The following is a 144,179-nucleotide window of genomic DNA, read 5'->3' on the forward strand; positions in this document are numbered from 1 at the left end:
ATGAAGATTCTAAGCCATTGATTTTAAAGCATTAAAAAATCTTGCTTATTCCTTATAATCGGATTGATTTAAGAGCTGTTCCCTATAAAACTAAAGCATGTAGATCGCATCTATATGGTTAGATTTAAGAAAAAAGAACAAAAAAAACATGAATGTCGCAGTTCACAAGATGGTTCTTATATTTTCAGTTCTCAGGTGACCCTCTATATTGTAGTACGTAACATAGTACAACTTGATGTGGGTGTGCATGTGTGCATGTCTTCATAAATTCTGCTTTAATCTGATGTTTTCCATTGGCAACAAGCAGCGGAACCTGTTTTTCAAAGGGAATTAGGCTCCGGCGTCCTCTTGAGAGGTGGTTCTCAATCAGCCCTGTTTTTACCATTATGCGTAATGACAATTCACAGGATTTTTAGGACCATGACTGTTGCATAGTATGTACAGCAGCACTCTACTTTGCTGTTCATGGGATTCCAGTCAGGTGTAACATGCAGGGTGTGTAATCTCTCTGCATCAGTGTTTCTCTGTTTCGCACCCATTGTAGCTGTAGCATTTCTGCCAGAAAAGGGGCTGAATCATCTTTGCAGGAGTGTATCGGAATCTGTTTTCTGGCTCTTTCTGATCTGCAGAAGCAAAGGATCATACCTTTTTTTTTTTTGAAAGGCAAGCTGGGGTTAGGTAGAACCCTACCAGTTATACAACGATACCATTGGGATTTGAACTTGCAACGTCCCAACACAAGGTGACGTGCACTAGCAGCCCCTACCAGACAAGCGGAGCCCCTATTGGTAGCAGATCATACCTACATGGCTGTTTTTTTATCATCTGGCTCACGCAGAATCAATGTGATTTCTCAGATCGACTTCATAGACCAGTGGCAACTGACAACCACCTTATACGTGGCCTTCTAAATAGATCGAGCAGAGCTTGGAAGCTGGATTCTTTTGCAAGAGAGGACAAAAAAGGGGAGGTTGCTACACGCCACAGAATTCATTTTATTGATCAAATTTCCTGCAGTTTATAGTGTTGTTCAGTAGTATTGTCCTGAGATTGGAAACAAACAACCCATCTCACAGCTTTGTCATTTGGGCAAGGGATGCATGCCTCCCGTGGGTTAGTCATCCCATGTCATGTAACAAACAATGAGCACCCCTAGTGTCAGGAAGATGAAGCACTTGTGGCCGTGTTCTGGCTATTTGATAATGAATATCATAGAAAGCATTGTGATTTCTCTATCTGAATTGTGATCATTGACTATGTTTTCTCATCCGTCCATCAATTACAGTGCAATCAGTTATGACAAAAATGGTTGATTGGTCCTTGGACTAAAAGGATCTGGATTGGATCATTTCACCAAATCTGCCCGTTGACCCAGCCGACCATGAAAAGGAAAAAAAACTATGCCTCATCCAGAACCGGTATGTGTTGCTAGACACCTGGAATATGCGTTTGAGTGTATGAACCAATAGTTATCCAAGCACCTATAATCAAAGAAATGGGTAAGAAAAGCGCATCCAGAATTGGAAACCGGTATGTGTTGCTATGACACCTGGAAGAGGATTACTGCCAAACTATGTCCCACGGATACTCCAGCTTACCCTTGTGTTTCGCCCCCTTTATACAATTTCTAATGGAAAAATAGTTTTCATATAGCCATCACCAGCATGGGCAATGGTTATCTAAGCAAGGCAATTTTCTCAGGACATCATAGAATTTTGTTTTTAAACGTTGGGAAAGTCCAGCATTTTCAAAGAAAGACCAAAAAAAAATATTAGACTTCAGTAAATAGAGTGAAAGCATTATATCATGTTCACGTGGTATTGACAATTTTTGTTTCGTTCATGTTTTCAAAGATCGTCCATATTTAACCAGCAGGGGGCTCCACTTGTTTGGTAGGAGCTGTCATTGCACGCCACCTTGTGTTGGGACGTTGCAAGTTCAAAACTCAATGGTACGTTGTATAACTGTTGGGGGTCTGCCTAACCCCAGCTTGCCTATCTAAAAAAAATTATCATTCATATTTGCGGCTTCACATGTACGCTTGGGACGTTAAACATTTTGTATGCTCAGAAAGCAACGTAATACCCAAGAGCCACAAAGAAGTCTCCAGAGGGACATAATTTGAAGGCTGCCAAAAATGTAGAAATGCGATGTTTTTAGTGATCATAGCTCAAAATGTTTTTATGGTTGTCAGCTAGCAAAAAACGTAACTATGAAAAGTCTCAATTCAAGTATCAGTTCCTAATACTGATGACATCATTACTGCTACAATTTCTTCCATGTATCTGCTCCTTAACAACATAATTCTCATAACCTGTATTTGTATGAAATATAGCATGTACGGGAACAACTTGATGCAATATCTACCTGCAAAAAAGAGCTTCATGCAAAATACCAAGGGTCAGTTTGGAAGATTTGGTGTCAGAGAGAATTGGAGGGACGATGTGAAAATTGTTGTTTCGAGAAGAGAAATCTTTCCTCTATTTCCCTCGCTTTGGACTACTAAACAATTAGGAGAGAACTGATAATTCCTTAGCCATCAAAATGCAGAACCCATATTTAGGAAACCAGCCCCGCTATTCCCTTTTAGCACTAGTTCCTACTCTCTCACATCGACTGCATCCTACTGTTTTTGCTCATTTCTCCTCCAGCAGGAACCATCTTTAAAACAAAGATAATCTAAGGGGTCGTTTGTTTCACCCAATTTACACATGAAAATGGGGGCTTACATATGAAACCCTCCATTTTTTTATGCAGGTGAAACAAACATGCCAACTCCATTTTCCTGTAAGGCCTACAGTCATGATGGGTTAAATCCATATACACGTACACACACCCTGTGAATGGATCTACGTATGCATTTTTTTCACACATGGATGGCCTTCCCATCATGTGATGCCTTTCCCATGGAGTCTTTTATTATTGGTGGGAATGAAACAAACGACCACTAAGAGAATAGGTAGCTGGTACAGGGAGGAATTACTGGTGATCCTAAGCAAAAGTGAAATCCTTCCATTCCCTCCAAAATAGCTTCTCCTGATCCTCTCTAAATTGTCTTCATCAATTCCGTCCAAATACCAACTCTCAAAGAAAGCTTAAACGAATGTGCATTCCAACGTCAACTTACAGTGCTATTTTCCTACAAGGATAGAAGAATTTAACATGAGCTCTTCACAAGCATCCCCTGTATTTAGAAAAGTTACAATATCCAAAGATTTTGACAAATTACCAAGGTAACTGTCACATTCATTGGTTTTCTCAACTATCATTAGATAACACAAAAACATAATATTGCTTAGCAAATATTTTCTGCTTTCAAATTTTAGCAATTTTTTTTTACTTCATTGAAAGCATTGTTAATGTCTTTTGGATTAAAAGAACTTTCAATAAAAAAAGATTGGTTTCATGGTCGTTTGAGAATTTACCTTACCGAGATTTTGCAAATGCGCTGCTCCAAATTAGAGAAAGACGGTAGCCATTATGCAAAATATACTGTGATAATCTACATAACATTGTACTCACAATACACAAGGATTTTCCCCTAAACGCCAAAGGTAAAAATTGAAAGGAAGAAAAAGCCCTTTCATTGACAAGGAGGCAAGGCTAATGTAGTTTGACAACATAAACATTAACAGCTCATTAATTTATGACTCAACCAACAAAGAGATACGTTCCTTGACACAAACCTAAACCAGCAACCATAAAAAATGACTAGGATGTACAACTTCCATTGACATCCACAGGGAACAGGAGAGCTCAGACATCATTGCAACTAGAGATTCTTAAAGGTGTAACTCTGAGACAGTATCTTCAACTTTTGACTCAATTGTGCACGTCAGTCCTTTTGTGCACGCTTGTGCCGGCGCACACACTCACACACAAGAATAAGGAGGAGAAGAAGAAAAGCATTGGCATACATTAAAAATGAAAGTTTTAATTTTAAAAGCTTTCAAAAGTTGAATGTGACTCGTGAAAAAACATAGTATCACTCACATGAGTGAAAGGTCAACTTTACCATAACCAGTTATAAGATCCCTTTTTTGAGATTTAGCAAGCCTACAAGCATGCCATGCCAAGATTGGCACTAAAAGTCTGGACTTGACATTCTCTTCCTACTGTTGGAGAGAGGAATCAGAAAAGGAAACAACTAGAGCAGTTGATTGTTAACATTTTCAGCCCTGAGAAACTTTACATACAACCCTACATTTGGTTGGTTTCTTGCTGCTTTGTTGAATACATTTCTATGCAGAAGGTAATATCAAATCAAACCAGTAATATATTGACATGGTCACTTTATGCATAGAATGGCTGATCTGCATAAAGCATTGAATACCAGTAGCAGCTACTCTTCACAATATTGGTCTAGGTTGTTTGCCTATGCTGGGGTCTTATTTTCTAAAAAAACTATGCAGTTGATTGGGAAATGAGTCAACAACGTAGGCAAACAACTTAGACCAACATCACGAAGAGTAGCTGGTACAGTTCAATATTTTCTCCATATCAGCTAAGATACCCTTATGATGAGCACAAGGCACCAGAAAATAGATTCATATATTTTCTTTTGACAACCACAAATACAACTTTATAATTAAACAACATTGGATGCAATTTCTTCAAAAGGAGCAAAAACACCTATGGAAACTGATGTTGCAAACACGTGATGGTAGGTAATAAACCCATTGAAGCTCTTTACAAATGTTCAGCAGCCAATGAGACCCATCAAAGTGATTCATAAGACCCAGACCATAACAATCCACTGCTCCAGAAGTTTCCTCCTCCTGTGAGTGTGGAAAGCGTGCAAACATATGATGCAATGAAAAAAAAGAATGCAATAAAAAACACAACACAATTTATATGGCTCGGCAAAACCGTCTACGTCCACAAGAGTACGAGAGAATTTTATTAATACTAGCAAGTATAAGATATTACAAGGCTCCTGAGAACAGGAAGAAATACACTATGCAGCTGATACCAATTACCTCAATCTGACAAGTTGGTACCTTCAACCCGACAAACCAAAACACTTTGAGTGATACCTTTGACTGCACCTCCTCCTTTCTTCTCCCTTGTTGCAAACCCCAACAAGTCGTTTTATACACGAACTCTAATTCTAATGTACAAGAGAGACCCAATATGTCAAAGCCTTTCTCCCCTTCTTTTTCTAAACTTTTGCTTTTTTGTTTTTACCTCTCATAAGAGATCCCACATTAGGTACCTCCCAATATGGGATTGCAACTAACCCACTGAGGTAGGTTTTCTTAATTGCACATGGGTAGTTACCAAAATACAAAGTGAAACCCCCTTTACATTGGGATTCCTTAGAGCCAAAGGAAAAAGGGACTCCGAGGTCAATCTCATATGGTAAGTCAAAGTCACACACCATAACAATCTCAACCTTGGGTTTGACTTGTCATCATCCATGTTAAAATTTCCTCACCTTTAATACCCCCCTCTCTCCCTGGGGCTCATACTTCTAATCTAAAACATTAACCAAGCCCAAACAATACTTGAACTCATCACATGTAAGTTGCTTAGTCATCGTATCAGCTACATTATCATTCATATGAACATTTATCAAATCCAATTCCTCATCTTCTATCATATTTTGAATCTTATGGTACTGCACATCTATGTGCTTCGACCTGGGATGGCTTACCGGATTCTCTGTCAAGTGAATCACACTCTCGCTATCACTATACAGTTGCACCTTTTTTAGCTTAATGCTAAGTTTATTGACTAGCCCATTAAGTCATATGCCTTCTTTCGTTGCTTCAAAAGCTATGGGATATTCTACTCCAATCATGGACATAACAATCATTAATGGAAGCTTAGATTTTCAACTCATTGGTCCACCTGCTAAAGTAAATATGTAGCCGCTAGTAGATCCTCTTTCATCTAAGTGCCATGCAAAGTCACCATCTACATAACCGATATCACAAGAAGATTTGTCTTGCTCAAACATAATACTGATAGCATCACACGTAGAGCCATGTAAATATCAAAGAATCCATTTAACTGCATTCAATGCTTCTTCATTGGATTCACCATATACTTACTAACCACACTCACAACATGTGCAATATCAGGCTTACTGCATGTAAGATTCTGTATCCATCAACATCCCAAAGTAGACACAAGGAGAAGGAAGAGGAGATGGTGTTTTAGGGTGTTTTTCTCTGTCTAACGATCACAATAGGGGAGATCGTGGAGAAGCTTCTCAATATAAAGGAAATTAAACATCCAAGGCAACTTTAAAATTCTGCCCATACTTTGCATGTTACAATGAATCGGGTAGTATGGTAAAGAAATAAGCAAATAGAGAATAATGTCATTATGGACAATATCAACATATTGGATATAGGTATTGGATCTAGACCCAATACCAGTATCATCTATCAATAGCCTCCCTCAAGTTGTGCATGGTAATCACCATGGATAACTTGGACTTCAAATACCAAAACCTTTGCTTTGTCAAACTCTTTATAAAAAGATCTACTATCTTATTCTCAAATCCAACGAATCTAGCTTCAAGTTTCCCATCTTCAATTTTACTACTGAAGTGTTGATCAATCTCTATATGCTTAGTTTTACCATGATGAACAAGATTCGATTAGATCTTAATAGCACTCTGATTGTCACAAAATAGAAGGGATCAGTTTCATTTAGCCCATATAGCAAATTTCCTATCCATGTCAACTCTGAAGTAGTTGCTGTGATGGCTCAATATTCAGCTTCAGTGCTTGATCGAGCTACGGCCATTTGTTTGCGACTTGACCAAGAAACAAGGTTGCCTCCAACAAATATTCAATAACCAGAAATTGGCCTGCTTTCGTATGGATCTCCTGTCCAGTCAACATCCAAATAGGCCATAACTATGAGGAGGTCTTACATATGATCTCTTTTCTTATAAAAGAGTCTGTCACCCACGGTACCCTTCAAATACCTTCAAATTCGCTTTACAGCTTCCATGTGAGTAGTTCTTGGTTGGTACATAAATTGAGACACTTGGCTTACTGCATGCATGACATGGTCTTATGAAGGTAAGATATTGCAACATTCTCACAAAGCTTGTATACTCAGTTGGATCGTCATACAATTCTCCATCATTAACACTTAGTTATTGGTATATTGGAACAAGAGTTAATAAAGGTTTATAGTCACACATACATGTTTTACGCAAGAGATCAATAGTATACTTATACTAAGTTAAGACCAACTCATCTTTCTTTTTATCAACCTCTACTCCCAAGAAGTACTTCAACTTACCAAGATCCTTCATCTTAAAATGTTGGTTTTGTGAAAATGTCTATGATAAGACAATATGCATACAAGCATAAATACTTTATAAAAGAAGTGCACGAAGACACTCTCACAACACTTGAACAAAATACGCAAAAAGCGTAAAAATAGCAAACATGCAATAGTGCATGTATTTCATAAAAAAGAGCAAATGCTTGATACTCTCAAGCTTAGGAAAAACAAGGGGGAACACCCCTATTTATACAAGAGTAAGGAGGTGCAAAGGGGGGCTCCCAAAGGAGTCGTTGGGGAGCCCCCCAACGGTCACATTTGTGACCGTTGGGGGGGCCCCAACGACTCTATTGGGGGACCCCCAATGCACCTTTTATGAAAAAGAAAAAAAGAAAAAATGAAAAAAGAATTACAAAAAAATAAAGATGAAAATTACATATTCCAAATGGAATATGCGCAAGATAGGAAATTACAATAATACCCTTTTCGGGTAGGAAAAGAACAGAAAATAAAATATGTATATAAATATATATATTTATATATATAGAGATACATATACATATAATATATCATATGTATATGTATCTCTATGTATATAAGTCAGAGTTACCAGTCGAGGAAGCGGGAGCGGGAAGCGATACGGGAAGCGGGAGCGAGAAGCGGGAGCGGGAAGCGAGGCACTTTCAAAAATTTAGGAAGCGGGGAAGCGTGGGACCACTTAGAAGAAAATTCCGAACCGTCTCGGAAACGACCTAGGAAGCGAACCTAGGAAGCGAACCGGAAGCGAGGGAGAAGCGAAAAAATGAAAAAAATGGGGAAGCGAGGGGGAAGCGTGGGGGAAACGTGGGGGAAGCGTGGGGGAAGCGTGCTTCCCATTTATGGGAAGCGCGTTTCCCATAAAAGGGGGACGCGCTTCCCATAAAAGGGAAGTGTGCTTCCCAAAAAAGGGCGACGTTTCGCGCTTCCGAAGCGCGACGTTTCGCGCTTCCGAAGCGCGACGTTTCGCGCTTCCGAAGCGCGCTTCCCCTTTTGCCTAGGCGCTTCCGGTAACTCTGATATAAGTATTATATATATTTATACTTACAACAAAGGATTTTGGAGATACATTTTAACACCCCCCCCCCCTCAAACTTACGGTGCGATAACCGCAAGTTTGTCAAGAAGGAAATGAAATATGGGCGAACAAAGTGCTTTTGTGAAGAAAACTGCAAGTTGATACTCAGACGTCACGTATGATAGATCAATGACCTTCTTCAAGTATTCTTCTCTGACATAATGGCAGTTCATCTCTATATGCTTTGTTCGCTCGTGAAAGGTGTGATTCTTGGCAATATAAATTGCACTTTTATTGTCACAGCACAACTTTGTTGGTTCTCTGATAAACACTCTCATATCTTCCAAAAGGTGTCGAATCCATACAATTTCCATGGTGGTAGATGCCATGACTCTATATTCTGTTTCAGTGGATGACAGAGAGACCTTTTGTTGCTTCTTACATCGCCATGAGATCAACGACTCACCTAGGAAAACACAAAAGCCAGTGGTGGAGTGACGGTTACTAGGGTCACCTCCCCAATTAGAGTCAGTATAAGCAAGTAATTTTAATTCAGAAAAAGAGGATAGGAATACTCCCTTATTCATTGTTCTCTTCAAATATCTGATGATGCGAAGGACAACACTCATATGAACAGTTGTAGGAGCGTGCTGAAACTGACTGGCAATGTGTATAGCATGTGACAAATCAAGTCGAGTAATGCTAAGGTACATTAAAGAACCTACCAACTGCCTGTAAGGAGTAGGATCGGTTAGAGGAACACCGTCGTCAATCTTCATTTTTGATCCCACGACTTCAGGAGTTTCGCATACTTTGTCATCAGAAATTCTTGATCTGTCAATAATCTCACAAGCAAGCTTAGACTGAGATAGGAAATAACCATGTTGCAAATAAGCAACCTCAATTCCAAGAAAATATGTCAAAAAACCCAAGTCTGACATCTCAAATTTTGAAGTCAAGATGGACTTAATACCCTTGACTCCTTGAACATCATCACTTGTAATTAGCATGTCATCAACATAGAGTAATAGTATCACAATCCCTGCATTATATTTTTTAGTAAATAAAGCAGTGTCAGTATAACATAAGGAAAAACCATTTTCCAGCATTACACTGGTAAACCTGTCATACCGGGCTTTGGGGGTCTGTTTCAAACTATAGAGGGCCTTTCGAAGACGAAGAACTTTATCTTTAGGAATCTTCATGCCTGGTGGGGCATTCATATACACTTCTTTGTTAAGATCACCATTTAAAAAAGCATTTTTCACATCCATTTGAAAAATGTTCCAATTTTTAATAGATGTAATGGTAATAAGACATATAACTGTAACCATTCGGGCTACAGGAGCAAAGGTTTCTTCATAATCAATTTCATACTCTTGCCCATACCCTTTTGCAACTAAGCGAGCTTTATACCTTTCCAGAGATCCGTCGTTCTTAGTTTTAACCTTAAAAACCCATCGACAACCTATAGTTTTCTTTCCTATGGGTAGGGTTTGGAAATCCCAAGTTTCAGCCTTTTTAAGAGCATTAAGTTCATTTTGCATAGCTTCTGGTCATTCTATACATTTTTTAGCTTCTTCAAAATTCCTTGGCTCAAAATAAGAGTGGATGGCACTGAGACAAGCTCTATATCGGGGTGAGAAAGAATCAAAGGAAACAAAACGAGTTGGAGGTCTCCTATTCCTTTCAGGTCTTCGGTGATCAAGAGTAGGAACAAGCTCACTATATTGGTCAATAGCACTTCTAAAGGTGTCTTTGTTTCTACGAGAGTAGGTTATGGGATCACTTGAAATTCTACTTTCTTGTTCATTGAGTGAGTTATGTTCACCAACATCACCATCATTTTCCTCATCATGGTTTGATGATACATCATCATCACTAGATACAGCATCATTACTAGAAAATAAGTCAAATAGGAAGGAATAATCAAAATTTTCTTGTTGAGAAACATTTTTTTCAAAGCCACTTTCATTTTCTAAAAATGTTACATTTATAGAGACATATAGAGAATGACCCACTTGATGATGCCTCCTCCTTTTGTGGTACACCGGTGGTAGCCATTGCGAGAAGCTTTTTCCATTTGGGACATATGGGTTTGATATGTCCGGGTTCTTTACAAAAATGACAAATAATTTTGCTATAGTCCCTTTTTCCTCTTTGCTCACCATTTTCACCTTGATTTTGTGGTTTAAAATGAGGGGGACGATAGGTTTTTACATGGTTCCCGGGTCTTGATACGGCATTGACCTTATTGTTTTCTTCATAATTACAAGGAACCACAAGAACACTTGATCCATGTTTACATAAACTCATACGAGTCTCCTCACCACTCAATTTGGTGAGTACATCTTCAAGAGGGGAGGAGTAAATGAGGATAGGAGAGAATACCTTATTTGCTCAAATTCGGGCTTTAGCCCATTCAAAAAATTGAAGAACCGATCTTCTTCAAGTTGCTTGTGGCGGAGTTCAATTGCCTCTCCACTCTATTTAGGTTCAAGCATGGAAAGCTCATCCCAAATGGAGGAAAGGTCGGCAAAATATTCCCTAATAGACATTTCACCTTGAGTAAGGGAGAGGGCTTTTTTTTGAAGGTAATACTTATGGGATAGATCTCTTGATGTATACATTTTCTCGAGATAATGCCAAGCTTCCGATGCTTTTTTGAACTTGATAATGTTGGCATTAATCTTTGTTTCGACGGATGCGAAGAACCAAGAAAGAAGCTTGAAGTTCTTCATTTCCCATTCGTCGTGCTTCTTGGAGTATTCTTCAAGAGCTTTGATCATTTCCTCTCCCTCAAGAATCTTGATTTCACTCCCGTCCATCACGGTTATTTTGGGTTTCGGTTCCGGAATTGTGCCTTGCACATAACCCCATAATCCTTTACCTTTTATGTGAGCCTCTATGTTCCCGACCCAAATATGATAGTTGGACCCATTCAACTTGAAGCCAAGAGCGAAGTGAGACTCTTTTTCACCCATTATGAAGTAAAGAGGAAGGGAGAAAGGGTGTACCAACACAATATTTCAAATTCTAGCTTGCGCAAGATTCTTCTAAAATATTTGAGAAGCAAGATCCACCACTTTAACCTCCAAAAAACCCGAAGGCACGCTTTTCGAGGCACTCGAAAAGAAAGGAATCCCACGATCCTCTATCACCAACCGTGTTCTGATACCATGTGAAAATGTTTATGATAAGACAATATGCATACAAGCATAAATACTTTATAAAAGAAGTGCACGAAGACACTCTCACAACACTTGAACAAAATACGCAAAAAGCGTAAAAATAGCAAACATGCAATAGTGCATGTATTTCATAAAAAAGAGCAAATGCTTGAGACTCTCAAGCTTAGGAAAAACAAGGGGGAACACCCCTATTTATACAAGAGTAAGGAGGTGCAAAGGGGGGCTCCCAAAGGAGTCGTTGGGGAGCCCCCAACGGTCACATTTGTGACCGTTGGGGAGCCCCCAACGACTCTATTGGGGGGACCCCCAATGCACCTTTTATGAAAAAAGAAAAAAATAAAAAATGAAAAAAGAATTACAAAAAAAAATAAAGATGAAAATTACAACATATTCCAAATGGAATATGCGCAATATAGGAAATTACAATAATACCCTTTTCGGGTAGGAAAAGAACAGAAAATAAAATATGTATATAAATATATATATTTATATATATAGAGATACATATACATATAATATATCATATGTATATGTATCTCTATGTATATAAGTATATATATTTATACTTACAACAAAGGATTTTGGAGATACATTTTAATAGGTTTAACACTTCATTTATTTCTTGAATATGCTTATCTGAGTTCCTTGAAACAATGATATCATCCATATATATAAGCAAAACAATCATGTACCCTTTACTTTTATGTATAAACAATGAATCATCAAGGGAATATCTACAGAAGCCATGTTTTTGTATTTCCTAAAAGAAACTCTTGAACTATGAACAAGAGGCTTGCTTTATCCCATATATTTTCGTTTTAAGTTTACACAAATATTCAGTTGGAACATTTTCACTATATCCCTGTGGTTGTTTCATATAAACTTTTTCTTTCAGGTCTCCATAAAAAATGCATTCTTAACATCAAGTTGGTTCAGAGCCCAACCATAATCAACTGCTAGAGACAAAATGATTCGTATTGTTCTCATTTTAACCACATGACTAAAAGTCTCATCATAATTCATACTATATTCTTGAGTAAAGCCTTTTGCAACATATTGGGAACAAAGAAGACATTAGAGAAATTTAGACAACTAGAATTGGACAAAGGAATACACATTTTCAGTGTGAGGAGTGATGAGTCTCATTTCCAATAACAACACTATCTTTACCATAATAAGAAAGTAATGTTAGAAACTTATCCTCATCACATGTGATATGATTAGTAGCCTCGTAATCAAGATACCACACTCCTTGCTCATTTTGCTTTAAATTGATCTATGCAAGGGCTGATTATCTATTAGAAGTTGTCCTTAACCACTACTTCGTCCATTGTTCAAATTGACCCTTTCCCTAATTCTTGTTTTGTGTTCTCCATTGGTTATATTTAGGATATCCTTGAACCAACAATTTGCTTTGGCATGCCCTGATTTCTTACATATAAAGCAAGTAGGAATAGGACATCATCCTTGAGTAGCAGTATTAGGAGAAATGTTCGGTATGAAAAGTATAACTCGATCTACATAATTGCCTCCTAGACCACGTCCCTTGTTGTGTCTAAAATATCCACCGCTTCCACGACTTTGTTAGACATTATTAAACAAAACTTCCTGAGCAACATTAGGGGCATCGGCATTAACAGTAATGGACATCTCATAATTGAATAATTTGGCCCTTAAATTCTCAAAAGTAAGAAGCAAACTCCGGATACTATAAGGTAGTAGAGAGGAGATGATAATCACAACCAAGACCATCGAGAGCCTGTTGGACCATATCTTTATCCAACATTTCATAACCAACCATAGCAAGTTGATCAATAATGCTCCTCATCTCATTAAGATATTCATGATTGGCATGAAACCTTTTTTCAAATTTTGAAGCTCCTTCAAAAACATGATCCTAAATTCTGATATCTGAGAATATGTTTGGATTAATCTAGTGTAATCGTCAAACACTCAAATGAAAACCTCCTATGACAAGTGGGGATGATGTATGCAACCAATGCTTGATCCATTTTCACCCACGAAATAAAATTAGGATTTCTGACATGAAGTGAAGAAACTACAACCCCTTTATCATCATTTTCCTCCTTGATAACATGCTTTGATGGAGGGACGATAGACCCAGAAAGATCTTGACTCTTAATAAAAGGATTTATTTACCTTTTTCAAGTAAGAAAATTCGAGTTGTTCAAATTTTCAGAAACTAATTGAAGCAAAAAGGTAAAAGATAGGATTGGTTGGAGATTTGGATCCATGAATAAGAAAGACTAAGAATAATACATAGAATAAATGAACAGGAGTGTTTAACCAATCACATCAGTGTCAAAATTGGAAGAACTAAATTTTTTTTCATTTTTTTAGTGACATTTTTTTTTCTTTGGTGGGTCTTACACAGGAGACAAGCAAGGAACAAGGAACAGAGTCTGAACAGAAACTTAAAGTTTCTGATATATAACAGATATCATGATACATAGGCAAAATAAGTGATGTGCTGGTAAATGAATCCAAACAAAATTTCTGTAAACTGAATACGAAATAGAAAACAGCAACAAAATTCAAGCAGATGCGTGAGACAGATTTTAGGGAAATAAGAGAAGAAAATTAAATAAATTGACGTCAAATAAGATTTTTGCAGAAAATAGGTATTCACATTGGGAGAAAGATTTCCCTTTTGAAAATAGCCAATATAGAACCAGGAAAGATTGGGAACAACACTGAAAATTGGTTCAATCTAATTAAAGGCTCAAAGAAGAGTGAAAAAGAGTGAAAACGAGGAGAAAAGGAATAAGAAGAAAGAAGAGGGAAGAAAGAAGCTTGAAAAGAGGCAAATAAGAGGGAAAAACTCAAGATCTTTTAGGGCTTACCTTGATAGATGTGACCAGTCGGGTGTCGTTTCTCTGTCTAACGATCCCAATAGAGGAGATTGTGGAGAGCTTCTCATCATAAAGGAAATAAAACATACAAAGCAACTTTACAAATTTGCCTATACTTTACATGTTACAATGAACCAGCTATAAGGGCAATACGGTACAGAAATAAGGAAATAGGGAATAACGTCAGATTATGGACAATATAGGCATATTGGCTCTAGTTATTGGATCTGGACCCAATACCCAAATCCAACCAGTGATATCTCTCAATACTGCACAACCATAGATAAGACAACCCACTGCATTTTCATATGGCACTTTAGACATGGATGCTTCTACTTCCTTTGTGCTAGGACACAAAAGCTTAGATAACTTGAAATGTGTAGCGAGAAGAGTACTCATAGTCTTATAGGTTTGGACTTTTCCATATTGAATTTTTCAAGTACACCTTTTCAACATACTTCTTTTGTGAAACCCATAATGTGTTGGCCTTACTGTCTTTATAAATCTCCATGCCAAGGGTCTTTTTCGCGGACCAAGAACCTTCATATCAAACTCCTGACTTAGTATGGACTTTAACATTTAACTTCAATCATGCTTTTAGTAACAATCAGCATATCATCCACATATAACATCAAAATAATATATGAATCATCATCAAAAACTCAAAAATAAATACAATTATTATATTCACTCCACGTATACCCAACATTATGGTTTGAAGCAATCTCCTTGACAATGGGTGAGAAAACTTCGTTGTAGTCAACTCTCTCTTTGTCAAAATCCATTCACCACCAGCCTTAAACTTTTCGCATTCCTTTTATGATGTGGCTTCTTTCTCCCTGAACACCACTTGCACTAGCTTTTTTGCCCTTGGGTAACTCCAACAAGTCCCAAGTTTTACTCTTATAAAATAACTTCATTGCTTTCATCATAGCCAACATCAATTTATTGGTATAAATGGATCACCTACACCAACACTTAAAACAAAAGAAACCACATCTTCAAAGTCACACCTTTATGGAGCTTTGTGGGTTATTCTCTCTTTGTCTCTTGCCTAGCTATAGGGTTGTTCTTGTTGGTTTTGCTCTTGACCTATGCCAAGAGCTTCTTGGGAACAAATCACACCTCCCCTAGTTGGTGGATCGATCCCATCCACCGCTACCTCAACGGTCAGTTTCTTATCACCATTTTTTAATTGCATGTTGCCATCTTTTTTTATTTACTTTTACCATGTGGTCCTCATCAAATACAACATCTCTACTTATGATTAGAGATGCACACAAGTCAGGCTCGAGCCGAGTTGACTTGTTTCAAAAAAAAATTTAAACAAGTGTGTAAAGGGCAGGATTTGAACCCTGCTCTTCGCGCAAGAATGCACAATGCCCTAACCACTTGGCTGAAACCACCTTTTGCGATTTTTAAGAAACAAAAAGTATACATATGCTAATATTCATCATTATACGACTGTAAACCAAGCTTAATCGAGTTTTAAAGCTTGATCAAACTCATAATATGAAATGTGTTTTTTGTGCTAAAGTGACGAGTTTTTTCTATAAAAGCTTTTTCATCCCCTCTACCAAACCATTTTATTGAAATGTGTTTTTTTTTGCTAAAGTGACGAGTTGATTCTCGCGTTTCCATAGAACTCCATAAACCAATTAGACTTGTACACCCATCTATTATCTAACCTCAAGAATTTTATTTTATTTTTTTTTGTGTTTCTACCTCTGCCTTCCATTGCTAGAATTTCATGAATGTGTCTGCTTGGACCTTCATGAACACACAAACTTTCCTTGAGTAGTCGTCTCTGAAGGTAATGAAATATTCAAGCCCCCAATGGATTTATCCGGTGTAGCCTCCCCCCAATACATCTGTATGCATATAGTTTAAGATATCACGGCTAGAATGCTTTGCAGTTTTAAAAGCCACCCTGCATTGCTTTCTCAATACATAATATTTATAGAAACCTAGTTTGCATGACTTTACATATTTCAATAAGTTTCTTTTATGAAGTTTCATCGTATTGCTTTCACTCACACGCCTTAGCCGCATAGGCCAAAGTGTGGTTTGATCTACACTAGCCTCATCATTGAAGATGCTCCACCCAGGGGCAGAGCCAGGAATCTAAACTAGGGTGGGCACAAATGGACACTAAAAAGGAAAAAACCCTAACAATTGATATTAAATACAAAATACCATGATATTTTCAAATAGTAGTTATAACATAAATATACCAATAATATCATGATATTGAAAAATCTTATTTTATATATTTTAAGTATATTTTTCTATTTTTGTTTATTTGATTTAAAAAATTAATTGTTTCTTTATGTTTTCATTAAAGAATACTGTTAAAAGCTATATGTTTCCTATCCTTTTTATTTTTTTTTAAAACATCCAAGATTTTTCTGAGATTGTGACAAGAAAATCCACTTTAAAAAAAACTCTTGAGAAAAGCTTCATTGTTGAGCATAAGAGTTGTGGTTATGAGTTAACCATATCACTAAAGATCCATTACTTTTATCTATTGCGTTATAAGTGTGAGAAGTTACTCGACTTGCTTTGTGATTAGCTGCAAATATATGATAAAACAAATGCAGGAAATGTTAATGAATCTTGAGGATGTTGGGGTCAGTGGTCTAAAAGAGAGTTATTTTGCAAGAGGTATTCAAAGCATATTCACCCTTTAAGTTCTGGTGGTTAATATGTGATTAAGAAGAGGGGAATGATTTAACTCGCACTTACTGGTGCTTCTCATCAAAGGAAGACTAGCTTCCATGAGAAAACGGGTAGAGGTGGGGAGGTGGGGGTAAGTTTATGCAATCAATATTTCATGCTAGATGCAGTGGTCAAAGAACCAACTCTCTCTCTCTCTCAACAAAGCAAACAGATGATGCATTATGTGTTAAAATGTATACTCAAAAACATTAGTGTAAGTATAAATATATATACTTATATACATAGAGATACGTATACATATATTATATGTATACGTATCTCTATATATAAGTATATATATTTATATATTTTTCCCTTTTTCTCTTTTACCCAAAAAGGGCATTTCTGTCATTTCACATTTTGCACATATTCCATTTGGAATATGCTGTATTTCTTTTCTTATTTTTTTGTAATCTTTTCTTTTAAATTTTTTTTTTTTTTTGTAAAAGGTGCATTGGGGGTCCCCCCAATAGAGTCGTTGGGGGGGGGGGGGCAACGGTCACAATTGTGACCGTTGGAGGCTCCCCAACGACTCCTTTGGGGAGCCCCCCTTTGCACCCCTTGCTCTTGTATAAATAGGGGTGTTCCCGCTTGTTGTAAAATAAGCTTGAGAGTCTCAAGCATTTGCTTCCATTTTATGAAATACATGCATTATTGCATGTTTATTATTTATACGCTTTTTGCGTATTTTGTTCAAGTGTTGTGAGAGTGCTTTCGTGCACTTCTTTTATAAAGTATTTATGCTTGTATGCGTATTGTCTATTCGTAGACAATTTTACATGGTATCAAAGCAAGGTTGGTGATTAAGGATCGTGGGATTATCCTTTTTTCGAGTGCCTCGAAAACCGTGCCTTCGGATCCTTAGAAGTTGGAGTGGTGGATCTTGCTTGTCAAATATTTTAGAAGGATCTTGTGCAAGCTAGAAGTTGAAGCATTGTGTTGGTACGCCCTCTTCTCATTTTCTTTACTCCTTAATGGGTGAAAAAGAGTCTCACTTCGCTCTTGGCTTCAAGTTGAATGGGTCCAACTATCATATTTGGGCCGGGAACATGGAGGCTCACATAAAAAGTAAAGGATTATGGGGTTATGTGCAAGGCACAATTCCGGAACCGGAACCCAAAATAACCGTGATGGACGGGAGTGAAATCAAGATTCTTGAGGGAGAGAAAATGATCAAAGCTCCTGAAGAATACTCCAAGAAGCACGACGAATGGGAAATGAAGAACTTCAAGATTCTTTCTTGGTTCTTCGCATCCGTCGAAACAAAGATTAATGCCAACATTATCAAGTTCAAAAAAGCATCGGAAGCTTGGCATTATCTCGAGAAAATGTATACATCAAGAGCTCTATCTCATAAGTATTACCTTCAAAAGAAGGCCCTCTCCCTTACTCAAGGTGAAATGTCTATTAGGGAATATTTTGCCGACCTTTCCTCCATTTGGGATGAGCTTTCCATGCTTGAACCTAAATAAAGTGGAGAGGCAATTGAACTCCGCCACAAGCAACTTGAAGAAGATCGGTTCTTCAATTTTTTGAATGGGCTAAAGCCCGAATTTGAGCAAATAAGGTCTTCTCTCCTATCCTCATTTACTCCTCCCTCTCTTGAAGATGTACTCACCAAATTGAGTGGTGAGGAGACTCGTATGAGTTTACGTAAACAAGGATCAAGTGTTCTTGTGGTTCCTTGTAATTATGAAGAAAACAATGAGGTCAATGTTGTATCAAGACCCGAAAATAATGTAAAGACCTATCGCCCTCCTTATTTCAAATCACAAAATCAAGGAGGAGATGGTGGGCAAAGAGGAAAGAGGGACTATAGCAAGATTATTTGTCATTTTTGTAAAGAACGGGGGCATATCAAGCCCATATGTCCCAAATGGAAGAAGCTTCTCGCCATGGCTACCACCGGTGTACCACAAAAGGAAGAGGCATCATCAAGTGGGTCACTCTCTTTAAATCAAATAGTGGAAGCCCTTCAACCTCTTCTAAAGGGAGCTACATCTGGTGCTGCCGTGTCTACTTCTTCCATCCCAGGTAAAGTCTCTTGACTTTTGGACTCAGGTGCATCTTTTCATATGTCCCCAAACATGTTTTCACTTTCCGATTACTCAAAAAATGTTTCTCCGTCCTTTGTTTTCACTGCGGATGGAAACTCTCTTGAAATTAAAGGAATAGGTAATTTTGAAACTCAAAATTTTTTCATTCCAAAAATTAGATTTATACCTAAACTAAACTTAAACCTTCTCTCTGTTTCTCAACTCTCGGACCATGGTTGCGATATTAAATTTTCATGTGATAAATGTTTAATACAGGATCGCCGGTCCGGGAAATTGATTGGGGAAGACTTTAGAAAAGGAGACCTATACTATATGGAATCTCTCCAAGTTCAAAAATCTTTTTGTAATGTTGCCCGGAACAAAGATATAAATGTGTGGCACAAGAGACTTGGTCATCCTAATATCACCAAGTCATCTTATTTACATTTTGCGAAGGATCTATGTAACAGTTCTTTTTCTTGTAATGATTGTATTCTCGGAAAAATGCAAAGTTTACCTTTTGAGCAAAGAACTATGTTCTCATCTAAAACCTTCGAAATTGTTCATTCCGATGTTTGGAGACCCACACCTGTTGCTTCAAAATGAGGCTTTTCTTATTATGTTATTTTTGTGGATGATTTCTCCAGATATTCATGGATCTATTTTCTTAAGTTCAAACATGAAGTTTTTACGTGTTTTAAAACCTTCCATTCAATGATCAAGAATCAATTCAACAGTAATATAAAGATTTTTAGAAGTGATTCTGGAGGAGAATATCTCTCCAACCAATTTAAAGTATATCTTGAAGATCACAGAATTATTCACCAAAGGTCTTGTCCTAAAACCCCTCAACAGAATGGGTTGGCCGAAAGAAAACACAGACACATCATTGAGACCACTAGGGCTCTTCTTATTTCCCAAAACATTCCTAAAAATTTTTGGGCTGAAGGAGCTCTCGCTTCTGTTTATCTGATAAATCGTTTACCATCTAGGATATTAGGGAAAATATCCCCCTTTGAGATCTTATATAAGCTTGAACCTGATTATAATAGGTTACGAGTTTTTGGGTGCAAGTGCTTTATACTTACGGATAAAAATGACAAGCTCTCTCCCAAAGCTATCCTTTGCGCTTTTCTTGGGTATTCCGAAACTCAAAAAGGGTTTCGTTGCTATGATCTTCGAAATGATAAGTTATATGTTTCTAGAAATGTAACGTTTTTAGAAAATGAAAGTGGATTTGAAAAAAATGTTTCTCAACAAGAAAATTTTGACTACTCATTCATTTTGACTTATTGACTAGTAATAATGATATATCTAGTGATGATGATGTATCATCAAACCATGATGAGGAAAATGATGGTGATGTTGAAGAACATAACCCTCTCAATGAACAAGAAAACTGGATTTCAAGTGACCCCATAACCTACTCGCGTAGAAACGAAGACACCTTTAGAAGTGCCATTGACCAATATAGTGAACTTGTTCTTGCTCTCGATCACCGAGGATCTGAGAGGAATAGGAGACCTCCAACTCGTTTTGTCTCTTTTGATTCCTTTTCACCCCGGTATAGGGCTTGTCTTAGTGTCATTCACTCTTACTTTGAGCCAAGAAATTTTGAAGAAGCTAAAAAATGTATAGAATGGCAAGAAGCCATGCAAAATGAACTTAATGCTCTTAAAAGGGCTGAAACTTGGGATTTCCAAACTATACCCATAGGAAAGAAAACTATAAGTTGTCGATGGGTTTTCCAGGTTAAAACTAAGAGTGACGGATCCCTGAAAAGGTATAAAGCTCGCTTAGTTGCAAAAGGGTATGGGCAGGAGTATGGGATTGATTATGAAAAAACTTTTGCTCCTGTAGCCCAAATGGTTACAGTTAGATGTCTTATTACCATTGCATCTATTAAAAATTGGAACATTTTTCAAATGGATGTGAAAAATGCTTTTTTAAATGGTGATCTTAACGAAGAAGTGTATATGGATGCTCCACCAGGCATGAAGATTCCTAAAGATAAAGTTCTTCGTCTTCGAAAGGCCCTCTATGGCTTGAAACAGGCTCTCAAAGCCTGGTATGACAGATTTACCAGTGTAATGTTGGAAAATGGTTTCTCCTCATGTTATACTGACACTGCTTTATTTACTAGAAAATCTAATGCAGGGATTGTAATATTATTACTCTATGTTGATGACATGTTAATTACAGGTGATGATGTTCAAGGAGTCAAGGGTATTAAATCCGTCTTGAGTTCAAAATTTGAGATGTCAGACTTGGGTTTTCTGACATATTTTCTTGGAATTGAGGTTGCCTATTCGCAACGTGGTTATTTTCTATCACAGTCTAAACTTGCTTGTGAGATTATTGACAGATCAGGGATTTCTGATGACAAAGTATGCGAAACTCCTGAAGTTGTGAGAGCAAAAATGAAGATTGACGATGGTGTTCCTTTAAGTGATCCTATTCCTTACAGGCAGTTGGTAGGTTCTTTAATGTATCTTAGCATTACTCGACCTGATTTGTCACATGCTATACACATCGTCAGTCAGTTCCAACACGCTCCTACAACCGTTCATATGAGTGTTGTGCTTCGCATCATCAGATATTTGAAGGGAACTGTGAATAAGGGAGTATTTCTATCTTCTTCTTCTGAATTGAAATTACTTGCTTATACCGACTCAGATTGGGGAGGTGACCCTAGTAACCGTCACTCCACCACTGGTTTTTGTGTCTTCTTAGGTGAGTCCTTGATCTCATGGCGATGTAAAAAGCAACAGAAGGTCTCTTTGTCATCCACTGAATCCGAATAGAGAGTCACGGCATCCACTACCATGGAAATTGTATGGATTCGACGCCTTTTGGAAGATATGGGTGTGCTTATCAGAGAGCCAACAAAGCTATGCTGTGACAATAAAAGTGCAATTTATATTGCCAAAAATCACACCTTTCACGAGCGAACAAAGCATATAGAGATGGACTGCCATTATGTCAGGGAAGAATACTTGAAGAAGGTCATTGACTTACCATACGTGACGTCTGAGTATCAACTTGCGGACTTCTTCACCAAAGCTCTTTGTTCGCCCAGATTTCATTTCCTTCTTAACAAACTTGCGGTTATCGCACCGTAAGTTTGAGGGGGGGTGTTAAAATGTATACTCAAAAACATTAGTGTAAGTATAAATATATATACTTATATACATAGAGATACGTATACATATATTATATGTATACGTATCTCTATATATAAGTATATATATTTATATATTTTTCCCTTTTTCTCTTTTACCCAAAAAGGCCATTTCTGTCATTTCACATTTTGCGCATATTCCATTTGGAATATGTTGTATTTCTTTTCTTATTTTTTTGTAATCTTTTCTTTTTAATTTTTGTTTTTTTGTTTTTTTTGTAAAAGGTGCATTGGGGGTCCCCCCAATAGAGTCGTTGGGGGCCCCCAACGGTCACAATTGTGACCGTTGGGGGCTCCCCAACGACTCCTTTGGGGAGCCCCACTTTGCACCCCTTGCTCTTGTATAAATAGGGGTGTTCCCCCTTGTTGTAAAATAAGCTTGAGAGTCTCAAGCATTTGCTTCCATTTTATGAAATACATGCATTATTGCATGTTTATTATTTATACGCTTTTTGCGTATTTTGTTCAAGTGTTGTGAGAGTGCTTTCATGCACTTCTTTTATAAAGTATTTATGCTTGTATGTGTATTGTCTCTTCGTAGACAATTTTACATTATGTTCCCAAGATTAATCTTTTTAGTTTATTTTGGAATCTAACACGAGTTGTGTAATGGTGATTGTTTACCGACCAGAATTTGATAAGTGCATTTCCAAAATATTCAAAAAATGATAGAAGTGGAAACAAATTTTTTTATTATTTAAAACATATTTGTTATTCAAAATATTATAAAAATACAAAAAAAAATCCATACATGCCATAGTGTGTAACAACGTGTGTCCATGTGTCCAGTCTTGATCCATAATGGCGTCTCCTGAAACATAGGTACTACAACAGTTCCAATCAAAATTTTAGAACCTATACTCAGTTGCAGGGTCTAAGATTGCAATAGCAGACGTTTTAAAGAGGCAACATGTTTATTTCTTTAACAAATTCACCTTCAAAATCATGTTTTCAAAAAATTATCTTTTTCAAAATATTATCCAAACGGGGCTTACTTTGTGCAAGGTGAAATTTCTTCAGAGAGTGAATCCACATAGAGCATATTAGAGGCAAATCATCCAAGCAAGCAGTGTGGAGAGAGGGGGGCACTTAGAAGTCGGGTCCGGGTTGGGGTGGGCACTACCACCTTGACCCAACATTTCATAGGGTCAGGGTAACTCCACTATGGGGGAACTTTTGGGTCAGGGTGAGCACATGCCAACCCTGACCCTAATGTGGCTCTGCCCCTGGCTCCACCTAAAAATGTGTTCCTATTAACTTCTATAGGTTTCCTGTCAACTGGCCCTTCATCAATACCAAAGCTCATTTGATCACCTTTAGAACTCCACATGTTGTTGCAAACCTACAACCACTTACACCTAAAGCACCTAGAGAGATTAAACTTTCCTTAAGTTAGGGCACATATCTCACATCAATCAAGGTTCTCATCACCCCTGCAAACATCTTAATTTTTATTGTTTATATTCCTATGACTATGTCACATGGGTGTGGGTGCGGGTACAGGTGTGGGTGCAGCACTTTAAAAAAACATGGGTGCCGAGGTGCGGCAAAAAAAAATTGGACCCGGGTCGGATTCGGATCCGACCGGGATCCAAACCCGTGCTTATTTAAAGCACGCAAGGTACGGTTTCTCATTCGAGAAACCCTCCCCCATGCGGAAGCAGATCAGGTCATGCTGAACATGAGCGTCATCGTGGTCGTCTGTTTGCATTTTGGATGAATGCCACATGGTTTGTTGACTTTTTAGCTTTTTAAAATGCAAATCGGATGGTCACGATGTCGGCATGAGCAAAAACGCTCATGTTCAACATGACCTGATCTGCTTCCCCCTCCCTACACTGCTCACTCTCTCCTCACTCGCCCTCTCCCCCCGTCGCAGGCTCCCTCTCTCCCGTTCATTTTTCGACCACCTGACGCCAGCAAGCCTCACGTCCGGTGAGCCACCTGACGCAGGTCCTTCCTGTGCCAGCAATGCGCCCTCCGGCCCCCCTTTAGGTGAGCTCCCTCTCTCGCCTCTCTCTTTCCTCGTTGTCTTCTTCTTCAGGCGAGCCTCCCTTGACGTTGTGATTTTCATTTTTTTTACATAGGGTCGGGTTGACCGCACCAGGTGCCGCACGCGCACCAGCATCGCGTCGACACGGGTGCGGCACCTGGTTAGTTGAATCCATGTGACATAGTCTTATGATCTTACACAACATCATTACAAATAAGAACAAAACTACCATCATGATCCTAATATGTATAGAACCAATTGCTATACAGAAAAATATGACACAAGTATTCAGAATCCAAAATCAAGTGATATGATAATTGATTTATACTTGCAAAGAGTGAAAAATGATCTACACCATCACCTTCATTTATGTCAGCTGCCATGTTTGCCTGTTATGAGCTCTTGCACTTCTTCTCTTTACTCTCGATGTCCTCTTTGTGCTTCCTACAATTTCTTTTCAAGTGTCCCTCCTTGCAATAGTAGCAAGTACGAGCGGTCTTTCCTCTCGACTTCGACTGGATCCTATTCCTTCAATCTACCTTTTTCTTGACCTAAATCACTTTTTGACAAAAGCTCTTCTCCTTGATATTAATCGATGCCGAGTTTTTTCTTATCTCATTCGATAAAAGAGCCATAGTAACCTTATCCAACTCAAGAGTCGCCTTCTCAAATAAGAGAGTAGCTACTAGATGATCGTAGAATAAAGGAAAATAGGCCAAAAAGTAGCATAGCTCAATCTTATTCTTTAATCTTTACCTCAAGACTCAACAACTGAGTCAAAAACCTTTTGAAGACATTCATGCAATCCTGCAAATTCGAGTCGTTTGCTATCCAAAAGCATATATTTGCTTTTTCAAATAAAGCTTGTTTAGTCAACGATTTAGTTATATATAAGCTCTCTAATTTCAGCCATAGCTCCGCAACAAAGTCTATATTCATGGCATTATAGGGGAAATCATCCGCAAGATTAAGCCAAATAGCACCAACCGCTCTTTAACATATGCCGTCTCAATCATCATTAGACATATCTCTGGGTTTCTTATCTTTCTCATATAAGGCTTTAAGCAGCCCTTGTTCGCTAAAGAGATCTTTCACTCTATAATGTCATAAACCAAAGTTCATCTTCTCATTAAACTTTTCAATCTCATACTTCACACTTGATCCTTTCGTTACCATCATGAATAAGCCCTAAGACCGGGTCTTGCTTTGATCCAAATTATGAGTGTAGGAAGCATGAAAACACAGGATACAATGAAAAACAAGAACGCAATGAAGCACACAAGACACAAATTTTACGTGGTTTGGTGAAACCACCAACATCCACAAGGGAGGGAGTATGAGAGAATTTTAATAATACTAGCAAGTATAAGGTTTTACAAGGCTATTGAGAACAATACGAAATACACTAATATGTGGATGATATTGATTATCAGTGTTGTGAGAGGCGTACGCCTCAGTACCTGAAGCGTACGCCTCAGAGGCGAAGCGCACGCACAAGGTACTGAGGCGTTGCAGTGATGTGCCTAAGGTAAATATAAAAAAAAATCTGATTATGAGCATTAAACAAAGGTCGTTCAGAACTTCTGATGCAGTCGAATACGCATTAAATTCAATCCATTAACATCCCTACAAAAATGCCATATATTTTTACAATATTTTAGATATACCACGGATACTTGAGAGTCTCACGTTGTGAGAGGCGTACGCCTCAGAGGCGAAGCGCAGGCTCAACGCCTCGCTTCGCCTCATCGCATTTAACAACCTTGTTGATTATCTCAATCCGACAAGTTGGTATCTTCAACCCGGCAAACCAAAACCTATTGGGTGATGATGCCCTTGACTGCAACTCCTTTCTTCTCTCTTGTTGCAATCCCCAACAAGCTCATCAAGTCATTTTGCACACAAGAACCCTAATCCCTATGTACAAGAGAGATCCGATATGCCAAAGCATATCCCCCTTTTTTTCCTTCTTTTTCCACACTTTTTTTATTTTACCTCTTATAAGAGATCCTACATTGGGCACTTCCCAATATGGGATTGCAACTAACACGCTAAGGTGGGTTTCCTTAATTGGCCCTTGATGGTTACCAAAATACAAAGTGATTGCAACTGTTCCCTTGCGACTTACAGTGTACAGTTGCGCTTAAAGTCTGTTTTGCTTTTGTTGAGTCTGATGTAAGTTGTCCGGTTCAGGTGAATCAATACCCCAAAGGGGCAGCCCGTATACTTGAACTGTAATAGCTTGCGGGCAAAATTGTGAATGAAGTAAATGCGTTGAGCTTTCTTTTGTTCACCCTCATTGTGATTGCTTCTTGTGATTGCAATTTCACTCCCTCTATTCTCTCTTGCTCTCTTGCACTCTGATTACAAGCTTCCGCGATCGGCAAGCGAGCTGACGAGTAGGCTTGCGGCGGTGAGGAAGGACCGTCGCGCCGCGCTGGCCCATTGAAGGAAATAGGCCCGTGACAAGTGGTATCAGAGCTCGTTCTCGTGCTGGGGAAGGGACTCCGGAGTCGGTGTCGACAGACACGCCGACAGGCTGCGATTTGTGAGCAAGACATCGTGGCGCCTTATCAACACTTGCGCAACACCAAAGGCAAGGCAGTTGCCGAAGCTGAGGAGATGGGTTCACCTCAGGGCCAAGAAGAGTTGGCTGCAACTGTTAACAAGCTGGTGGAAGATGTGACTTCGCATGATAAAGCGATTCCACGCGCATGTGAATCATTCAATGGATTGAATGATGTGGTGGCGAGCCTGCAAGAGCAGGTAAACTTACTAATAGGGCAGGTCACTTCATTGACGACTACAGTGACCGATCTTGAGTTGAGGAACCGTACGTTGCAGCGGACGGTGACCCTAAATGGCGAAAATGGTGAAAGACCATCAAGGATTGATGTACCTAGACCCGCAAAATTCAATGGTTCTCGTAACAGCAAGGCCATTGAGAACTTCTTGTTCCAAGTAGAAGACTACTTGGATATCCAGAATGTGACCCTCGAAGATATGAGGATCAAAGCTGCAGCGGCCTTACTTGATGGTGATGCTATCGCTTGGTGGAGGCGGAAGCGCAATGACATGGAGAGGGGTCAATGTGTGATAGACACCTTTGATGACTTCAAAGTAGAGTTGTGCAACTACTTCATGCCAAGAAATGCGCAGAGACAGGCTTACCGGATGGTTCGTGAGCTCAAACATACTGGTTCGTTGCAAGACTATGTCAGAACGTTCCAGAAGCTTATGCTGGAGATACCTAACATGCCAGAAGACGACATGCTCAACTGGTTCATTGTGGGACTTCAACCATGGGCACAGTCTGAAGTAGAAAGGAGCAACCCCTGTATTTTGGAATATGCATATGTGGCGGCAGAGCGCTTAGTTGACACTCAGCGCAAGCCTTTCACCCCATCAACCAAAGTTGGGAAGAAGCCTGACCACGGAGGCAAGAAAGATGAGCAGCGCAACGATAAAGGTAAGGCGTCGACACGCCATCAATCCGAAAAGAAACAGAACTACACAAAGCATAACAACAGCAACAAGGGTGCGGTTGTGACATGTTGGTTCTGTGGTGATAGACATATCGCCCGGCAATGCCCAAAGCGTCTTGTAAAGGACGACGGGCAAGCCAATGCTGCACAGGAAGAATGCAGCGATACTGAATGCAATGACACTGAGACCATGCAACCGAGGATGGGCGTCATGCGATTGATCAATGCAGTCAAAAGTTGTGCAGCTAAAAAAATGCAGGTCAGTAAGGAACTTATGTACGCTGAAGTTATTATGAATGGAAAGTCTACCTCAGCAATGATAGACTCCAGGGCCACACACAACTTTGTCTCGCGGGAAGAGGCAGAGCGGTTGGGCTTGAAGCATGGGCCAAAGCATAGGACCATTAAAACGGTAAACTCTGAGGCCAAGCCCATCCTTAGTGAAGCAAGGGATGTGGCTATTCAAGTGGGAAGTTGGGTCGGTAAAGCCAACTTTTTTGTGGTGCCCCTAGACGATTTCAAGATGATTTTGGGTATGGAGTTTCTGCGAAGCCAGAATGTTATGATGTTGCCAAAATTCAACACGTTGATGATCATGGAGTCAGACCTGTCCCACACAGTGCAGTGCCTTACGCAGAAAGGCAAGTCTTCGGTGTTGTCGGCAATGCAAGTAAAGAAGGGTGTCAAGCATGAGGAGCAGACATTCTTAGTGGTAGTGCGCGCAGAAGAAGGGAAGGTGGAAGCAACAGTGCCACCGACCCTAGCCCCACTATTGGAGGAGTTTCGGGAGGTGATGCTCCCAGAATTGCCAAAGCGTCTTCCGCCAAGACGCGAGGTCGACCACAAGATTGAGTTGACCCCGGGAGCGAAGCCTCCTGCAATGGTTCCATACCGTATGGGGCCAGCTAAGCTGAAGGAACTGCGCAGGCAGTTAGACGAGATGTTGGACGTAGGCATTGTTCGTCCATCAAAAGCCCCATTTGGTGCCCCGGTCCTTTTCCAGATGAAACATGATGGCTCTAAACGGTTATGTGTGGATTACCGTGCCTTGAATAAGATCACGGTGAAGAACAAGTACCCATTGCCATTGATAGCAGACTTGTTCAATCAGCTAGGCAATGCCTGTATCTTTTCCAAGCTAGATCTGCTATCGGGTTACTGGCAAGTGAGGATTGCCGAAGGTGATGAGCCGAAAACAACTTGCGTCACCCGCTATGGTGCTTACGAATTTCTAGTAATGCCATTCGGGTTGACAAATGCTCCAGCCACGTTCACGACTTTAATGAATCAGATCTTCTACCCTTACTTAGACAAGTTTGGGGTAGTCTACCTGGATGATATCGTGATCTACAGCAACAACATGGAGGAACATGACGAGCACTTGTGAACAGTGTTTCAGGTGCAGAGAAGTGTCTCTTCGGGCAAGAGGAGATCAGCTTCCTTGGTCACGTTGTGGGGCGTGGTGTGCTGCGTATGGATGGGCAGAAGATAAGGGTCATCCAGGAATGGGTTCCGCCAAGCAAAGTGTCAGAATTGCGGTCATTCCTCGGTTTGGCAAACTATTATCAGCGTTTCATCGAAGGTTATTCCCTCATTGTTGCGCCCCTCACAAATTTGTTAAAGAAGAATTGGGTATGGCTCTGGACAAGAGCGTGCCAAGATGCCTTCGATGGCTTGAAGAAAGCCTTAGTGAGAGAGTCAGTGCTGCGACTGCCTGATCATTCGAGACCCTTTGAAGTCCACACTGATGCCTCAGACTTTGCCATTGGCGGAGTTATTATGCAAGATGGTCATCCGATCGCATATGAGAGGCGTTACACAGTGCACGAACGTGAGATGACCGCCATTATGTATTGCCTCAAGACCTGGCGGCACTACCTTTTGGGTGTCGAGTTCGTCGTCAAGACGGACAATGTGACCACGAGCTATTTTCAGACGCAAAAGAAGTTAACGCCCAAGCAAGCTCGATGGCAGATGTTTTTGGCTGAGTTCGACTTTGCCTTAGAGTACAAGGTTGGAAAGACCAATGTTGTGGTGGATGCCCTGAGCCGTAGAGCTGAATTGGCTGTTGCGCGCGCGGAGCCTTCTGAAGTGCATTTGGAGGGCGCATTGCTGAGCCGCATCCGCGAGGGTACGCAGCAGGATCTGACCGCACAACACCTTGTTTCTCTGGCGCAGGCAGGGAAAACTCGGCGATTTTGGCTACAGGATGGCCTCCTCGTAACAAAAGGGGGACGCATCTTTGTACCACGGTGGGGAAGCCTTCGCCGAGAGCTACTCAAGGAATGCCATGATACACTATGGGCCGGCCATCCTGGTCAGGAGCGGACCTTAGCACTCCTTGAGCGCGGCTACTATTGGCCGCAGATGAGAGACGACGTTGAGGGGTATGTGCGGACATGCCTCATCTGCCAGCAAGATAAGGGGACAAACCAAAAGGCTGCCGGTCTCCTTGAGCCTCTACCAATTCCAGAACGTCCTTGGAATAGCATCTTCATGGACTTTATTGTTAGTCTGCCGAAGGTAGAGGGCCTCAGTTCTATTTTGGTTGTGGTGGATCGTTTCTCAAAGTATGTCACATTCATCCTAGCTTCCAAGGAGTGCCCTGCAGAGAAGACTGCAGAGTTGTTTGTAAAGCATGTGGTGAAGCATTGGGGCATACCAAAGAGCATTGTGAGTGATCGCGATGCTCGCTTCACGGGCAAGTTCTGGCGTGAAGTATTTCGGCTACTTGGCTCTGAGTTGCTGTTTTCAACTAGCTTTCATCTGCAGACAGATGGGCAGACAGAGTGTATCAACGGGATACTGAAGCAGTACCTGAGGCATTTTGTTAGTGTCAATCAGAAAAATTGGGTGAAGCTCCTTGATGTGGCACAGTTTTGTTATAATCTGCAGAAGAGCGAGTCTTCAGGCCACAGTCCGTTCGAGATAACCACGGGGCAGCAGCCACTGACCCCGCACACTCTTGCCACACAAGAAAAGGGAAGGCCATCATTCGCCTATCAGTTTGTTCGCGACTGGCACGAGCAAAATGAGTTGGCGAAGGCATTCTTACACAAAGCGGCAAAGAGAATGAAGAAGTGGGCGGACAAGCACCATCGGCCCGCAGGGTTCCAAGTTGGGGACCAAGTGTTAGTGAAGTTATATCCTGGTCGCACAGGCATCTTCCCCGGGCGGCACCGTGGACTACTCAGAAAGTATGAGGGACCCTTCACCATCACAAAGAAGGTGGGCAAGCTGGAGTTGCCCCCAGACTTCAAGGAGCACCCGGTGTTCCACGTGTGCAACCTCAAGCAGTTCCATCCAGATGATGAAGACCCGGAACGCAGTGTGCCACAACGCGCTCCCATCATGCAGAGGGCCCCGGCAGCACAACGGGCCGAGAAGCACCTCAGTCAGATCCTTCGCCACAAGGTCAACTACTTAGGACAAGCGAAGAAATACTTGGTGCAGTGGGAGGAAACAGCGGAACCAACGTGGGAGCCTGCATTTCGAATGAACAGCCGCTACCAGGCTGAAGTCAGGGCTTACCACGAAACATATGGCACCAAGGACGGTGCATGATCTGAAGGGGGGAGCATGTTCCCTTGCGACTTACAGTGTACAGTTGCGCTTAGAGTCTGTTTTGCTTTTGTTGAGTCTGATGTAAGCTGCCCGGTTCAGGTGAATCAATACCCCGAAGGGGCAGCCCGTATACTTGAACTGTAATAGCCTGCGGGCAAAATTGTGAATGAAGTAAATGCGTTGAGCTTTCTTTTGTTCACCCTCGTTGTGATTGCTTCTTGTGATTGCAATTTCTCTCCCTCTATTCTCTCTTGCTCTCTTGCACTCTGATTACAAGCTTCCGCGATCGGCAAGCGAGCTGACGAGTAGGCTTGCGGCGGTGAGGAAGGACTGTCGCGCCGCGCTGGCCCATTGAAGGAAATAGGCCCGTGACAGCAACTAACACCTATGTAAGTTTCTACATAGGTGCTTTATGATTTTCCATGCATATACATGATTTGCTAGGCATACAATTTGTTGTGCTTTATGAATGTTGTGTACTAATTTGTCTTTACACGTGTTTTATGATTTTTTTGTGTATATTTCTTTATATATTCATTTTTAGATTCGCATGTGTAAATTTTGAGTTTTTTTATATAGATGTATATGTGAATACAAGTATAGATGGCAAGAACCAACCTTGATGAGACCTTCATGTTAAAGAATATTTTAATATAAAAACCCTAGGTCTTAATTGAATTGGAGATTGAATCATGGACCTATTCATGAACATTTAAACTAGACTCAGATCAATCGGTCACGATCTTGTGAATTAAACATGATTAGTTCTCAAACTCACCTCCTTAAACTCAAATATATGTCACCATTTTGATCCTCATCGCAAAGCATATCATCAATATCCAAATCCTTAATGATCTATATCATATCCAATTGGATCCAATGGATCCGAACTTCTATTCATACCAAATTTTCTAAATGCATCCTATAACATTTCAACCAATAATGGATTCAAATGTGTTTCTACTTGATCACTAAACAATATTCCAGAAACTAGCAAGATATCACCCCTGTTTTAGCCCATTATTCATCATCATCACGCTTTACCCCAACAATATGGGATCAGCTATGCGGGTGCGGCACTTTCAAAAAACTTGGGTACGGGGGTGCGGTAAAAATATAAAAAATTATATATATATATATATATATATATATATATATAAAGTCCAAAAGTTGGACATAAATGACCCTGGGTGCGTTGACCGCACCGGATGATGCAGCCGCACGCGCACCCACATCGCGTCGACGAGGGTGTGGCACCTAGTTGGCCGAGTCCCTATGACATAGGGGATCGGCTTTATGAGACCTATTTTTCCATTCCTTTCTATCTAGAGCTACAACTGCAATCACTTTACACTCCTTCATATCACCTCTGACTACATCCTTCCAACCCTTCAATGGTCTTACTCTTTTCCTAATTCCTTCCACTTGTATCATGTCAAGTTTTTGTACTGGTGTCGTAATAAGTCTTTGTGCATTATGCAAACCCACCTTAACTAACATTCTCTTAGCCAGTGTCACATGAATACTCCATTTTTGCCCTCTATCGCATCCCCTTATATGTTAGTTTATTGAAAACATAAAAAAAATCGTCATATCCCCATATCCACAACTGTATCAATGTGACATAGCGCTTAGCTTATCTTTTATAGGTAGGACTTTCAAGTGCATTATGATATATTCATTTTTAATCTTATCCTTTATTATAACCCCAAACATCCATTTTAACATATGCAACTCAGTGACTTGCAGTCTATCTTAGCTCATTATTGCCTATTGAAAAGAAGATACAACATCAATGCAAAAACAATTGTGAAACATGTGTTGACTAAACTTGTTCATTATTCTAAGAACATCTCAGGTTATATCATGATTGGCATTAGATCTCAGTGAACACATTGATTGGATTGGAGTCATTCAGCTCACCATCCCACGATCACCCTCATCTTTTGGCCCAACGACAAGCTGCCACCATCGCCATCTTCACTGGTTGCATCCAGTTGGAAATTTGATTACCTCTAGTGGACACAAGGTTCGATTCTATGCCACATGAACACGACTATAGATTCGGGGATAGGACCTTTTTTACGGGTATTTCCAATACAACTAGTATATAAGGGGATATGTCACACGGACACTTCACTTAGCATGTGTATCCTATATCGACATGATACGGTACTCGAACACATCATGGACACAACACCACTTCATGAGCACAGTCAAACCAGTTTCACACAATCAACATTGTGTCATTAACTTTATCTATTTTCTTTTATGATCTTACTTATTTCATATTCACTTGAATTCTTTTTATTTTAAAAATTGTTATCAATTGCATGACATTTCAATTTCAATTTAGTTTCATTATTTGATATTCCTAATTAGAGCGATTTAGAATATACATACACACATACATACATCTATGTATGTGTACAGCCATGTTCATGTATCCTAATTGTTGAAAATTATTGAATCGTACCAAGTGAATCCGCATCATGTCCTGTTCCCGCATCCGTATCCATGTGATATAGATAAGGGGATATGGTACTAGAATAGAAATGGAGTATCCTTGCTACATAGATTTGATTTAAGGATTACAAAGGCATGGAAAATGTTGATCCACAGTTAGGTAGTGTGGCCATGAGCTTCTAGAATGGCTGAGACCCCAGCTAATGAGTAAGTCAAAGAATTAGCATATCAAATTTCTGAAACCAGTAAAAGGACCAAGTTCTGGAGCATTTTTTGGTGAAAGACTTAGTAAAATCAACCATTGAGCTGCTTGTATATAAGCCTATAAAATGACAAAACTAGAAAAGGTCTAGTGGGCACTTACAGTGCATACAAGAGTGTATGGCATGCATTATTTATCTATGGTGGTATATACATATCAATAGAAGCCCTAATGCTAAGCCAGTATCCGGTCATGCATTATCTAAGGTGGTAATATGCATATCAATAGCAACCCTAAGGCTAAGGTAGTATCTTGTCACTCCATTGAATACCCAGTCTCATGACAGAATTGACACTCTTATCCATATACTAGAACCTTGCCCCAAATTCCTATAAACAAGTCAAACTTCAGTTGGGAGACTCCCAATCAAATTACATCCCTTATGTCACTTTATTGGATTTATGTGGTACATATAAACACTGATTCTTGTTAGGATCAAACTCAGATCCAGATATGGATTTGAGAAATCCATATCAGACCCCAAGTGTTCAGCCACCTGGATTTTGTAGGAGCATATCAAAACCAATTAAATGAATTCATGCCAATTGGGTAGCCAACCCAAAGCAAAGAAACATCTCATAAACCTTCGATGTTTGATTGCATAACGTGTTCTGCCTCCTTTTCACTTAACGAAGAATGGACTGGATGCAGCCATATAGCTTAACATGGTTATGCAAGACAAAATCATTCAAGGTGAAACCAAGGTCCATGTTACAGTAACTGCAAAAGGATGCTTTTCCTCCCTAAGGCAAGCAGAAAGAGCCTCATCAAGTAATATCAGACATACACCAAGAACGGATGAAGGTTAATTACACAGAAATGCCACTAATCATTCATGAGTACAAAAATCAACGCAGGAGGAAGTGTACCCTCTGTATATGGACCCAGCTTCATCAATTTGGACCAGCAACCTCAAGTCAGTTAAGCACACTTGATGAATTTGACGAGCCTGCAAATTGAATACCTTAATTTAGCATGGTAGAGCATCTATCATGTTACACATAGACTAGCAAAGATTGTGTCACCGGTACTATCGTTTCTGAATCAGAGAAGCAATATAAAGAATGACAGTAAAAGAATTCAAGTTTGTCTACAAACAGTAACTCAATAAACAGATCATTACCTTCCTCAGATTTGAAAACATTCACACCATCTCGCTTATCCTTATTAAACGCATCAACCAGATGACGCTGAAGAGTCTTAGCTGAAGCAACGTGATCCTCATCTGGTTTCGACCTACTTCTTTCTGGATTAGCTTTATTCTGAACATTTCGGTGCTGCGACAGTAAAGAATTCGTAAAAGACTTCAACTTATCATCCTCATCACTGTTAACCATTCGCTTCTTTGCTGAACTTGTGTTCAACGTCCCCCTTGATGGTTTCTCCAACTCCTCCGTCTTAACGATACCTGTTTTCCCATCAAAATTTTTCTTGTGATCACCAACCCTAAATGAGTTTTGGACCTTCTGGCTCTCCACTCTCTGAGAAGCCAAGAGGAGAACTTCCTTTGCCCTCTTCCTCGCAATGGCGGAATCCCTAACCTTCCTATCTGCCTCCACCCAAGCAGCCGAAGCCGCACGAGTCATCGAGATGGCGGCAATCTGGGCAGCTGCCAGAATGATCTTAGCAACCGGGTGATCAATAACAACAGGCTTCCCTTCCTCCCCCCTCGGCCCATTATTGCTCGTCGAAGAAACCGGGTGGAGGAACGAGAACCCCTTCGCGCAACAGAGGCAGACGTAGTTCGGGATGAATTCTGGGGCAATGCAAGCAGCATGCACGGACGAAGGGCAATTGGGGCATTTGATGCTGTTTTCCGGCGGGAACCCGTCAGCATAAACCTCCAGACAGATAGGGCAGAAGAAGCTCGAGTGAAGCCTAAGGACGCAAGCAGCACAGAGGCGACGGTAGATCCCACGATGGCGGACATCGTGGAGCCATCGCTCGCCGACGGACTGGCAGGCGCTGCAGCTCTGGCCCTGCGCTTCTTCCTTCACCACGTTCATCGGCGCATCGATCTGAAAAACCAAAACCCTAGAGGAAAGAAGGGGAAAAAAGAAGAAGAGAGAGGCAGGGCTTTTCCTCAAAACCCTAAAGCAAAAAACGCAAAGAATTTGACATTCCCGCCATAATGTTGGTTAGGGTTTGAAATTATGGGTGTGAAATTAGGGTTTTAGTGGGAAGAAAAATAGGGTTTGTGTTCAACAGAGAAGAAGAAGAAGAAGAAGATGATGATGATGATGATGATGATGATGAGAGCAGAATGGGAGGGAAACAGGTGCAGCACCAGCGCTGACCACTACCCTGAGAGGTGGGGGTGTTGGCTTCCTAGGGTTTGCAGCGAAGGGACCGTTGGTTAGAGAAGATCGTATGGCACCGCTCGGGCCAATTATCGACGAAAATGTCGACCGCGTCCCTGTGATCCCATGTATTTGCAAAGGGGCCTTTGTTGCATTCTGCGATCGGTCCGACCCGTCCAAATAACAAGTACCCAAGTTTGGGTTACGTCAGGTCAATAAAATGAGAACATAGCCCCAACCTGTATAATTGTGTTTGGTTACATGTGATTTGGAATCACATGATATGGAATCAAATAATGTGATTTGAAGTCATATGATTTCAAATCACTATTTCACCATACGATTTAGAATCACATGTAAGTCGCTCCAAAATGAGATTTCAAATCACATGTTTGGTTATCTGTGCAAATGAGATTCATTCTCTCGTTTGCATCATATTTCAAATCTTGTTTAGCTATGCAAATGAGATTCATTCTCACATTTGCATGAGATTCCAAATCACATTCCAATGCAACCAAACGTGCCAGTGTTTTTTGTAAAATACATATTTGCACAGCAAAACACCTATAAAATGTTCGGGTTAAGGAAAGTCAATTTGATATTAAAAAAAATTGTAACTTAAACCCGATCCACATAGTACCTTCTTTTTTAGTACTCGAGTTTAGCTGGGGTCAACATGAATAGTATTCAGGTTGACATTTTTATTCATGTATTGGGGTATTCAGTATCAGATCAGGTTGGGTACCTGATGCAAACCGACTCATTGACAGCTCTACTACATGCAACTAGTATGTTGCCCTAAGTATCGCTTAACATGTAAATCCAATTCACTACACACACAGGCAGATAGAGAGAGAGAGAGAGAGGGTTTACAGTTTTGGTTAAGGGTGTCAATGGGTTGGACTTTCATCATAACCGAGGTGGATTTGGACCCAAAACCAACTAAGAGATGCTGATACCGAGTTTAGATTTAGGTCAGACCGAGTCTTATGTAAGGAAAAACCATACCGAGGTTTAATAAGAATTACGTAAACTAAACTCAATTCATACATAGTATAATAACATTTTTTATGTTTTGTGTTTTACATTTAAAAACTTTGAATCATAATCAACACTCAAGTCAAACTCGAGTTTGATATGAAATTTCATGAACAATAGACCCCATTAAACCCTTTTTTTAATACCAAACCTTAACCCTATCATAGATTGGGACTGGGTCATCCGTTGACACCCCTACTTTTGGTAATGTGCTGATTAGGGCTGGTAAACGAATCGAGCCCTCGTGGTTCGGCTCATCCTTAGCTCATTCATGTTCGGTTCATTTAGTTGATGAACCGAACACGAGCTAGCTCGGCATTTATAGCCGACATGAGTACAAACAGCGCATGTTCGTTTCCACTCGACTCATTTAAGCTGGTCACTTTGATGAGCCCTTTATGAGCCGTTTGGCTAATCTAAAGCTCGTGAACCTGCCTGAGATCAGTAGATTGTTTAGACTCGTATGATCACAATGTTCGGCTAATTATGGCTTGTCTTTGTGTTCGTTTAAGCTCATTTATGTTCGGCTTGTTATGGCTCATGCAAGTGCTCGTGTAGCTTGTGTTGTTAGTCTCATTGACTCATATATTTAGGGGTGTCAACATAAGTTTGGTTCAAATTCAGGTGAAACAAAACCCAAACCTGATTTGAGATGATGGTATCGGTCGAGACCCAGGTCTAATCGGACCCACCATAAGAGAAACCATACCTAAATCCTATAAAGATTACATGAACTAGACCAGGACCATACCAGCTGGTAAAATAATATCTTTTATCATTTTTACATTGAAATATTGTGGATCGGAACTCAGGTCGGGCCCAGGTCTGGTATGAAATTTCACAAACCATACCTGGTTCCATATATTAATCAGACCATTGGAGTTCGACTCGAATTCTAATCAGACCTCCTTATTTATCACTAAACCCTGACCCTATTTGGTATGGGTCAAGTATGGTTCAAACTTGACCCATTCGCTATAAGGATGAGGGTCAATAGTGGTAATTTTTCTCATTGTTATTACTTTATTTATCGTCGTTATTAGCCTATAATAGCAAGAATTCTCGACGATAAGTTACCGTAAAGAAATAACCTTTGTTGACTAATAACAGTGACATTTATAGGTCAACATTAAAGGTGACCCAACATCAGTGAGATTACTCGCTATATATATATATATATATACATATTCAAACTAGTTAACCTAAAAATATGTTCCAAACATATACGATAAATTAATCAATGAATTGCAATACTCAACATAATTATCTTACAAACGTGCTTCACACACACATATATATATATCACTTTACATGTTGAACTACAAGAATCAAACTAATTATCTTAAAAACATACACACACACAACCTCTTCCTTAGAGCATATATTTTCTCCTTCAAGGGTTGATCTACCAAGACATCAAGACTCCTTAGGATGCTTCTTTGATCCCTCCAAATGACCTCCCTTACGATCATCTAGTACACTCTTTATCACAACTTCAACATTCTCTTACGCATCTTCCTATGCATTCTTCACAGCAACCTCAGCCTTTAGTTGAGCATCAGATCCAACCAAAGGACCCTCCACATTAACCTTAAGGTTTACATCTTTCCCTTACTGAGGTGCCTCCTTCGCCCTTATACATGATCTTTCTCCTTTATTATGAATACTCTCTATCTTCATCTTGTCACTGCAGGTAGTCGCAACTTCAACATTCTTTATTTGGGCATTGAGGTTAGAAACAACCTCATAATAAGTCAATGGGTCAAACTTGTTTACCACTGAGTCTTCATCTCCTTCAGATGCTTTCAGAATGAAAAACATAAATATAGCCACAAAGTCGTTAACCTTTTTTGTACATTCTACCTTATTGAGTCATGATGCAATTGTTAGTTGTTGCTTATTGGAGCGTAGATTTTTGAGTTTTTTATTAGTGTGGCTGTATTTTTTGTGGTAAATATTGAACACCCAAGGTTTTACCTACGTGTCAAGCCTACTTCGTATTTCGTAGTAGAAAGTATCATCCAATATATAATTTTTCTTCTTTGCCTTTTTCTATAATGTTTCAATACTAGCAAATGATATGGGTGTGGACCCTTCCGAGACAGTCATCTCAATCACCATATTATAATAAACAAATTGAGAATTTCTTATAATAATAAAACGAATAATACAGGTAAACAAGCAGACAACAAAGACATAACATAGGCTATTGAAAAAGTAATGCTAAAAACAAAAACAAAATAGCTTATTGACAATGTAAAAACTTGGATCGTTAAGTAAAAAAAATAAGCAATATTCTCTAATCATGTTTATAATACAAGATACACAATATGTAAACAACCAAAGTGGATGATAGAGGCATACAAATCGTTAATGAAATAAATGATTTAGAACAACTAGTTAGACAAAAAGACATTCACACGTAAATGATTTAATCAAAGAAAAAAAATGAAACAGGCAATTGAACATGCAAAGATAACTAGAAAATCATGTATTTTTTCACAAAATAACTAATTCATGCCAATGTTTCAAAAAAATAATTGATTCAAACCATTCTTTAAAAAAAAAAATTGGTTCAACCTTTAAAGATATTCTTATCGAAAAAATTCATCATCAATGATTTTGAAAAACTCAATGATGAAGTGTCATCAATAAATTGCCAAAATTTGTTATCGGAGGGAAGCATGTTGAAGACCACAAAAAACCCTACTTTATGCAAAAATAACCGTGAGGTGCGGACAATCGATTTTTAAACAATCGACGGGTCACATTTAATGCTCATACAAAAATCTGCAAACAAGATGAAAATTTGCATTGTATCCATCCCCAATATTTGTGATATTTTAGCAAATCAGCAAAATTGTTAGTAAATCTGTATATAAAGAGCATATTTACAATGACCTTATTTGCAAAGTTAATACCTTATTTGCAGTGGTCATTTCAGAGTGTGAACTTTACGAAAGTTCGCAACATTATGTGCGCATATCACCACATATTTATGGATCTCCTTGAGGATCAGTTACTGAAAGGAAGTTCGTACGGTATCTCGCGAATGCCATACTATATATATAAATTTAGTATGGCATTTGTGAAGTTACAAGAGTTTCAATTACAGGAGGTTTGCAAATCTACATTTTAGTGAGAGTTTGTGATATTAGGAAAGCACATTGACATATCATGCGAACTTTAGAAGGTTTACTCGTGTGAAGGGTAAAAAGATCCTAAAGAAGTTGGACATTTGTGAATTTGGACATAAGGTGGATTTTGAAAATTGTGAGGCATTTCGAGAAATGTGCCATTTTTCCAAAAAATCAAATACTGATGTCCAGAAAATATGCGCTTGGCTTTTGTTTAAACCATGCCACATTTTGCTTATTAGTGAATTTGTCTCAAAGCATCTAACTTAATGCAGATCCATTGCTCATCACAATCAAATTGGTGCAAATGGGTTGGATCATGGTGCATCTGAATTCAAAATTTTAAGCTGCAGAACTGAACCAAGGTTCAAATCCAAATTAAATCCAATCTAGTAGAGGTGAACAGGGATCCAAAATATATGTGATAGCAATGGGTCGAAGTACACAAGGTTGGAAACATGGGGTTTCCACACATAAGTGCAGACTGATTAATTTTGATCCAGATCCAAATGCAGGTCCAGCAGAAAATATTGAACTGAATCCAAAAGAAGTCTTTTCATGTAAGCCTGAATCCAATCATAATACTCATCCAAATTTTATTTTAATATCCACATCTGAAAATATAGTTCCACATTGAAATTGCATAATACCCAACCTGGAATGTTCCTTTTGCACCGTCACATTGAAACCCTATCAATGGGAATTTATGTTAACATGTAGGACTTTATATAATCCCTTTCGAAATGCTTGTACCAAAAGAATGTTGATAAACAAGAATGCTTCAAAATTTTAGTTCTAACAATATGTGGGCAGGAGGGGGAGGATACTCTTGAGTTTTACACTGCAAGCACCGGGTCCACGGTTAATGTGACACCTCTCGCCCCATTATGGGATGTCCAAACCATAGTGGCGGTTTCTCCATGCTAATTAAAAAAGAAAAACATGTGGACTTTGTCAGTTTTACAAGGTTGTGAAAAACCCTACTTGGTTCGGATGCAAAGGGTTCTTATGAGAATCCACTACTAAATCACTCACAAAAAATTATGTATAGGGTAATGTTTTAGTAATGGCGCCATTATGTACAAACAAGTTTGGATCTCCAATGTGCAAGTTGTTTTGATCCAAATTGACCTTATGGATGGAATCAACATGTTAAAAATAGTGGGAATTTCATGATTTTACCACTCGGGGAAGTATTACACATTGTAGGCTGTCAATTTTTGAAGCCTTACAAAATCCTACCTGTGTTGTAATCGGAGGATTCAAAAGCCGAATTCACTAAGTAGAACATGTAAATCACATCTATCAGGTTGGTTTCATTAAAACAAAAAAAAATCAAAACAAATATGAGTTTGTAGGTAATGGCGACATAAAGGCCCATATATATAGCTTGCACTTCTCATGTGACTGATATCCAGCTATTTTCTGATGATGCAACTTATACAAGTGCACCGAAGCAAACTTTTGGTGATCTGCCACTGTTGTGTAGGAGGGCTTCCAAGGACCTTGGATGGACAGGATTCACTTTCACCCATTAGTTAACCGCTCCAATAATTACCTTAAACGCAAATACGAAATTATCATGCAGCATAGGGTTAAATATCGGGATTATCAAGATATGGTTTACAAGTAGATGTTCTCTTTTTGGAGATTCAACAAAATCATAGTTTTTGTTGCTCATGGAGAGGTTTCAACCATAAAAGGTAACTGACTTTATGTGAAAGGCAACAGACTCGATATTTCATCAAATTTTGAACTCCTTATCATCGACACGGATCACCAGTTTTTCAGCACCAACTCTATTAAAGGTATCCATTTTCCTCAAGGTTGTCAACAGGTTAGATTCGACTTTGACCCACCAAGAAACCATGAGCGACCATATTTATAGATCAGATAAAAGGAAACTAGTTTTGACACTAACTCATGAGTTGAATCAAATATAACGAAATTCTGTAATTGGATCAACCCAGATCCAACTTATCTTATAAAATCCACAAATGGGTTGAATCTGCATCGATTTAACAATAGCCATTAGGTAGACTGTTCATCCCTTTAAATCCGACAGAATCGAATCTCAATGTTAAGGCCCCATCAGAACTGAATCAGCGATCAGATTGAAATATCATTTTTTTGGTTTCACATTGGATAAATACAAGCAGAGTAGTAATTCACGATGTATATTTATGAAATCAATACAGGCATTAGTGGGTACCCCCCCCAGCATTCTTTTCGTCAAAAAAAAAAAAATCTTAAATTAATTATTTTTCTAAAGACTTCCTAATGATTAGCCTATCAATGAGATCACTATGGAAATTGGAAAACTCTTGATACGTTCTCATGACTCTTAACAAAAACTAAACAGAACCAAATGACGCAACAGCATTCATTTCTTCTTGTAAAAGAAGACCATCAATGAAAACGTCCAGGTTTTCACCTTGCAACACATCATCTATATTGTGACATGTCAAGCCAATGCGGTGATCTGTTACACGGCCTTGAGGAAAGTTGTATGTACGAATTCGGTCTGACCTGTCTCCACTACCAATCTGCAGACAACATTAGCAAACTATCAAGGGAAAATTTTCTGAACTTTTGAGACTTCTTTTTGTTGATTAGCAAGACTCCTGATAGAACCGCACTGAGCCCCTCGCCAAGAAACTCGTCAATTTCAACAACAAAAAAAACTAAAAGAGAATTAATAGCTTAATTTGAGCTTAGTCGTTAAAACCCAAGCTGGAATTTGGTCATTGAAGTTGAACATTGAAAGACATTATATGAGACTTGAGATGGACCCAGCTCTCTAAAGCTTTCTATTTCAATTAGGCCTGACCAACCAGTCTTAGGGGTTGGATTTGGATGTAGATCAGATCAGAACAAATACATCACTACTAAATACAGTTTGTGATCTAAATTTGATAAAATGTAAAGTATTTTTCCTAACATGTTTGGTAGCTCAAGGTAGGTATACTTTTTGACAGGAAGGCAGTAAAGTTAGGAATCCCCTTCCAACAGTAATAGGTAAGATATGTATGGCTTTGGGTGGGTAGATAAACGAAAAACGATGGCTGCACCTAGATCTCATAGAAGTCAGATGGAACCAAGTCTGAGCAACTACGTCATATCAAGTTCTTGTAAAGACATCTGGTTTAATTTGATCTAACTGGTGTATATATCCAATTCAATAATATCCATTGGCAACATTATATCTCTAGCTCCATGGCTCGAGGCCTAGTTTCCTATCAAGGACCTTTATGGTAATAATCCAAGTATAAGCTAGGGATGGCAGTGGACCGGGGCGGGGACGGGGGACAAGGTCTCCACCCCCACCCTGTCTCAAAATCTTGCCCTCCATCCCCGCCTCCATCTCTGCACGGGTCTTGATTTTAACCTCCATCCCCGTTTCATGTCCTCCATCCTCGGTCCAATCGGGGCGGGGCCCCGTTTCCCCTCGGTCCACTGCCATCCCTAGTATATGCTCATGTTTGTAGTTTTTAAATAGTAAGCAAAATAGGAATACAATAGTTTGTTTACCAGTTCTGATCGAAGCTTTGATCTGCTTGCCTGAACTCTGCATCTCTCCATTTCATATAATTTGGCACATAGTACTTTCAGTGCTTTAGCTTTGTTCTGTCAATAGTGCACACATGCAAACAAAGATCAATAGGAAAATAAAACAAAGGAGAATAACCTAAAGAAAATGATTCAGATTGTTTATGCAGCTCCAAACTAGAACAGTGTCCAATTGATTGAAATAATCAAGTCTTATACGCAATGGCATTTTTGAAAAGATAGTTACCTTTAGGAGTAAAGCAAATAATTTGTTTTATCGGGAAGCTATAAATCAAACATATTTATCAAAAAATAACAAGGTGCACTTTAGTCATTTAAATTTGAAAAAGTAAAAGTAACTTTTCTTAACCCCAAAAGACAACTATATATTCTAAAAATGTAATTGCTTATAAGAGTGTTTTGGTCATTTAATCAATTGATCTCTGCTACCACTAATATAAATAATTTAAAGTTAGATAAACCCATATGTGCGTAGCAGTTTCTGTGGTAATTCTAGAAACAACTGTTGTTTCTCAACGAAACCTTAAAAAAACTCCTTATTTTTAATAAATTAAAGGGAAATTAAAAAAATTAAATTGTTTTTAAAAATGGATTTCCTAGGGTGGATAAACAAATTTATTAAAACAATATTTTCTATATAATAACTTAATTTGCTTTTTAATATTTTAAAAAAGCTTTAAGCCTGCAATAAATTGAAAATATCATGATATTGTTAACTATGATACACACACACATGGAGAGAGAGAGAGGGGGGGGAATGATGTAATTTGTTTTTGGTTAAGTTTCTTGAGGTTAACCAGCAGTAAATGCCTATATTGAGTTTCACTATTTGTTAACAATTATCACATAATAATCCAAATCAAGGTGTCCTTTTAAGCACGTTTCCCTCATGGAACTGAAGACATACTTTGGAATAAGAAACAATTTGTAAGCTTCCTTTTATAGAATGCAACAGATTAAAACAAAATTTAGCCTACAAGACATCTTTTAATTCCCTAAAGCCAATCAAGTTCTACATTAGGATAAGTTTTGTTATGAATTCATGGTCACGGACACAACATGTCCAAAACACTAAGATTGTTGAAGGATGTGAAGACAGAACCTTCGGTCTGCGTGCCCTGCTACACAGAGAAAGAAGAGAAGAAAACAGAATAGGAGACCATATTTGGCAAACGACTTGGATGGGACCCCTAATGGGTCACCGATCCTAATGCTGATTATAAATTTTTTATCATGTATTTTATTATTTTAATGCACAATTGTTATATAAAGTCACTTGTTATGAAGAATCTAATATTGTTCAATGAAAAAAGTTAATAATCATGTATAATTATATGTTTTTATAACTTAATTGTTGACATATTATCTTGAAGTTTAGTTATTTTCATATCTTATTCATGTGCTTACACTATAAAATATAGAGTGCTGACTCGTCCGAGTCACCCAGCCAACTCGTTGACTCACGAGTCAAGGATTGGGCCATCTGAGCCCGAGTCGCGAGTTTGCCAACTATGTTGGAGACAATAGAGGTCGTTACCCAGGCTGGGATTATTAAGTGTCGTGAATTCAGTCTGGGTTCGGTTTGGGTCTGATCCAGACCCGAACTAAGATTTGTGTGTTTGACGTGTTTACTGGGACACGCGTGTAATTCTATGTTTTGTTGTAGGACAGATATGTCCATGATAAAATTACTTGTAACCTAATAGTTAAATATGATGTATCATCAGGTCACGCACGATTGATGAAAGTGTGAACCTTTGCAGCCCAAAACCTCTCTGCGTCTCCTTCCTCTACTTCAGTGTTTCCTTCGTCTGTTACCTTCTTATTTTCTCCTCAGTGCAGATCAGCACAGGTCAGAACTCAAGTTCTAACATGGTATCAAAGCAGGGTTGGGTTTAGGGCTCGGTATTGCTTCCAAAAAGGTATGAACAAAGAGATCTTTTGATTTCAGTCAAGAAAACATCCTTCCCTCACTATTTCTTCTATGTTATCGTATTTTCTCAAAAAAAAAAAATGATCTCTTCTCCTTGCCGCCATCTCTTCTTGAAAAAGTTTTCGTGTTTCCATTTGAAAGACTGAAACACGTCTTTTTCTTAAAAGTTTGTTCACAAGTTTCTAAAATCTATCGTATTTCCATCTTGAGTCATTTTCTTGAATCGGTACCTTCTTGAATCGCGACCCATCTTCTCTCATTTTGATTTCTTGAATCGTTATCTTCTTGAATTGTGACCCACCTTCAGAAATTGTTATCATATTCCAAGAAAAACTCTGATTTTTTTTATTCTAGATTCTGGTTTCTTGTTCTCTCATCTTAAAACTGATTCTTAATCAGTCTGAAAACACCTTTTATCGTGATTTTGGTATAATGATTTTTCTTTTGCCGATTAACGCTAATCGAACACGGCATGTTCAGGTGACTTGATTCATGAATATTGAATTGATTATTTGAATTTTTCACGTGATCTGACATCTGTTAAAAAAAAAAGAACAAAAAAAGAAGAAAAAAAAAGACAGCAGATCCGAAATTTGTTACATCTTTGGATTGTTTTTAAACAGTCACATTATTTCCAAGTTTGATTAGCTATTCAATTGCTCCTTTCTAAGAGTACTTTCCAGCTTATATTCAAGTATCTCATAACCATGGATCCTTCTTTAACCCAGTCCGGTTTGTCATCAAACTTTCTTAATCAACTTGTCTATGAGAAATTAAATAATTTCAATTTCCTGACCTGGAAGAGACAGATAGTTCCTTTTATCAGGAGCCAAGATCTCTTTGGTCATCTGGATGGATCAATTCCAGCCCCACCAGAGTTCATCGCAAAGGAGAAAACAGACGCACTAGGTGTTGCATCTACTAAGCTTGTTCGAAGCTTGGATTGTGTCTCTTGGATGAGAAAAGACCAGGCATTAATTGCCTATATTACATCTACCATGTCTCAAGAAGTACTAGTTGCTATTCCCGACGATTGTACAACGATGGAATTGTGGAACCAGTTGACACGGACATATTCTCAGATATCTGAAGCCAGAGTTTTGTTTCTCAAGAAAGGCAGTCTATCTATTATGAACTATTTGAATAAGGTGAAGACCATTACAGATCAACTTGCCATTATTGGATGTGAAGTGCCGGACAAGGATAAAGTACAACAGACATTGAATGGTTTGGGCCCAGATTTTCATGTATTGGTGACATCATTGTTATGCTTGCCCATGCTTCCCACGTTTGAGGACCTTCGAGCAAAACTCCTGCAATACAAAATGACGTTGAAAGGCATTGCTGAAAATTCTGGTGCTCAATCTGATTCCCAAGATGTTTTAGCTACTGGTTTTTCCTTCAGTCGTGGTCGTGGAGGAAATAGCTTCAGAGGAGGAAGAGGTCGTGGTAGATTTGCAGGTCCAGGTTTGCTTCCCACACCCAATATGCCGTTCAACTCCAATGCGAAGAACCAAAATCAAAGAGTTGTCCTGACATGTTACCTGTGCAATAAAAAATGACATATTAAAGCAAATTGTTGGTTTAATCCTCAAAATAAAGGAAAGTTGCAAAACACTGAAAGCAAGAAGGAAGATAATGTTACAAAAACTGATGGGGAGGTAAAACAACATTTGTTGACAGCATTGTCTGGGTTGCATTTGAAGCAGAATGATCAAGGATTATGGTATGTTGATTCAGGAGCAACGACCCATATTACAGGGGATGTTGGTAAGCTCTCGAGCTTTGTTCCTTACTTTGATAAAAATAGTATTGTTACTGGAGATGGATCTCACTATCATATTTCTCACATTGGTGATGCAATCATTCCTTTGTCTACATCATCTCTCAATTTGTCAAATGTCATTCATGCTCTTAACATAAAAAAGAACATTATTTCTGTGTCTAAACTTATTGATGATACACATTCTTATGTTGAATTCACTCCCTCTTTTGTGTATATCAAGGATCTTCAAATGAGGGAGACATTCGCTGAAGGGGAGCAAAAAGAAAATATATACATCTTCAAAGAAGATTCATTTGCGCATACAAGTTTCGTCTTGAAGCCCTTATTGAAGTCTAAGTCTTTTCAGTCTGAATTATCTGTGTCAGGTCCTGAGTCTGTTTTTAGCCTTTCTAAATGTAATAAGCCAAGTCTTTGGCATGATCGTCTTGGTCACTGCAGTCATTCTTTTCTTGAGAAACTTGTATCAAGTAAATTAATTCCTAAATCAAGTTTAACTCCTGAGGAAAACAAAAAAAAGTGCTTCAGTTGTCAAATGCGTAAGTCATGTTCTTCCTTTTGATTCTATAAATAAAAAAGCTTCAAGACCTTTTGAAATTGTTTATTCTGATATTTGGGGTCATGCACCCGTCTGTTCTTCTTCTGGCAGCAGATATCTATCTCATCTTTATTGACAGTTATTCTCGTTATACTTGGATATTCTTTATGAAGCACAAGTCTGAAACTTTTCACATATTTCGTAACTTTCATGCCTTTGTTCAAAACCATTTCTCTACCAATATTATGCATTTTCACTATGATGGAGGTGGTGAGTATACATCGAAGGATTTTATTGATTTTCTCCAAAGTAATGGAATAAAGCATAGAGTGTCTTGTCCACATACGCCACAACAAAATGGGATTGCTGAAAAAAAGCATAGGCATATTGTTGAAACGACCATGAGCATGAAGCATGATAGCAATCTTCCCATTGGTTTGTGGACAGAGGCATTCCATTCTGCGGTCTATATTATAAATCGTTTGCCCATGACAGTTTTACAAAATAGTACACCATATTTTTCTCTTTTCGGCATTCAGCCTGATTATGATGCTCTGCGTGTATTTGAATGCACTTGCTATGTTCATATTGATGATTCTCTCATAAATAAATTTCAACCAAAGGCTTCCAAGTGTAGATTCTTGGCCATTGTGGTCGCCATTTTATTGAAAAACTTGTCTTGAATAATCTCATTCCTAAGTCCAGTCTGAGTTCAGAGGTCGTTGATACAAAGTGTTCTAGTTGTCATTTATGTAAGAATCATATTTTACCATTCGCTTCAATTAATAAAAGAGCTTCAAGGCCATTTGAGGTCATTTGTTCAGATGTCTGGGGTCCTTCCCCAATTACTTCTCTTTCTGACAGTAAATACTATCTTATTTTCATTGATAGTTACTCGCGTTATACTTGAATATTTTTTATGAAGCACAAATCAGAAGTCTTTGGATTGTTCCAGAGATTTCATTCTTTTGTTCACAATCATTTCTCTGCCAACATTCTCAATTTCCAGTGTGATGGAGGAGGTGAATTCTCCTCGAGTGACTTTGTTAGTTTCCTTCAACATAATGGGATAAAGAGAAGAGTGTCTTGCCCGCATACACCTCAACAAAATGGGATTGCTGAGAGGAAGCATCGACATATTGTTGAGACTGCAATGAGCATGATGCATGGGAGCAATCTCCCTGTATCATTATGGACTGAGGCTTTTCACTCCAGAGTTCATGTGATAAATCGGCTGCCCATGAATATCTTAGAGAATAAGTCACCATATTTTTCTCTATTTGGCACACAACCTGATTATCATGAATTATGTGTGTTTGGGTCTGTTTGTTATGTTCACATTGATAGCTCACAAAGGCACAAGTTCTAAGATAAAGCCTTAAAATGCAGGTTTATAGGATATGCAGAAGACTACAAAGGGTACAGGTGCTATGATCCCTTGAGCAAGCGTGTCAAAATATCAAGGAATGTAGTTTTCGATGAAATGAACTTTGATGATCAGACTGCTAATTCAACCCCTCACACTGAAAACTCAAGCCCCAACGTTGAGGTATATTACCCATGGTTAAATTCAGAACTCTTTTCCAATTGTAGAGTAGACTGTTCGGCAAATTGCTGTCAGAAGAAAACACATGAGGAATCAACCAATGAAACTCAAACGGAAAAGACTGTTACACATGACTTGGAGCCAACAAGATATAAGGGTATTGTGTACACCCGGCGAGAGAAAGAGCCCCCATTCATTTCTTGTACAAGTACGGACCCATCTGATCCCGCTTCACAGATGATGGATATCAGAAGATCCTCACGGATTCGACATCCGCTTGACAGATGGGTAAGCTATAAAAAAATTTCATTGGATTTTCAGTTGTTTTTTATAGCCATAAGTAAAGAGGATGAGCCCCTCATGTTCTATCAAGTTGCGGGCTCTAGAAGATGGGTAGAAGCAATGAATGAAGAAATGGAGGCATTACATGAATGTGGGACATGGGAGATTGTACCTAGACCACTAAACAGAAATGTTGTTGGGTCAAAATGGGTGTACAAGATAAAGTATAAGCCAGATGGGAGCATCGAAAGGTACAAGGCTAGACTTGTAGCCAAGGGATTCACACAAGAGGAAGGACTAGACTTCGATGAAACTTTCAGTCCTGTAGTTAAAATGGGGACCATTCGCATTGTGTTGAGTCTAGCCATTAAACATGGATGGACATTGAGTCAGTTGGATGTTAAAAATGCATTTTTGCACGGGGATTTAAAGGAGGAGGTATACATGGAACAACCCACTGGATATGCAGAACAAGACGCCAAAAAATATGTATGCAAGTTAAAGAGAGCACTCCATGGTTTGAAACAAGCTTCTTGTTCCTGGTTCGACAATTTTTCGCTAGAGATACAAAGGCATGGCTTCTCTCGGTCCCTTCTAGATCACTCATTATTTATTCACAATGAACACAGTGTCACTACCCTTCTACTAATATATGTAGATGGCATCATCATCACAGGGAACTGTAAAAGTCACATTGAGCGGGTGAAGAAGTTATTAAATCAGAGATTTAAGATGAAAGATTTGGGAGAGCTGTGATATTTTCTTGGGGTAGAAGTTGATAAAAGAAATGATACACTCACCCTTACTCAACACAAATACACATTGGACATTTTCAGCAGAGCGAGCATGACAAATTGTAAGCCGTTGACAACTCCAAGTGTCATCCATCAGAAACTGAATTCAAAGGAAGGGGATATATATGAAGATCCCACCAAGTATCGCAGCTTAGTTGGCATGTTGCAATACCTGACTTTTACTAGACCTGATATAGTATACTCGGTTAACCAGGTATCCCAGTTTATGCATGAACCTCGTATGTCACACATGGAGGCGGTCAAACATATACTTCGTTACCTGAAGGGTACAGTTGGTGATGGACTGGTATACAATAAAAGAGAATTAGATCCAGGCGAGGGCCATGAGGTCGTTATTTATGTGATGCTGATTGGGCGGGTGATCCAGATGAACGGTGATCAGTATCCGGTTATTACAACTTTATTGGACCAAACTTAGTATCTTGGAGCAGTAGAAAACAAAAGGCGGTTGCTAGGTCAAGCACTGAGGCTGAATACAGATCGATGGCTGCTGCCACGGCTGAGGCTACGTGGATAAGATATCTCCTGACAGAAATGGGAGAACCGATTGCTCGGTCACTACTATTGTGTGACAATCAAAGTGCCATCAACATGTCCTTCAATCCCATCCACCACAGTCGAGCAAAGCATATTGAAATAGATCAACATTTTATTCGAAAAAAGGTTAAAGATAAAGAGATTGAACCCATGTATGTGGCGACTGAAGAACAAGTTGCTGACATTCTTACTAAAGGGTTGACAAAGGACAGATTTTGGTTTCTGAAAGGCAAGTTGTTCATGGTTCAGGACCATGCACAACTTGAGGGAGGCTGAAAAGGAATCGTCATATTTATGCAGGACCCGACCCGTTTTGTATATTGGATCGGATCCAGATCCAATCAACGTGTAATGTAAATTAACGTGTTATTAAGGGGTACTTTTGTACCCTAGTAATTGTATATTTACATATTAATAGAATGAGAGGCGCAACCACAATTGACTGACGCACTTTCTATGGAATCTCTCTCTCTCTCTCTCTCTCTCTCTCTCTCTCTCTCTCTCTCTCTCTCTCTCTCTCTCTCTCTCTCTCGTGACAGGCCTATACAGAGATCGAGTACTCCCTTCTTTCACGATCAACAGGAGCTTCATTGATGACATACAATCATCTGCATCTCTTTCCTTCAACGAGGTTCTACTTCGTGTGAATGTCCTTTAAAGAGAAGGAAGAAGAGAAAGAAATACAGAAGTTAGATTGATCAGTAAGTTGAGACACAAAAATAAGGTTATGTTTAATATTAGGAACAAGAAACGTATTCAAAAGATGAAAATGACCATTGGGAGTGTGAATAGTGGCAGATTCAATTTGAGTGATGGAATGGGTTTTTCCATCACCAGTGACTATTTTTTCGCTACCATAATATGGAGTAAGGCTCGTGAGTTTACCTGCATCACCTGTGCCATGATGCACTGCACCTGAATCCAGGAACCAAGAACTCGACTATGACATCTGAAGAGGTAGGGATTGTCCATGTTGGCTGATCTGAATTCACTGACCATGGAGATCTGATCAGAGTCAAGAGTCATTTGTTGTTGATATTGCCCTGATGCATAGGGTGATTATAGAAATTCCCACTACCATGCATGCCCATTTGAGAGAATGATGCACTCAAAATATCCATATCCTGACTTTGCCCCAAAAGAGAAGGAGATTTGGACCCTACAATTGTGGGATTAGATCCCACATTGAAGGTTGTTGGTCGAGAACCTCTTCCTCCATTCATACTGCTGGTCTGTGGATCAAACTGATGAAACCGAGCTGGGTAGGTAACAGTAGGAGGACGACAGGATGGAACATACCTCCAGTAGCAGTTGCAACACGAATGTCCTTGTTTCCCACATATCTGACATGTCACGTTCTGACGATTTCTACTTGGATTGGGAACATTGGGATTAGAAAGAATCCCTTAAGCCCTATTATCAAAATGATTTCTGCACCTACCACATCCACAATTTGAGCTGGCTACCATCATTACCTCATGGTTCGGTTGAGAACAGAGTTACCAGTCGAGGAAGCGGGAGCGGGAAGCGATACGGGAAGCGGGAGCGGGAAGCGAGGCACTTTCAAAAATTTAGGAAGCGGGGAAGCGTGGGACCACTTAGAAGAAAATTCCGAATCGTCTCGGAAACGACCTAGGAAGCGAACCGGAAGCGACCTAGGAAGCGAACCGGAAGCGAGGGGAAGCGAAAAAAATGAAAAAAATGGGGAAGCGAGGGGGAATCGTGGGGGAAGCGCTTCCCAAAAAAGGGAAGCGCGCTTCCCAAAAAAGGGAAGCGCGCTTCCCAAAAAAGGGGACGCTTCCCCTCACGCTTCGGAAGCGCGACGTTTCGCGCTTCCCCTTTTGCCTAGGCGCTTCCAGTAACTCTGGTTGAGAATCCTCTTTCTTTATTGAGATACCAAAATTGGATTAGAATTCAAGCGACATAGACTTGAGTTTGTCAAGGTTAACTCCCTTCTCAAGGCCCATATACATCGCCTTAAACATGTTGTAATCATCACCCAGTCCACGAATAGTCTCACTGCAAACATCTTCATCCGCCAGAGGACTACCAATAGCTGCCAGCTGGTCTGCAATGTATTTTACCTTATCAAGAAATTTCGTAACATTGCTGCTTCTTCTCTTTAATGATCCGAACTCATATTTGAGGTGATATATTTTTGGTATAGTTATCGGCTCATACCACTGGTGCAAAACTTCCCAAAGCTCACGTGCAGTCACTCCAGTTGGAGTATGTAAAAGAACCTGTCTGGAAAGCGTTGCCATGATAAATGCAACTGTTTGGTCATTTTTTAACCAAGCAGTGTAATCAGGATTTTTAACATAAACTGTTGGCTCAATAACATCATCTTTTGTAGTCTCCTTTTCCTTTTCTTTTGACTTTTCCCTAGTAACTAACACGAATTTCAAGGGTGCAGCCGTGGATCCATTGTATGTCCCATCAGGTCATGACTGCAAATGAATGAAATGATTTGTTTTATGCATGTTATGAAGTTTGTCGAATCCAACTATTCAGAAACCAGTTGGTTGAGGAATGATGAAGTAAGAGAATTAGAGGAAGACATGGAGGAAGGAAAATGGATGATCAAATAGTCACCAATATCTGAAACTGAATGGTGAATTTTTGACAAAGGTCTGCCCATGTTTTTTTTTGGGGTTCGACAGTACGTGTAGATGCATAAATTTATACGTACTCTGGTAACTATTTATTTTTTATTAAATAAAAAGACAAAGGCTATTGGGTTTAAAAATCGTCAAAAGAGAAAAAGCGGTTTTCATGTGAATTAATTCAGATCTGTAAAAGCAGGTCAGGTCTGATATCCATCAGGGGAAAAAAGAATCAAACAGATTTGAGATAGATCTGATGAAATCGATCCAGACCTGTTTCTAATGAGAGAAGCGCTGAATCAGGGCTTGCGCATAATTGAAATTTAAGAAAAAAAAGAACAGGAGATGAATAAGATCTGTTTCTAGAAGATGGAAAAGCAGATCTGATCAAAAGAAAAGAGAGATCAGATTTGATCCAACGTGATCAGATCTGATCTAAAAAAAAAGAAAGAAGAAGAAAGGGAAAAATGAGAGAAGGAGAAGAGGAAGACAGGTAAAGGAATGTCAGCATCTGATGTACCTACCTCGACCTGCTCTGACACCATGTGAAGACTACACCTTCGGTCGGTTGCCCTTTAGTATATTACACATTTACAATACATTACATGAGGGAGAAAAGATGAAAAAGACCCTCATACAAGTGAGTTCTAACCATAGTCACCTGTATCGTTAAAGGTAATTTCTCGACGAGGGTATTTCTCGGAGAGATTTTCAAAAGTTGATAAATCTTAAAAATATCTTAAAAAATATCGGGAGTTTAAAAAATTGGAAAAAAATATAAATAACACCAAAAACCTAAGAAAATAATAAGTTTTGTATTATTTTTCTTTCAAAAATATAAAGAAACATGTTTTAAAGGTTTTTAAATATAAAAAAAAAAAGAAAAAATAAGAACTACAAACTTTTAAAAAAAACTCAAAAATATCATGATATTATCGCGACATTTTATTTGCCGATATTTTAAAAATATCGCGATATTTTCCCGTTATTATCGGCAAGCTTGAAATTGCTGATAATATCGCAATATATTCAAAATATTGGTGATATCGGTGACAGTGGTTCTAACAAAGGAAACATAAACAGATAATAACACCATTGTCTCTCAATTTGTTTTGCTGAGTTTGGAAACACAGTAAACAGTTTACAAAAGTTATAGTAAAATCATAGGGTTGGCCTCTTAGTTGTCAAAGGCGGTAGACGACGCCTAGGCGATGAGCCCCTAAAAAAGACTAGGCGAGACTAGGCAGACTAGTCAGTACCCCAATTAAAAAAAAGAATACACAAAAATATGTATACAAAATGCTAAAATTAATAATAAACATGTATACAACATAAGATCAATCAACAATAAGCAATAGACAAAACACATGTCGTCAAACACTGTAAAGCAATTATATTAAATAACCTGCTCAAAAAAATTAAGAATAAATTAACAATTGAATAATCAAACCATACAACTAACAATGTTAATGAACAATATACAAAAAAAGAAAATCACGTATACAAAAAAATTAACAACAATAGACATAAAATAAGCAAGAGAGAAATAAGAAAAAGAAATGAACAATTGAATAAACAAACCACGCAACTGAGAACAGACAATGTAAATAAAAGGCAACTACATAATTTAAACACAATTAACTACATATTTTAAACACAATTAAAGCCTTAACAATATTAAATTCACATCCAAGTCTTACTAAAATATCATAAGTCATAACTGAACTACTGATAGTTCATGATAACTAAAAACATTACATTTAACCAACGTCTCATATGCCAATCTTCATCTCTAAACTATATATGAATTACACACACACACACACACATATATATATATAATATACAATAACTGAAACACAGAATATATAATATACAATAATAAGTGTGTGTGTGTGTGTGAACTGTGAACTGTGAAAAAGATAACAAAACAGATTACATATGAATTACACACAAATATACATATACATAATTACATATGCTTATAAGTTATAATATGTTAATATATATATATATATACAAAAAACAGATTATATATGAATTAGACACACACATATATAATATATAATAACCGAAATACAGAACATATAATATATAATAACTGAAATACAGAATATATAATATATAATAACAAGTGTATGTGTATACATGTGAAGTGTGAACTATGAAAAAGATAACAAAACAGATTATATATGAAGTACACACAGATATACATATACATAATTACATACGCTTATAAGCTATAACATGTTAATATGTATATATATATATATATATATATATATATATATATATTTTTACATACAAAAAACTGATTATATATGAATTACACACACATATATATAATATAATAACTGAAATACAAAATATATAATATATAATAACAAGTGTGTACGTGTGTGTGTGTGTGTGTGTGCATGTGAAGTGTGAATTGTGAAAAAAATAATAAAACAGATTATAAATGAATTACACACAGATATATATAACTCAGAAACACTCAACCAGAAATATAACTCAGAAACAGATATATATGTTTGTGTGCATGTGAAGTGTGAACTGTGAAAAAGATAAGAAAACAGATTATATATGAATTACACATAGGTATATATAACACAGAAACAATCAACCAGAAATATAACTAAAAAATGGTCAACCAAAAATATAAGTTATATAACTAAGAAACAACTCAGAAACAGTGAGAAATATAACTCAGAAAGAGACAAACAGATTATATATGAATTACACACACAATATATATATATATATATATTAATAACTGAAATACAGCAAAAAAGCGAGAGAGAGAGAGAGAGAGAGAGAAACAAGAATAAGAAGAAAAAACAAGAGAGCAAACCGAGAGAGAGGAAGAAGAAGAAAAAACAGGAAGGGAAAACAAGAAGAAAAAGAAAAAAAAAGGAAACCGAGAGAGAGAGAGAGAAACAGAGAGAGAGTGAGAAACCGAGAGAGAGAGAGAGAGAGAGAAGGGCACCACCTTTCCCCTTTTTATACCTATGCTTGGTTGACCAAGTTAAAAAAACTGGACAACAATAGGCATCAGCCTACGCGGTAACAGACTAGGTGTCGCCTAGGCAAGCTAGGCGATGCCTAGGTGGTAAAATAAGGCCCCACTGCCCAAACCCAAAAGCCCAGTGGTGGTGCTGCGCCTAGGTCGCCTAGGCACCGCCTTTGACAACCAAGGTTGGCTTCACAACCATAGCTAATTACGACTCGATCTTTTCCTACCCCTACACGCACATTTTTTCATCAGTGAAGTATCACTAAAAGATTATGGTTCACTTCCATCAGCAAGGCTGATCCTATTAGTGCTTCCTTGGATGAGAATAAAATCAGACACCATAAAAAGTTCTGGAGCATTAATGAACCATTAAGCAGCTGACATACCAAAAGCTGCCTTGGTGTGGCACAAAGAAATTAGAAGCACTAATAATAAATGACAACACTTCATAAAAAAATCATTCAATTGAAAAGGAAATTATGGTCAATGCCCATCAAGCTTTGCAAATCCTATAATCAGATAACTGATTATTATTACTCCAAGTAGATGATAAATGATATGAAAGACAATGAACCTTATTCACATTCTTGCATGCTATAAGCCTGAAGCAATAACCAAATTAGTGGATTTTACAGGTATTGTGCATCTCTTACCATATGTTGTGATCGTTCATCCTGTATTGAGACCATTATTCCTGTAGGAATGTGAGTTATCCGAACAGCACTGTTTGTAGTGTTGGCATGCTGACCTCCTGATCCACCAGATCGATATGTATCTATTCTCAACTCCTCATTTCGCAACTGTACATCTACCTGCAAAGAAACACCCGGGGCAAAGTGGAAAACAATCAACTTAGCAAGTAAATATGATAAATGGTAGCATGTCAAGAATAATTCAGAACATAAAGCATAAATTACGAAAATCCTGAAAGTCTCATGGCTTTTGTCAAAAAATAATGAACAAGTTAATAATAGAAACCTTCAGTATAATGCATATTAGAAATTATATGATCTTCAGCATGGCAAAGGTATTCTACACTTTTCTCCAGCATAGCAGCATACATATGCAAATAGTTCTTGATGTCTAAAACAGAACTACAGAACAATAGTGGGTATAAGCAGCAAATATCAGGAAGAACTATCAACCTTGGAACCATGAAATTTACAAAGTTTGGGGAGCTATCCTAGTTTTGTATTCATCTTTTGTATGCCATTAGACTCCTATTATTGAGCATCATATATTTGTAATATATTTATTCTTGATATGATATCTCTATTAATTTTGGATACCCTACTAACATAAACAAACACAATAAAAGTCATATAGCTAATGAAAAGATATCATTTTATGACCAATATTTTGCAAAATCCATCTTTCTCCTCTTGCTCTATTCTATGATGACTCATCTTAATGATTAAAAAACCACAAAAAGAATATCATAATAGCACCTGAGGAGTGATAAATATATGCAATCTGTATATGGTTGCCCTATTTTATTCTCTCATCTCTTAGGCATTTGATTTCCTTCCATCCTCCGAAACACTAGGTACTACTTCACTTTCTATTAATTACTTTTTATTATTCTAGTGATGTTCACTTTTCTAATCTAATTACCCTGATTGCCACATACTCATCAACTATGTCACATAGGTGCGGGTGAGGATGCAGCGATGCGGCACTTTAAAAAAACTTGGGTGCGGGGTCACGGAGAGGGTATATATATATAATTTTTAACAGTTTTAAGTTAACACTAAGTGTATGTGTGTGCATTTATGTATTTATATATATATATAGATATAGATAGATAGATAGATAAAACTGGACTTAGTTAGGGTTAACTGAATTTACTTTTAAACAGAAATGAACCTCAATGTGCTTGATTTCACTTGACGCAAAGGAAGTCATGTCCAAAGTGTCACACCTGCATGGGTGCGGGTGCGACGCAGGTGCAGTGCCCTGTTAGAAGAGTCCGTGTTACATAGCTTATCAGCAATCATCTTGAATGGTTGTTTGTATCATGGCAGTTAAAAAGATTCTCTGCTTTATGCAGTGACCAGCAATCTGTTCATCAGGATGTGGGTCTTAGTTCCTAGCTCTTCGTATTCAGTAAACATGTGCCATGAGTCACATACATGCGCACATATAAACATAATCCTTTGTCATCCTAATCCAATTGTTCCCATATATTCATAGTTTAACCCCTGAACACATGAACTTAGCCCAAACTGAAATAATCTTGTGCACTTTCATGTGAAATCTAAAGATATGTCTTCAAAAAGAGTTCAGTTTGATCTTTCCATGTCATTTGCCACCATCTCCACAGCCCTTGACCATTTTTTCACCTTCCTCCCCAGCCAAAATAAAGGACCTGATACATGAAATGAAGTGAATAACAGTGATAATGGAATGCCACTAAGGGATACAATCATACAAGAGATCACAAACTCACAAAGACCATTATTGGGTCAAATACCATTTCACAAAGGAGGAGACACAATATCACAATCTCACAAGAACAATATAAAGTAAATATTTTTATATTACCAGACAAAATGCTTATAAAAAGCATTAGAGAACAAAAAGTAGTGAGGCTCTATTTATAGAGCCTCACATGCAAGAGAGGGAGGCAGTCCCCAACAGTCATATTGACTTACAATATAAAAAACAGAAAAATAAAAATAAAATAAAAAGACTCTACAGTCCTTAGTGGACTGTATTCTATTATAGGACATTAAATGGCCAAAATACCCCTGATATATGTATATTGTATAAATATGTGTATATCAATTAAATACAAAAATATATACATTGTATTTTAATACTCCTCAAACTTACGATAATGTAACGCCCCGGATTTCCAAAACAAAGCTAAGTTAAAATTTTCATGGATTTCTTTTTTTTTTCTTTGCAGCGGAACTTAGAAAAGCTTTTAGCAGCGGAATAAGACGATAATGAGTCGTCGGTTTTAGAAAACTCCGAGCACGTTGCAGGTATGTGGCTAAGCAACTCATTGACCACCAAAGTGTTCCATTTTATCGAAAGCACATGTTTATTACAACACTACTGCTTAGAAAAGCAGTGAAGGTTCAATAAAAAGGAAGCAGTACAACTCTGTCTAGAGAAACCCTGGAACTTGATGCCGCCTTGCTCCGCATATCGCCACGCAGGTTCAACACCTGAAATCCCCATTAAACGGGGTCAGAACCACTGATGGTCTGGTAAGTAGGCAAACAACTATCTATTCAACTCAAGTAAATGCATAGACCACTCAGGGTCGCAGTTCGTAATACGACGCTCAAGCCTCCATGACTTAGCGTATATCGCAAAAGCCTCATCAGGGCTATGAGTTGAACATCCACGCAAGTCGTCATGACTTCGCATAAGCCTCTTCAGGGCTGTGAGTTAGAATAACCTCTCAAGTCTCTACGACTTAGCCTTGACTTCCTCAGAGTCACGAATGGATGTCTAGCTCAAGCCTTTATGCTTGGCACATCCGTATCCTACGAATCTAAGGACAGCTCTCCGAGCTTCACTTAGTGGTGCGGATATCAATGGTGTTCTTTCCCAATCGGTCCAGTAGTATACCGACCATGACACCTTCACAAAGGTTATGCAGGACTGACTCAACAACGTCATCCACTCATACATTCAAAGTAGCGTTGTACCTAAGCTAATGCTTTGTTTCGATAATTGCACCTCCCCCTGGTCTTAGGGGACTCATATCTGGGCGACAACGCGACGATCTGGGGGTTGATTATTCTATGTATTTTAGATACCCCAGAGGCCTGTTGACCCCATCCCCCTAGTAGGACGGTACAGCATACCGGAAGAGATCCTTATTAGGTATCCGAATGCATTCTGCTACTGCAGTAGTTGGGTTCAATCCTTAGATATTTAAGGATAACCACGACCTCCATACCTCTGAGTGACGAAGGCCATCAATGAACTCTATCAGGTTCGGGTGAAATATATGTCACTCAAGGTTGCGCCATCACCGTCTTCCTCGGTGAGAAATTCTGAAAGGGGCCTGCCGGTCTTACAATTACTTGACGAACATTGCATGCCTATAGGACAGCCTTTGAGAAGTATGTACCCGACCCCAATCAACCACACGGTTTTCACCGTGGAACAAAGGTTTTATTCATATGCATGCTTAACTCTGCTCTCGGCACTTCGTCCTTGACGAGCACTTCACCTCTTTCGGTGGAAACAACACACTCCGGCTCAGCGGCCCTTACGAGTCTGGTTGTTTGATAATTCTCAATGAGCATGCACATGACTCGATCTCTACGGATCGGCTACTCGGCGTATTTTTACGCAACGAGCTCAGGACCTCGTCAAGGCGCTAGGCGCAACGGCTCTTACAAGTATGATGCCCTTGCAGGTGTCAGGGAGACGAGTCATTCTGACATCGTTCCAACAAAGGACATCATTGTGCCACTTAACTGGTTTTGGCAGCTCTTCTGCCAACCATTCTGTCAACACCTTCTCTGCTCTACCGGCAGTGGTGCGACGAACCTTTCTACATCGTAGAAGGCGTTCTATAACTGGGTAGCACTTCTGCTACGTTCTTTCTGAGCCATTCTTAGCTCCTTCAGGAATTTCAGCAGCACTTCCTCTCTTTTACGGAGAAAGCGTGCGTTTCTTTTATCCATTTCAACGGCATCTCCCCTCTTTGGTGGGAAATCGCTACGCTTAACTCGGGAAATGGATGCGCACCGTTGTGCGTACTTTGCATCCATCAAGGTTGCAGGAACCTTGGGCCATAACCAGGCCATACGTAATTGATTTAGTCTTTACGTAAAGAGCATTTTGCCAAAAGGCGAAGCCTTTCCAATAGGGGCTTCATTAGTCAAGCAGAATCTTGTACGAGGAGCGGTAAGAGAATCGCATGGGCGATTTTGGAGTTGATCTCCGTTTGAACGCTCACTTACGCGCCATATATGTAATATAAGCAGAAGCCTGTGCTTTATACAGCGGCGGCGTAAAGGAAATGCATATACTATTGTTCAGGGTGTGTAACTGAACGAAATATTCTACATATATAACAAAACAGGAGCCTTGGCATCGTTCGACGCGACGGCGTAAGTAAATGCATAATCGGAAGTGCAGTAATCGTAAATTGCAGAAAGCAGGAGCCTTGGCATCATACGACGCGACGACAAAGGTAAATTACATGGCGTGTGCGATATAAGACGCGTCGGCAGTATTAGCAGATATACACCTAGATCTGTATCCAACGATAGTTACGAGGCGAGCGAGTGAACACCGAAGTGTCCTAGAGGGCTCAACCAAGAACTAGGGTGAGATACTATTTTGAAAAACGCATATACTGCGTATTCGAACATATATATCCGACGATAGTTACGAGGCGAGCGCGTGAACACCGAAGCGTCCTAGAGGGCTCAACCAAGAACTAAAGCAAGATACTACTTCAGAAAGTATATGTTATATACAAACAATCAAATACTTGAGAGAGATGGTTTAATGAAGCGAACTTACTTCAATTTGAGGAAGAAACGACTCCGATTGCTTCAAACGCTTCGAACGAGGCTCGACTTCGAAAAAGGATCAACTTCGAACTTTGGACGAAAAAGGACTTGGACTTTGACTTTGAACCAAACCAGGTTCAAGTCAAGTCAACTGGGTTCAGACTTAGGTCAAGTAGGTTCAGACCTAGGTCAGGTGGGTTAGGACCAGGTCAGGCAGGCTCAGACCAGGTCAAGCAGGCTCAGGCTAAGTCAGGCAGGCTCAGGCTAAGTCAGGCAGGCTCAGACAAGATCAGGTGGGCTCAGACCAGGTCAGGTGGGCTCAGGTGGGCTAGGCTAGGTAGGGGAGGTTTGGAAAAGGAGGAGAGAGAGAGGGGTTGGCGATTTTCTAAAGGAGTGGGGGTCCTCTATTTATAGGTTCTGAAACTTGGGCCCCAAGTTTCAGAATCCCCGCTTTACCCTTGGGCTTTTCTGAGAATCCCTTCCATGGAATGTGCTGGAAGGAGCTGGAAGGCTCTGGAAGGTGCTGGAATATTCTAGAATCTTCTAGAATATTTTCTGAGAAATATTTCTGTGGGTCCCACCCATATTTCTGTGGGTCCCGCAAGAATTTCGGGTTTTCGGCGATTTTTTTCCGAAAAATTCTGAGTACGCCATTATCTTCGTATTGATGCCACTAAGAAAGTTGGCTCGCAGGAATCCTTTGATTTTGTTCAGATAGGAAGTTATGGCTTCCAGAGTGTTTGAGCATATATTCGCGATTCGACGAATATCCTAAGTGTAACTGGCTCGCAGGAATTGATTCGTTTCGCATTCTGAGAAAAATGCCATTTTTACCGGTAAATGCCTCATGAATTTTATTCAGATATTTTCTGAAAAATTGCGGGTCTTACATCATTACCCCCTTAAAGGAATTTCGTCCGCGAAATTCAGCTAAGAGTACAAGGTGAAGAGTTAAGGATATTTATCCCGCATATCCGATTCGGGCTCCCAAGTGCAATCATCGACTCCGTGATGTTGCCATCTTACTTTGACAAGTGGAATGACCTTTGTCCTTAGCACTTGCTCCCGTCGGTCCATGATCTCTACTGGCCTTTCTTCCACCGTCATATCCTCCTGGATGTCAATATCTTCATGTTGGATGACGTGGGAAGGGTCGTGAACGTATTTTCTAAGCATTGACACATGAAATACATTGTGTATCTGTGTATACTGCGGTGGCAATGCTACTCTGTAGGCGGTCTCTCCTATCCGGCTCAAAACCTCGAAGGGACCAACGAATCTGGGGCTGAGCTTCCCCTTCTTTCCGAAACGAAACACACTCTTGGTTGGGGAGACCTTGATAAAAACCTTATCTCCAACCGCAAAAGTGAGTTCCCTATGCCGCTGATCAGCGTAGCTCTTCTGTCGACTCTGAGCAGTCAGTAGCTTCTTCCTGATCATGTGGACCTGCTCAGTATAATGCTGCAACACTATGGGCGAGTCCAAGGTTCGCTCACCCACTTCACCCCAATGGATTGGTGATCGACAGGGTCGCCCGTACAAGGCTTCATACGGTGCCATTCCAATGCTAGTGTGGTGGCTATTATTATAAGCAAATTCAGCCAACGCTAGGTGGGAATCCCAATCACCTTTCCATTCTAGCATACAGGCTCTTAGCATATCTTCAAGAGTCTGTATGGTTCGTTCTGATTGCCCATCTGTTTGGGGATGGAATGTTGTACTGAACTTGAGTTTCGTCCCCAGAGCTCTTTGAAGCTGCTCCCAAAAGTGAGAGGTAAATTTTGGGTCACGATCGGATATGATCGAAATCGGCACTCCATGGAGTCTAACGATTTCCCGAATGTAGATCTCCGCCAATCGTTCAGTTGAGTATCGAGTGTTGATTGGCAGGAAGTGAGCAGACTTGGTGAGTCTGCCTACGATCACCCATATTGAGTCATGTTGTCTCTTGGACCGAGGCAATCCAACGATGAAATTCATCGTAATGCCCTCCCATTTCCATTCTGGAATCTCGATCCGTTGAATTTTTCCACCAGGTCGTTGATGCTCAATTTTTACTTGCTGGCAGATTAAACACCTTGAGACAAATGTAGCCACATCCCGTTTCATACCCCTCCACCAGTACTTTCTCTGTAAGTCCCGAAACATTTTCGTACCTCCAGGGTGAATGGTGTATTTGCTGTTATGAGCCTCCTGGAGTACTTCCTGTCTTAGCTCAGGGTTATTTGGGACCCAAATCCTTTCTTCCATCCATATTCCTCCATCTTCTTTTAAATGGAAGAAAGTGTCATCTCTTTCGGCACGAGCTTTTAATTCCAGGTACTAGGGGTCCTTGAACTGTTCGGCTACAATGCGATCGAGGATCTCGATATGGATTGTCAGGCATGACAATCGAATCTTTCCTGGGTCAGCCAGGAATGACTTCCAACTGACAAAATCCTCCATCAGCTTCCATTGTCCGGTGAGGCTGGCCAGAGTGCCAACAGTCTTGCGACTAAGGGCATCTGCTACAACATTCGCCTTTCCAGGGTGATAGGAAAGCGTGAATTCATAGTCTTTGAGGAATTCCAGCCATCGTCGTTGCCGCATATTGAGTTCTTTTTTAGAAAAGAGGTATTTTAGGCTTTTATGGTCCGACATGACCTCAAATTTCTCTCCATACAGGTAGTGTCGCCAGATTTTAAGCGCGAACACTACCGCGGCAAGCTCCAGATCGTGGGTTGGATAGTTTTTCTCATGAATTCTTAACTGACGGGATGCATAGGCGATTACTTTGCCATGCTGCATCAATACACAACCCAGACCTGTTCCCGAGGCATCGGTATAAGCAATGAAGCCTCCCTGACCAGAAGGTAAGGTAAGGACAGGGGCAGTGGTAAGCCTCTGTTTGAGAACCTCAAAGCATTCCTTACACTGGTCAGTCCATTCAAACTTGACTCCCTTTTTCAGTAATTTCGTCATTGGTACGGCGATTCGGGAGAAGTCCTGTATGAACTTCCGATAATATCCGGCAAGTCCAAGGAAGCTGCGGACCTCAGTGATATTTTCTGGCTGCTTCCAGTCTATCACAGCTTCGACCTTCGCAGGATCTACTGCGATTCCATCTTTTGAGATCACATGGCCAAGGAACATTACTTTGTCTAGCCAGAATTCACATTTTGAAAACTTGGCATATAACTGATTATCTTGAAGGGTTTTCAAGACGATTCTCAAGTGCTCCTTGTGTTGTTCCTCATTCTCTGAATACACGAGAATGTCATCAATGAAGACGATGACAAAAGTGTCTAAGTATGGTTTGAACACTCGGTTCATCAGGTCCATAAAGACAGCAGGCGCATTTGTAAGTCCGAAGGGCATTACTACGAACTCATAATGGCCATATCTCGTTCTGAAGGCAGTCTTAGGTATATCCTCCTCCTTAACTCTGAGCTGATGGTATCCAGACCTGAGGTCGATCTTGGAGAACACTCTCGTTGTTCTGAGCTGATCGAATAAGTCCTCAATCCGAGGCAACGGGTACTTATTTTTAATGGTTGCCTGGTTAAGCATCCGATAATCGATGCATAACCGAAGGGATCCATCCTTCTTCTTTACAAATAGTACCGGGGCTCCCCATAGTGACATACTTGGTCGGATGAACCCTTGTTCCATCAGTTCTTCCAACTGACACTTCAACTCACTGAGTTCAGCTGGTGCCATACGATAAGGGGCTTTGGATATTGGCGTTGTTCCAGGTAAGGATTGAATTCCAAATTCAACCTCACGAAGTGGCGGAAGTCCTGGCAATTCCTCAGGAAACAGATCAGGAAACTCCCGCACTACTTCCAAACTCTCAAGGGGTTGGTCGTTGGATTTTTCTGCCGAGAGACTCAACAGGAAGGCCACACAACCCTTCCTAAGGTATTTTTGTACCTTAAGTGCTGATATGAGCCTTTTTTGTGGAACTGGTTTGGATAACCGGTATTCCATCTTAGGTAAGCCGGGTCGAGATAGAATCACTCTGCCCTCGCGGCACAGAATCTTGACATTATTCTGAGCCAACCAATTCATTCCCAGAATGACATCGTACTGTATCATATCGATCAGGATGGCGTCAGTAGGCAAGTGTTGTCCTGCTATCTCAATATCCAATTTTTTCACACACCGGATACATTTGGTGCGTGAACCCAACGGGTTATATACTTCGATCATTTTATCAATTGGTTGCACCGAGGCGTGGAGTTGTTCGGTGAAATCGTCGGAGATAAACGTATGAGTAGCACCACAATCAAACAAGACGTAAGCTGCATGTCCATTAACAGGTACGGTGCCTTCAATGAGGTCACCGGTTTCGACTTGTTCAGTCGTTACAGCGTATACACGACCTGCAGCAGGCCTTTGTTCTACTCTAGGTGGGGGTCGTTGGACTTGTGTTCGTTGTGGTACTTGTTGAGAGGGTCCGGCAGATCCGGCATTCCTCCTCTGCTCATCAATAAGCTTCTTCCTGCATTGTCTTGCAATGTGGCCCACTTTGCCACAGTAGAAGCATCCACCTGTGTCACGTGGACATGGTCCTCTTGCGTGATTAACATGGCATTTTGGGCAGTTTGGGTTGGACTGTAGGTTGTTTGGAGCCATGTTCTGCCTTGGCCTTACAACTTGTTGAGTGTTGTTCCCACCTTGGAACCTTTTCTTCTGAAAGGGTTGTCGTGAACCCTGGCCACTTAGAAACATTCTCTTCTTGTTCCCACCATCAACTATGGGCCTTTTTGCTATGATCACTTTTGATCGCTCCCAATCCACTTGTATTTTTGAAGCTGCTGCCACAGCCGTTTGAAACGTTTGGGGCATGCTGGTGATAACCCGTGACCTTAGCCCTTCTCGCAGTCCATTGATGTACTTGTCGGCCCTTTCTTGGTCGGTCTCAAATAACCGGGAGCAGTACTGTTCAAGATTTTGAAATTTGGTGGTATAGTCAATCAGATTCATGCCACCCTGCTCCAATTCCAGAAACTCCATCTTCTTCTTGTTTCTGGAGTGTAATGGAAAGTAATTATCCATGAAAGCTCTCCGGAAGTCAGTCCAAGGAATGACTTCAACTTCCGAGAACTGGATAATCTTAGTGGTATCTCACCACTTTCGTGCGTTGTCTTTCAGCCTGTACGTGCCAAAGTTGGTCTTCTTTTCTTCTGGTACTCCCAGCACCAGGAAGGCACGTTCGGTCTCTTCGACCCAACTTTCTGCCAGTTCAGGATCGGCTCTACCAGCGAAGACTGGTGGATCGAGCTTGAGGAATTTTTCATAGGTTATTCCACCAAGGTTTTCGCTTCGAGGTGCGACTGGTTCTGGCCTTGTTTCTCGAATGGCAGTAACCAAATTGTTGAGTGTTTCCAGCAGAAATCCTTGAGTATGGGACTCCTCGCTTGGTATGGTTCTCCTCCTCGTAGGAGTCATTTATCTACCACATACAAACAACGTGTTTTAGTTTCACAATGTATATATCGAAGCAAAGTTTTATTTACTTAATATACATCACATTTACACAAGCATCGCCTTAAACAAAACGTCATGCCGCACTGGCAGACTTTTAGGCGTTGAGAAACTAGGTACATGAGTATATTGACTCCAAAACACTACCAGTCTCTTCTAGGAACTGGATTTCTTTCTTGACCCAAAGAACCCGAAGTATCGTTTACTTCCACATTGCCTTGGTGCAGGCACAACTAGCTTTGGCTTGGGCGGCACTTCCGCACTCTCAAGCGACTCTTGTGGATAGATCAGTGATGCCGGTCCACTTGCCCATTCAGTGGCATCATGGCTCGGAGAATCCGAGACCATAACGGGATGATATAGGTTGTATCCCTCTTCCTGGCCATTCAGACTCGGCATTGGTGTAGCCGCTCTGTTCCCCCATATAATAGTACTTTGATTCGAGGAATCTGAAATCATAATGGGATTATAGAAAGAGTTGTTGCATCCCTCCTCCCAACTGTGCAAGCTAGGCGTACATGATGCCTGTTGATAGCCTTGCGATTGACCAAATCCCACAAGGAAGTTCAAATCAAATCCTACCAGAGACGGTAGTTCATCAGAAGTTGCTGGAGTACGGCTACTCCTTCTACTGGAGTAATGTAGCCCACTAACATGCGAGGTCTCATCCCTAAGACCAAGCGATCCCCGCCGACCCATATCGGCGGTATGCTTCATTTGGCATTCGTTGACGGAATGCCCTTCTTCGCCACAATATTGACAGTCTTGGACTTCATATGGGCATACCCACTCATCGTGCATGATCCCGCAACGATAGCAGTATCCTCGGGAGTCGTGAGTTGCCATCTATAAGACGATAATGAGTCGTCGGTTTTAGAAAACTCCGAGCACGTTGCAGGTATGTGGCCAAGCAACTCATTGACCACCAAAGTGTTCCATTTTATCGAAAGCACATGTTTATTACAACACTACTGCTTAGAAAAGCAGTGAAGGTTCAATAAAAAGGAAGCAGTACAACTCTGTCTAGAGAAACCCTGGAACTTGATGCCGCCTTGCTCCGCATATCGCCACGCAGGTTCAACACCTGAAATCCCCATTAAACGGGGTCAGAACCACTGATGGTCTGGTAAGTAGGCAAACAACTATCTATTCAACTCAAGTAAATGCATAGACCACTCAGGGTCGCAGTTCGTAATACGACGCTCAAGCCTCCATGACTTAGCGTATATCGCAAAAGCCTCATCAGGGCTATGAGTTGAACATCCACGCAAGTCGTCATGACTTCGCATAAGCCTCTTCAGGGCTGTGAGTTAGAATAACCTCTCAAGTCTCTACGACTTAGCCTTGACTTCCTCAGAGTCACGAATGGATGTCTAGCTCAAGCCTTTATGCTTGGCACATCCGTATCCTACGAATCTAAGGACAGCTCTCCGAGCTTCACTTAGTGGTGCGGATATCAATGGTGTTCTTTCCCAATCGGTCCAGTAGTATACCGACCATGACACCTTCACAAAGGTTATGCAGGACTGACTCAACAACGTCATCCACTCATACATTCAAAGTAGCGTTGTACCTAAGCTAATGCTTTGTTTCGATAATTGCACCTCCCCCTGGTCTTAGGGGACTCATATCTGGGCGACAACGCGACGATCTGGGGGTTGATTATTCTATGTATTTTAGATACCCCAGAGGCCTGTTGACCCCATCCCCCTAGTAGGACGGTACAGCATACCGGAAGAGATCCTTATTAGGTATCCGAATGCATTCTGCTACTGCAGTAGTTGGGTTCAATCCTTAGATATTTAAGGATAACCACGACCTCCATACCTCTGAGTGACGAAGGCCATCAATGAACTCTATCAGGTTCGGGTGAAATATATGTCACTCAAGGTTGCGCCATCACCGTCTTCCTCGGTGAGAAATTCTGAAAGGGGCCTGCCGGTCTTACAATTACTTGACGAACATTGCATGCCTATAGGACAGCCTTTGAGAAGTATGTACCCGACCCCAATCAACCACACGGTTTTCACCGTGGAACAAAGGTTTTATTCATATGCATGCTTAACTCTGCTCTCGGCACTTCGTCCTTGACGAGCACTTCACCTCTTTCGGTGGAAACAACACACTCCGGCTCAGCGGCCCTTACGAGTCTGGTTGTTTGATAATTCTCAATGAGCATGCACATGACTCGATCTCTACGGATCGGCTACTCGGCGTATTTTTACGCAACGAGCTCAGGACCTCGTCAAGGCGCTACCACTACTTTGGCGCAACGGCTCTTACAAGTATGATGCCCTTGCAGGTGTCAGGGAGACGAGTCATTCTGACATCGTTCCAACAAAGGACATCATTGTGCCACTTAACTGGTTTTGGCAGCTCTTCTGCCAACCATTCTGTCAACACCTTCTCTGCTCTACCGGCAGTGGTGCGACGAACCTTTCTACATCGTAGAAGGCGTTCTATAACTGGGCAGCACTTCTGCTACGTTCTTTCTGAGCCATTCTTAGCTCCTTCAGGAATTTCAGCAGCACTTCCTCTCTTTTACGGAGAAAGCGTGCGTTTCTTTTATCCATTTCAACGGCATCTCCCCTCTTTGGTGGGAAATCGCTACGCTTAACTCGGGAAATGGATGCGCACCGTTGTGCGTACTTTGCATCCATCAAGGTTGCAGGAACCTTGGGCCATAGCCAGGCCATACGTAATTGATTTAGTCTTTACGTAAAGAGCATTTTGCCAAAAGGCGAAGCCTTTCCAATAGGGGCTTCATTAGTCAAGCAGAATCTTGTACGAGGAGCGGTAAGAGAATCGCATGGGCGATTTTGGAGTTGATCTCCGTTTGAACGCTCACTTACGCGCCATATATGTAATATAAGCAGAAGCCTGTGCTTTATACAGCGGCGGCGTAAAGGAAATGCATATACTATTGTTCAGGGTGTGTAACTGAACGAAATATTCTACATATATAACAAAACAGGAGCCTTGGCATCGTTCGACGCGACGGCGTAAGTAAATACATTGCAGAAAGCAGGAGCCTTGGCATCGTTCGACGCGACGGCGTAAGTAAATGCATAATCGGAAGTGCAGTAATCGTAAATTGCAGAAAGCAGGAGCCTTGGCATCATACGACGCGACGACAAAGGTAAATTACATGGCCTGTGCGATATAAGACGCGTCGGCAGTATCAGCAGATATACACCTAGATCTGTATCCAACGATAGTTACGAGGCGAGCGAGTGAACACCGAAGTGTCCTAGAGGGCTCAACCAAGAACTAGGGTGAGAAATTATTTTGAAGAACGCATATACTGCGTATTCGAACATATATATCCGACGATAGTTACGAGGCGAGCGCGTGAACACCGAAGCGTCCTAGAGAGCTCAACCAAGAACTAAAGCAAGATACTACTTCAGAAAGTATATGCTATATACAAACAATCAAATACTTGAGAGAGATGGTTTAATGAAGCGAACTTACTTCAATTTGAGGAAGAAACGACTCTGATTGCTTCAAACGCTTCGAACGAGGCTCGACTTCGAAAAAGGATCAACTTCGAACTTTGGACGAAAAAGGACTTGGACTTTGACTTTGAACCAAACCAGGTTCAAGTCAAGTCAACTGGGTTCAGACTTAGGTCAAGTAGGTTCAGACCTAGGTCAGGTGGGTTAGGACCAGGTCAGGCAGGCTCAGACCAGGTCAAGCAGGCTCAGGCTAAGTTAGGCAGGCTCAGGCTAAGTCAGGCAGGCTCAGACAAGGTCAGGTGGGCTCAGACCAGGTCAGGTGGGCTCAGGTGGGCTAGGCTAGGTAGGGGAGGTTTGGAAAAGGAGGAGAGAGAGAGGGGTTGGCGATTTTCTAAAGGAGTGGGGGTCCTCTATTTATAGGTTCTGAAACTTGGGCCCCAAGTTTCAGAATCCCCTCTTTACCCTTGGGCTTTTCTGAGAATCCCTTCCATGGAATGTGCTGGAAGGAGCTGGAAGGCTCTGAAAGGTGCTGGAATATTCTAGAATCTTCTAGAATATTTTCTGAGAAATATTTCTGTGGGTCCCACCCATATTTCTGTGGGTCCCGCAAGAATTTCGGGTTTTCGGCGATTTTTTTCCGAAAAATTCTGAGTACGCCATTATCTTCGTATTGATGCCACTAAGAAAGTTGGCTCGCAGGAATCCTTTGATTTTGTTCAGATAGGAAGTTATGGCTTCCAGAGTGTTTGAGCATATATTCGCGATTCGACGAATATCCTAAGTGTAACTGGCTCGCAGGAATTGATTCGTTTCGCATTCTGAGAAAAATGCCATTTTTACCGGTAAATGCCTCATGAATTTTATTCAGATATTTTCTGAAAAATTGCGGGTCTTACAGATAAAGTCACTGAAAGTTTGTTAAGAAGAAACAAAAATCATGATAGAGGAAGAGCGTTGGTGAAGAAATCCGCAATCTGAAACTCGGACTGAACATATGGTAAAGTAATCGTCCCCTTTAAGTATTCTTCTCGAACATAGTGGCAATCCATCTCAATATGTTTTGTTCTTTCATGAAACATACGTTTGTTGACTATATATATGGTACATTTGTGATCGCAGCACAACTTTGAAGGTTCTAAAACAGCTACCCCTATATTTGAAAGCAAGGACTTCATCCATACGACCCCGGTTGTTGTTGTAACCATCGCCCTATATTCAGCTTCCGTGAAAGACAAAGACACTTTCTATTCTTTTTTGCATCTCCAAGAAATGAGATAATCACCTACAAACACACAAAAAGTTGTGATTGAGTGTCGATTATTGAGATCTCCTCCCCAGTCAGAATCAGTATAAGCAATGAGATTTAAAGATGAAAAAGAGGATAAGAATAACCCTTTAGATATAATTTTTTTGATGTATCGAACTATTCTTAACACAACACTCATGTGAACTAATGTAGATGCATGTTGAAACTAACTAGCAGTGTGTACTGTATGCGCAATATCCGGTCTAGTAATAGATAAGTACATTAGTCATCCGATAAGCTACTTATAAGGAGTTGGATCATCTAATAAGACTTTGTCTTTAACTTGCATTTTAACATTTATTACTTCAAGAGTGTCATCATATGTTGTATCTGGGATTTTCGAACATGCAACAATATCAGCGACAAACTTTATTTGAGACAAAATGTATCTTCTTAGCAAATATGTTACTTCAATACTTAGAAAATATCTCAAAAAACCAAGGTCAATCATATCAAAAGATGTCTTAAGCATAATCTTAATTTCTTCAATTTCCTTCTGATCATTTTCAATGATGATCATATCATCAACATACAAGAGAAATATGACGAGACAAGTACATGTAGATCTTATAAAAAGAGCAGTGTTAGTATAACCAGATTTAAATCCAAAATTTATCATAGTTCCACTAAACCGATCATACCATGCTTTAGGAGTTAATTTAAGCCCATATAAAGTCTTTAAAAGACGAAGAACCATACCATTTTCAATAGTCAAACCAATTAGAGGATTCATGTAAAGTTTTTAATTTAAATTTTTATTTAAGAAAACATCTTTAACATCTAACTGATATATAGGTCATTACTTAATAAATGCTACTCCAACTAGAGTCCTAATTGTGGTCATGTGAGCTACTGGGGCAAAGGTTTTCTCATAATCTATATGATATTCCTGGAAATACCCTTTCGCAACTAATCTTACTTTATATCTTTCTAGGGATTCATCACTCTTTGTTTTGACCTTAAATACCCATCTATATCCGATTGTCTTCTTTCCTTTGGGTAGATGTTGAACTTCCCAAGTATGGCTCTTATGTAATGCATCTAATTATATTTTTATAGCCTCGAGTCATTCCTTTGTATCTTTGGCTTCTCTATAGTTAGATGGTTCATGATATGAGTGAATTGCTAGAAGACATGTCCTATAGTTTGGAGAAAATGATTCATATGAAACAAATCTACTTGGAATTCTAGTTATTCGCTTAGATCTTCTAACACTAGGTTTTTCTTCATTGTGTGGTTGACTATATTTTTCAAAAGCACATGGATGCTCCCCATTGTCACGTCTAGAATATTGTATAAGGTTATGAGTTGGTTCTCTTTCTTCTCTTGGTTCATTATTTTGCTCAACATTATCACTAACTATTGAAAAGAAGTTGTATTGTATATGGGTTTGGATCCAAGTCGGGTCTGGACCTAGGACCGGACCCAATGTTATTTGATGCATTGTTGTTATGTTGTAATTCTGTTTTTTATTAGAGGGTATTTTCGTACCCTAATTATTGTAACCTCTTAATATATATTTCAGAATACAATCTGTCATGTTGAGACTGTTCTGAACGTGACTTTTTGTAGCCCATTCTCCCTATTGTTCTTCTTCCCTGCGCAGGTAAATCTGGACTTTAGATTTTAACATGGTATCAGAGCAGTGTTAAAGCTGGTCCTGGGATTGCTTTTCCAAAAGGTATGTCCAAGGAGATGATCTGAGATTCCAAGTCAAGATTGTTTTCTGATCCCTGATTCTCTGTCTCTCCATAATAGGAATAACCTCCTTTAGACATAATAGGTGCCGGTCTCCATAGATCTGAATGCACTAGTTCAAATGGTCTTTTGAAAATAAAATTGCTATGTAGATACGAAAGCAAATGCATTTTCCCAAAGATAGAATCATTGCAAGTAAATGTGTTTTCATTACAAAAAATTTTCAAAAATGAAAAAAGATACAACTTAGAAATAATAGGGTGACCAAGTCTTTTGTGTCAAGTCTCAAGATCTTTAGATTGAACATGATTACAAAAAAATTTGGATGACAAGGACAAAAAATTCATGTAATATAGGTCTCCTCTTCTCTAGCCTTGCCCAATCTGCTTCTCGGACCGAAGATCCTGCACATAACAATTGGTTAGTGAAAAAGAGACACTACATTCAAAATCGATAATTTGAGAGATCGAAAAGATATTTAAATTAAGTTTTGGAATGATTCTAATTTTTGAAACATGAAATTCTTTGTTTTGGCCACAAACTTTTTCAAGGTTTCTCATTCCTTTAACATCTAATGATGTTTCATCAGTCGTGGAAATGAAGGATTTAAAAGAATTGAGACTTGGTTTTGATAAAAAAGATGCATTTAGAAGCATGTGGAAAGGGGCACCTGAATCAAGAATCCAAGAGGACATACCAGGAGTTGATTAGATCGCGAGGAAGGCATGAAAGAATTGATCCTCATGAATTGTTGGAGTGTTTTGGTAAGTTGTGCAATGAAGTCCTTTATATCTCTATCTCTCTTTGATATTTCACTTGAATTGCTTGGACATTCTCCAACGGAAGCCACCTTTCTTTTGAGCTTAGAACAATCCGGTCGAAGATGACCCGGTTAATAATTTTTCTTTCTTCACCATTATTATATTTTCAAAAATAAAAAGGTTTATATGTTCTCATATTATTTCCCGGTCTAGATACCGCATGGACCTAATCGATATCTTTCTTAAGAGCCAAGCAAGTTTCTTCTTGGCACAAATCGGCTAAAATTTCACTAAGAGGGGTAGAATGTAATATCCGGAAGAATTAGGGTATATTTAGTCGATTTGGGTCTAGGACCCGATATCCGGACCCATAAAGGAATCAATAAATGGGTGTTAAATTCGGATTTTTATATTGAATTTAATTAGGAAAATACTTAGGTATTAGGGTCGGATCCACAGTTGGACCCGCAAGGATCCAACTGAGGATCCGTTAGCACAGAAAGACCCGGATCCATGCACATGTTGGATCGGGTGTTGCGGGTCGCAGGGTTTGGACCCGGACCCGAGTGCGAGCATTTTGAAATAAAAATCAAGAATCGTGCCTCAAGCACGATTCTTGCATTTTCAAAGAGGCGAGAAGGGTGAAAGGGGGAGGTTACGCCGAACGTAACCAACCCCTCTTTTCCCGGAAGGAGGTGGGAAGGGGGTGGAGCTTGGCGTTAAAAAGGAGGGGAAGCCCCACATCCAGGTTTTGTTTCCCCACTCGACCTCCCTCCCTCTCACGACCGGTGCGCACGCAGTGGAGGAAGGAGCCCTTCACGGCAGGAGCCTCGACCCTCTGCACCTGTCAAGGCTTGCGAAGGTCTTCCCTCACGGCGGTAGGGGGGGAACACCATCGGCCTGCACCTCTTCACGACGGAAGCCACCAGCCGCCGGAAATCACCGTAAAAAGGTACGGCTATTCTCGGAAATGGGGGAGGGATCGAACGTGGGTTCGATCTTGTATGAGGGTTTGAGGGTAGGATTTGGGGGTTTGCATTAGCCCTAAACCTAAAACCCCAAATCGGTGAGATTGGGGTTTCGGATCTTCCATGTGAGGGGTTATAGGGGAAGTCCTACTCGGACAGCAATGAGGGTTTATCTTGTCAATATAAATCCCTGATTTTACATGTGTGCTCTACACCGATTGTGGGTTTGGTGTGTAGTGATTTAGGGAATCCGTATGGAAGCACCTGATTTGCCTAATCTAGGGTCCCATCTGTCGATTTTGGGGTAAACACGATTCCCGTAAAGAAAATCTGATTTTCTCTTGTACAGGGGTGTTGATAGAACTAAAACCATGAATGTTAAGTTACTTTATGCGCAGCATCTTTTTACAGTTTTCATTTGATTTCAATAGTCCTAATCATGGGCTTTATAATAAGTTGCAACAGTGGGTTAAATTTGGTGTATGTATGAGGGAGCCTCATATTTGCAGCTCGGTTCACCATAACTTCAGGGCTGCGAAGTGTCATTTTTACCATGGGTCGGCTGAAGTCTATGATTTTTCCGAATTGTGTTAAGGTATTGAGGGTTGGATTCAACCAGTTAGGAGTGTATTAAAATAACTCTTAAATTTCAATTTGCAGTTCATGATAGCAATGGTGATAGTTGGGGTTTTATAGTGATACTCTTAAGCCGATGTTTCTGAAATAATTTAAGTATACATTCTGCATGCTTTAAATCTAAAACAATTACATAATGCACTTTAAGATGTTGTTCATTTTAAATGTTATGAGGATTTGCAGGGGACACCCCCTATCAACAGATGTCCGGGTACCGATGACTGCCATTATCAACATTACTTCTATATGCTATTACTGTTTCTCCAAAATCGGCTGCTAATGGTGTGTTTTCTTTGTATAAGGACCACCAGTCGTAGGGGATTAGCCTGTTTGTTTCTTTTCTGTATGTTTTTTTATGATGGTATATGTGCAGTAATATGAGCAGGGGATGTGCTGGATGCTCTCATCTAGCTAGTCCAGCCAGCAGTCTAAGTAGTGTGGACTACTTAGACAGTAGGACGAAAGGCCGAGGGTGGCAAGCCTAACTACTTCTTATAGTAGGTGCTAGGATTTTACACCATTCTGATGGATGGATGAATGATAGCATTTCATTTCAGGATATTTAAATGTGAGCTTGGTTAGTATACTGTTGTTTGTCTTAATCATGAATGCTCGTTGAAATATGTGGTATGTTACATGGAAGTATGTATTGTTTAAAGTCTCATATGCATATATGGATCAATGTGGGTTTTAAAATGTGATATCATGCATGGATTGTTGTCATGAATTTATGATCGATGGATGAATGCATAAGAGGTAGGGGGTGTCATAGAGACACTTGTACATGGATAGTACATGCATATGGTGTGGTAATTTGTGCACTTTATTAAGAAAGTTGGTTTTGTTTCCACATTGGCTGCATCACTTACATAACGTAAGATGGTGGCATACAACTACACTGTTCACATGGTATTCGTGGGCGGGAGTCTCATATGAGTTCTCGCAGGGGCGTATGCGAGCTTTACACTTCACTTCCGCATAGGGTGTTGCAGAATTTAGAACTGAATTAAATAAAAACATAATACAGAACAGTGTAACTTTTGATCTGAGGTCTTCCATCTGGAGAATGGAGATCTTAGAGTTTCCAGTCCTGGGGAGGCTGTGAGGATACAAAAACTCCGTGTGCGTGAATTTTTGGTCCCCAGAACCCGATATGGAGGTTCTTTCTCCTGGCCACGGTTTTAGGGAGAACCCGCCACTTTACCCGGGAGTGGTGGTGTTGGTCACAACTGTGAATTTGTTTGGTACCAAAGAAAGTGACACTTGTGGGCGTGGAGTGTCTCTTGTGTCCCCGACATTAGATGGAGAGGTCTAATGTTCCGAGGGTGACTCGGTCGAGGGCTAGGTTGGGACCCAGTAATAAAATACCAAATTGTGTGTTAATTTACCCTGGGAACCTACTTGACCTCGGGGGTTTTACCCGTTTGGTGTATCCGCGGGCGATGGAAATTTAAAAAGGAGAAACCTAAAGTTGTATGCACTAAATAAGGTCATGCATATGGAAAGAAAACTCAAACTTAAATATAGGATAATAAGGAAGCCATGCATTTTCTTATTTACACTAGGTCATGCATCAATTGAAATGATCTCTAGTTCATGATATGGTAAATGTATGCAATTCATTTCTTAAAAGCATGTTGAAATGTTTTATTATTGCTATGTGTTACTGTCTTACTGTCCTTTAGCCGTGGTTCTTGGGCCTTGAAACGGCAAGAACCTTTTCATTTGACTTGTGCATGGCAAGTCTTGTCTCCTCTTGACATACTTCGGCAAGAGCTTCACCTATAGGTGTAGTTCTATGAAGAAGAGATGACCGTACTTTTTCAAATTTCAGTCTAAGGCCATACAAGAAAGAGAAAAGGTTTTCTCTTTCAATTTTTTTTTGTCTCATTTCTATTGTCAGTCCTTCCCATTTGGGTTCAAGCATGGTTAGTTCATCCCATATAGAAGATAAGAGACCATAGTAGTCTTTAACACTTTTATCTCCTTGTTTGTAGTACATAGTAAGATGGGTCATATCTCTTTGAATAAATGTACGAGTGAGGAAGACCCATGCATCACATGCTTTTTTGAATTTGATAATGTTGGTGGTGATTTTGAGTTCCATGTTATTCATAAACCATGAAAGGATTTGAGCATTTGTGGCTTCCCAATCCTCTAACTTATCTTGATAATCTTTCAAAGCTTGCTCTTTTTCTTCAACAAGAGTACTTTCACTTGATCTCTTTCTTTCCTTGTTAGCTTCAATTGAGGTTCCAAAGTGGATCCACTAATAAAACCCCATAACTTATTCCCCTTGATGTGGTTTTCTATGATGGTTGACCACATCAAATAGTTGTTCTCATTAAGCTTGAAGGAGATGACAAAAAACTCTCTTTCACCCATGTTCACGATCAAGAAGATAAGTCTTTTAGGAGGAAGAGGATGATCACCACCAAAAAAGAAGCTTAATAAAAAAATTTCAAATTACAAGAGCCCAAGGCTCTGATACCATGAAATGAAATAAGCAAAACTATAATAGATGGCCACTAAGGGGCTACAAGAAATCACAAACACAGTGGTCACTAATGGACCAAATACACTCCCACAAAGGAGATGCTAAATAACACTTCACAAGAGATTCAAAAGTAAAAAATATGATTGTATTAATTCACAAAATGCTTAGACAATCATGCTTTACAATAGAGAGAATGACCCTATTTATAAAGCCAAGCAACAACAAAGGGAGGCAGTCCAACTAGTTGGACTGCCTCCAACAATCATAAATATGATTGTTTGGCATGGTTGGATTTCTCGGCGAGTGAACTCGTGACTCGGCATAGTCATTTCAGATCGAAACCCTTCCGAGTTAAAATAATGGGTAAACTCATTTCTATCCCAAAATCGCTTGATTCTTGTGTAAAATCGGATGACTCGGCCAAATCGTGAGTCACAAGTGACTCGGATGAGTTAAGTAAAAAAACATTAAAAAACCAAAGAAAAGTGTAAATAAAGGAGTAGGGTTTCGACATTACCCCCCCCCCCTCTTCGCCTTTCATCCCCTTCTCTGCCTCTCTGCGTCTCCCTCAAGTGCTTAACCTCCCATGGCATTGTCGGCAACCGGTGTAATACTCGATATTTTTTTAAAGTTTGAAGATTCATTTAATTTAAATTAGTGACATTTTCTCTTTGAACTCTGTAATAATTGAGTAGTTAATATTGTTTAATTAGTTTATACAACAAACAACAACTACGCCTTCATCCCAAAACAATTGGGGTCGGCAATATGAACCAAAAAAGAAAATCATTCTGGGTCTTTCACATGAATCCTTCTCCTCCAATCATTTCTATCCAATGCCATGTCCTCGATGAGGTTTAATTAGTTTATATTATTTATTTAATAATATATTAACTAATATGGTTTTAATTAGAGGGTTAGTAATTTTTATTGGACCCTAGGTTGGATTGTGGACCTAAAGGAGAAGATCCACAGTCCATATCCACTAAATAGATAAAGCTTAAACTATAAGCTATTAATATTAGTAAGTTGTATTAGATTAGAAGTTAAGTAGAAATTTCATAAAAAGGAAACAAATTAGGTTGCTCGGAATTGGGAAGTGGTTTTTTAGAACTTCCTAGAGAGACGTCACCTAGGTCCATGCCTAGGTGAGACTCCTCTTAAATAAAAAGAGTCATAAAGCCTCTCTCTCAAAACGTGCTTTGAGAGAGAGGGAAGCACGATAGAGAGGAAGAGAACGCTGCGAGAGAGGGAGAGAGAGAGCGAGAGTTAAAGAGAGAAGGCAGCACGATAGAGAGAGGGTAACGAGAGAGAAGGTAACGAGAAAGAGGAAGAGAGAAGGTAACGAGAGAGAGAGAGAGAGAATGGGATCGAGAGTTAAAGAAGAGGGTGGTACAGGAGCAGGCTGACCTGTGCCTCTCTTCTTCTTCTTCTTCTTCTTCTTCTTCTTCTTCTTCTTCTTCTTCTTCTTCTCCTCCTTCTTCCTTCTTCTTCTTCTTCTCCTTCTTCCTTCTGCCTTCTGCCTTCTGCCTTCTGCCTTCTGCCTTCTGCCTTCCTCCTCCCTCCTCCCTCCTCCCTCCTCCCTCCTCCTCCTCCTCCTCCTCCTCCTCCTGCTCCTGCTCCTTCTCCTTCTCCTTCTCCTCCTCCTCCTCCTCCTCCTCCTCCTCTTCTTCTTCTTCTTCTTCTTCTTCTTCGCAGATTATCTTCTTCTTCTTCTTCTTCTTCTTCTTCTTCTTCTTCTTCTTCTTCTTCTTCTTCTTCTTCTTCTTCTTCGCAGATTATCTGCTCCTTCTCCTTCTCCTTCTCCTTCTCCTTCTCCTTCTTCTTCTTCTTCTTCTTCGCAGATTATCTTCTTCTTCTTCTTCTTCTTCTTCTTCTTCTTCTTCTTCTTCTTCTTCTTCTTCTTCTTCTTCGCAGATTATCAATAGCAAAAAGGTACGGGACTCTCTTATAACTCGATAGAAGAGGAGATTAGCATGGGTCGATTATGCATAGAGTTTGAGAAAAGCAAAGAAAAGAATATAAGCAAAATATAGATTTGCTTATAAGTATTTCTTTTCATTGGAATCAATAGGTAAAGTTCTGATATATCATGAACCAATAGTTGTTTTTTGGGTTCACTTATAGATTTTTAGGATCTTGCCTGTATGGGTTCTCTTTGACTCAGATCCTAAAGATCACTTCTGCAAAATCCTGGAATGCATGCTTGTGCAAATTTATGTTCATGCTTTACAGATTTTTAGCATAAACCAGTTTGATTTATATGAGTGGTTCTGACATTGGTTAGAGCACTAGCAGATTATCTTTCCATGCTAAGATTTATGCATGCTTTGATTATTTTTCCCATGCATCGAGTTTGTGTAATTCATATTTCTTGTACAAATTTTTAGTACATAGTGATATTTGAAATCTGAATTTCCTTCCCTTGGCTTAGAGTGATATTTTTTAACAGCATGTGGAATTAATAGCATGTTCGGATTAGTTGTATATAATCTGGATTTAGGTATGTTGATTAATCTGGATTCACACATGTTCTGATTCATGTTTCGATGATTCTTGGATGCACGCCCACGTTATCTACTTAGCTTCTGTCATATCATGTCAAGCTTTAAGTCCTTGTTCATGCCATGTTCTAATTTTTGTTTATAGTGTGTATTTAAGCTAGGTTTTTGGATTTATGTAAATAGGAAGATTTAAATACACGTTAAACCTGGGATTTGTTTGAGGTAGGCAAATCTGGATTTAGTTCTGTAAAATTGTGTCCTATTTAAGCCTGAACAAAACTGGCTTTTTGTGCATTAAATCTGAGTTGTAATTAAGTTATAAAAAATTGATCTTAGATTTAACTGAATCTGAATTTATTTAGTTCAATTAAATGTGAGTTTTATTTGATTCAGTTAAATCTGATTTGTTTTGGTTAGTCTTAAATCTGTACTTTGATGTTAGAATTAAGTTGAGTAGGGTTTAATCAGAAATACATATAGTTTAAGACTTAAAGATCTGGATTTAATACGAGTACTTAAAATCTTGCTTAAAACGTGACTTAAGTTTGCATTTGATTAAAAAAAAAAAAAAAACTGGAATTTTGTTCGATTTCAAAATCTGGCTTTAGATTAAATAAAATTTGAAATTTAACTGTTCAAAAATCTGATTTTTTCTTTACCATTATGAAACTAACTTCTTTGTTCGTCTTAAACCTAAATTTCTGATTTTAGAATATGATTGAACAAGCTTTAAATTAAGAATAAGAGTGGGCTTAAATCTGGTTTTAGATTGAATACAAATCCAAATTTTATGAAACAATTTAAGTCTGAAGTTAATTAACTAAAAATCTGATTTCTCATGAAGCAATTTGAATCTTAGATTTATAAATTGAATAAATCGAGTCTTGATTGAATCATAGTAAGTCTGGATTTCTAGTTCAACTAAATCTGAGTTTTTATTTGGTTATGCATCCGGTTTCTTGTAGCCACTAATATGCACAAGTATGCATTTCAGATGAGATTAATGTGAATACAAATCGGTATTCTCTTGTTCATGTGAGTGGTGTTCACTTAAATTTGTAATGTTATTAAGTGTATTGAATTCTCTAGTGGTTATGCTTGAACCACTTGTGCGCCTTTGGAGGCGAGTTGCTTGTGTGTTGTTCTTGAAATAATAAATTGTGAATGCATTGATATATTGTTTTATAATGCTTTTGAGTTAATTTCGATGTAGCACAAGTATTACACCGTTAAAATCAACGGAGGTAAAGGCCCGTTCAGATAATGCATGATGATTTGCATGTTGTTCTTGTGTGAAGAACCCTTAACAATTTAAGAAAGGTATAAAAGACCTAAACAATGTAATTAATTGTTCTTCCTTGGTTGCCCTCTCAAATGGTGGGATACTTGGATGGCGGTCATGGGGAACCATGAGAATACTAAACACAATGTGCATTGTTTACTCCAAGAACCAGATGAGTGGTTTGTATTCTTAGCCACTATTTTAGGAAACTTCCACCGCTTTGCCTGGGGTGGTGTTGTATGACTCAGCTGCAGTTATTGGTATACCAAGAAAAGTGGTGTCGAAGGGTGATGATGCCCTTGTCATCTCAGCATTAAGTGATGATTCTTAATGTTCCGACTTAAGGTGATGATTTTTTATGTTGGTTGCAGGACAATTGAGACTCAATTAATAAAATACAATTGTGTGGTTAAGATATAAACTGGGTAGTGACTTGAACCTCGAGATTTTACCCATTTTTAGTATTTGCGGGTTTAATTCAAGATGAAACTTAAATGTGTTGCATTAAGTATAGACATGCATTCAAAAGCAATGATTGTTAATTAAATTAAGTCACTCATGAAAGTTGCATTAATTCACGCATCCACTTTGGTTTATGTAACAAGCAAATTGTGTGAATTTTTTTGTTAAAGCCCTCTTAAACTTATGTTTGATTTGATATCTGATTTTTTTCTTATTGTTGGATTTTGAGAGGGTCTCGTACGAGAACTTCGGTTACCCGTTTTTAAAAACTTTTTTCAGGTATTGAGGCTCAGTCTTAGCTAAGCAAAATGATGGCAGGACCGACTTGCCGGAGGAAGCGACGGTTTATGATTTGGTGGCCTCCACTCTAACCGATATAGGAGTTGAATGTTTTGGAACTTATTGAATTTGAAATTTGGTTTATTAAGTTAACTATATTTAATTTAAATTTAGTGGATTGAATAAATCTACGTTTGGAATGGATGATGATTTGCTGGATATAAAATATGTAATGTGCCTCATATCCATGGGTTATCTTTCCGCAATGATTTTAAAACATTTATTCGTTTAAAAAAATCTCATTTTTTCAAGTGTCAGTTTGGGGTCGTTACAGAGTTATTTTCCGGCCATTCAACAGCCAAAGAAACCAGTGAAGGATGTGGCGGATAGGCGTCTCTCTCTCTCTCTCTCTCTCTCTCTCTCTCTCTCTCTCTCTCTCTCTCTCTCTCTCTCTCTCTCTCTCTTGATGCTCTTCTAGGTTCTGCCCATCTATTGGCTAGGGAAACACTTGGGTTCGACTCCTCTTGATGGCATGATGCTCTCACTGCCCCTCTTTTTTATGTCACTTGGGGTCTCCATTGCGTTGTTTCTTCCCCTTTTGTGGGTATTTTTGCCCAAACGTTGATGATGAATTTATTAGCTTATGGGTGTTAATATATGATGATTAATCCGTTTTTCTTCCTCTGCAAATTTTTTTTGGTTATTTTGTTTTAGTGTTCTTTGAAATTTGGATTTATTAAAATTGTTAACTTATGGGTGTTAATATATGATGATTAATCTGTTTTTTTTTTCTCTGCAAAATTTTTTTTGGTTATTTTGTTTTAGTATTCTTTGAAATTTGGATTTGTTAAAATTATTAGCTTATGGGTGTTAATATATGATGAGTAATCTGTTTTGTCTTTCTCTGCAATTTTTTTTTGTTATTTTGTTTTAGTGTTCTTTGAAATTTGGATTTGTTAAAAGGTGTAGCAAACAAGATAAATAATTCATATGTTTATTATCTAATTTTAATATGTAAAATGTCTGATGTTAGATTTTTGAATGCTGAATTTAGCTAAATAGAAGTCACACTTAGCAAACATGTTCTTTTTTGTCTTAATAATAGTTTAGGACCTTAGGCTATGATACTGAGTTCCAAGAATGCCAACCATGCTGTTGGGAACAGTCCAACAACTAGTTGGACTGCCCCAATAGTAGTCGTATTGACTGAAAAGCAGAAAATCAAAAATCAAAAATAAAAAAGAAACAAAACAGCCTCTGATAGGCTGTCCCTATTACAGTAGAGGAAATGATGAAAATACCCTTGATATATATATATATATATATATATATATATATAATCATATTTTAACACCCACTTGACCCTTTATTCCTTTCTCCACCAACAATAACCTTTGCGTTAAATTCAAGAACTCTCATCCACCAACTTTTGAACATGAACATATTTCACGAGAATCTTCTCCCTCTACAACTATCCTTATAGGCCCATTATCCAAAATGCTTTTACAGTTTATCATGCATGAGAAAATGGATTCAATGAACTCTTGAGGAACTAGGAATCAAACAAATTTGTTGAGGTAAGTCAAGTTTCTATTATCGGACCAGGAAAATTTATCTACACCCAACATCTCATGAAATCTAATTAATGAAATTGTGAGAAACTAGGAACCAATCAAAATTTCATGAGGCATGGTAGGTTTCTATTGTTGGACAAGGAAAGTTTATCTCCACCTGACAGCATTCTCATTGTTCCATGAAATTCTCAAACTTTCTCATGTCGACATTCCCTCTCCAAGATGTAATGTTGCATTGAAAAATCCCTTCAGCGCAATGAGAGTGAACTTTGAATAAATCCTAATTCTTCCCAAAATTAGCATTTTCTGCATCTTGTCACAAAATCATTAATCTGTTAGTAGAAGGGAGCATCACCAAAACTTTGAAAGGAACCTCTCTTGGATTGATTCATCAACCTTTTACTGATGACCTACAGTTTTGATTCCATTGTTAAGGAAATATCAAACATCCCTTTTCTCAAAACCTTGGTTAAAAATAATCTCTAATCATAACATTTTAGCTCGTCAATATTTCAAATGTCATTCTTCATTTGCCTAGAAATATAGAAGGCCCCTTAGACTAACCTTCAATTTCAAACTAAACATTTTCAACTATTTGGACCATAATAATGCCTTATTTCCCTTATTGGCTTATTCCTCTTTCTCGTTTTACATTCGTTAATTGAAGTCAAAATACAAATAAAAAAATTACCATTATCCCTTTCAGATTTTTAGTTGCCTCTTTTTGCAAATCCACCTTCAACAACTCTAAAGCCTCCACAAGAGAAGTTCCCCATCCCTCTACAAGTCCATTAGTGTCAGCACACTCTAATCAATAGCAGTTTGCTAAAATATGAAAAGGCTGTGCAAGGAAGGTGTAGAGAGGAGAAAGAAACGACACTCAGCCTTAACATTTTCTCTAAGGTCAAAGGCAACAGCTTAACACGTTCATTAAATATAGCAATACCTAATTAGGGTGTTTTATAAATAAGGATTACAAACAGCAAAAATTACATTAATATGCCAGCATCGATGGTGTCCCATAATATAAAAGAAAATACAAGAAATAACAGATACACCATTGACTACTGAAATACCCCTCCATTGGACCATAGTACATGTAACAGTGTGTGCTTCTTGGCTATGTGATTCCCATCTTGGTCCTCCATTACTTTACAACAATTACTGCACACACACACACACACCCTTTCCCCAGCTCCAGCCTGACAAATTTCATATCCTTCTCGAAGCATTCATGTAATGGCAATCTCCTAAGATTGAAGCCATATCCTATTGTGATCTTATTGCAAGCTGCATAAGTGTCTATTCAGACCAAATCTTACCCATTAATGGACCATAGTACATGTAACAGTTTGTACTTCTTGGCTATGTGACTCCCCATCTTTGTCCTCCATCACTTTACCACAGTACTCCCTCCTCCACAACCCCCGCCCCCACTTTTCCCCTTCTCCAGCCTGACAAATTTCATATCCTTTTTGAACCATTCATGTAACGGTATCTCCTAATATTGAAGCCATATCCTTAGCAAATCCACTCCCCTTTCTACATGCCTTGACACAGACGCCTTCTGAAAAGGAAGCCTAAAGGACAAATTGAATTCTGTTACCCATTAATGTGCATCAGAAGCAAAACAATACTCCAAGTTCACAAGGCCTACATTTATGACAGTAAAACCCCTAAACATTTAGGATAAAATAGCCCTCATTGATTGCTACTATGATCTTATTGCAAGTTGCAAGCTGGATAAGTCTCTACTCAAACCAAATCTTAGTATATACACTGTAAATCCTGACCAATCAAACAGTGGACTAGACGGACCTACCCCAACTATGTGATGAAACCGACTCTCTCTCTCTCTCTCCAATCAAACAATAGACTAGATGGACCTGTTAAAATATGTTGATCCTTAAATGTACATATATATATTTATATATATATAAAGATACGTATACATATATATATATATATATATATATATATATATGTATACATATATATATATATGTATACATATCTCTATTTATATATATATATAAATATATATATTTTATCTTCCTAAAATACCCTCAAGGGTATTCTTGTAAATTAGCATTTTACGCATATTCCAATTGGAATATGCATTGTAATTTTTGTTTTGTTTTGTAGTGATGGGAGTGTAGTGAAGCTTGGTGAGCAAGATATACCGGTGAATGATTATTTCAAATATTTGGGATCCATCATTCAAATGTATGGAGAAATTGATGGAGATGTAAATCATAGGATAAAGGTTGGGTGGATGAAATGGAAAAGTGCTACTGGAGTGCTGTGCGATCGTAGAATGCCATTGCGGTTGAAGGGAAAGTTTTATAGGACGACTATTAGACCCGCTTTACTATATGGTACGGAATGTTGGGCTGCCAAGAGACATCATATTCAAAAAATGAGTGTAGCTGAGATGCGGATGCTTAGATGGATGTGTGGAAATACAATAAAAGATAAGATTCGGAACGAAGAGATACGTAAGAAGGTAGGTGTTGCACCCATTGAAAATAAGATGCGAGAGAATCGTTTACGGTGGTTTGGACATATTCGGCGAAGGCCTAATGATGCTCCAGTTAGAAGGTTGGAGAAATGGGAAAATATATTAGTTAAAAGAGGTCGGGGTAGGCCTAGGAAGACTTGGATGGAGATGATAGGAAAGGATATGAATGCTTTGAACCTCACCGAGGACATGGCGTTGGATAGAAATGATTGGAGGAAAAGGATTCATGTGGAAGACCCAAAATGAATTTCTTTTTTGGTTCATATCGCTGACCCCAATTGTTTTGGGATGAAGGCGTAGTTGTTGTTGTTGTTGTTGTGATATTTTTGGATTTCGTACCACATTGAAGGCCTCCCAAAAGTGACGTTGGGAGCCCCCAACGGTCACAAATGTGACCGTTGGGGGCTCTCCAACGTCCCCTTTGGGAGCCCCCAAGGTGGTCCCTTTTCATGCTTATAAATAGGGGATTTCCCCTTTGTATTTGGTATTCTTGAGGGAGCTTATGCTCCATTGTAATGGGGTTTTCACCCCTTCTCCATTATTCTTCAATGATATGTAACTTATGACTTTAAGTCATATTTTTCCCTTTTTATGGGTTTTATGTATTGGCACATTATGTGCGTGTGTTGTTTCCCTTTATTGGGTATATTTGCACTTTGCGTGCATAAGTATGGGTTCATTATTGAACCCAAGGTATTCCAAGTCACTTTCTAACATGGTATCAGAGCAAGGTCACGATGGGGTTGTCTCTTGGTGCAACGGAAAGCGTGTCGCTCAAGAAATGGTGAAGTATTCATTGCTCTTCCTAAAGTATTATGCTTTTGAAGTTATTCGGTATGTATCCCTTTTCTCAAAAAGTATTATGCATTTGAAAGTATTCGTGCACATCTTTTATAAAGCCTTGTGTGCTTACATGTGTATTGTCTCTTCGTAGACGTTTTTGCATTATGGAGCCTTTATGCATATTTCTTATTGTGAAAAACATAATGAATTTAGATATTGAGTCCTTTTTAAATCATTGTAAGTGCTTATAGCACTTTGTACGTTTCCGCATATCTCATCTCAATCAAAGAATATTTAAACTTGTTGTATGGGATTTAATCCCAAATCTATAAATTTTCAAGTACTTTTTCCTTGAGTATTGTGTTAAAGCCTTCTTTGTGAACCATTACGGTTCTTATGATTTCTTTGATTAAAAGCTTGATTGTCTTGATGAATTCTTTATGTTGTGGTCTTTTTGATACAAGACTTCTTTTAAAGATTAGGCATAATTCGTGTTTATGCAAAATTGTTTTTTTGATGGATTATATTGGACCTTTGATTCATTTTGTTAATCGGTCCTCTTTGTAAAAACTTTTTGGAAAATGATTCCTTATGTGTTTATTGCCCTTTTGTGGCATTTATATTTGTCCATCACATGTTATTTAATGCATCATTTATTTGGCCTTATTATTGTCATATTAGAGATTTTTGTCGAGGTGAGTTATGGGCACCTCGTGTTGTATCATTTTAGATTGTCCACCTTCCATATTATAGATGGTTGTTGAGGTGAGTTATGGGCACCTTGAGACTCTAAAATGAGTTGTTATTTGATCTCTAATTATGAGTGTGTCACTCATTTTTTCTCTTGTGGCCATTGATATTATGGATGCTTCTATGTAAATGTGATGGACATATGGTGTTTGAAACCTTAAATGCTTTAAGGTATATTTAAAATCAAGGTGTTTTGGGATTATAGCCCAACCTTTTATTTATGAATCTTATGAGTGCATTTGCACATTTGTGATTCCGAATGTTGTGCTTATTGTGCACATGTGTTCTTGTGTTTTTTCACAAGTGTTCTTGGTGTGTGTATGTTCACACATTTGTTCTAAAGAATATTATTTTATCATCTTGTTGAAGATACTTTTACATGCATTTATTCCAAAAATGTTATTGTTATGAGTATTGATGTTTTAAAAGGAATATTGTTTCATTCGAGGTTTATTTTCATTACAAGTTTATTGCCTCAAAAGTCTTTTCCTTTTATGCCCATTATCTAAGTGTCATCATATGTAGACAAGAATTTTATTACACCTTCGTGTGTTTTTAGCCCTTTGTTGGCTTTTGCTCTCTTGGTCTAGTAGCTGAACACACTTGTCTTGAGTGTTTTTATATGTAGACAAGGCACGTTGATTCACACCATGGTGTGTGATTTTTAGCCTATGTTGGCGTTTGTGTCCTTGTTCTAGTCGCTTAAGATGTATGCCCATGGTTGGCTTATTTCACTCATTTCAAGTGCTATCATATGTAGACAAGAGATGTATTATGTTTTAGCCCATGGTTGGCTTATTACTCTTGTTCTAGTAGCTGAACATACTTGGTTTTAAGTGTATTTTTTACGTAGACAAGAGATACTTTTTAGTCCATGTTGGCATGTATTCTCTTGTTCTTGTCGTAGATGCACTTATTTCAAGTATTATTATATGTAGACAAGAGGTTCTTTTACACACCTTTATGTGTGTCTTTGGCCTTTAATGGCTTTATATTCTTGATCTAGTAGCTTATACACTTGATTTATGGGTTTTGGAGGACTAATGAGGAAGATGTGTGTAATGGATAAACTATTGTTGAAATTTGCAAAATTTCATTCATGACTTGTGTTTTTCAAGCAAATCATATTTTTGATATGCATATCAAGTTGATTTCTTAGCATTTAATCTATATATTAAGTGCTTATGGTTTTTGCCACCCTTATATGCAAAATGAGTATTATGTATGTCTTTCATAAATGATTTTAAAACCTTGTGAACTCTTGGGTTTATTTTGCCTAAAGTATGCTTGGAGACTTTGTTTCTCTTATTTGGCACTTCATTACATGTTTGAAGCATGTTCATTAATGAGTTCTTTGAGTATTAATTCATTTCATGATAAGTATATGCATATGCTCTTTATGGCCTTGTTTGGCCCTCATTCAATAATGTTTATGTATATCATGCCTCTTCGTAGGCTTATTGTGGTGTCCCTTAGTGGACCATTTTTGTTATTCCCCATTATGGGGTTATATTTGTCCAACGTTGGACCTTATGAATGCATTATGCATTCTTGCAATTTATTTCTGCATAATTTGTTTCCGCTCATTTTTGTTTTAAACATGATATATGATTTTTGAAACTTTGGTGTCATTTTTGCATAATGTGCATCTCTTCTAACCTGTGCTAGTTAGAAATGTTCCATTTGAATAAAAGTACAAAGATTTATTTTACTTGTTTCTTTGTTGTTATTTCACAGGATCTTGGAGATAGGACAAAGAGAAGTACCCTGGATAGTTCGGGAAATTGGAAGACAATAGGAGGAAGGCCTTTTCAAGTTCCATTGCATCCTTGCCAGAGCCTCTTGGAGTCTTGCCCTTTGTTCAATCTTTTCGTTTCCCCGCAAAGATTGAGGGGGGGTGTTAAAATATGTTGATCCTTAAATGTACATATATATATATATATATATATATGTATACATATCTCTATTTATATATATATAAATATATATATTTTATCTTCCTAAAATACCCTCAAGGGTATTCTTGTAAATTAGCATTTTACGCATATTCCAATTGGAATATGCATTGTAATTTTTGTTTTATTTTTATTTTTTGTTTTTTATATTTTTGGATTTCGTACCACATTGGGGGCCTCCCAAAAGTGACGTTGGGAGCCCCCAACGGTCACAAATGTGACCGTTGGGGGCTCTCCAACGTCCCCTTTGGGAGCCCCCAAGGTGGTCCCTTTTCATGCTTATAAATAGGGGATTTCCCCTTTGTATTTGGTATTCTTGAGGGAGCTTATGCTCCATTGTAATGGGGTTTTCACCCCTTCTCCATTATTCTTCAATGATATGTAACTTATGACTTTAAGTCATATTTTTCCCTTTTTATGGGTTTTATGTATTGGCACATTATGTGCGTGTGTTGTTTCCCTTTATTGGGTATATTTGCACTTTGGGTGCATAAGTATGGGTTCATTATTGAACCCAAGGTATTCCAAGTCACTTTCTAACAGGACCTACCCCAACTATATGATCAAACTAGCTCTCTCTCTCTCTCTCTCTCTCTCTCTCTCTCTCTTATAAGAAGCTGAAAGCACACACTGCAACATTACTCTTTTGCAAGATCCCCTAACAAAAAATGAGATACACCAATTTAGATGAACTTCAATCAAACAGTTAAGGTACCTCATCAGCTTGAGGAAGAATTGCAACAGATACAGCACTAGTATGCACCCGTCCAGACTTCTCAGTGATAGGAACACGCTATTCCAAAAAAGAGACCAATGTTATTATCTGAAACAATTTTTCTTCCACTCAAACAACATAGAGAGAGAGGGAACGGAATTACCTGCACCCTATGAATCCCACTCTCAAATTTGAGTTTTCCATACACACCTGGTCCTGAGATTGCTCCACTAGCTTCCTGCAATGCAGAAATGTACACGAGTTTCGTAACCTAATAACTTAGCTAACTTCATAGGATGAAAAACTAATACCACAAAACCAATTAAATGCAAAAAAACCCGTTCCCAACACCCAGCAAGACACACACATGCACGCATACAAACACACAATATACGCCATGAAATATTGGTGTAGTATGAGCCATTAATCTTTATCAGAAACCATCGAAAAAACATGCTTACTTTAGAAGCATATAAATGGAATATGAGTACATTCATTGTAATCGTCAAGAAATATTCATATACAGAAATTGCTATAAATGAATAGATACTTAACAAAAATATACATGTCTACACCATAGTTAAAAATATCGGTATATTCATTTAGATGTTTACTTTAGAAGCATCTAAATGGAATATGATTACATTCATTGTAATCGTCAAGAAATATTCATGTACAGAAATTGATATAAATGAATAGATGCTTAACGAAAATATACGTGTGTCTACACCATAGTCAAAAATATCAGTATCGGCTATAACATAGGGAAGCAAAATTGAGAAGCGATGCAAGCAGCAAAAACGAAAAACATCAGCTTTTCAGGTCTTCGTGAAGTGGGAGAAAGAAGCGACCAGGAAGAATTTAAAAGTAAAACGAGCAAAAGTTGTTATACTATATGGTATTGTTATTACTAGTGCAGTAAGTATCGCACTGTATCATACAATACGGTATGATGTGTATCGTATCGCTAGGAAGAACCAGTGCAATATACTTTTATCGTGTTCTGAGTGTGTATTGTACTTGTATAGAGTGTATCGTATAATACACCACACTACAGGGTGTATCATGCGATACACCTTTGGCGCATCTTAAAGCGGGCTGAAGGTTTTTTTTTTCTTTTGGGTTTTAAAGACCCTCTTAGGGCCAGTTCTCTCACTTTTTTAGAAGACATTGGAGAGAAACCCATGTCAGTTTCCATATTAGACCCTTTATTGAACTAAGTTGAATTGAGTTATAATGATAGCAAAAGTTACGGAAAAAACATAAGCAGAGGAAATAGACACCTGACACTAATACACTTACATAAATTGGCAATTTGCATATTCCAATGCAATTATTTTTCTTCTGTCCTTATGGTTGCCACTTTGGATTTTTCTGTTTTTTTTTTGGAACCCCATGTTATTCAAACCTAAGACCCTGGTTATGAAAGTGTGACCTAACCATCCAGCTATCACATTCAAATCCCTATCGATTTTTCGTTTTCACTATTTCCTATCTTGTATTTTAATTATCTTGTTTTATCAGATATTTCCAATAAATCCCCAAAAAAGTAATTTTCATAATTCAACACTTATATGTTGAAATTTCAAAAAATGGAGTATAGGAGGGAATGGAAGGGCATCTTTATACAAACACATGGATCACACAATCTGCAGACCATAAAGGACTATGGAACATTGTACAGCTAAATCTCAATTGCATATCAATTTGAAAAGAAACACAAAGTTCTCAGACAAAATGAAGTGGAAATAGGTATGGATGACATCTCACTGCTAATTCACATGCACAAATTAAATTAAAAATGACATAGATGCAGTTTCTTCAACAACCCCCATACCTTTTCTTACAGCTGAATGTTTATCTGTGACAAGGACATGCCATTTTGGCCACAAGCAGACATGACTGAACATGCTGATGTGGACACTGGCACATATAAAAACTTAAAAAATTCCCCATTGCATGTCATGTCATGTCATGTCATATCCATATCTTTGTGACAGATGTTTCTTCTCATTTCTCGTTCTATTCTAAATTGATGCATTTTTTGCACGCTTGCAACATACACACAAACAAACAAAAACGAAAGGAGAAGAAAACCCATAATTGTGTAAAGCAATATCACAATACAGTCCTCAGAGAAGAACGGAAGTTTACAATGGACAGAAGTGTTAAAAATATATATACATATGTATATATATATATATACATACGTATATATATGTATATATATATAAATTATGTAATTCTTTTGTAATACCCAATAGGGGTAAAATAGTCTTTTTACCATTTCTCGCATATTCATTTTTTGAATATGTTTTTATTTATTTTTGTATTTTTATTTTATTTTATTTTTGTCTTTTAGGCATTGAGGGGCCCACCATATAGACATTGGCCCCCTCCAACGGTCATAAATATGACCGTTGGAGGTGCTCCAACGCATATATGGGAGCCCCCCCTTGGGTCCTCACTCTTGTATATATATATGGGGTTATCTACCTTGTATTTGTATGCTTTTTCAAGGCTCATTTCAATAAATATTTCATTATATTTTTTCATGCTTGTGTAGCCTTTTTAGGCTTTTATATTGTCCCTTTGTGGACTTCTTGTTTGATTGTCGTAGTGCATGTCCATTATTGGACTTTGTGAATGCTTGTGCAGTCTTGGGTTACACTTCCGCCTATTTTCTTAGACGGTATCAAAGCAAGATCTCTAGAAGAATAGATCGTGTGTTGCATCATCACGATGGTCATCTTGAAAAACATGCCACTCAAAGTTGTGTGGCTTGGATAAAAAAAAAGTTCTTACCCGGTATGTATCTCATATTTTTTAAAGTGTCTTTTGTATTATTTAACTCATTTATGTATCTCTATTTGTATCTCATGTACTGTGTCTTTATTTATCTCATTTACGTATATGTATCTCTATTTTAAATAGTAGCCTCTTGTTAAATATGTTAAAAATGAATAGGTTTTTTTTAAGTAATTATTAAATCTCGTGTGTAAGCATATTTTCATAAAATATTTGTTTTAATTATGCATATCATCATAAAAATTATATTTTATAAGAATAGATGATTTTCCTTTAAAAATCTTAAATATTGTACTTTTCATATGGCTAATCCCTTTGTTGTATGCATTTGATTTTTATCAAAATTGATAATTCTAGGCATATGTTAAAATATGATATTTAGGTATATTATATGAATTTTATGAAAATTCTAGAAACTTGTATGGTTTACATCTTATGCCATCATGTTTTCCTTAACTCTTTGGTAATGTCGTGGATATTTTTGCATATTGACATATTCATATTTTATGTGATTTCAATGGTTCTCTCACTTTTTCCCTCAATAATATTCTTCTTTTGCCTTTTGGCATTTACTCCTTAGTGGGTTTTTATGTATTTTGCACTTTATGTGCTTATGATATTTGGTTCTTTATTGAACCCTCTTATGTTATCCCTTGTAATTTGTATTTCCACATATCTCATTATAATGGTTAACTTTAAGATGTTTTCCTCATTATGCAAAACTAATTCTTTGAAAAACATTCTCGATTGATTATGCTTGAGAATGATCTTAGATATTTATATTCATCTCTATTCGACTTTTATATAGAAAATAAATCTTGCATTGGATGCTTTGAATACATTTTATAATGTTAACCCGTTTTTCTCTAAAAATGTGCCAGTCACACAAAATAGATTGCATTATGAATAGTGTTTGGTATAATTTCATAGCTTCTATATAACTATGAGTTATTAGATTATTTTCATGATTGGTAGTAATTATGGCTACTTTTGGGATTGTAAAAAGTTCTAAAAACTTTATATGTATTATTTCTTTAATATTACATGTTTTGTTTGTCTCGTAGTAGACTTTTGTTTTAAAAGACTTCTTTTTAAGACAATATGTTCTTGTCTTCTCTTTAAAAATTATTAGATCTTTTGTATGTAACGTGCCCCAGTGCATTTATTCCTTGATCGGTGAATTCATAACTTCATCTTTAAGAATTGATTATGTTAAGCATGATTCTTGTTTATTCAAAAGGTTGTCATGAGACATATTGTTATGCATATGATTGCACTTTTTCTAAGATTGGTCATCTACCATTATTGGTCTTTCGATTTGAAATTGCCTTTTCATATCGGTTCCTTTTATGAACTCACCTATTGAGAAAATGATTTCTGAGAGTATTTATTGCCTTCTTATGGCATTTGTGTTGTCCATCATAGACTTTTATATGATGCATCAATCTTCTTGACCTTATTATTGTTTGTTAGGGTGAGTTGTGTGCACATCGTTTTATGTCATTTTATATTGTCAACTTGTAGTTTGACTCTAACTGTCAGTCATGTGATATCTGATTGTAAGTGTATTGAATCACTCATTTGTTTTTTGTCATTGTTTTTATTATGGATGCTTTTAATTATGTGTATATGTGATGGATATCTAATTTTTTTAAACCATGGTATTTCGAAATGAATTTCTTTTTTGGTTCATATCGCTGACCCCAATTGTTTTGGGATGAAGGCGTAGTTGTTGTTGTTTATTGTTGTATGGTATTTCGAAATATGGTCTAAATTGATATTTTTTAATTGCATTAGTGTTTCCATTACAAGCCTTCTTACCTCAGGTGTCTTTTCTTTTTTATGCCTCTTATTTAAGTGTCATTATACGTAGACAAGAGATGTTTATTCATACCTTCCTGTGTGATTTTTAGCCCATTGTTGGCTTTGTACTCTTTGTTCTAGTCGCTGATACACTTGTTTTTAAGTGTCATTATATGTAGACAAGAGATGTTTATTCACTTTCATGTGTGATTTTTAGCCCATTGTTGGCTTTGTACTCTTGCTCTAATAGTTGATACACTTGATCCTTAGTGTTATTATATGTAGACAAGAGTTGTTTATTCACACCTTCGTGTGTGATTTTTAGCCCTTTGTTGGCATTATGTTCTTGTTCTAGTCGCAGATACACTAGTTTTAAGTGTTATTATATGTAGACAAGAGGTGTTTATACATCCGTTCGTGTGTGTCTTTGGCCCTTTAGTGGCATTGTATCTATGTTCTTGTTCTAGTCGCTTATACACTTGATTTGTGGGTTTTTGAGGTCTAATGAGGAGATTGCTTATAGTGGATGAACTATTGTTGAGATTTGCAAAATTTTATATTTATGGTAATTTTTAAATTGGTTTTGAATTGCATATATCATTTTCTTTATCATGTGGGATTTTTTAATTCTGTGATGAATTTTTAAATCTTTACTACTTGGTTTTTCCTTATATAGAAAAATATTTATCGATAAAAGTTTATGCATTTCATTGATAATATATATATATATATATACATGTTTGGACCTCTATAATTAAAAGATGTGTGAGTTATGGGTCTAATTGATTATCGTGCCCACATCGTGGTACGCATAAATTTAATTAACTCATCTTTTATTGATAAAATTAGTTGTCTCTTTGTTATTGTTTCATGTGTATTGAACATGCTTTAACTATATGATGCATATATGTGTGTATTAGCATGAAGTTAATTAGCTCTTTCTAATCAGTTTTGTAAAAGTTCTCTTATTCAATAAACTTATTCTTTATTTTTCAACTCATTCAATAAACTTGTTCTTTATTTTTCATGCCTTTGTGCATGTATACTCCTTTGAGAGTGTTCTTCTTGCCTTTGTGTGCATTTTGGTCTATTGAGAATCTAGTGTCTTTGAGCACGTAGCTTTAGTCTTGAAGACACTTTCACATGGTGCATGATCAATGCTTCTTAAACATTTTTGTGATAAATAAAGATTTATTTATTTGTATTCTTCCATTTATATCCTTTTATGGGTTTTATTTGAAGTGTCTCTAATAGACAATGTTTTGAGAAATTCGTATGTTTTTTTTTTAAGACCACCATCTCATTTAAGATCATTTTTATGCATAATTGTTTCACTTCTTAATGAATAATATGTCCTTTAAATAATCAAATCTTCTTATAATCAATGTTATGGTTTCTTGAAAAATTAGTTGATTATGATTTCATCTTTGAGCCTCACCGAGGACATGGCATTGGATAGAAATGATTGGAGGAAAAGGATTCATGTGGAAGACCCAAAATGAATTTCTTTTTTGGTTCATATCGCTGACCCCAATTGTTTTGGGATGAAGGCGTTGTTGTTGTTGTTGTTGTTTGTTGTATGATTTCATCTTTGAGGGATGCCCCTCTTGTCTTTCTTAATATCTAATGATTTGAAACGTTTTTACTATTTTGCTTAAACCATTTTATTTTGTTTTACAATATATTGTTAAAAAATTTGTAACTCTTGGGCTAGAATATTTTTTTTGTGTACTTGGAGTCTTCTTTTGGTTTGTTATTTCTATGCAGGATCTTTAAGATGTGATACCTTCGATACATCATGGAGATAACCAATGAAGGTGCTTGGGGATGATCACCAATAAAGGCATTCTGAAGACTTATATTTACAAGAATTTTCTAAGATGCCATAAAGATGGAGATTTTCCTTGAAGACTTGGACTTCTTCCCAAGATTCTTTTTATATTTTCAAACTTTCGGGATAACTTTTCCCATCAAGATTGAGGGGGAGTGTTCAAAATACACACACACACACACACATATATATATATATAGTCTTTTTACCATTTATCGCATATTCATTTTTTGAATATGTTTTTATTTCTTTTTGTATTTTTATTTTTATTTTTATTTTTTATTTATTTTGTCTTTTAGGCATTAAGGGGCCCACCATATAGACGTTGACCATTGGAGGGGCTCCAACGCATATATGGGAGCCCCCCTTGGGTCCTCTCTCTTGTATATATATATATGGGGTTATCCCCCGTGTATTTGTATGCTTTTTTCAAGGCTCATTTCAATAAATATTTCATTATATTTTTTTCATAATTGTATAGCCTTTTTAGGCTTTTATATTGTCTCTTTATGGACTTCTTGTTTGATTGTCGTAGTGCTTGTCCATTATTGGACTTTGTGAATGCTTGCGCATTCTTGGGTTACACTTTCACCTATTTTCTTACAAGAAGTTCCTTTTCAACCTTCATGAATAGACACGGACATGGTTGAAACAAATTTTATTAATCAGAAAGATAAATTGTTTGACATAGGTCTTGAAATGGGTCAATCAGGACATCTGGTGATAGGGTCTGCCCACTTTACCTGGCTCATACGCAAGCTAGGAAGAGTTCGGCCCATGGAGGCCTTGAACCCCTAGGCTTGGCCCCGCTACTATGATGAATTTTGAGTTTATTTTACATGAATTTAGCTTGCATTTCATATGCATATAGCCTAAAAACGGTGTATGTGGGTTTTTTGGGTTAGGAGCATGCATACATTGGACCCGAATCCACTAGATCCACTTATGGGTCTATAGATACATGAGTTTGCGCCAAAAATGGGAGATAAATAAGAATTTAGAATTTCCTCCAGAATCCCTCTCTCTCCTCTCTCCTCTCTCCTCTCTCCTCTCTCCTCTCATCTCTCATCTCTCCACAGAGATGAATTCCGATGAGTTCATCTCCAACTTCCAACCAATCAAGCTCAATTGGACAGTGAAGGAGGTAGATCGGGTTCATACAGTGTGCAATGAGTTTTCCAGCACTTTTATGGATAATTACGCAAAATCCATGCATTGTCCGACTAAGCACTTGCTTCTAGGAATTCCTTGGTATGTCTAGAGTGTGAGGATGGGTTGCACTTGATCTGAGATGTGGTTGTTTGTTAAAGTATGTATAATAGAGAGTAATGCTACGGTGCTCTTTGTAATGCCTCCAAATTTTTAACCTTAATTATTATTCAAATATTGAAACTTTCGAAACGACTTTTTTTTTATAAGTACAAGTAAATCAGATTTTATAATGCGAAAACGATTTTCAAAAACGGTTAAGACTTTGGACGGGGTTACACTAAAGATAACAATTAAATCAAAATATACGAGATATACACATTTCAAATCACGTACAATATAAGACCGAAATATGAAGAATTTTAATTTTATTTCAAATCAGAGTATAAAAACAATAGTTCAGTCTCTCTACATGATCAAGTACTTAAAACGAAAATATCATGTCTATCAAGATCACAAGGAGTGAACCCTCGAAGATGCACAGTCCTTCACTCCAGCTACTCATCATACTTTACCTGCATTACTTGTCTCCCATAAAACGGGGTCAGACTCGCTAATGTCTGTTAAAGCAACCCAAACTGAAACTTAAAGAAAACATATCTAGCACTTAAAGGTAAAGACATGATATATTGAACGTCTTATGAGTCACTCATTTCAAGCATTTGAACATAAAGCATTTCATCACTTAATATTCTATTCAACCTTAACTTACATAATAAAGCATAATCTATATGCATTCAAGTCATACAAGTCATCGCATAAATATATATACATCTAAAGACATTCAGATCATTGCATCATTTTCATATGCATTCATAATTCTTATAAACAATAAGTCAAATCACATTTGACCATTCCAACATGAAACACACGCACATACCTTATAAATAATTTAGTTAGATATTCATTATACACATCAATCATGATACATAGATATGATATATTCACTCAAACAATGATAATGCAATCATTTGCAATGAAACTATGTAAGCGTGATTTATCATTCACCTAATAAGTCAAAACTACTCATTTGTAGGCGTGATATGTCATTCACTTATACGCTAACATAAGTGTCACAATCATAACCTCATATCAAGATCTAAAATCAATAAAGATCTGATTCTCACATCTGAGTTCAGTATATAATAATGCTACAACAGAAAAGTCAAATATATAGATTCATAACTGACCATCTCAATCAACTCAGAAGATCATCACAAATCATAATAACATTTCATTTAATCATATAAATATTCACAAGATTCACGATGAATCGCCTAATCTGAAAAATGTACCCCACAAGGAGTTACCGCTCTAAACGGATGGTCTGCCTGATCTTGGACAATGCACTTCCTCCAAAGAATATACCATCTTCGCGGGCTACCCACTCTTAGACAATGCACTTCCTCACAGAGACTTACCGCTCTAGCCGGATTACCTGATCTGGTCATGCACACCCTCACAGAGAATCATTTGGGAACAGTTCTTCAATGAGTACCATATCCAGTGAAAACTATTCTGATACATGTATCAATACAATTGACCACTCTAAGGGTCAATAGCCACCAACACGGGCACAAGCATGTATACAATCAATGTGTAGCACATCATACATCACTTCATATGACACTTAAATCATAAAATCACACGTTTAACAAATAAGGTTCCATGAACCATAGTTCACTATTGAACTTAAAGATTGATCACATGCATTCATAATTTCATATCACGTGGCATTTAAATCATATCATACATAAGCATATTATCTTACGCATCATATCATCGCTATAAGAAACATTGCATTTCGTAAATTGAACCTCGAAGCATGCGTAAACAAAACATGAGTTATATGCATGCATACGTGAACATGCGCATTTCATAATACGAAGCAACTAAACCTCAACATACGTAACTCCTACGTAATTCGAGTTATGCACATAAGATTCAAGTCATATATGCATTGTTTCACCATATGAATCAATATGCAAAGCAAGCATTTTATGCATAATATGTCTCACACATAGTATATATATATATATATATTAATAGCATTCACAAATCATGGTTCGTTTATGAGAGCGCGGGACATATCAGTCCATGCATAACGGTATTTGCATAACCCTATCATGATCATGATTCTATCGCTCATGCTTTTGTGCATGATTACACAATATTATTTCACACTGACATTCAATATGGTCATGTCAAACACATCAATTTATGCAATATTCATTCACACAAATGCATGCTCAAACATGTACCTGCAACAAACACACTCCATATTCCGCTATCTAAAATCATAACGAGCATAATCTCCGAACTACGACAAGAAAATCACTTTTATTCTCATATATTCAAATCATGCACAGCATAATCTCCAAACTACAATCACAACAGTCCTAGATATCCACAACTAAGTGGTGTGTATGAGCAGAAAAGTGTTGTATACAATAAAAATAAATTTATTGGGTGATGCTTTTGCACCACGTACTTACCACGAGCATTTACCCGATTTACATTTCACATTGCATTGCATTTAATGCACATTGGCTTATAGTTGTTTTGATACTTAGCGTAAGTATCACATTTTTAGTATATCCGACACTCAAATCAATTGAACATATAGGCAACCATAGCACCCCTAGATATCCACAACTACGTGTGGTGTGTGCGCATAACTTGTATTTGCAATTCAGTGAAGTATTTAGCACAACATCATGCTTATGCAATCAGTGCCTAAGCATGCTCTATAAAAGTTCAGTTAAAAAAACCTACTTTAATAATGTGAAGAACAATAAATCAAAACCCAAAAGACCGAGGGGTTTCGAAGTCCGCAAAGACCACTACCCAAGCAATACAACGAACCCTTTGAAAGAATGAAACCCTAATCTACAGTGAGAGAAGAGAAGAGAGGGAGAGAGAAATTCCAGATGAAAGGAGGGTTCAGTTTATCGTGACTGCCCTCTCATTCTATTTAACATAAAGTGTAAACATTAGGGTACGAAAATACCCTTTTACAAAATGATAATTTACAATACATGAACTGGATCTGGACCCGATCCATTATACAAATGGATCGGGTCAGACATACAATGAAGATAATAATGTCTTCTTTTCAGCCTCCCTCAAGTTGTGCATGGTGTTGGACCATGAACAACTTGTTCTTCAAAAACCAAAATCTATCCTTTGTTAACCCTTTAGTGAGGATATCAGCAACTTGTTCTTTTGTTGACACATAGATGGGCTCAATCTCTTTGTCTTCAACCTTTATCCTAATAAAATGTTGATCTATTTCAATGTGATTTGCTCGACTATGGTGAATGGGATTGAATGACATGTTGATGGCACTTTGATTGTCACACAGCAACAGTGATCGAGCAATCGGCTCTCCCATTTCAGTCAGAAGATGTCTTATCCATGTACCCTCGGCCGTGGCAGTGGCCATCGATCTGTATTCGGCCTCAGTGCTCGATCTAGCAACCACCTTTTGTTTTCTACTGCTCCAGGATACCAAGTTTGGCCCAATGAAGCTGCAATAACCGGATACTGATCGTCGTTCGTCTGGATCCCCCGCCCAATCAGCATCAGCATAAGTAATAATCTCATGACCCCCATCTGGATCTAATTCTTCCTTGCCTTTGTATACCAGCCCATCACCCACTGTACCCTTTAGGTAGCGAAGTATACGTTTGACTGCCTCCATATGTGACACACGAGGTTCATGCATAAACTAGGATACCTGATTAACCGAATATACTATGTCAAGTCTAGTAAAAGTCAGGTATTGCAACATGCCAACTAAACTGCGATACTTAGTGGGATCTCCATATATACCCCCTTCTTGCGAACTCAATTTCTGATGAATGACACTTGGAGTTGTTAACGGCTTACAATCTATCATGCCTGCTCTGCCGAGAATGTTCAGCGTATATTTGTGTTAAGTAAGGGTAAGTGTATCATTCTTGTTATCAACTTCTACCCCAAGAAAATATCGCAGCTCTCCGAAATCTTTCATCTTAAATCTCTGATTTAATAACTTCTTCACCTGCTCAATGTGGCTTTTACAATTCCCTGTGATGATGATATCATCTACATATATCAACAGAAGAGTAGTAACTCCTTGTTCATTGTGAATGAATAATGAGTAATCCAGAAGAGACCTAGTAAAGCCATGCCGTTGTATTTCTAGAGAAAAACTGTCGAACCAGGAACGAGAAGCTTGTTTCAAACCATAGAGTGCTCTCTTTAATTTGCATACATATTTTTTTGTGTCTCGTTCTGCATACCCAGTGGGTTGTTCCATGTAGACCTCTTCTTTTAAATCCCCGTGCAGAAAAGCATTTTTTACATCCAGCTGACTCAATGTCCATCCATGTTTAATGGCTAGACTCAACACAATACGAATAGTCCCCATCTTAACAACAGGACTAAAAGTTTCATCAAAGTCTTGGCCTTCCTCTTGTGTGAATCCCTTAGCTACAAGTCGAGCCTTGTACCTTTAGATGCTCCCATCTGGTTTATATTTTATCTTGTACACCCATTTTGACCCAACGACATTTCTGTTCAGTGGTCTAGGCACAATCTCCCATGTACCACATTCATGTAAGGCCTCCATTTCTTCATTCATTGCTTCTACCCATCTTCTAGAGCTCGCAGCTTGATAGAACATAAGAGGCTCATCCTCTTTACTTATGGATGTCAAGAATAACTGAAAATCCATTGAAAAAATTTTATAACTTACCCACCTGTCAAGCGGATGTCGAATCCGTGAAGATCTTCTGATATCTCCATATGGATCCGTGTTCGTACAAGGAATGAATGAGGGCTCTTTCTCTCGCCGAGTGTACACAATTCCCTTATACCTTGTTGGCTCCAAGTCATATGTGACAGTTTCCTTCGTTTGAGTCTCATTGGCTGAATCCTCATGTGGCTCATTTTGACTGCAATTTTCTGGACAGTCTACTGTACCGTTTGAGAAGAGTTCTGAATTTAACCATGGGTAGTATACCTCAATGCTGGAGCTTGAGTTATCAGTATCTACCATAGTTGAATTAGTATCCTGATCGGCAAAGTTCATTTCATCGAAAATAACATTCCTTGATATTTTGACACGCTTACTCAGGGGATCATAGCACCTGTACCCTTTGTAATCTTCTGCATATCCTATAAACCTGCATTTCAAAGCCTTATCTTGGAACTTGTGCCTGAGAGAGCTATCAATGTGCACATAACAAACAGACCCAAACACACGTAATTCATGATAATCAGGTTGTATGCCAAAAAGCGAGAAGTATGGTGACTTATTCTCTAAGATATTCATGGGCAAGCGATTTATCACATGAACTGTGGAGTGGAAAGCCTCAGTCCATAATGATAATGGGAGATTGCTCCCGTGCATCATGCTCATCGCAGTCTCAACAATATGTCGATGCTTCCTCTCAGCAATCCCATTTTGTTGAGGTGTATAAGGGCAAGACACTCTTCTCTTTATCCCATTATGTTGAAGAAAATTAACAAAATCACTCGAGGAGAATTCACCTCATCCATCACACTGGAAATTAAGAATGTTGATAGAGAAATGATTTTGAACAAAAGAGTGAAATTTCTGGAACAATCCAAAAACTTCTGATTTGTGCTTCATAAAGAATATCCAAGTGTAACGTGAGTAACTATCAATGAAAATAAGATAGTATTTACTGCCAGAAAAAGAAGTAATTGGAGCAGGACCCCAGACATCTGAACAAATGACCTCAAATGGCCTTGAAGCTCTTTTATTAATGGAAGCAAAAGGTAAAACATGACTCTTACATAGATGACAGCTAGAACATTTTGTATCAATGACTTCTGAACTCAGACTGGACTTAGGAATAAGATTATTCATGACAAGTTTTTCAATGAAATGACGACCACAATGGCCAAGACGACTATGCCAAAGTCTTGGCTTATTACTTTCAGAAACATTAAATATAAAATCAGAATCAAAGACTTGACGTTGGTGAGGCTTCAAGGATGAATAGTTGGAATGAATGAAGGAAGGATCTTCTTGGAAGATGTACATGTTGCCCCATCGTTGTCCTTCAGCGAATATCCTCCTCGTGCGAAGATCCTTGACATAAACAGAAGAGGGAGTAAATTCGACTGAAGCATTAGCATCATCAACAAGTTTTGAGACAGAAACAATGTTCTTTTGAATATTAGGAGCATGGATGACACTTGGAAGTTTAAGAGAGGATTTTGACATGTGTATAATGGCATTTCCAGTGTGTGAGATGGCATGATGGGATCCATCTCCTGTGACTATGCTATTCTTTCCAACATAAGGTGTAAGAGTCAAGAGCTTACCTACATCACCTGTAACATGAGTAGCTGCTCCGGAGTCGACATACCAAATTCCTTTGTCATTTTGCTTCATATTTAATCCTGCCAAAGCTGCCAACAGTAACTCTTTTACTTCTCCATCCCTTTTAGCCTCTGCTTGTGGAGCTTTCCCTTTGTTTTGGGGATTAAACCAACAATTCGCTTTAATGTGCCCTTTCTTGTTGCATAGGAAACAGGTGAGAATGGGTCGTTGTCCCTGGACATTGGGTGTTGAAAGAATGCCACGACCTCCATAGTTATTTCTCCCTTGGCCTCCTTTTCCTCGAAAGGAACTTCCTCTACCTCGACCATAACTCATTCCCATAGCCAGCACATCTTGTGTCCCGGAATTCCCATGGGAGGTTTCAGAGGAACCTTTCAGATTCATCTCATATTGCAATAATTTTGCACGAAGATCTTCAAACTTTGGAAGTTCTGGTAGACATAGTAAGGTTGTCGTCATAACATGATAGTCTGGCCCCAATCCACTCAAGGTTTGTTGTACTTTATCTTTTTCACTGACAAGACACCCAACAACCGCCAACTGATCTGTGATGCCTTTCATTTTATTCAGGTATTCCATAATAGACATGGAATCTTTCTTCAGCATTTGAAATTCTCGCTTAAGAAACATGATTCTTGCCTCATAAATTTGTGAATATGTTTGAACTAACATATCCCACAGTTCCTTTGCCGAACAATCATCAGGAAGAGCAATAAGGCCCTCCTGTGAAAGAGTTGAAGTGATGTATGCCACTAGCGATTGATCTCTCTTCATCCAAGCAACATATTCTGGATTCTTGTGAAGAACAACAGATTGTTCTCCTTTATCGTCCGCCTTTTCTTGCGAAAGAAATTCTGGAGGCGATGGGACTGATCCATCCAAGTGACCAGAGAGGTCCTGACTCTTTATAAACGGAATAATCTGTCTTTTCCAGGTTAAGAAATTGCAGTTATTCAATTTTTCAGAAACTAGTTGACCAAGAAAACTTGAGGACAGGCATGATTGTCCGTGAGTGAATTCCATTTGATGAATATGATTGAACTGACACTTAGGTAAAACAAAGAACTCGGCTAACTTCTTCAGATTAGGAAAGACAGATGGCTGCTAGCAGACAGTTCTCTTTAGATTCAACAAAAGATGCAAAGTAGAAGAAAGAAAATTACAGATTGACAGGGATTAGCAGGTAGCAGGAAAACATATATTCAATGCAGGGAAAATCAGTAAGAAAAACAGCAGGAGGAAATCACAGATCAAGAGAGGTAGATTGGCAATGATTAGCAGAAATTAACTGTAGGAAAAACAACAAGAGAACAGCAGAAATTAACCACGGATAGAGAGATGATCGAATTTTCACAAAGGAAAGGGGGAACCTGATTTTATTAGACACAGATTTTGTTGACAGAAACACACAGATGAAAGTTCCAGAATCACGCTGGGTATTCACGCTGATTCACGCTGATTGGTGACAAAAGCTGGTATTCACGCTGGGTATTCACACCCAGATTCACGCAGATAGCTATGCAGATCCACGTTGAAATCACGCTGATTCACGACCAGACATTCTTCATTGGGTATTCACGCTGGGTATTCACACCCAGACTCACGCAGAGAGCTGATGCAGATCCACGCTGATGCAGATCCACGCTGATGTAGAGGAGAGACAGATAGCTGATGCAACTTCCAGAATCACGCTGATTCACGACCAGACGTTCTCCACTGGGTATTCACGCTGGGTATTCACACCCAGATTCACGCAGATGCACGTTGTGCTTTCTTCACGCAGATCCACGCCCTGCTCTGATACCATGAAAGAATGAAACCCTAATCTACAGTGAGAGAAGAGAAGAGAGGGAGAGAGAAATTCCAGATGAAAGGAGGGTTCAGTTTATCGTGACTGCCCTCTCATTCTATTTAACATAAAGTGTAAACATTAGGGTACGAAAATACCCTTTTACAAAATGATAATTTACAATACATGAACTGGATCTGGACCCGATCCATTATACAAATGGATCGGGTCAGACATACAATGAAGATAATAATGTCTTCTTTTCACCCTTCGTTTGTGATCGCAAATGCTAAAAACTCCAAAAATGTCAATTATACCAAGATTAGACAAAAATGGCAAATTACCCTATAACCATTACCAAGAACCACATAACACACAAATACACTCCAATAATTTATAAACTTCATTAAAAATATATTTAAATATAATTTATATATAAATAGTGATTTATAGCTCAAAATAGTTCTATAAATGCAAATTATGCCCTGATTGGCCAGAAAATGAACAAATAAATATGTAATATATCAATAAATGAAATTCAAAAGCTAGAATCACATTTCTAATTTAGAGATAAAAATTGAGTTCTTTATTTATTAATAATCCTTAAAAATTATGGGTTTTACAACAATGGTGACAAATTTTTTTTCTCCACCATTGTTATTTTACAAAAATGAGGAGGTTTATATGTCCAGATGTTATTTCCCGGTCTAAATACTACATGGACCTCATCAAAGTCCTTTTTGAGAGCCAAGTGAGTTTCTTATTGGCATAAGTCGGCAAGGATTTCATTAAGAAGAGTAGATGCCCTATGAATAAGGGATCCTCCTAGTTGTTCAAATTCTGGATGAAGCCCATGAATAAATTCAAAAAATCTCTCTCTCTCCATTTGCTCTTGGCTCATGGCAATATCGCTTCCTTCCCATTGTGGTTCAAGGAAAGTAAGTTCATCCCATAGAGGGGATAGAGTACTATAATAGTCTCTAATACTCGTATCCCCTTGCTTGATTCCTCTTATCTTTTCTTGTAAAAAGAAGTGACAAGCAAGGTCCCTTTGAGTATACATACATTTCATGAAGAACCATGTTTCGTTGGCCTTTTTGAATTTAGCTAGATTAGCACAAATCTTGAGTTCGACGTTATTCATGAACCATACCAATAATTTGGCATGCTCATTTTCCCAATCTTCAACTATAGATTGGTATTCTTGAATAGCTTTGACCTTTTCTTCATCACTCAAGGTTTTTTCTTCATTCCCCTCCTTGTTGAGCTTCAATTGTGGTTCTGGAATGGTTCCACGTACATATCCCCAAAGTTTCTTATCTTTGAAGTTGTTTTCCATAGTAGTCGCCCACATTCTATAGTTGGTCTCATTTAGTTTGAATGAAAGGTCGATCTTTGCATCTTTGTCAGCCATTGTTGAAGGAGTTGAAGAAGAACAAAAGAATGAATCTCAAAACCACTCAAACATAAGAGATGGTATCAGAGCCACAATTGAAGGAGTGGCTCTGATACCATGTAATGAAATACTAGGCAAAGAACAATGTCACAAAGTAACTATAAGAGATGCACAAGCATACAAGTAAGAAGCCACTATAATGGGCAAAATACAATAGGCCACAAAGTGGCAAGTGACAAACACACAATATGAGAGAGAGAACTTAATAATATAAATAATCTTCTTATTGAAAATGCACTCAAAGGCATTACATTGTAGTGGGGCAAGACCCCTTATTTATACACCAAATGGAAGCAAAGAGGCTCCCATAGAGTCGTTGGGAGCCCCTCCAACAGTCACATTTGCGACCGTTGGAGAGGGTCCCCAACGGCTCTATGTGGGCCCATTTTAAAAAAAAATACAAAAAATAAAATAAAAAACATAAAAACAAAAATAATAAAAATACAAAAAAGAAGTCCCTAAAGGACATGCGTATTTACAAAAGAAAAGACTAATTTGCTCCTAGTGGGCATTACAAAAGATATATATATATAGATAGATAGATAGATAGACATATAGACATATATATATATATAATATATGTATATATGTCTATATATAGATAGATAGATAGACATATATATGAAATCTCTCTCTCTCTCTCTCTCTCTCTCTCTCTCTCTCTCTCTCTCTCTCTATATATATATATATATATATATACATATATATATATATATATATGTGACATCCATATACTTTAACATGGAGTTCAAGTCTCACCCACACCTCAGCTATCAAAACAGAATGCAAGGTTTTGAAATGTGCAAAAAGCAATGAAGAGATGCAAAACCATCTCTTCGGTAATAATGGCACAGGTGATTAGGTCAATCTTTTTCTGTGCAAAGAAGCTTGGAAATCTAAATGCAAGATATAAGACATACCTTGTAACCTTTTAGATCTGACTCCATTAAGTCCACAACCTCAAACCTCCACCCCTTCTTCTGAGAGTATCTCTCATACCTGTTTTAAATTTCTAAGTATGACATGAAAGAGCCTGCTTCAATACGGAACTTGAAAGCAAAAATTAACATCAAGTAATCACAAACAGGTAGAGATGCATACATTTTGAACAAATCCATTGCAAATAATGATGCTTCCTCACCTCCAGTTCCTACCACAAAATATACTAACTGATGTCCACATGAAGAAACCTCAAAATTTGTCATGTCGTAAAAGTAACCAACAATCCACATAAAAGAGCAGAAAGTGGCATATTACAAGTATAATGTATGTTATTATCCATCCAAAGAGAGAAACAAGGAGGCTAACATTTTTACCTGCTCGCACCTCCAAAATACAGTCCCTTTCATCAGCATCATCTTTTGGAAGCAAAGATTTAAGCAGAAGGCACTGCAATTTCTTCACTGCCTCCATAGCTTCATTCCACTCCTGACTGGCCACTTCACGCATATCTTTATCTTCAGGACATTCAGCAATCAAAGATTTTAAATCATCCATCTCCTATGGATAAGAAAAATGTTAGCTTGTAAGTTGCAACAACTGGCAAAAACAAATGCAGCAAAGCTGGAAACAGCACGTAATATCATGGTTCATAAAATAAACCACGTAACAAACTGCAATAACTCGAAACAATGAAAATGTATAACAATAACGCTCCTCTCATGCACAGTCACTGGCATTAAACATCAGATCCATTTTGTTTTTGACACTAGTCAATATCTGCTCCTACTATTCTAATAATAAACCCTGCATATACACAGCCAGAATAATTCTAGCATCAAGTTCATCACATTTCTTCTGCTTCCTTTGCAGAAAGAGGTTGCTTGTTTCCAAGTTTATGAAATTCATGCTGCTATTAGATGCTGATCTTAAAACTGAAGGACCCTTTTCAAGAAAAATACTTATATCTACCATTTAAACATGCATAAAACAGATAAAGGTGCAAAAAGTGTTCCTACCAAAAGGATAGGTGTGGAAGGTCATTATAGAACATTAGAGCAAAAAGATCAGGAGAAAGTTGAAGTCATTGCTAAGGACTATATGCAGTATATAGAACACCCACAAAAATTTACTTAATTGTTGAGACAGCCATGACAAATGAGAAATGTGCAGCACTTCTACAAACGTATTACTCCTTACAGTTTTGCACCTCTTTCTGCAAGATGATAAGACGTCAATATTTACCTTCTGCTTTGCTCTCAAGTCCCTTATAAGATTCATAGAGCCCCCAAGTTTTCGCAGTTCCTTGTTAGCCCTCGAGAACTCTCCAGCCGTGACTTCTGGCTGCCTTCAGCAAGAATCAGAGATTAGGTTCATTAAAGCAGGATTATCTAGTGATAGAGATTAAACTACATGTGCATAAATAGAAAGATTCCAGTAGAATTTATCAATGCCAGATGAACATGAGGAAAAAAAATTCTATCACAAGTTTGTAATCTTTGCATAAACATATGTATGTACTTTCAAGCAAGGTTGAAAGTATTGTATTGTTACCCGTATCGGTCGGGCTCAAATTAAGACCATATCATATTGTATCGTAAAATATCATAATTTTTTAATAAAAAAAATCAAAAACTCCAAAAAAAAGCAAGAAAATCAGAAAAAAATAGCAAAAATATTAAAAAAAATCATCTCACATGAAACAATGATGAATTACACAAAATACAACCATAAAATCACATATGAAGCATTTATGTCACTGTGAGCTGCATAAGTCATCATCAAACATCAGCTAATATAGAATCATAGATAATATTGCATGCATATCTCACAAGAACAATGCAAAATATTAGCTGATGTAGAAATTAAGAACAAGCTACAAGACTCATACTTTCATATTATATAAACAAAAATATTATGGCAATAGTTGCACTCGATTTTCAATCGGTTTTCACTCATTACTTGAGTGCATCATTGTCATGTCGGATCATCTGATGTCATCTTTGTTGGAGGAGTCTAGAACCTGATTTTTACCTTGATATAAATCTCTAATTTTTGCGAATCCAACTTGGCAGGGGGTTCTAAGGGTGCATCGCCCCCGAGGCAAAAAAAACTAGAGGGTAGCTTTGTAATTTTATAAATAATAAATATTTTTTACCTTAACTCACTTCTTTGAGTGGAAATGCACTTTTACTTCAACAAACCGTAAAATCCTTCTCCCTTGTGCACGGATCGGGCCCCAAATCGCTCTCACGAGTCATAGGGTATGTGGATACCTGTCTAATGGCTTCTACACAAATGAGGGAGTCGTCCCTCAATAGGTCTTTAAAACCCAAAACTAAAAAATTATGATTTGATCATTTTTTAAGAGTGTTGACCTTGTACCGTATGATATGGGCATGTATCATATGATACATACGATACAGCAACGATACGCACTCGTATCGCAATACGAGTGTGTATCGTATCGCTATTCTAAATAGTAACGATAGGTACAACATTGCTTTCAAAGACACAAATAGAAATATTGGTATCTGAAACATCAAAACCAATGTTGTAAGTATTATAGCAAACTGTATGATATGCTACGATACGTATCATATCTATTAAGTAATAAAATATGATATCATATCTTGGAGTTTTTTAACATGTTGATGCCCTTTTTGTCCTGGAAAAGGAAATTATTCATTTGCTTCATGTTGCTAGTCTTGTTCTCCTCCAAGTTTTTATTGATCTTCCTACTCAAGTTTTCTTTCCTTCTACCACAGCAGCCTTTATATAAATATAATTTGCGCTTTTATCGAGCATACACAAATCATCTCAAGCTGAATTCCTTGATTTTGTCTTTTAGAAATGGGTTTCCAAAGTCTAATGAATTGAATTGATGTTTTTTATCCTTATAATCTGGTTGGTGTCTACCTAACCCCGGCTTGTCAATTAAAAAAAGGGTAATTTAACTCTCTAGTTTATCAAGTTAACTTCTTTTGATTTCCAAGCTATGTCACATAGACACGGCAACCAGGCAGCCATACCCATGTCGACACAGCCCGACACGGGTACTCGTACCGGACTCAGCACGGGTACGTGCTGGTCCGGATCAGGTCGGGTCCAACCCCAACCCAACCCAACTCAATTTTTTTTTACCTCGGTGAAAGGCAAGGAGGAAGAAGAAAAAGAAAAAGGAGGAGAAGGAAGAAGAGGATGAAAGAGGAGAAGGAAGAAGAAGACGAAAGAGGAAGAGGAGAGGAGGAGAAGGAAGAAGAAGACGAGAGAGAGAGAGAGAGCATACCGGATCCTCCTCCTCCTCTTCTTCTTCGAATCTGCCACAGGGAGAGAGAGATTTTGTGCCCTATGTTTCTATTAAAAAGAGAATTTCATTCTCCCTCCCCCTTATTTTTAAAAATTAGGGTGACCCCCTACATTACAAACTTTTTCTCTAATTTCTGATATGGACCTTCCCCTGCCCTTTTTTTCAAAAAATTACAGTCACCTCCCTTACAGACTTTTTTTTTTTTGACAAGGACCTTATTATAGATCCAGATTCCAGACTCAAATTCTATTTCTGAATATATATATATATATAGAGAGAGAGAGAGACATGTCCCCATACCATCATTTTTTGAAATTGCCATGTTGTACCCGTACCCATGTGACATAGTTTCTAAGGCATCCCATTATGCTTCTCAGTTGTATGCATTTTCTCTATTTGATTAACACTGTCCATATAACTTCACGAATTTCACCATTTTTGTGCAAAAATCTTTATTAAAATACTCAGCTACTTATCATGCAATACTACTTTGTATACATTTCAAGCATCCTCATTTAATTTGTCTAGTGATGTCCTCCTCAAAACCACCATACTTTCTATGCTAAGATCCAAATATAGGATTCTGTTGCAGTAGGCCACTAGAAATTCTCTTATTTTAGACACCACTCCATTGTGTGCTGCTTACATTCTACCAATTCTCAGACCCATTAGGTCTGATAATTTCATTCAATGCTTTGACTTCCTGTCATTACCCCTCTAGTATGATCAGTGGTTCTTTGTCATTTGTAGATGACATAAACTGAGGGGTTTTATATTTAATTCAATTTTACTTCTGATGTCCTCTCCAAAAGCACCATATTTCGTATACTGAATTGCATTTATGTTGCTACCTCATTATAATTTGTGCCTACAAATAGGAATTTAACATGGATTCTTGACCTAACTCTATTCTGATTCTGTGGCATAATTTGGATATTTATACTATACCAATTTGAGGTACCTTTCCTTTTAGAGGGGCGTTTAACTCATCTGCTACCTCTGATAACCACCCTATTACCGATCAAAGGCTATACCACAGATGATTACCATGGCACATTTCAATCTTAAGGAAGATTGCAAGAGTCTTTCTATTCACAAACACTGAAACATGCACAAGGTCAACACGACAATACCATTTGAGGCCAGATATGTCCATGATTGTAGACTAATATCAGTTAAATCCACCCCGCAAATCTTTTGCAATCATAAATATGACTGAGCGCATATCATTCATAATTACAATAGTATGACAGAAACCAATATGAAAGGCATAAGACCATGGACACGTCGAGCTCAAAGCTGTAAAACATAATCTGCATCTCATGAGAACCATATCACGCATCACTCAGACATCTCCACAGAATGCAACGCAGAGAGAGAACATTAAAAGTATTATAACAGAAATATATAACGATTGGTCACGCATTCAAAGCGATCAAATCCAATAGAGAAATCAGATGCATCAGAATGGCAATCACCTGAGCGATCATATTTTGAAGATGACCACTCCTGTGTTCGATCTCTGCCACTCTTTGTTCCATGATCTTGATCAGTTGCACGGACAATTGAGGCTGCAAATCTACATAATCCCATTACCATTATTACAGACATGAAATCGACGAAGCACACGCGGTTCGGAAGAGAAAAAAACAATAAACCACCAAACAGCAAATTGGGCAGAATGATTGGGGTTTCACCAAGACCCTAACAGAGATTAAGTTATATATCGAAACACAGAGTACATTGAAGCAATCTCCAACATACCACCAGCGACTATCATTAAATAAGATCAGAGGGAGAGAGAGAGAGAGTACCGGCGCTGTTAGAATAGTGGCGTAGGATGGAGAAGGAGGGTTTGCCCGTGGACGAGCGAAGGAGGCGACAGTGTGAATCAGAGGAATTTAGAGAGAAGGAAGAGGTGGGTTGGAGAAACCCAATCCGGCGAAGGAGGCTGCTGCTTCCCCATCGATGCGCCGGCAGCACTCGCATTCGCATTCTCGCGCCTGCCAAGGAGGAGCTTACTACACGGCCACTGCGCGTTATGAGTTCCTGAAAGCAGGCAACGTAAATGGGTCGGATTGTTCGGATAAAAAGGAAATCCGATTGAGGCTCCTTCATGTGCATAAATCAACTCTAAGCTGAGTCTCGTTTACATAAACGAGCTGAGCTTGATCAACTCTCTACTTCTTTTTCTTTGATAATCGGGGAAAACCATCTCACTCAAGCTCATCAATGTAAACTAGGGAAACTCACGTGCAAAACCAACGTTGTTTATGTTCTATAAGGTAGCATAATATATATTCTATGGGAACTTCGGGTTTTCTCGCCCGCAGTAGCCAAGTAAATATAATCGGAGGTGAGAGCGCTTTCAATGTTGATTTCACGAGGCCAACTACATTCAGCACTTGGCCATTATAACGAAAACCAAACAGTTTATATTCTGATAACTTTCAGAAAAAGGATTCAAATTGTTACTATTTACAGATTAGTACCTTGTATTTTTTATATTTATTGTTTGAGGTACAAAGTTATAAAAATTGCTGAATAAGGTTCTAAGTTCTTTTTTTTCCTAAAAGGCTGTTATAGGATTTGCTTATTTGCAAAAATAGGCATTTAGCATGTTTTGTTTTTCAAAATAATGCTTTAAATATTCTGATTTATTGTTGAATGATGGAACTTATCATAATTTGTGATGTGCCTATTCTTGTGGGCATGCATTGGACCTCAAATTCTCATGTATATCAAAATTTGATAAAAGCCGAAATAATGATGAGCAAAATTTGTGGTAGTAAGTTAGCTAAAATTGACAAACTCAATGAAACAAATTTGCATACATGGAAAAATGAAGATCCCACTTGTATTATCATTAGAAGGAATTGAATATGTTTTACAAAATAAAATGCAAAACTCAGGTGGCAAAGCGTTCAGGGATGATAAAAAGAAATTTAAAAATAAAAACTAATATTAAGCTTGCTAAAACTATCATGCTTACCTACATGGAGGATAATCTTCTTCGGGTTTTTGAATATTACCTTACTGTAGTGAAAATGTTTGAGGCAATCTCTTTGAACTATAATATGACCGGTAAGACACATTTTTTGTCACTTCTTGAAAAATACAACTCTTGCAGAATTAATGAAGGAGATAATGTGGTAGATCATGTGAATAATACGATGGTTATGGTTAAAGATCTTGTCGTGGGTAATGTGATCCCAGATCTCCACAATCCTTAAGGGTATGTGTGATGCGCCACTCCCGGTGTTATTCGGACAAAAATCATGCTGAGAACATCAATTTTCAACAAACATTGGATGCGGCGGACGACGTTCAGTGCGTCGATCACATTCATTTTGATGTGTAATTTTTGCTCCACCCCTCCCCCGTTACAAAAAGAACGAGAACAGAGAGAACATAAAAAAAATGCATCTCTCCATTGATTGAGCAAGGCAGAGGGGCACCAGCTCTCTCTCTCTCTCCATCCACCCCCACTCAGCACCACCACCCAACCAACCTCACTGGAAGGTCGCAACTTAATCGTTCGGCCGGCCGTGGTGGATTCACTCTTTAGAAGGACGCTAGCACTGACGAGGTTGATTGGTCGATCGACCACTGCAAATCCTCGAGTTCGGTTCCAGGGAGTGGGTATCTCGCATCTCGGCTCTCGCCTCTGCGAAACACAACCACTCCTCCGGCGTTGGCGACTGTGGTCTCTCTCTCTCTCTCTCTCTCTCTCTCTCTCTCTCTCTCTCTCTCTCTCTCTCAGCCATGAACCAGCAGACTCCAGGCTCGCAGTTGCAGCCTACTCTCTCTCTCTCTGACTCTCTCTCATTGTGTGAAGAAATCACTTCCTTTTATTGTTTACCCAATGATTTGTTTTTTTCTCAAGTTTTGCAAGAATAACATGTTGGATCGATTTTCGGATCACGTAGTTTCACAATCAACATCATGACATAAATCAGGAAATACAACAGTATTGAAATCACGATTGACAGTCGATCGAAACAAGAACAGGGAGCAAGCATGGCGGTTTCCACATAAAACCAAAATCCAGACAACAACATATGAACAAGCATATGCACATAACACAATAAAAACAAGAAAAGCATGTTAATACTGTGTAAAAGGCTAAGGCGTATGAAAGTACTCCCCTTAGAAAAGATTCGCTCCCACATACAGTGCAAACAGGGTCCGACGTCCTTCCCCTAGGATACAATAGCCTCGACGATCAGACCGGTGCACTCCGACGGATCGTCCTTCGAAAACAACCTCCACGAACCGAAGTTGCAGAAGAACCCCTTTCGGGATAACTCAGGAGAGAGAGAGAGAGCAACAGGGAAAGAGAAAACCGCAGAGCCTCTCTTCAGAAACCACTGTGTCTCGGATGTGAGTAACCCCAGCCCTAACCACGCTTTTATAATCCACGAACGGTTATAAAACGTGGAAGGAGCCCGTTACAAAATCTGAGGCAACGTAACCCGTTAACGGAAATCGAAGAGTCGAGATCCATTAAAGGAATCCGAAGAGCCATAATGGGCATGAACTACGAGGAGTCGTGACCCATTATCATTTCTCATAACCTGTTAAAGAATTCAAATATCCACAGAAACTTTGGGCAAAAATGTACTTTGGTCTTGATTGGATATGGCCCTAAAGGGCCAATTACCCAAACCCGAGCCCAGCTCGGCTCGACACGGCATGGCGGGCGGGCGCGTGTGTGTGTGTGTGGTAGTCATCCCAACCTCTTGTTCTCAGGAACAAATGTAAGAGTTTACATGTGGGTTATAAAGCCCACAACAAACTCAAACATAATCAATATAGGACTATTCCACGTCATCAAAACCAAATATTCTCTAAAACAACCCATGTTTCATCTTTTAAATTCTCTCTCCCCTCCCTTTTTACACCTAATATTCCTCCATAAATTCAAAGAATGAAACAGAAGGAAACCAAGATGCAAGATAAGACAATCTGCAATAGGACATATCATCCTTTCAGTAATGGTATCTTTCGGTTTGAACCACTACCTTAGTTGACTAATTTTACCCCCACAGCAACGAAGTGAACCGAAGTCTTGAACTTGAACCTTAGGTGTAGGAGTGTCCATTAGTAACAACATGATAAAGGTTCTGGTTGTAATCTTTATGGGTGGCGCGTTGAAGGTCATGCGCCTGAATCCTGTTTCATGAGTGACTTTAAAAATAACCCAATTCCTTAAATTGCGGCCATACAGTCACATTCACATAGGTGGGCTTCTCCGGAGATGCACTGCTAACATCTAGCCTAGAAGGCTTTGAACCCATTTAGAGTTTTAACTCTTCCTTAACTAGCAGCTACAACACCTTTCCAGAGTAATCAGGGGAACAGACACAGATACATAATATCTCATAAATAAGGTGATATCCAGTTCACCCTACAGCTTGTTATTACCACATTAAACCTACTTTGTGAGATCTTCACTCAGATAGGTTAGGTTGCTACTGTAGATGAGCTACTAATGGGTTTCAGTCCCATCTCCTCTCTGGATTTTAGGACTAATGACTTATCTAGTCCTTTTGTTGATGGATCAGTTGTGTTCTCTTTGGATCCAACATAGTCCACAACAACCACTAATTGAGACACCAGTTCGCTTACAGACTTTATTCTGACTTGGATGTGTCTCCTTTGCTTTTGGTTATATTTTGTGTTTTTAATTTTTGCAATAGTGGTCATATTGTCACAATGTACAAATATCGCAGGAATTGGTTTGCACATTAAAGGAAGTTCCTCAAGAAGTCCTTTTAACCATTCAGCTTCCAATCTTGTGACATCTAAAGCACAGAGTTTAGCCTCAAAAGTAGATCGAGACAAGATGGTCTGCTTTACTGATCTCCATGCGACTGCGCCGCTACCCAAGGTAAATACATACCCTGTCACGCCATAACTCCTAGAGTTCATGGCTATCCAACTCACATCACTATATTCCTCCAAAACTGCAAGGAATCTCTTGTAATGCAAACTCAAAGAAATGGTTCCTTTCAGGTATCTAAGTACCATGTCCAATGCCTTTCAATGAGTGCGATTTGGACAACTTGTGTATCTACTTAATTTTGTCACAGAGAACGAAATATCCGGTCTTGTGCAATTTGCAAGATACATCAAACTTCCAATAATCTGAGAATACCTCAATTGAGACACAGGAACACCAATCGTATTCTTATGAAGATGAATAGAAGGGTCATATGGAGTTGCTACAGATCTCCCTTGGTTATAGCCAAATTTTTCAAGTACTTTCTCAACAAAGTGAGATTGAGAAATGGTTATTCCCTCAGTTGAATGAGTCAACTTTAAGCCTAAGATCACATTTGCAACACTCATATCCTTCATATTAAACTTACTACTAAGAAACGACTTTGTCTCATTCATAATTCCCATATTGGAACCAAACAATAGAATAACATCTACATACAGGCATAAAATAATACAACCATCACTTTTAACTTTGCAATAAACACATTTATCAGATTCATTAACAACAAAGCCAAATGATAAAATAACATTATCAAACTTCTCATGTCATTGTTTAGGGACTTGTTTTACTCCATATAATGACTTAACAAGTCTACAAACTTTATTTTCATTACCAGGAGCCACATAACCATCAGGTTGATCCATATAAATTTCTTCTTCAAGATCGTCATGCAAAAAGGCAGTCTTCACATCCATTTGATGAACTGCGAGATCATAAATGGAAGCCAGTGCAATAAGCACTCTAATTGTGGTCATCCGGGTAACCGAAGATTTGCACCCAATTATGGAACTACCACGAGGGAGGTCAACCAGTTCCCAAGTGATATTAGAGACAATAGAGTCCATTTCACTCTTGATGACTTCTTTCCAATGCCTTGCTTCAGGTGAAGCCATTGCATTTCGAAAAGTAGGAGGATCATCCTCGATAAGGTAAGTGATAAAATCACTTCCCAAATCCTTGGTTATTTGTGGGCTCTTGCTCCTTCTAGGTTCAACCACTTCCTCAGACTCACTGGGTCTAGGATGAGAACAAGATGGTTCTACCCCCACATCTGTCATTCTTTCCACATGTTCGGGAATGGAAGCAGAAGTAGAAGGTATATCTAAAGAAGAAAGATTTTGAGGTACACCAACTTTCATGAGAAATACATCTTCAAAGAATGTAGCTTCTCGAAACTCAACAATAGAGTTTACATCTATGCCAAATATCTCAGACTTAATTACTAAGAACTTGTAGGCATAGTTGTTCTCTACATAACCCAAAAAGACAACATCTACTATTTTAGGACCCAACTTCTTCTTGTTGTGCTCTGAGACAAGTACCTTTGCAAGGCACCCCCACACTTTAAGGTATTTCAAGCTAGATTTCCTATTTCTTCAGAGTTCAAAAGGGCTACTATCCTTATGCTTAGGATAAACTCTATTCAGAATATAGCTAGTCGTATTCAGAGCATCCCTCCACATATAGGTAGGTAATCCAGAACTCCCAAGTAGAGTATTTATCATGTCAGTTAGGGTTCTATTCTTTCTTTTTGCAAACCCATTAGATTGAGGAGAATATGGAGCAGTAAACTTATGAACTATGCCATCAGACTTGTAATATTTATCAAGTTTATTAGATGTATATTCTCCCCCTCTGTCAGACCTCAATCTTTTCAGTTTTCTACCAGATTGTGTTTCTGCTTCATTCTTAAAAATAAGAAACTTATCAAAAGCTTCATCTTTTGATTTTAGCAAATACAAATAACAATATTTAGTGTCATCATCTATAAAAGTGATAAAATACTTTTATGATTTCTGGTTAACACTCTATTAAACTCACAGATATCTGTGTGCACCAGATCCAATATTTCAGAATCTCTAACAATCGTATGGAATGGTTTCCTACATTGTTTTGCTTGCACACAAATTTCACATTTTTTAGTTTTATCAATGGAATGCTCAGGAATCATTTTCAAGTTCATCATGCGTTTCACAAAATTGAAATTCGCATGACCTAATCTATTATGCCACAAATTAGATAATTCTATGTTATATGCAACATTAGACAATGAATAAAAAAAACATCATTTTCTAATTTATCACTGCAAACATGTTCAACATGAAGTTTAAACAAATGATCATCTAAATATCCCTTGCCAATAAAGGTTCCAAAATATAAAATAACAACTTTATTATATTTAAAGTTAAATTCATAACCCTCTCTAACAAGACATGAACCACTTAGAATGTTCCTTCTAACTACTGGCACATGGTGCACTTTGTGTAAAGATAGAACTCGTCCTGAAGAAAACTTCAGATCCACGCATCCAATCCCTAACACCTTTGCAGCCGTTGAATTGTCCATAGTCACAGATTTGCTTGCAGCAGCCTAGTAGGAGACAAAGACAGACTTATTAGCACAAACGTGCACATTAGCCTCAGTGTCAACCAACCACTTTGTTGGCTCATAAACGTGATAGATTTGCGGGTTAACAGAAACATACCCAGTACTAGTCCAAACGACCTCAGTCACCATATTGACTTAAGGCATTCTATCTGTGGTTCCATGAGCTTTGGCCTTCTTGGAAGGACATTCCTTAGCCCAGTGCCCAACCTTCCCACAGTTCCGACACGGTTTGTTCTTTGCCTTTTTTTGGATTTTGGCTTTAGGTTTAAATTGTTTTTTCATTGCAGATTTTGGTTTTTGTCCCTTGCCCTTAAAAGATTAGGTCATCATGTTCACCTTAGGTTGTTCAGTTGACATAAAGATCTGTTTTTGGCTTCTATGCTCTTCTTCAATGGTTATGGCTACCATAAGATCATTTAGGAAAATATTTCCTCTACAGTGCTTGAGAGACATACCAAAGTCTACCCAAGACTTAGAAAATTTCTCCACGATGGTCATAACTTGAAACTTCTCAGAAAGTTTCATATCAGCCTCAGCCAAACTATGGAGCAATAGCAGAAACTCGTGTGCCTGCTCAGTGACCGACTTGCCTTCAACCATATGATATTTCAGAAACTTGGCAACATAGTACTTTTTAAGACCTTGGTCTTCGGTATTGTACTTCTTGTCAAGTTGATCCCATAGGCCCTTACCAGTGGTAGACGAGGAACAATACACATCGAACAACGTATTGGACAGAGCCAACAATATGCAACCACGACATATACTGTCATTTTCTTTCCACTCTACAGTCGCAGTGACCGTAGCAAGGTCAGAGTCAGTATCAGAAACCGAAGGGCAGTCGAGTTCTAGAACAGACAACAGCCCTATCGTAGTGAACCAGATTTTCATGCATTGCTGCCAACGCTTGAAATTCTGACCGGCAAACTTTTTTGGCATCCTGGACATGTCCACTTTTGGTACAAACGCAGAAGAAGTCGACATGCTTAGAATCTTCTCTAAGACAGTTGGATCGATTTTTGGATCATGCAGTTTCACAATCAACATCATGACATAAATCAGGAAATACAACAGTATTGAAATCATGATTGACAGTCGATCGAAACAAGAACAGGGTGCAAGCATGGCGGTTTCCGCATAAAACCAAAATCCAGACAACAACATATGAACAAGCAGATGTACATAACACAATAAAAACATGAGAAGCATGTTAATACTGTGTAAAAGGCTAAGGCGTACGAAAGTACTCTCCTTAGAGAAGATTCACCTCCACATACAATGCAAACAGGGTCCCACGTCATTCCCTCAGGATACAATAGCCTCGATGATCAAAACGATGCACTTCGACGGATGGTCCTTCGAAAACAACCTCTATGAACCGATGTTGCAGACAAACCTCTTTCGAGATAACTCAGAAGAGAGAGAGATTGTGTATTGATTGGATATGGCCCTAAAGGGCCAATTACCCAAACCCGAACTCAGCTCGGCACGGCGGGCGGGCAGGCGTGTGTAGTAGTCATCCTAACCTCTTGTTCTCAGGAACAAATGTAAGAGTTTACATGTGGGTTATAAAGCCCACAACAAACTCAAACACAATCAATATGGGACTATTCCACGTCATCAAAACCAAACATTCTCTAAAACAACCCATGTTTCTTCTTTTGAATTCTCTCTCCCCTCCCTTCTTACACCTAACATAACAACCGTAAGACCGAAGATTGCAGAGTTCCTTACCCAATCGATCCTTCTCAGTACGTTCTTCCCTTTCTTTGTTGCTTGCTGTTTTTCTCATTCTCCTTATGCTACTTTTGCGATGGTGATGAACTCTTTTCTTCTCTTAGTTTTTTTGTTCCCTCAATTGGATGTAGTTTTGCTGCTGCTTTTGTAATTTGGGTAAATAGCATTTGGCTTTACTTTGAAAGCAGTTTGCTTCTCGCCTTTAGTGTCAACCTGTGGTAACCATGTAGCATTTTGGCCGTTTTGTGGCCCTCCGTGAACTGTAATCACTTAGATTGTTTTTATTTTGACCATATTATATTGTTTCATCATTGTGATTAATGGTTGAAATTCTGAGAAATCAGCTGGTTGTTTTTTCTTTCTTTTTTCCCTTTACTTTGTTTAGAAATTGTTGTTTCAGAATGTTTCTGTCATACAGTGTTAATGACTTCGAAAGTTTATAAATCTGTTATATTTTTTTAATAAAGAAACCTTTACTCATTCGAGTCACTGAGTCAACTCGTCCAAGTCACTGATTTGCTATCGTGCAATCTGACAACGAGTTCCGAGAAAGCCAACTATGAGTTTAACATTTAAACTCTGTCAAGATTCAGTTGACTGAGGTCTAAACCTTTCTATTCTGAGCTGATCCTATTATTTGTCAATTATTTTTTTTGAAGCCGTCAAAGAGAGACCTAATTGATATTTGTGGGTCATAATGAAATCTCATAGTATCCATTTTCTTATGGATCATTTGAGTTCAATCCTTGGATTTGTGATTCTCTTTGAGTCATGGATTCGTGTAACCATTCAGACATAGTGTTGTTGTTATTAGCAGTTGTAATCGTAACCATTGCAAATGGGATACTGAGCGATATAGGATATCTCTGATTTTTTTTAGTGTATTATTATGCAGGTGCTCTTGCTTTCAATGAATTTTCAACTGCTCTTGCTGAATTCATCATATGATAGTGAAGCCCTTTGTTTATTATTTTTCCCCTGAAATTTGTGTTTGAGGTGTCTGGTTTCAGATCTGATAATAAAATCTCATGGATCCATCAAGTCTCATTTGAGTCATCAAAATTTGTTAATTAAAGCTCCTTTGGAAGTTGGCACCCAGTTTCCTTTCGAGTCACTCAAATTAACATATAAATCTATTATAGTTGTTCTAAGAATTGCAACCACAACTGCCTAAAATGGTTTAAACAGAGATATTTGATATTTGTTTGATGTTATAAGTGTAGTATTTATTCAATGTGCTTTCCTGAATTTCAAGGAAATATTGAAATTTCTTTTAATTAATTCATCATAAAATTGTGATTCCCTCTTTTGTACTTGTATTTACATATTTATTTATATCTACATACATATACACATGCATATGCATACATTCAATGAGTTTTAACTGAACTCACTTTTTGTGGATCTGATAACCAGTGGGATTGCATTAGGGATAAATTTCATTGCGTACATTGTTGAGGAAATGGCCAATAACCCACAATTATCTGGGTCACAGGTAAATTAAACTCGTGCCATTCTTGTGACTTGGTATTATCATCTTGACAAGGTTGTGGTGCTTATCATGTTTGTTTGTGTTTGTGAAAGCCAACTAGGCCTTCCATGGTGGGATCAACAGGTCCACCTCAGAATTTTGGTTCACCAATGTCCTTGCAAGTAATAATTTTAATCAGAATTGTTTTGTGTGCACACTATTCACTCTTTCCCTAGTCAATGTCGTTATTTGACATGAATGATATTTTGCAGTTTAGGCCAGTCATTCCACCACAAACTCAACTGTTTATTCCATCAGCACCTCAGCAGTTTAGATCTGTAGGTCAAAGAATTCCAGCACCCAGCAGTATGATGCCTTCTCCTGGTCAAACACATCAAAACCAATATGCACAATCAATGCACCATTTCCTTCTTAGGTCAGGCCAACCAGACCAAGTTGCACCTTCTTCACAAGGAGTTCCAGGGCCTTATTCTGTAGGTCAAGGAATTCTAGCACCCAGTAGTATGAAGTGATGTCTTCTTTTAAATCGTTGTAATTTTGAAAAGATTTTTATATGTAAAACATGTGAAAACCAGACATCAAATAATAAAAACCGGTTCTCACTAGTGGATGAGATCGGGTCGAACTCAGGGAACAGGAATATTTCGTATTCAAACACACAATTCTAAACTATTTCTTTATTGCTGAATTATTAAATGTAAAATGTACGAGAAAAGTAAAAACAACTAATTATTACAACAAATGAATACCCTTCGCAGAGGGCGTAAAAAGCGATATTTACAAACCCAGAATCAAATTCCTAATTCTAAACTGAAAAGTAAAAAGAAGCTTCTACTCTTGCACCCTTCCGTGTCACGTATACGCTTCAACTCCACTCCTGTGCGATCCTACACAAGTCAAATGTACACGAGCAGTACAAGAGAGAGAAGTAGAAATAGTGCTAAACGAAGAATACTAAAACAATGAAAAGTAAGATAAACGAAATCTAAATGACAATAACTCGGTAAACCTAATGACAATTAACTAAGTAATTCTATGACTAAGTATAATATTGAAAACAACTAATTAACTAAGTAAATCTAATGATATGGCATTGAGTAAGCTGATTTACTTAACTAAATGAAATCATGATTAAGCTAACAATTACTCATCTAACTAGTAGTTAATCGACTTAAGTAACTAAACATGTATTATCTAAAAAAAATAACTTGACTTAACAACTATATATTACTTACTAACCAACTAAACTAACAACTACAAAATAGAAATAGGAAAAGCAGAGAATGGAAAAACAGAATTTCACTATATGTAAAACAGAAAATTACTGAAAGCAAAACAGGAAATCAGAAATGCAAATAAGAGACAAAATGTTATTTGGCAATGGATGAGATGCAACAAACTAACGGACATTGTGCAAATGAATTTATAAATGTCATGAAGATGCAAAAGGAAGCTGCCGTGAAATAGGCTTAGCCGTGAAAATCAAAGGCCCGATGAAATTCAAACTGAAATAAGGTTGTCCTTAATAGAGACTACCAGATTAGGTTCAGCCATGAACATGGAATATAGTCTAGTTAAGAAAATCAGTATCGTAAAGCACTTATGCCTTCACAATTCAAAGAAATCACAAAGACCGGCCGATGATGGGGCTCAGGTGAGGGCACCGGATAGAGAACAAATTTTAATAGTTTTTATAGCAGAATTCACTGTAGGTAGAGCCAATTCGGCGGATCGGCAAGTATATTTTGATAGAAGAGAAATCTGCCAGAAAGAAGAAGAATCCGGCCAGTCTGGAGCTAATCCGGTAAAAGAGGGTTGAATCCACTGATAGAGAAAAGAGGAATCCAACCGATCAAATAAACCACGACAACTCTACTCTTCACTAGGAAAGTTAATGATACAGATAATGAATTGCATAGTTCAGCAGACCATACAAATTCGGCAGATCTGAGAATGTATTTCACGACAACAATTTCACCGTGAAATCAGAGGATTTCACGGTGATGATGCAATTGATGCATATGCTGTGCAACAAATGAATGAATTCAGAGGCTAAATGAATCTACAATGCAACTAAATCACATTGATAAAAAAAAACTATGCAAAAGATATTATGTATGCAGATGAATGCTTTGATGTGAAACAGAGAATACGTGAATGCATAGAAGGAAAAGAAGTGAAGGAGAAGAGGTATAGAAGAAGAAGAAGAAGAAAATGTTACCGTAACTTGAGGGGTTAGAGGAGAAGCTGGTGGCCTCCACCGCTCGTACGCTGCCGCCTTTGCTGGAAGTCTCTCCACTAGAAAACAGGGAAGAAGAGAGAAAGAGGGAGAAGGGGAAGAAAAGCTCAGGAGAAGTGGAGAGGAGGGAGAAGAAAAGAGGGCTGTAGCTCAGGAAGGGGGAGACGCCCCTCTTTTCGTTTTTCTGGGTTTTAAAACCTTTCAAACCGGCTGGAACCGGTTTGAAATAGAAAATGTTTTGAGTTTTAAAAACTTCAAACCGGTTCAAGCCGGTTACTTATTATTTTTTTTCAGTTTTTTTTTATGCAAACCGGTTTGAACCGGTTTGGTTTATTTTTTAAAAAAACTATTTAACAGTTTTTATTTGCTAAAAACCTAAAAACCTTATTTGATTATTATTATTTATTATTTTTAAAAAAATATAACTATTCTATTCTATATATTTAATATTTTTTTTCTTATTTTCTATAAAGAAAACCAAAAATGATTTAACTAACTTGCAACATGAAATTATGTTTCTCTAAAAAAAAAATTATTAACAACTAAAACTACTACGTAAATACAAACATTAAAATATATACTAAAATGCAAAATAAAGCTACTTTTTCAAGCATTTTCTAATTTTCAATCATTTTAGCTCATTTACTCGAAAACTAACATAAAATTTGGTTTTTGAAACATTATTTTATAAAATCATGCATATTTTAATGTTAATTAACCCTGAATTATATGCATGATCAAATACCCCATGCTTATGTTTTGCTAGTCTTCGAGCAAACTAGAAAAATGCATGAAATCAAACTATCACCTAACTCACTTTCGTAGGAATCACGGTTGCATTTAGCTCATGCAACAAGCCCTTTCAACCCCTGAGTTACCCCAGTGGACGAGTAAGGTCTCGTGAGGGTTTGCAGTGATGCTACCCACAAACATCTGTGTCATGTATGCATAATATTACACATCCTCATAATCAGTAGGTAATTAAAGACTTTGTTTTCACAAATATTTCCTGTTACAAAAAAAATCAAACATAATTAGAGTCTTTTATATATACACCACAGAAAAGAATTTCTTTCACTTTTCTAAATATCATAATTATTTATGTTTTATTCTTAAAAAATCCAATAAAAATATATTATTATTTACTTATCCTCACTCATATGTTTTCTGCACAGGTTTTCTCAATCACACTTCTAAGCATTGAACTTTTCTTTCTTTTTAAGCTCTTTTCTCTTTTTTTTTTCTTTTCACATTTTTTTCTTTTTGCGCACTTATTTTTCTCTTATAGCTTGCGTGTGGTCTGCTTTTATGCCTTGTGCAATGTCAATATCTTCTATACTTTTTCAATACATATCAAAAGATATCAACTAAAACATAAAAGTGACTTCCTTCATTCACCTTTATAACGTGAGAGTCAAACATTTCAACTTGTATCTGTTCTCAGTTACTTAGGATCACAAAGTTTTCCACTCTCCTTTTCGAAATGGAATTAAAAGTTTCAACTTACATCTAAGTTCCATCTACTAAGGATTATGGAATTATCCAAACAACCTAATGCATGCTATTTTTTTCTCTTCTTGAGCTCATTTTTACGCTTTTGTTCATTTGCTTAGTTTTTCAAAAATAGAACTGTGCATATTCATATTTATGATTCAAAATAAATTTTAACATGTATCTATCATCATTTCTTCGAAATCTGCATAAACAACCATAATTTTTAGATCTATGTCAGAAATTTTTTTCGTGGGGCTTAAAAATCCTCTAAAAACATCAGATTTGAAATAACATTCATATAAGTTCAAACTCTTTCTTTAAAAATCTACTTTTCATGAGAGATGTGTAAACATGTGCAAGAACGTAAACAGAAATATCAAGGTGTGCAAACTACACCCTCTCCCATGCTTGAATGACACTGTCCCAGTGGCACTCCCCCATGCTTATATGAAACTAAGTGACTGCACATGAGAGAAAATAATTGAGGGAAAAGAGTAGAATAACCTGACATGAATTAAAAATATACGTTCTATGAATGTAATGAATGCAATGTATACATGACAAAACATAAAACTCATAGAATAGAAAAATAAAACCAAATAAAATCTATAAATCCTAACAGCAAATGTAATACTGTACAGAATATGGGTTGCCTCCCATAAAGCGCTAAGTTTCACGTCCCCAGCCAGACGGATCCCCGGAAAAATCCTTCATCGTCCATGAGATCAATGGACATGAAGTCAGGCTCAATCGGGCTCTCTATGAAAAATAATGTCATCTGTGACACTGCGCAGTGTGTTCCCATCCTGTATACCTCTGAATGGCTCGAAGTGCCCGATCCAATTCAAATCACCTATCTAATTCGCAAGTAATTCTAGGTGATGCTCTTCTAGTGATTCCTTATCTTCCTCAAGAGGTGGATTACTCAATAACCAAGCATATTCTGCTTCTACGAGGTCTTGAATGACATCGACCTCGAAAGAAGCCTCCTCAACAGCAGGCCCCATAGCAGCACGAAAAATGTTTAGCCGCATCTTCCTATTTCCGAATGACACATCCATCGCACCAGTGCGGCAATTAATGCACGCGTTGGCGGTAGCTAGGAAGGGGCGACCGAGAATAATAGGAGTCTGTTGTGGGCTATCAACTCCCTCCATATCTAATATCATGAAGTCGACAGGGAAATAACAATCCTCCACCTTGACTAAAACATCTTCAAGTATCCCTCTTGGGACCTTGATAGATCTATCTGCGAGCTGAAGAGTCATAGGTGTAGGTTTCATCTCTTTCAATCAAAATTGGTCATAAAAGAAACCCTGCAAGATGTTAACACTTGCCCTAAGGTCGAGCAATGCACGCCCAACAGTGATGTTTCCTATGACACATGAGATGATCGGAATCCCTGGGTCCTTGAGCTTATGTGGGGTTTGATGTTGCAATACTGCGCTCACCTGCCCAGTTAAATAAATCTTTTTCTGCACATGGGACATTGACTTCCTTTTCTGCGTACAAAGTTCTTTGAGGAACTTTGCATATGCAGGGACTTGTTGGATGGCATCTAGTAAGGGGAGGTTTATCTGAACGTGCTTGAATATCTCAAGCATCTCTTGCATGTTCACTCCAGCCTTACCTAATGCTCTTGGCCTCTCTAACTCCTCAAGAAAGGGGGATTTGGGAATGTAGGATGGTGAAGGCTCCGATGGAAGAACCTTCTCGCTTTCCTGAGGCAAAACCTTAGGGACAGACTGCTTCTCACTTATCTTCTCTCTTTCTTCTGCAGCCTCCCTCGCTTGGTACTGCTTCCCACTCCTAAGGGTTACAACTTGATCTTGCTCTTTATGTGCATTGGTCATATGCAAGCTACGCATGGATTCCTTTCCCTTAGGGTTGACAATAGGCTGGCTAGGCAGTGTCCCCTCACTTCGCCTGCTAAGCGCCTCGGCGAGCTGCCCCATTTGAGTCTCTAATTTTGAAATAGACTGATTATGCGAGCTCAAATTCGCTTTAATATCAGAAAATGCTTGTAGCATCTTGTCCTCGAAGGACTGACTATGCGAAGGCTCATGAGACTGGGGATGAGTATAAACAGGTTGGGCTGGGAGATAACTGGATCTCTGAAATCCAGGCGCATAACCGCCTTGACTGGGTTGACTCTGGGAAGGGTTAGGGGGTTGGATCTGTGAGTTGCGCCATGAAAAATTGGGATGGTTTCGCCAGCCCGGGTTATAAGTGTTGGAAAATGGATTGGGTGCGGGCCTAGCGAAGTTTTGAGCCATCTGAGCTTGCTCTTGGACAAACTCAGGATACTGTGGCGCAACTGGGCACTGTAAAATATGGTGTGCAGGACTCGCACACAACGCGCACACCTGCATGACAGGAGAGGGACCCAACAAAAACTGATCTAATTTCTGGGACAGTTGGTCTACCTTGTTGCTTAACTCAAGGTTTATCCCTATTTCAAAAATACCTGCCTTCTTAGTACTATCCTGTGCAGGTGCAGCCCTATCGAACCGTGAAGTTGTCGCATGGTGCATCGAATTTTCGCTCAATGTCTCAAAAAGCGACCACGCTTCATCCTCACTTTTTAGCATAAAAGTGCCCCACATGATGAATCCACTATTTGCCTGTCCTTCTCGGTCAGGCCATCGTAAAAATACTGCACCAGTTGCCAACGAGGCACCTGGTGGTGGGGACACTTGCGGAGAAGATCTTTCATCCTCTCCCAAGTCTCGTAGAATTGTTCTCCCTCAATCTGCGAGAAATTGATTATGGCTTTACGAAACTGATTCGTCTTACCAATTGGGAAGTACTTTTTAAGAAATTCGCGCTGCATTCCTTCCCAAGTGGTAATCTGAACCGTATCGAGAGCCTTTAGCCAATGTTTAGCTTTATCTTTGAGAGAGAACGGAAACAACGTCAACATCAATGCGTCATCTCCAAAGTTATTGATCCGCACTGTCGAGCAGATCTCCAGAAAATCATCAATATGACTATATGGGTCTTCGTTGCTTAGGCCATGAAATGATGGTAACATTTGAATGATACTGGCCTTTATTTCAAATTGATTGGCTCCTACATCAGGTCTCGTGATGCAGGAGGTGGGATTGTATATGGTGGGCATGAAGTACTCCTTAAGGGTACGGAACAACGACCGATTTTCGGCCATGGTGATAAGATGAGGAGTTCTCCTAACAAGAAACTCGGGACTCAATTAGCTCGGGTCGAGTGATCGTTGCCTGTGCATACACCTTGAAGTAGACCGGTGTAACACTCGTCCTAATTTTGGGTTTTCTACCTAACTAACGCACTAAGCGGCCAAACCACGCAAACCACAAAGCGAGTAAACTAAAAACAACAAAAACTAAACAAACACCACGCAGTTACTCATAATAGAGATTATGCAAAGAAATATAAAAACTATGTGTACGGTACCAATCGTACACAGTCACCTCTAAGGGGTTCCTAGTAGGTGGGCTGTGCAAAAAAGTAAGCTCGTCTCTAAGATATGAACATACGTGGTTCTAAACCTAAATGCAACACAAACATTAGGCAATAAAGTGAATACTAATATTACGCCGTTCCCCGGCAACGACGCCAAAAATTTGATGTCTTCTTTTAAATCGTTGTAATTTTGAAAAGATTTTTATATGTAAAACATGTGAAAACCAGACATCAAATAATAAAAACCGGTTCTCACTAGTGGATGAGACCGGGTCGAACTCAGGGAACGGGAATATTTCGTATTCAAACACACAATTCTAAACTATTTCTTTATTGCTGAATTATTAAATGTAAAATGTACGAGAAAAGTAAAAACAACTAATTATTACAACAAATGAATACCCTTCGCAGAGGGCGTAAAAAGCGATATTTACAAACCCAGAATCAAATTCTTAATTCTAAACTGAAAAGTAAAAAGAAGCTTCTACTCTTGCACCCTTCCGTGTCACGTATACGCTTCAACTCCACTCCTGTGCGATCCTGCACAAGTCAAATGTACACGAGCAGTACAAGAGAGAGAAGTAGAAATAGTGCTAAACGAAGAATACTAAAACAATGAAAAGTAAGATAAACGAAATCTAAATGACAATAACTCGGTAAACCTAATGACAATTAACTAAGTAATTCTATGACTAAGTATAATATTGAAAACAACTAATTAACTAAGTAAATCTAATGATATGGCATTGAGTAAGCTGATTTACTTAACTAAATGAAATCATGATTAAGCTAACAATTACTCATCTAACTAGGAGTTAATCGACTTAAGTAACTAAACATGTATTATCTAAAAAAAATAACTTGACTTAACAACTATATATTACTTACTAACCAACTAAACTAACAACTACAAAATAGAAATAAGAAAAGCAGAGAATGGAAAAACAGAATTTCACTATATGTAAAACAGAAAATTACTGAAAGCAAAACAGGAAATCAGAAATGCAAATAAGAGAGAAAATGTTATTTGGCAATGAATGAGATGCAACAAACTAACAGACATTGTGCAAATGAATTTATAAATGTCATGAAGATGCAAAAGGAAGCTGCCGTGAAATAGGCTTAGCCGTGAAAATCAAAGGCCCGATGAAATTCAAACTGAAATAAGGTTGTCCTTAATAGAGACTACCAGATTAGGTTCAGCCATGAACATGGAATATAGTCTAGTTAAGAAAATCAGTATCGTAAAGCACTTATGCCTTCACAATTCAAAGAAATCACAAAGACCGGCCGATGATGGGGCTCAGGTGAGGGCACCGGATAGAGAACAAATTCCAATAGTTTTTATAGCAGAATTCACTGTAGGTAGAGCCAATCCGGCGGATCGGCAAGTATATTTTGATAGAAGAGAAATCTGCCAGAAAGAAGAAGAATCCGGCCAGTCTGGAGCTAATCCGGTAAAAGAGGGTTGAATCCACTGATAGAGAAAAGAGGAATCCAACCGATCAAATAAACCACGACAACTCTACTCTTCACTAGGAAAGTTAATGATACAGATAATGAATTGCATAGTTCACCAGACCATACAAATTCGGCAGATCTGAGAATGTATTTCACGACAACAATTTCACCGTGAAATCAGAGGATTTCACGGTGATGATACAATTGATGCATATGTTGTGCAACAAATGAATGAATTCAGAGGCTAAATGAATCTACAATGCAACTAAATCACATTGATAAAAAAAAAACTATGCAAAAGATATTATGTATGCAGATGAATGCTTTGATGTGAAACAGAGAATACGTGAATGCATAGAAGGAAAAAAAGTGAAGGAGAAGAGGTATAGAAGAAGAAGAAGAAAATGTTACCGTAACTTGAGGGGTTATAGGAGAAGCTGGCGGCCTCCACCGCCCGTACGCCGCCGCCTTTGCTGGAAGTCTCTCCACCGGAAAACAGGGAAGAAGAGAGAAAGAGGGAGAAGGGGAAGAAAAGCTCAGGAGAAGTGGAGAGGAGGGAGAAGAAAAGAGGGCTGTAGCTCAGGAAGGGGGAGACGCCCCTCTTTTCGTTTTTCTGGGTTTTAAAACCTTTCAAACCGGCTGGAACCAGTTTGAAACAGAAAATGTTTTGAGTTTTAAAAACTTCAAACCGGTTCAAGCCGGTTACTTATTATTTTTTTTTTCAGTTTTTTTTATGCAAACCGGTTTGGTTTATTTTTTTAAAAAAACTAATTAATAGTTTTTATTTGCTAAAAACCTAAAAACCTTATTTGATTATTATTATTTATTATTTTTTAAAAAATATAACTATTCTATTCTATATATTTAATATTTTTTTCTTATTTTCTATAAAGAAAACCAAAAATGATTTAACTAACTTGCAACATGAAACTATGTTTCTCTAAAAAAAGTTTTATTAACAACTAAAACTACTACGTAAATACAAACATTAAAATATATACTAAAATGCAAAATAAAGCTACTTTTTCAAGCATTTTCTAATTTTCAATCATTTTAGCTCATTTACTCGAAAACTAACATAAAATTGGGTTTTTGAAACATTATTTTATAAAATCATGCATATTTTAATGTTAATTAACCCTGAATTATATGCATGATCATGATGCCTTCTCCTGCTCAAACACATCAAAACCAGTATGCACAATCAATGCAGCATTTCCTTCCTAGGTGAGGCCAACCAGGCCAAGTTGCACCTTCTTCACAAGGAGTTCCAGAGCCTTATTCTTCACACACACATGTACACACATATATGCTCAGTCTCTAAACTTGTAAGGTCTCTAATTTTGTGGTTGGTTGACATGGTAATCTTGCAGGGAGCCCACACATTTACACATATATGCTTGATCAAAGGAAGAAGGCCATTTCCAAGTCCAAAAAGGAGTAGAGCTATAGTTCCTCCCCGAGTACCATCACTAGGTGCTGCTAGTATTTGTTGTTTTTTCTGTTGAATTTTAAGTCAAGATTGTTGGTGAAATGCTTGCATGCCATAATCCAAGACTGAAGTACTGTCTATTCAATTTTATTGGAACTCATCTCTATCTCTATGGGGTTCAACTTCAACCAAAAGTATTCATTGAAGCTCCCTCTGATTAATCTCCTTGTTTAAGCTTCTTTGTTTTGGAGAACGTTGTCTTCAAGTAAAAGTTTACATCGCCCAAGAAAAAGAAAATAAAAGAAAATTACTGCTTAACCTTGCATCTAGCAGATTTTATATCCAATCTCCAGAAACAATACATATTTTCAAATCGATGAGGCTTCAACAGTGAACTCGATAAATGTATGGCAGCCTACACTATTGATAACCAATTACTCTCTTCCATCCTTCCATCTACTGCATTCTGCATATTTAATTATCTAAAAGGCATATAAAACCTATATTTTGATTGGCTAACAAATGTTGTTTTGCAAGTCAACCGGTTAAACTTTGCTAAACTTTGCCAAATTTGCATCATTAGCTAACAACCCAACGGGTATGAGTTGAATATGCATTGTTTCAATGAGCGTTTTCACCCCTTCCAAACTGTTTCTTCTGGCTTGAAAGTTTTCCATGGTGCTCAAGTTTTTGTCCTATTCACGATTTTCATTTGTTAGTCTATAATGTCTAGCTTTAAATATGAATCTTGCAAAAACAAATTTGATATTCATATTCAGGGCAAAATCCAAATAGAAATCCATATTCAGGGCAAAAATCTAATTTGAGATCCATATTCGGGGCAAAATTCCAATTTGAGATCCATATTCGAGGCAAAAAGATATATTCAGGGCAAATACCCAATTTGAGATCCATATTCGAGGCAAAAATTCATATTTGGGGCAAAAATCCAATTTGAGATTCATATTCGGGGCAAAAATCCAATTTGAGATCGTTATTTGGAGCAAAAAACTATATTTGTGGCAAAAATTTCAGTCAAGATCCATATTTAGAGCAAAAATTTCAGTCGAGATCCATATTTGGAGCAAAAATTCATGATTTTAGATATAATTTCGTAATTGGATCCATGTTCGGGCAAAAAACCATAATGAACTTGTCAAAACATGTAAAATGGTGGATGGACCGGGTCATATGATCCAAAACGAAGTAATTTAACCCATTATTCATGATTGTCCAAGTTGTTCACACATCGTCATCAAACGACGAACATTTGGAACATAGCATTTGAATATGGTTCAAACAAACGTTGGACTTGAAACAGTTTTTATGGAACGAACAAAGCCAATGTTCTGTTCCGTTCTTTTTGTTCATTTCGTCCAACTTTGGACAAGCCATCAAACATAATGGCCCACCCCTTCTTGGAAAATGGTCACTATTGCCATGAGATTGAGCTCATCTCTGGTCAAACTGTCCAAATTGCCTATTCAACTAGCTATAAAACAAAAACATATGAACAAATAAAAACATAATGAACTGCTAGTTACTAAGGATGCTCCCAGTAGTAGTCTCGCAATTTAAAAGGAAACCAAATAATAAATTTAAAATCAAAAGGGTCTAATATTCTGCAAATTGTTGGTATCCGCTCTTTAGATCAAGAGATACAATTGTGGCAAAACAAGACACATAAGAAAGAATTGTCGTGCTCACAATAACATATTCAACAACTACAATAACATGCACAATGAGAAGAAAGATATAGTTTGTGTGATATCAGAATGTATGCTGGCTGATCAAGTACTGACTGGATGATGAGTGAACTCAGGAGCAGCAAGGCATATTATTAAAAGTAGAGAAGGGAAAGTCGATATGAAAGAATACAAACCTGGAGAGCACCATATTGACGTGGGTAACACCTGTAGTGTTCTTATGGGTGTTAGTTTATATAGAATTAATGTTTTAGGCACCAATATCCTATTGACTCATGTATTGTTTGTACCATCTATGAGGCAAAATTTGGTGTTTGTTCCAGCCCTCATAAAGACAGGCTATGAGGTTAGGTTTAACCCTCGTAAGGTCATAGTTGGCAAGCATGCTCATATTAATTTTGAGGATATATTTGATAAAGAACATGAGTTATTTAAGCTCATATTTGATGATTTGAATAAAGTTTCTATTTCTTCTGCTTATATTGATAGTGCCTTAATTATTGATGTAAATGTTTGACACTAAGGATTGTGACATGTTAGTTTAGATAAGATAAAGAAAATAGTTAAACTCGAATTATTGCTAAATTTTAATGAAAAATCATTTAATGAATGTGAATCTTGCATATATGAAAAAATGACTAGAAAACCTTTTCCAAAAGAAGTCATTAGAGCATCAAAACTATTATAAATAGTTCATATGGATATTTGTGGACCCTTTAGAGTCCAAACCCACATAAGAATGAAACACTTCATTACCTCCATTGATGACTTCTCTAGATTTGGATATATTCTATACTTGATGTCCCATAAGTCAAAGGTATTGAACAAATTTAAAGAATTTCATGAAGTGGAAAGACAACTTTGATGTAATATTAAAATCTTAAGGTATGATCGAGGTGGTGAATATATGTCGAATGAATTTAAAAAATATTGTCAAGAACATGAATTTTTTTAACATATGACAATACCTCAAACATCACAACAAAATGTTGTATCTGAGAGATATAATAAAACTCTTGTGAACATGGTTTGGTCTATGTTGTTTGATGCATCTCTACCTAAAGTATTCTAGGAAGATGTTCTGTATATAGTTATGTATATCCTAAATAGAATACCTTGCAAGGCTATAATCTCAACTCTCTATGAACTTTGGTTTGGTAGGAAGCCAGACATAAGCCATCTTCGAAGGTAGGGTTCTGTAGCACATGTGAAAATTATCGATCAATCAAGAGATAAGTTAGATACTAGATCTATTAGATGTTTTATGATCCAAATATCGATCTCATTGAAAACAAAGATGTTGACTTTTTGAAAAATCAAAATGCCAATGGTAATGTTCCCATGGATGTGGACAATGATCTTTATGATCTTATTGATAATGATGATCTTATTGAACAATTATACAATGAATCAACTGAGAATGATCATTTTGACCACCTAGAAGGTGATATACCTCTTATTGGACATAAAAGGCCAAGAGCTTCTTCATCTTATTTAAATGATTACTATGTGTATTTTGCCGAGGAGCTATGTTACTCGATAGATCTGGATAAAATGACTGATAATTTAACATATAGTGAAGCAATTGCTTCACATGAATCATTAGAATGGGTAAAAACCATGGATAAAGAAATTGAATTTATTTAGAAAAACCATGTTTGAGAATTATCAGTTTTACTTAAGGGAAGAAAACTCATTGGGTGTAAATGGGTTTTAAGAAAGAAATATAAGTCTGATGAAATTATTGATAAATTTAAAGTTCGGCTAGTGGCGAAAGATTTTTCGCAAAGAGGAGTGGATTATGGAGATGTATATTCTCTAATTGCAAAGTTTTCATCCATTAGGATAATTTTGGCTATTATAGCATATTATGATCTAGATCTATATTTGATAGATATTAAAATTGCATTCTTGAATGGTGATTTGAAGGCAACCATTTTTATGGCACAGACATAAAGCTATGTTGTTAATGGCCAAGAAGATAAAATGTATAAGTTGAAAAAATCCTTATACGGACACCACGTCAATGATATTTGAAATTTTACAAAGTCATATGTGATATTGGATATGTGGCTAATGCTCTTGACCATTGTGTATATCTATAGAAAAGTGGGAGCAACTTTGCTATTTTACCTCTTTATATTGATGATATACTCTTAACTGAAGATGATAATGATATGATTGTCAAAACTAAGACGTGGTTAAATACTCAATTTAAAATAAAACACATGGGTCAGGCATCCTATGTTCTTGAAATAAAAATTTTTCGAGACAGAAGTTATAGACTTTTATGTCTAAGTCAAGAGAGATATATTGACCATATACTTAAAATGTTTGAATTGCATGATTTTAGGTCAATAGGAACTCCTGTGGATGAAGGGGTCAAGTTGAGCAAGAGCGATTATCCTGGTGAAGGATAAGAAAATATGAATCTCTTATACTCAAGTTGTTGGAAACTTGATGTATGTTATGTTATGTACCAAACTGAACATTAGCATTGTTGTGGGTCTCTTAAGCCAATATCAAAGTAATCCTAGATAGTCTCATTGGCAAGCAGTAAAAAAAAGTATTTAGATATTTGAAAGGGACTACATACTTAAAATTGTGTTACCAGGCAAATGATTTAGAGTTAATTGGTTATTTCGATATTGATTTTGCTGGAAGAAGGGATGACAACAAATCAACTTCAGGCTATATTTTTTTCTTAGAAGGTAGTGTTCTTTCTTGGTCTTGCAAGAAACAGGGTTGTGTAGCTTTGCATACACAAGAAACAAAATATGCAGCATGTAACATATTTGCTACGTTTGTTGTTTGATAATCAATCTACTATTAGCCTAATCAAAGGTGGGGCAAATAGCTCCATAAGAAAACATATAATGATAAAATACCATTACATTTATGACATGATTGAAAAGAATGAGATTACAGTTAATGATGAATTATTTTCTATATTTCATGCATGGGTTTAAGATATGTCTAATAATCTAGTTATGATGAACAAGCCATATGAAAAGGCAACGCCACATTACTAGATTTAAATGCAAGTGAAAACCCCTAAATAGTGGGAGGTAAATCACACCGCATCATTTTATATTCAGCTCTCATTGTCAAGTGGGAGATGTTGACTCATATTTGTGAGTAGTGGCCATGGTGCCTTCTTTGTAGGTCTTATGCAACTGAGGTGAGTAGGGCCCACTCATCTCAACTGCATGAATGAGATAACCACTGTGTTATCCATATCCAAAATATCTTTTTAGTTTTGTTTTATTTTTATCAAAGTGTTTTTCTAAAACCAATCACGTTTTAGGGATAAGCCCCACAAGAGATGTGCACGGTTAGAGGAGTGACGATTATGTTGGGCATGGGAAACACCAGGGGGTGAAATTATTTAGCCCCAGACTTCTGCCAATTTTGGGCAAGGTGAAAAACTTCTATCAAAGCCCCCTGAAGCAAGCCCTCTACCCATCTATATTTCTCTCTCTCTGCCCTGTACTCTAGGGCATCTATAGAACTTGAGCAATCAATCTCGACACTACATGTTGGAGAATAAATGGATGGATAATCATTAGCATAATGCCTAATGCATCATTAATTATTTATTCTGAGGTCTTAGTCCAAAAACATAAAAAATGATATTGTTTGCCCTTGGAACAGTAATGAATAGGTTGTGTACGATAAACTTAAGTGTACAAGCTTATTTTGACTTACTCATTTGTCCAAAGGGTCTTTTGTAGTGATGTAACTCATCTTTCACCCTAATAGAAAGGATGTTGCATATTCATTAGAATGCTGCAAGATAAAATTTACAGGAATCGTTGAAAATAAGAGAAGAAAAATTATTAAGGCTACAAAGAAAAAAGGGTTAAGGTTCTAACAAGAAAAAAAAAATTGCAATAACTTTATATATGAATAAAAAAGTATGTAAAAATAAGAATATTCACAAAATAACATTAAAAATGATTTGCAAAGGCCATAATTGTATTTGTGAACATACTTCATGAAATATAGTTAAAAGATATTCACACCGTTTGTGGACATTCATAAACATGATTTGTGAATGTCTTACTATATTTGCAAACATACGTAAGAAAATATAGTTAAAGGTCTGCACAATTTGAGGACATTCACACAAATTATTTGTAAAGGTTATGATGTATTTAGAGACGTACGTCAAAAGTTTAGTTAAAGGAGGTTCACACATTTTTGAGACATTCGCAAAAATGAATTATGAAGGTTGTTGTAAGACCTGCAATTTTTTCAGTTCAAACTCTGAATAAATTCTTGAGGCATTTTTCAAGTGAAAAATAACATTTTCACCATAAAGCGAATCTAATCGATTCCTGCGAGCCAGTTATACTTAGGATATTCGTCACTTTGCGAATATATGCTCAAACACTCTAGAAGTCATAACTTCCTACCTTGACGAAATCAAGAGATTTCCTCGAGCCAACTTTCTTAGTTACGTCAATACAAAGAGAATGACGTACATATAATATTTTGGAAAAATATCGCCAAAACTCAATTTTTTTACGAGACCCACGAAAATGTTGGTGGGACCCACAAAAATATTTCTCAGAAAATATCTGGTGGGACCCACAAAAATATCCTATGAAATTTTCATGTGGGCCCCACATCAAAGGAACCTCTTGTCTTTATTTTAAAGCAAGGGGTGGTTTAGTAAATAGGCTAAACCTTATCCTTTAAAATGATAAGGCTTATCCTTTAAAAAGGCAAGGAAGGCTTGCCTTCCTTGGCCTATAAATAGAGGAGTCCCCCTCCTTGAAAAATCACCAACCCCTCTCTCCTCTTCTCTCTCCTAAACCTCCCCTACTTAGCCTAGCCTACTTGAGCCTGCCTGACTCGGTCTGAGCTCACCTGACTTGGTCTGAACCCACTTGACCTGGTTCAAACCCAGTTGACTTGACTTAAACCTGATTTGGTTTGAAGTCAAAGTCAAGGTCCTTTTTGGTCTAGATTCTGGTTTGGTTTTCTTAACCCAGACTTAGCCTACTTGGGCTAAGACCGAACTTGCTGAACCCAGTTGACTGGGACCGAATCCAGTTTGGTTCAAACCACTTAGGTTGAGCAGCTTGACCTACTCTTCCTCTTTCTCAAATAGGTCGACCTCATCTGACCTAGTTTGACCTCTCAAATGAAGGTTTGAAGCAGAAGACGCAGTTTAGAGCCGTTCTTCGCAAATCGACAAGTAAGTTTGCTTCGTTGATCCATCTCTTTCAAGTATTTTCTTGTTTGTATATAGCATATACTTTCTGAAGTAGTATCTGACCCTAGTTCTTGGTTGAGCCCTTTGAGACACTTCGGTGTTCAACCGCTCGCCTCGTAACTATTATCGGATATATATGTTAAATATGCAGTATATGCGTTCTTAAAAATGGTATCTTACCCTAGTTCTTGGTTGAGCCCTTCAAAACATTTCAGTGTTCATCCGCTTGCCTCGTAACTCTCATTGGATGCTGAACTTCGTGTATATCGTTTAGTGACTGTCGTCGCGTCTTATATCGCCAAAGCTTTGTAATTTACCTTTGCCGTTGCACCGTATGATGCCAATACTCCATGTGTTCTACAATTTTCAATTATGCACTTCCGATTACGCATTTATATTACACCATCGCGTTGAATGACGCCCAGGCTCCTGCTTTTTGCAAATATATATGTAGAATATTTCGTTCGGTTAAACACCCCGAACATTAGTATATGCATTTTCTTTATGCCGCCGCCATATAAAGCACAAGCTTCTACTTATATTACATATATGACGCATAAATGAGCATTCAAATGAAGATCAACTCCAAATCGCCAATGCGATTCTCTTACCGCTCCTCGTTCAAGATTCTGCTTGACAAATGAATCCCCTATTGGAAAGGCTTCGCTTTTTGGCAAAATGCTCTTTTCGTAAATACTAATTCATTTACGTGTTGCCTGGCTATGGCCTAAGGTTCTAAACGACCTTGATGGATGAAAGGTATGCACAACGATGCACATCCATTTCCCGAGTTAAGAGTAGCGATTTCTCGCCAAAGAGGGGAGATGCCGCTAAAATGGATAAAAGAAAAACACGCTTTCTCCATCAAAGAGAGGAAGTGCTGCAAAAATTTCTGGAGAAAGCTAGAAATAGCTCAGAAAGAACGTACCAGGATACTCTGTCATATAGTAGAGTGCTACCCAGTCCATGTAACACTTTCTACAATGTAGAAAGGATCGTCGCACTCCTGCCTTTGGAGCAGGGGAGGTGCTAGCGAAATGGTTGGAAAAAGAGCTGCCGAAACCGGTTGAATGACATAATGATGTCCGTTGTTGGAACGATGCCAGAATGTCTCGTCTCCCAAATACCTGTAAGGGCACCTTGCTCGTAAGGGCCGCTGAGCCAGAGTAGTGGTTATGCCTTGACTAGGTTGTGGGCTTGTTGCGTAGAAATATGCCGAGCAACCGATCCATTGTGATCATGTCATATGCATGCTCATCGAGAGTCTGATATACAACTAGACTCGTAAGGGCCATAGAGCCAGAGTATGTTGTCCACCCAGAAGAGGTGTGATGCTCGTAGCGGCCGCAGTGCCGAGAGCAGAGTCAAGCATGCATATGAATAAAATGAAAAGACCCCACGGTTGATGACTGTGTTCGGGGCATACTGAACGGGGTCGGGTACATACTCCTCAATGGCTGCCCTATAGGCATGTATTAATTAGCTTGTCAGACCAGCAGACCCCTTCAGAATTTCTCACCAAGGAAGACGGTGATGGTGCAGCCTTGAGTGACTTATATTACCTTCGAACCTGATAGAGTTCATGATGGCCTCCGTCACTCAGAGGTATGGAGGTCGTGGTTATCTTCAGATTCTAAGGATTGAACCCAACTACTGCAGTAGCAGAATGCATTCGAATACCTAGTAGGGACTTCTTCCGGTATGATTGTACCATTCTACTAGGGAGATGGGGTCAACAGACCTCTGGGATATCTAAAAATATATAGA

At 38.2% G+C, this 144,179-nt stretch overlaps 2 protein-coding genes across 3 annotated transcripts; both read right to left on the reverse strand.

The window, feature by feature from the left end:
* Positions 1–4,541: 4,541 nt before the first annotated feature.
* LOC149820956 (uncharacterized) lies at positions 4,542–36,212 on the reverse strand. 2 transcript variants are annotated; one of them, XM_089982868.1, is made up of 3 exons: positions 35,198–36,212; positions 34,944–35,023; positions 4,542–4,778 (listed from the first exon to the last, which is right to left on the reverse strand). In XM_089982868.1, the coding sequence occupies exons 1-2, from the start codon at positions 36,078–36,080 to the stop codon at positions 34,992–34,994; spliced, it is 915 nt and encodes a 304-aa protein (XP_089838994.1). In that variant the 5' UTR covers positions 36,081–36,212; the 3' UTR covers positions 4,542–4,778; positions 34,944–34,991. The 2 variants fall into 2 exon arrangements, with proteins under 2 accessions (XP_089838994.1, XP_089838993.1); XM_089982867.1 differs by lacking the exon at positions 4,542–4,778 and having other exon boundaries at positions 34,748–35,023.
* Positions 36,213–42,766: 6,554 nt separating this feature from the next.
* LOC149820957 (Peptide chain release factor 1) lies at positions 42,767–115,786 on the reverse strand. The gene is made up of 11 exons (XM_089981870.1): positions 115,606–115,786; positions 115,270–115,370; positions 111,727–111,825; positions 110,859–111,042; positions 110,644–110,692; positions 110,463–110,541; positions 92,449–92,523; positions 92,286–92,363; positions 57,829–57,987; positions 44,081–44,176; positions 42,767–43,095 (listed from the first exon to the last, which is right to left on the reverse strand). The coding sequence occupies exons 1-11, from the start codon at positions 115,784–115,786 to the stop codon at positions 42,904–42,906; spliced, it is 1,293 nt and encodes a 430-aa protein (XP_089837996.1). The 3' UTR covers positions 42,767–42,903.
* Positions 115,787–144,179: the final 28,393 nt, after the last annotated feature.

This window comes from Nuphar pumila, chromosome 12, assembly GCF_984573655.1.
Source record: "Nuphar pumila chromosome 12, dmNupPumi1.hap1.1, whole genome shotgun sequence".
Lineage (NCBI taxonomy): Eukaryota > Viridiplantae > Streptophyta > Magnoliopsida > Nymphaeales > Nymphaeaceae > Nuphar > Nuphar pumila.

Excerpts from the sequence above, each read along its gene's own strand:
- LOC149820957 (XM_089981870.1), bottom strand. The coding sequence starts at position 115,786 with ATGCGAATGCGAGTGCTGCCGGCGCATCGATGGGGAAGCAGCAGCCTC. Across the intron at positions 111,043-111,726 it reads ACTTGAGAGCAAAGCAGAAG|GAGATGGATGATTTAAAATC; the intron begins GTAAATATTGAC and ends TCTTATCCATAG. Across the intron at positions 92,364-92,448 it reads GTGGGATTCATAGGGTGCAG|CGTGTTCCTATCACTGAGAA; the intron begins GTAATTCCGTTC and ends TTTTTGGAATAG.
- LOC149820956 (XM_089982868.1), bottom strand. The coding sequence starts at position 36,080 with ATGAACGTGGTGAAGGAAGAAGCGCAGGGCCAGAGCTGCAGCGCCTGC. Across the intron at positions 35,024-35,197 it reads TGTTTTCAAATCTGAGGAAG|GCTCGTCAAATTCATCAAGT; the intron begins GTAATGATCTGT and ends TTCAATTTGCAG.